The sequence below is a fragment of the Chrysemys picta genome, chromosome 8 (genome assembly GCF_011386835.1).
Source record: "Chrysemys picta bellii isolate R12L10 chromosome 8, ASM1138683v2, whole genome shotgun sequence".
Taxonomy (NCBI): Eukaryota; Metazoa; Chordata; order Testudines; family Emydidae; genus Chrysemys; species Chrysemys picta.
The window spans coordinates 108,814,161-108,954,677 of record NC_088798.1 but is presented as its reverse complement, the minus strand read 5'-3'; the positions used below and the strand labels follow the sequence as shown (position 1 = coordinate 108,954,677).

Sequence of the window (140,517 nt, the reverse complement as noted above, 5' to 3'; positions counted from 1 at the left end):
CTGGAGCTCAGCAGTTTCTCTTTGGAGTCTGGTCCTGAAGTTTTTTTGCTGTAAGATGGCTACCTTTACATCTGCTATTGTGTGGCCAGGGAAACCAATACCCCAGTAAAATTAAAAAGGTTCTCCCGATCCTAAAGGACCAAGCTCCAGACCCAGGTCAATATACAAGTCAGATTTTACCCACAAATCACGCTGTTGCCAATCCTTTAGAATCTAAAATCTAAAGGTTTATTCATAAAAAGAAAGAAATATAGATGAGATCTAGAACTGGTTCAATGGAATCAATTCCATACAGTAATGGCAAAGTTCTTGGTTCAGGCTTGTAGCAGTGATGGAATAAACTGCAGGTTCAAATCAAGTCTCTGGAACATCCACAGCTGGGATGGGTCATTCAGTCCTTTGTTCAGAGCTTCAGTTTGTAGCAAGGTTACCCCAGAGGTTAGAAGCGGATTGAAGACAGAATGGAGGGGTTTCCAGGGCCTTTTATATCCTCTGCCATGTGGAAGGACACCCTTTTGTTCTTAGTGTGGAAAATCACAGCAGCAAGATGGAGTTTGGAGTCACTTGGGGAAGTCACATGTCCATGCATGACTCGGTTCTTTACAGGAGAGCAGCCATTGCTCACATGCTAATTTGAACATTCCCAGGAAGACTTCTCATGTGGATTGGAGTCTCCCAAGGTTCATTGTCAGTTAAGTGTTTCTTGATTGGACACTTAATCTGAAGAGTCCCTTCTCAATAAGCTGGCCAAATGCTTCACTGGTGCTATAAGAATCAAACACATTGAGAGACAAGTAAAGAGCCAATATTTATAACTTCAAATACAAAAATGATACATGCATACAGATAGCATAATTGTAACCAGCACATCATAACCTTTTCATAGACACCTTAATGGACCTCCTTTGTACAAGATTTGGTGCAACGATAGGACCTTGGTTGCAACAATGATCTATGCAGTCACAGTTCATGTCAATAACGTCACACCAAGGGATTGGAGGGGATGGGATCCCCAACCCAGACATAGGGCCCAGGGCTACTTGTCAGGGTGGGAGGTGTCAAGGACTTGTGGGAATGTGGATCCATGCCATGCGCCACACCCTACACACCAATAAACCCTTGATCCTTCCGATACACACACACACCCGCCCCCCAGAGACCCACGAGCTGCACAGTTCGTCCGTCTCCTCCATGGCACACAGGGGACTGCGGAGTCCCTCTGACTGGGGTCTGAGCTGCGCTGATGCCCTGTGCAGCAGACCAACAACCTGCCACATTTGGCTCTTCACGTGTTTGGAAGTTGCCTCACTTCTGGGCTGCCCTGGGGGAGCCTGACCGATCTCTGACCATGCTGATGCTTGCTGTAAGCCAGCGCCCTGTCCCAGTGACTCGGGAGCGTCTGGGAGCGGGGAGACGCCAGAGACAAAGAACGGGGAGGTTGGTACAAAGGGGCACCCCGAAATGACTCGAGCTAGCGAACAGGAGCGGCTAACAGGGGAGCTTAGCGAGGGAATTTACAGGGGGAATGGGAGTGTGGGGGGATAGATACATGTTACATTCCTTAAACTCCTTTAAACTTAAACCCAAAACACCCCCTGATAAAAACAAAACTGCTTAACAAAATGTTTGTGTTATGACAAGGAGTAAATAACACTTCCTTATTTACTTTCTCCACACATGTAAAGCAGTCGTGTCAGTACAGGAATAAACAGCCCATCAATCAACACAAAAAACAGAGAAAGTTGTGCAGGAACTCGGGTTCATGGCCATTCTCACCGGTATTTAGACCCAAGGAACAATTTGTTTTTTTCTATAATTTCAAAATGTTTCATTTTGATTTTGACCTTTTAAAAAAACTGTTTTAAAATATGTGGTAATGAAATAAAGGAAGTTTCGAAATGGAAAGTCATTTCTAAATGAAAAATCGGAACTCATCATTTTGACAGCGTTGATAGCGCTTTTTCCATTTCTTTTTCCAAAAAGAAATGTCATGTATACATTTCCTTATTGAAAGCCATTTCGTCAAAATGTTCCTGACCAGTCTGTAGCCCACGTAGCAACTGTCTGACTCTCACTTCTCACAGGTAGGCCCAAGAGCGCAGCGTTAATTCATCCCTGTAATGGGGACCTTAGCAGATGTTTTGACCTCTTTGCCCTCGAAGAATCTAGCGCTGAGTCAGTTCTGTACCTCTGCCTTTCCTGGTAGGGCGAGGGGCGGGAATCTTGGCTTTGAGCATGGCGGAGAATGCTGAGTTCTCCATGGGACCGAGCGCTGGGAGGAAGCTAAATCCATTTTGCTTTCACGTTCCACCAACAGATCCATGCGTGGAGACAAATTCTCTGCTCATCCTCCATTTCGGGGGTGGCCCCCTGTTAGTACCCGTCTCGCTCCATCTGCTTGGTCAGTAGAATACACACAGCTGAATTCTTTCCCTGTCTGGATTTCCCCTGGCCAAGGAACGGACGCTGCTCTCCAGTGTCACATCAGCTCTTAGCAGAGAGTTCTTGTGTGGCCAGGCCAGAGAATAGAAGGTGCAATAGCAGGACCAGGCACAACAGCCCCAGGTATTATTGTACCTCCTCCTCCCCCCCATCTCCTTTCCTTTCAGAGAACTGCACATGCAAACACCCGGTACGTGTCCTGCACCCATCTCCTCTCAGACTCTGAGACCCCTCCTCCCGATATTACTATACTTAATAATGATAATGCTAAGCAGCACTCACCTACATTTGCCCGGGGTGTTTCTTGCTGATTATTGCAGCATTCAGCAACTCCCAGTCTTGCTGTACAGAGATGAAAGGGGCTGTAGGCGACCCTTCTCCCCCGACCACAGGCCCTGTGCTGGAGGGACTATGGGGCTTTGACCCGGCCAGGCGCTGACCTGGGCTGACACAGGGCCGGTGACAAGTCAACAGGCTCATCCCCGTATTTTCAGTGGTGCAAGTCCTGGAGCCAAGAGCGAAGCCAGAGTTCAAGGGCTTTGCCTGGGGCAGAGGGGAGGAGGAATCCCCAGCCCAGAAGCAGAGCCCGGCGCCCCCAGACAGTTACCCAGTGCCCAGCTGCTCCTGCGTTTGGGAGCGGAGAAGGGAACATCCCACCACTTCCCCCCAGCAGCACTGGGGCCATGTACAGCCCCACTGTGCCATAGCCCACAGCGACCCCACATCCCTCCCGATCTCCGCGGCAGAGACCTGTACCCTGACCCCAGCCATCATCTCCCTGGTGCACAAGGGGTGCAGGGGTCCCTCCGCATGGGATCTGTGCTGCCTTCCTGCCCCATGTAGCACAGCCTCTGCTCGTCCCACTCCTCTGGATCCCCCCAGACCTATCCGCTGCCGTAGTTCGGGGCTGCCTGAGGGAGCTCGCCCTGTCCCCATTAACATATGGACACGGGGCTACTGGCTGCACACTGGTGCCACATGGCCGCTTCCCCTCCCTCCTGGCCCAGATCGAATTTCCAAGCTGCTTTTACAAAGAGATTGGCAGGGGCTTGAGGGACACGGCGCACGGACCCTGGAATATGCCGGTTTCTGGTGCAGGACAGCAAAGATGAATGTGACTGGGACGTGGCGAACAGCAGAGGCTAACAGCGGGAGTTTGCCTGGGAGCTGTCCAAGAGGAGGTACGCTAAGTGCTGCATTAGGGGGGCTGTGTTGGTGGGCCTTGAGTGGGCCTGACTGGTATATAAGGGCAGTCAGCAGCGAACCAGCTGAGCGGCGAACAGCAGAGGCTAACAGCGGGAGTTTGCCTGGGAGCTCGCTTGGGGAGAGCGCACTGAGGCTTTAATCTGCAGGTTTCTCTGAGTAGTTCCTGCAACAGTTGAGGAAGCTCTTAAGAGGATGGTGATATGGAAGGTGAGCGATCAGCTGTTGTAACCTGCACAGGTTGTGCCATGTTTGTCTTTCTTCCACAGGACAGAAGCGACTTTGTCTGTACAAAGTGCAAGCTGGTCTCCATATTGGAGGAGAAGGTTCGAGGGCTGGAGAAACGAGTATCGACTCTGAGCTGCATAAGGGAAAATGAAGATTTCCTGGACAGACGTCAGGAGATGCTTCTACGGCCGCAATGTTCTGAAGATTCAGAGCAGGCGCAGCAGGGACAGAAGGATTGTGAGGAGGTTTGGCAGCATGTGACCTCCAGAAGGAGAAAGAGGAGCATCCATGCACCAGCAATGGAGATACAGGTGAGCAATCGTTTCCATGTTCTCTCTACAGGTACTAATGCGGAGAGTGGACTAGATGACCCATCTGAGGGAAGGGAGCAGAAGGAGACTCCACCGATTGGAAGGCAAAAGATGCACTGTCCTAGGGATGAGGGTTCCACGACCACCACTCCCAAGAGGAGGAGGAGGGTGGTGGTGGTCGGGGACTCCCTCCTCAGGGGGACTGAGTCATCTATCTGCCGCCCCGACCGGGAAAACCGAGAGGTCTGCTGCTTGCCAGGAGCTAGGATACACGATGTGACGGAGAGACTGCCGAGACTCATCAAGCCCTCGGATCGCTACCCCTTCCTGCTTCTCCACGTGGGCACCAATGATACTGCCAAGAATGACCTTGAGCGGATCACTGCAGACTACGTGGCTCTGGGAAGAAGGATAAAGGAGTTTGAGGCGCAAGTGGTGTTCTCGTCCATCCTCCCTGTGCAAGGAAAAGGCCGGGGTAGAGACCGTCGAATCGTGGAAGTCAACGAATGGCTACGCAGGTGGTGTCGGAGAGAAGGCTTTGGATTCTTCGACCATGGGATGGTGTTCCAAGAAGAAGGAGTGCTAGGCAGAGACGGGCTCCACCTAACGAAGAGAGGGAAGAGCATCTTCGCCAGCAGGCTGGCTAACCTAGTGAGGAGGGCTTTAAACTAGGTTCACCGGGGGAAGGAGACCAAAGCCCTGAGGTAAGTGGGGAAATGGGATCGTGGGAGGAAGCACAAGCAGGAGAGCGCAAGAGGGGAGGACTCCTGTCTCATGCTGAGAAAGAGGGACGATCGATGAGTTATCTTAAGTGCCTATACACAAATGCAAGAAGCCTGGGAAACAAGCAGGGAGAACTGGAAGTCCTGGCACAGTCAGGGAACTATGATGTGATTGGAATAACAGAGACTTGGTGGGATAACTCACATGACTGGAGTACTGTCATGGATGGATATAAACTGTTCAGGAAGGACAGGCAGGGCAGAAAAGGTGGGGGAGTTGCGTTGTATGTAAGAGAGGAGTATGACTGCTCAGAGCTCCGGTATGAAACTGCAGAAAAACCTGAGAGTCTCTGGATAAAGTTGAGAAGTGGGAGCAACAAGGGTGATGTCGTGGTTGGAGTCTGCTATAGACCACCAGACCAGGGGGATGAGGTGGACGAGGCTTTCTTCTGGCAACTAGCAGAAGTTGCTAGATCGCAGGCCCTGGTTCTCATGGGAGACTTTAATCACCCTGATATCTGCTGGGAGAGCAATACAGCGGTGCACAGGCAATCCAGGAAATTCTTGGATAGTGTAGGGGACAATTTCCTGGTGCAAGTGCTGGAGGAACCAACTAGGGGCAAAGCTTTTCTTGACCTGCTACTCACAAACAGAGAAGAACTAGTAGGGGAAGCAAAAGTGGATGGGAACCTGGGAGGCAGTGACCATGAGATGGTCGAGTTCAGGATCCTGACACAAGGAAGAAAGGAGAGCAGCAGAATACGGACCCTGGACTTCAGAAGAGCAGACTTTGACTCCCTCAGGGAACAGATGGGCAGGATCCCCTGGGAGAATAACATGAAGGGCAAAGGGGTCCAGGAGAGCTGGCTGTATTTTAAAGAATCCTTATTGAGGTTGCAGGAACAAACCATCTCGATGTGTAGAAAGAATAGTAAATATGGCAGGCGACCAGCTTGGCTAAACAATGAAATCCTTGCTGATCTTAAACGCAAAAAAGAAGCTTACAAGAAGTGGAAGATTGGACAAATGACCAGGGAGGAGTATAAAAATATTGCTCAGGCGTGCAGGAGTGAAATCAGGAAGGCCAAATCACACTTGGAGTTGCAGCTAGCAAGAGATGTTAAGAGTAACAAGAAGGGTTTCTTCAGGTATGTTAGCAACAAGAAGAAAATCAAGGAAAGTGTGGGCCCCTTACTGAATGGGGGAGGCAACCTAGTGACCGAGGATGTGGAAAAAGCTAATGTACTCAATGATTTTTTTGCCTCTGTCTTCACGCACAAGGTCAGCTCCCAGATTGCTGCACTGGGCAGTACAGCATGGGGAGAAGCTGACCAGCCCTCTGTGGAGAAAGAAGTGGTTCGAGACTATTTAGAAAAACTGGACGTACACAAGTCCATGGGGCCGGATGCGCTGCATCCGAGGGTGCTAAAGGAGTTGGCAGATGCGATTGCAGAGCCATTAGCCATTATTTTTGAAAACTCATGGCGATCGGGGGAGGTTCCAGATGACTGGAAAAAGGCTAATGTAGTGCCCATCTTTAAAAAAGGGAAGAAGGAGGATCCGGGGAACTACAGGCCAGTCAGCCTCACCTCAGTCCCTGGAAAAATCATGGAGCAGGTCCTCAAGGAATCAATTATGAAACATTTAGAGGAGAGGAAAGTGATCAGGAACAGTCAGCATGGATTCACGAAGGGGAAGTCGTGCCTGACTAACCTAATTGCCTTCTATGATGAGATAACTGGCTCTGTGGATGAGGGGAAAGCAGTGGATGTGTTATTCCTTGACTTTAGCAAAGCTTTTGATACGGTCTCCCACAGTATTCTTGCCGCCAAGTTAAAGAAGTATGGGCTGGATGAATGGACTGTAAGGTGGATAGAAAGCTGGCTAGATCGTCGGGCTCAACGGGTAGTGATCAATGGCTCCATGTCTAGTTGGCAGCCGGTTTCAAGTGGAGTGCCCCAAGGGTCGGTCCTGGGGCCGGTTTTGTTTAATATCTTTATTAATGATCTGGAGGATGGTGTGGACTGCACTCTCAGCAAGTTTGCAGATGACACTAAACTAGGAGGCGTGGTAGATACACTAGAGGGTAGGGATCGGATACAGAGGGACCTAGACAAATTAGAAGATTGGGCAGAAAAAAACCTGATGAGGTTCAACAAGGACAAGTGCAGAGTCCTGCACTTAGGACGGAAGAATCCCATGCACTGCTACAGACTAGGGACCGAATGGCTAGGTAGCAGTTCTGCAGAAAAGGACCTAGGGGTCACAGTGGACGAGAAGCTGGATATGAGTCAACAGTGTGCTCTTGTTGCCAAGAAGGCTAACGGCATTTTGGGCTGTATAAGTAGGGGCATTGCCAGCAGATCGAGGGACGTGATCGTTCCCCTTTATTCGACATTGGTGAGGCCTCATCTGGAATACTGTGTCCAGTTTTGAGCCCCACACTACAAGAAGGATGTGGAAAAATTGGAAAGAGTCCAGCGGAGGGCAACAAAAATGATTAGGGGTCTGGAGCACATGACTTATGAGGAGAGGCTGAGGGAACTGGGATTGTTTAGTCTCCAGAAGAGAAGAATGAGGGGGGATTTGATAGCAGCCTTCAACTACCTGAAGGGGGGTTCCAAAGAGGATGGAGCTTGGCTGTTCTCAGTGGTGGCAGATGACAGAACAAGGAGCAATGGTCTCAAGTTGCAGTGGGGGAGGTCCAGGTTGGATATCAGGAAAAACTATTTCACTAGGAGGGTGGTGAAACACTGGAATGCGTTACCTAGGGAGGTGGTGGAGTCTCCTTCCTTGGAGGTTTTTAAGGCCTGGCTTGACAAAGCCCTGGCTGGGATGATTTAGCTGGGAATTGGTCCTGCTTTGAGCAGGGGGTTGGACTAGATGACCTCTTGAGGTCCCTTCCAACTCTGATATTCTATGATTCTATGATTCTATGACAAGGTGGCAGTTCTCAGCAACCAACAGAACCCCGGACACACCTGATTGAATGTAAATAACCTGCCTTCCTCTGCAGGTGCGACACGATTTACAAAGGCTGACTTTGAACTCACCCGTTATGTCAGGGCAGTTTAACCTTCCCCACTAATATTTATTGCAGTCCCCAAAGGGCATTTGATACAGACGCATTCTTGTCCAACTTATGACTTACGAGGGAATGACGATTCACTGTACTGGTTTGTAGCCTCAGTGACCATTTCGACAGGGATTTCATAATCCAGTTGGAGAGCCCAACCTCTTGTCTATATATATGAGGTCTCCTCCCTTGGGCTGCATTGGGAGAGCATCTGCAGAACTCAGCACTAACAGACTCCAGCAGACCCACGACCCACGTCCACCATGAAGACAGCAGCTGTCGTTGTGTTCCTCGCTCTGGGGCTCTTCTCCAGCTTTCAGGGTGAGTAACTTTTGCTGCAGCCTGTACAGAGCGCTGTGTCTGACCCTCTAACCTTCAGCCGGGGCTCGACTGTTAAAGACCAGCCGAGCTCCAGCTGTGGGCGTTTGGGTGTCATAAGCGGGGAAGTGGCTCATGGCAGAAACAGCCATTTCCTTTGGAAAGATGTTACTGAGGGGCCATTATGGGCTTTTAACCAAACTCCACTCTGGGAACTCCAAACAATCGCGCCTGCCGTTAATTGTGGGTCCTGGTGATGGTATTTCAGGTCAGACTGTCGGTGCATTACACTCAATGTTTCTATTTGTCACAACAATTCGATGAGGGAGCAGGAAACCTTTCCATGACCCAGTTGCTGGTTAGGAAGCAGCATGCATTGTCCTAGGCAAAGATGAATGTTGTTAACTGATTTCCCTCTGACATTTCCCTTAGTTGTATTGTTTGTGTCTGTGTTTTCTTCCAGATGCTGTCGGCGATGGTGGTCAGGTGAGTCTAAGTCTCACTGTGAATCAATTGTCACTTGCCCCGATCCCTGGTATGTAGCATCATGGCGGCCAGGAGCTCTGGGTTAGAAACACGCTGGAACTCATGAGTCAATGTGGGAGCAGACTCTTCCCCCAGGCCCTAGTGAGGGGAGAGCGAATCCCTGGGGCTGAGACGCCATGTGGTCCGAGTGATGGACTCCATACGCTATTGGACAGGACACCGTCTGTGATGGGCCTGGGGGAGTCACAAAAAGCAACTCAGAGACAGAAGGGGCAGGGGACGGTATGACAAGAGCATGAAATTTTTCATATTTGAGGATCTGCTGCCTGCACAGACACCCCTTTGCTCAGACACCTTGTGATGCGGGTTCGGAAGAGTCTCGTGGACCAGGGAGACGGGCTCAGCTCCTCCAGGCAGTGAAAGGGGAATTGGGAAGTGAGTGCTTCAGAACCACAGTCGAAAGAGACAAGGGACAGGATAAGATAGTGTGAGCCTGAGGGTGGGAGGGGGGTGACTGTCCCTTCCTCTGTGTTCACAGCACGCCCAGCACCATGGGAATGTCAGGGTTCTACTGCAATACAGACAATAACACTGATACGAATTTCACTTGTAGGGGTTCTGCAGTGAGTACAAGAGTCCTCCAACTGCCTGCACCTTGGACTACCGCCCCGTCTGTGGCACTGATGGCAAGACATACGGCAACAAATGTGCCTTTTGTGGCGCAGTCTTGTAAGTAAATAGGATGAAATTCAATAAGGACAAATGCAAAGTCCTCCACTTAGGAAGGCACAATCAGTTGCACACATACACAATGGGCAATGACTGCCTAGGAAGGAGCACTGCGGAAAGGGATCTGGGGTCAGAGTGGATCACAAGCTAAATATGAGTCAGCAGTGTAACGCTGTTGCAAAAAAAGCGGACATCATTCTGGGATGTGTTAGCAGGACTGTTGTAAGCAAAACACGAGAAGTCATTCTTCTGCTCTACTCTGCGCTGCTACGGCCTCAACTGGATTATTGTGTCCAGTTCTGGATGCCACTTTTCAGGGAAAAACTGGAGAAACTGGAGAAGAGCAACAAAAATGATTAAAGGTCTAGAAAACAAGATCTCTGAGGGAAAATGGAAAAAATTGGGTTTGTTTAGTCTGGAAAAGAGACAACTGAGAGGGGTCATGATAACAGTTTTCAGGTACATAAAAGGTTGTTACAAGCATGAGGGAGAAAAGTTGTTTTAATTAACCTCTGAGGATAGGACAAGAAGCGATGGGCTTAAATTGCAGCAAGGGCAGTAATTAAGCACTCAAATAAATTGCCCAGGGAGGTTGTGGGATCTCCATCATTGGGGATTTTTAAGAGCAGGTTAGACAAACACCTGTCAGGGATGGTCTAAATCAGTAGTGGGCAAGGCATTGTCCCTGCCCCCCACAGCTCCCAGTGGCTGCTGTTTGCCAATCCTGGCCAATGGGAGCTGCGGGAAGCGGCAGACAGCACATCCCTGCAGCCCGCCACTTCCCGCATTGGCCGGGATCGGCGAACCACACCAACTGGGAGCTATGGGGGGCTGTGCCTACAGACGGTCAACATCAGCACAATGTCTCGCGGCCTGCAATCAGATTACCCTGATGGGCCGCATGTTGCTCACCACTAGTCTAGATCATGAGGGCAGGGGACCGGACTAGATGACCTCTCGAGGTCCCTTCCAGTCCTGTGATTCTAGGATTCTACAGCAATAAATAGCCCATTCATAAAAACCAAAACATAACTGTGGTGTGATTCAAGCCCCTGCCTGTGCCCATTTGTTTTACCTCCTAGATGCTGGGTCAACTTCCTCAGTCCAATTTTTCCTGTCAGCGAATAAGCTCTGGTTAATGTGACATAATGGGGCCTTGACAGAAGGTTACCCTCATTGCCCGTAAGGGTTGCAGCCCTGAATTCTGTGTCTCTGACTTTCCCCCTAGTGAAAACCTTGGAAGTCTTTGCTTTGCGCGACTTGGAGAATGCTGAATCCTCGGGGGTGCCGAGCGCTGATATGGAGCCGATCGCCATTTGCTTCTAGTTCCCACCAGCAGATCCCTGCATGGAACCACGTTCTTGTCTCATCCTCCATTTCCAGGGCTGACTATCCCCCTGCATGTCCAATAAAGCAAACTCAACAGAATTCATTACCTCTGTGTTTTTTTCCCCTTTCCAAAGAGGGACTCTGCTCTCCCGTGTCTCAGACAGGCTCCCCGCAGCTTACAGACCAGAGTTAATGAAAACGCAAAGTGCAATAACCAGTCACAGGCACTAAATGGCTCCACTTCTGGAAGTTATTATATCACTTCCTGCCATGCCTTGTCCTCCTAGAGAAATCCCTACGCAAACCCCAGACACGTTCCCTGTATCTGACTCACTTCCAGACCTGAGTGTTCTCCATGGACCAGATCATGAGATCTGTTTCAAGTGGAGTGCCCCAAGGGTCGGTCCTGGGGCCGGTTTTGTTTAATATCTTTATTAATGATCTGGAGGATGGTGTGGACTGCACTCTCAGCAAGTTTGCAGATGACACTAAACTAGGAGGCGTGGTAGATACACTAGAGGGTAGGGATCGGATACAGAGGGACCTAGACAAATTAGAGGATTGGGCAGAAAAAAACCTGATGAGGTTCAACAAGGACAAGTGCAGAGTCCTGCACTTAGGACGGAAGAATCCCATGCACTGCTACAGACTAGGGACCGAATGGCTAGGTAGCAGTTCTGCTGAAAAGGACCTAGGGGTCACAGTGGACGAGAAGCTGGATATGAGTCAACAGTGTGCTCTTGTTGCCAAGAAGGCTAACGGCATTTTGGGCTGTATAAGTAGGGGCATTGCCAGCAGATCGAGGAACGTGATCGTTCCCCTTTATTCGACATTGGTGAGGCCTCATCTGGAATACTGTGTCCAGTTTTGGGCCCCACACTACAAGAAGGATGTGGAAAAATTGGAAAGAGTCCAGCGGAGGGCAACAAAAATGATTAGGGGTCTGGAGCAAATGACTTATGAGGAGAGGCTGAGAGAACTGGGATTGTTTAGTCTCCAGAAGAGAAGAATGAGGGGGGATTTGATAGCAGCCTTCAACTACCGGAAGGGGGGTTCCAAAGAGGATGGAGCTCGGCTGTTCTCAGTGGTGGCAGATGACAGAACAAGGAGCAATGGTCTCAAGTTGCGGTGGGGGAAGTCCAGGTTGGATATCAGGAAAAACTATTTCACTAAGAGGGTGGTGAAACACTGGAATGCGTTACCTAGGGAGGTGGTGGAGTCTCCTTCCTTGGAGGTTTTTAAGGCCCGGCTTGACAAAGCCCTGGCTGGGATGATTTAGCTGGGAATTGGTCCTGCTTTGAGCAGGGGGTTGGACTAGATGACCTCTTGAGGTCCCTTCCAACTCTGATATTCTATGATTCTATGATGAGATCATGAGCAAAGACCATGAGTAAAAGGTGCATGAAAGGGTGATGGCTGTGGGTCGGAGAGCTAAAGGGGGTGCCCTTGAGTAGACCCCAGAGGGAGCAGAGATGCAGGGATGCAGTTAACCCCAGAAATGTGACAAGCCCCACATCACAGAGCCATAGATTCATAGAGCGTAAGGCTATTACATCATCTAGTCTGACGTGCTGTAGAACGCAGGCATTACATTTCACCAGTTACCCCATCTTCCGGAAAGTCACCCAGACTGGATCTCCAGAGATGGAGAATCCACCATTTTTTTTCTTGGAATTTGTTCCAATGGTTTGTCACATTCATCGCTAAAAATGTCCATCTAATTTCTAATTGGAATTTGTATGGCTTTGGTTTCAGCCACTGATTCGTGTTCTGCCTTTCTCTGATCGCATAACAAGCCCTTTAATACCCAGTATTCTCTCCCCTTCAGGGTAGTTACACACAGCAATCAAGTCACCTCTCTGCATTCTTTTCGATAAGCTAAACAGAACGACCTCTTTAAGTCTCTCACTGCTCAGGCATTTCCTCCAGTGCTCGAGTCACACAACGTACAGTCAACCTGTTGAACTCCTTGCCAGGGGATGTTGTGAAGGCCAAGACTATAACAGGGTTCAAAAAAGAACTAGGTAAGTTCATGGAGGATAGGTCCATCAATGGCTATTAGCCAGGATGGGCAGGGATGGAGTCTCTAGCCTCTGTTTGCCAGCAGCTAGGAATGGGCGACAGGGGATGGATCACTTGATGATTCCCTGTTCTGTTCATTCCCTCTGGAGCACCTGGCATTGGCCACTGTCAGAAGACAGGATACTGGGCTAGGTGAACCTTTGGTCTGACCCATATGGCTGTTCTTATGTTCTTAACTCATTTTTGTGGCTCTTTTCTGCACCTCCTCCAATTTTTAAACATCTTTTTCCAAATGTGGACACCACAATTGGAGTCAATCTTCCAGTATTGGTCCCAGGAATTATAGAATTGTAGGACTGGCAGGGACCTCAAGAGGTCATCTAGTCCAGTCCCCTGCACTCATGGCAGGACGAGGTATTATCTAGACCATTCCTGACAGGTGTTTGTCTAACCTGCTCTTAAAAATCTCCAATGATGGAGATTTCACAACCTCTCTAGGCAATTTATTCCAGTGCTTAAGTACCTTGACAGTTAGTAAGTTTTTCCTAATGTCCAACCTAAACCGCCCTTGCTGCAGTTTAAGCCCATTGCTTCTTGTCCTATCCTCAGAGGTTAAGAAGAACAATTTTTCTCCCTTCTCCTTGTAACAACCTTTTATGTACTTGAAAACTATTATCACGTCCCTTCTCAGTCAGACTAAACGAACCCAGTTTTTTCAAGCTTCCCTCATAGGTCATGTTTTCTAGACCCACAATCATTTTTGTTGTTTTTTTCTGGACTTTCTCCAGTTTCTCCACATCTTTCCTGAAACGTGACACCCAGAACTGGACACAATACTCCAGCTGAGGCCTAATCAGCGCAGAGTAGAGCGGAAAAACTACTTCTCGGAAAAACTCTGTCTGCTAATACAGACCAGAATGATGTTCGGGTTTTTTTGCAACAGTGTTACACTGTTGACTCATATTTAGCTTGTGATACACTATGACCCCCAGATCCCTTTCCGCAGTACTCCTTCCTAGGCAGTCATTGCCCATTTTGTATGTGCGCAACTGATTGTTCCTTCCTAAGTGGAGTACTTTGCATTTGTCCTTATTGAATTTCATCCTATTTACTTCAGACCATTTCTCCAATTTTTCCAGATCATTTTGAATTTTAATCCTATCCTCCAAAGCACTTGCAACCCCTCCCAGGTTGGTATCATCCACAAACTTTATAAGTGTACTCTCTATACCATTATCTAAATCATTGATGAAGATATTGAGCAGAACCAGACCCAGAACCGATTCTTGCGGGACCCCACTCGATATGCCCTTCCAGCATGACTGCGAACCACTGATAACCACTCTCTGAGAATGGTTTTCCAACCAATTTTGCACCCACTTTATAGTAGCTCCATCTAGGTTGCATTTCCCTAATTTGTTAATGAGAAGGTCATGTGAGACAGTATCAAAAGCTCTACTAAAGTCAAGATATACCATGCCTACCACTTCCCCCCCTCCACAAGGCTTGTTACCCTGTCAAAGAAAGCTATCAGGTTGGTTTGGCATGATTTGTTCTTGACAAATCCATCCTGACTGTTACTTATCACCTTATTATCTTCTAGATGTTTGCAAATTGATTGCTTAATTATTTGCTCCATTATCTTTCCGGATACAGAAGTTAAGCTGACTGGTCTGTAATTCCCTGGGTTGTCCTTATTTCCCTTTTTATAGATTGGCACTAGATTTGCCCTTTTCCAGTCCTCTGGAATCTCTCCTGTCTTCCATGACTTTTCAAAGAGAATCAGATATCTCCTCAGTCAGCTCCTTGAATATTCTAGGATGCATTTCATCAGGTCCTGGTGACTTGAAAGCATCTAACTCATCTAAGTAATTTTTAACTTGTTCTTTTCCTATTTTAGCCTCCGATCCTACCTCATTTTCACTGGATTCACTATGTTAGACGTCCAATCACCACCAACCTTCTTGGTGAAAACCAAAACAAAGAAGTCATTAATCACCTCTGCCATTTCCATATTTTCTGTTATTATTTCCCTCCCCCGTCCCATTGAGTAAAGGGCCTACCCTGTCCTTGGGCTTCCTCTTATTTCTATTGTATTTGTAGAATGTTTTCTTGTTATCCTTTATGTCTCTAGCTAGTTTGATCCCGTTTTGTGCCTTGGCCTTTCTAATTTTGTCCCTACATCTATTTGTTTACATTCATCCTTTGTAATTTGACCTAGTTTCCACTTTTTGTAGGATTCTTTTTTGATTTTTAGATCATTGAACATCTCCTGTTTAAGCCAGGGTGGTCTCTTGCCATACTTCCTATCTTTCCTACGCAGTAGGATAGTTTGCTCTTGTGCCCTTAATAGTATCTCTTTGAAAAATTGCCAACTGTTTTCAATTGTTTTTCCCCTTAGACTTGCTTCCCGTGGGATCTTACCTACCAACTCCCTGAGTTTGCTAAAGTCTGCGTTCTTGAAATCTATTGTCTTTATTATGCTGTTCTCCCTCCTACCATTCCTTAGAATCATGAACTCTACCATTTCATGATCACGTTCACCCAACCTACCTTCCACTTTCAAATTCTCAACCAGTTCCTCCCTATTTGTCAAAATCAAATCTAGAACAGTCTCTCCCCTAGTAGCTTTCTCCACCTTCTGAAATAAAAAATTGTCTCCAATACATTCCAAGAACTTGCTGGATAATCTGTGCCCTGCTGTGTTATTTTCCCAACAGATGTCTGAGTGGTTGAAGTCCCCCATCACCAGCAAGTCCTGTGCTTTGGATGATTTTGTTAGTTGTTTAAAAAAAGCCTCATCCACTTCTGCTTCCTGGTTCAGTGGTCTGTAGTAGATCCCTACCATGACATCTCCCTTGGTTTTTTACCCCTTTTATCCTTACCCAGAGACTTTCAACAAGTCTGTCTCCGATTTCCAGCTCAACCTCAGTCCAAGTGTATACATTTTTAATATATAAGTCAACATTTTTAATATATAAGGAGGAGGGATAGCTCAGTGGTTTGAGCATTGGCCTGCTAAACCCAGGGTTGTGAGTTCAATCCTTGAGGGAGACACTTAGGGATCTGGGGCAAAATCAGTACTTGGTCCTGCTAGTGAAGGCAGGGGGCTGGACTTGATGATTTTTCAAGGTCCGTTCCAGTTCTATGAGATAGGTATATCTCCATATATTATATTATATTATTACCTCCTCCCTTTTTTCCCTGTCTGTCCTTCCTGAGCAAGCTGTACCCTTCTATACCAATATTCCAGCCATGAGTATTATCCCACCAAGTCCCTGTGATGCCAACTATGTCATAGTTGTGTTTATTTACTAGCATTTCGAGTTCTTGCTTATTCCCCATACTTCTCGCATTAGTGTACAGACATCTAAGATACTGATTTGATTCCACCACCCCCAGTTCTGTCTTGTCTCTCCTTTATCCCTGCTATAACAGCCCATGTTCCCCACCCAAATTCCGACCCTTCTCCTGGGTCTCCATGTTTTTGACTTACCTGTGGGCTTTGGTCACCTGCCCCCTTCAAACCTAGTTTAAAGCCCTTCTCACTAGGTTAGCCAGTCTGAATCCAAATCTGCTCTTCCCCTTCCTCGATAGGTGGACCCAATCTCTGCTTAGCAGTCCTTCTTCCTGGAACAGCATCCTGTGGTCAAGGAAGCCAAAGCCCTCCTGGTGACACCATCCTCGCAGCCAGGCATTCACCTCCAGGATTCATCTGTCTCTGCCTTGACGGGAAGGATCGAAGAGAACAACACCTGCACTCCCAACTCCCTCACCCTCACCCTCACTCCCAGAGCTCTGCAGTCACTTCTGATCTGCTGAGGGTCATACCTCGCAGTATCATTAGTACCCACATGGATGAGTAGCATGGAGTAGTAGTCAGAGGGCCGGATGATCCTTGACAAACCCCCCGTAACATCTCGGATACGGCCCCTGGCAAGCAGCATACCTCCTGGGATGCCATGTCAGGGCAACAGATGGGTGCCTCTGTCCCCCTCAGAAGACAGTAACCAATCACCCCTACCCTATGTTTCCTCCTGGAAGTAGTGGCTGTGATCCTCCCAGCCTTGGGGGTACATGGCTTCTCCTCCTCCACCTGTGGGGGCGATTCCTCATCGCTCGTTGCCAGGGCAGCAAAATGGCTTTCCATCACCACAGTGGGTGGGTTGGAAGTAGGGATGGAGCACTGCCTGCTGCCAGAAGTAACCAGCAGCCAGTGTCTTCCGTGCGACAGAGCAGGGCCGGCTTTAGGCCGATTCCCCAGAATCGGGCCCTGCGGGTAAGAGGGCCCCGCGCCTTAGGCTCACCCGGCGGCGGTCCGCTCCGGCGGCATTTCAGCGGCGGGGGGGTCCTTGAGTGCCGCGGAAGATGCGGAGAGGACCCCCCGCCGCCAAGTGCCGCCAAAGACCCAAACCGCCGCCGGGTATTCGAATCGAGCCCCACAGGTCCTAAAGCTGGCCCTGGGCAGAGCCACATCCTCCTCCCCCGGTGGTGTGACAGCAGTCCTCTGTAGCTTGATAGCCTCTTCAGCCTTGGATGTCTCCATATGAATACTCTTGAGGAATTCCTCATGGGCACGGATGTTCCTCCTGTAGCTCTCCCACCTGCTTCCTGAGAGATTCCACCAGCAAGCACCACTCACGCTGGATGGTCCCCCCCCAGCCCGGCTTTCTGTGAGTGAGAAATGCAGGCCAGAGTCTCTGCAAATCCACACCAGGATCTGGGTAGAGGCATCCATGGTTAGGTTCTCTGTCTGGATACAGGCACAGGTGGAGGAGACAGGAGCAGCATTGGCAGTGGCGATGTGGCCCTTCCTAACCATAACAATTATATTACGTCTCCCGCCCACAAACTCCCCTGTTTCCGGTCCCCTGTTCGCTAGCTCCCCTTGGTCACTTAGCCTCTGGCTTTTAAGGCCCTCTCTCCTAGGTCAGCCCTACCCCCGCGTTAATCACACAGGGGGAGGGTGATCACAAGGTTGATTGAGGCTGATCAAGGATGATCGAAGGAACAAAGGCTCAAACAGTCCCCAAACACACAATCCCAATTGACCCAACTGACCCTGTAACTTAACGATCCTGAAAGAGAAAGAAAAACACAAACAGCCAAACAAACTCACTCACCCTGAAGTTAGTCCTCGCACTTTCTTTGTTCAGCAGGGGGATCTCCTTCTCCCCCTCTCAAACTTCCCTGTTCGCTCTGTCATGTACAGCGGTAAAATCACCTCCTGACTCCTACACTGCCTTGCTTCTACAGTCAAAGGATCGCATTAGCCATTTTCGCTACACCGGCAGCTCATGTTCAGTTGCTTGCCCACTATGAACCCTAGCTCCGTTTCACAGTCTCTGCTTTCCAGGAGACTGTCCCCTATTCTATAGGGCCAGCCTGCAGCCTGTAGACCCAAATGGATAACTTTTCATTGGCTGTATTAAGACCTATTTTGTATGTTACAGAACATCTTACAGAGCAATCCAGATGGTTCTGTTTGACGGCCCTGCCCTCATCACTAGATGCCACTCCTCCAACCTTTGTGTCATCCACAAATTGTATCAGCAGTTCTTTATTTTTCACTTCCAGAGCAGTGATGAAAAAAGTCGAAGACTGCCATGCCTAGCACTGATCCATGCAGAACCTCACTAGAACCACCCTCATTCACTGATTATTTCCTCTTAACAACTACTTGTTGAGGCCTATGAAATAGGCAGTTAATAATCCATTTAACATGTGCTCTAGTGATATTGTATCATGCTAACTGTATAATGATAATCTATAATGTTTTTAGTCAGCATGTTGTGAGGTACTAAGTAGAAAGTCTACGTCTGTCACATCTGCGCAGACACCTTTATCTGCCAAACATCTGCTCCCTCCTGCCTGAGCCTGAGTGTCCCAAGACCTGTTACAAACAGGCTGGCAGGTGCTTGAACACTAAAGCAGCCGCCGGTGTGTTAGGAACAGGACACGCAGACCCTAGAATGTGCTGGGTTACTGGGGCATGATAGCATAGTCTAGCGTGAGTGATGCATAGCAGCTGTTCTGAGCAAGCAACAGTGCACAGACACATAGACCAAATGTACATGATCTCTCCTCTCTACAATGGTGTACTAAGATTTACCATTTCGGTAGAATTAGCCATGCGTGTGAGAACAATGTAACTTTCCTCACGAATATTTATTGCAATCCCCAAAGTGTTTTCGTAGTTGCCACTTATGAGCGTCCTGTATTGTGAGGTTTATTTGCATTAGGGATGGGGAACATTCTTCATGCCAACACCTGGGCTCATCTGACAAGAAGGATGGTCATGCATGAACAAGAGTATTTGTTATTTGTTGTTCGGCACACCTGACCTTCCAGCTGGAAAAGTTTTAGCCAACTAATCAGGGAGCAAAATGTACATCTGACTTAGATGATCAATGAGCCATCATGAACAGGAATAGGGAATGACCATTCATTGTACTGGTTTGTAGAATCAGTGACCATTTCGACAGGGATTTCATAATCCAGTTGGAGAGCCCAACCTCTTGTCTATATATATGAGGTCTCCTCCCTTGGGCTGCATTGGGAGAGCATCTGCAGAACTCCGCACTAACAGACTCCCTCAGACCCACGAACCACGTCCACCATGAAGACAGCAGCTGTCGTTGTGTTCCTCGCTCTGGGGCTCTTCTTCAGCTTTCAGGGTGAGTAACTTTTGCTGCAGCCTGTACAGAGCGCTGTGTCTGACCCTCTAACCTTCAGCCGGGGCTCGACTGTTAAAGACCAGCCGAGCTCCAGACGTGGACGTTTGGGTGTCATAAGCGGGGAAGTGGCTCATGGCAGAAACAGCCATTTCCTTTGGAAAGATGTTACTGAGGGGCCATTATGGGCTTTCCCCAAACCCCACTCTGGGAACGCCAAACAATCGCGCCTGCCGTTAATCCTGGGCAATGATGATAGTATTTACGGGTCTGACTGTGGGCGCATTTGTCTCCATGCTTCCCTCAGACATTCCTTTGTGGTTTTCTAGCCTGATTGTAAATCTCCATTCTCACCGGGGGGCTGATTCTCATCTCACACACACTGCTGTAGACCTGCCGGTGAGGGTCATGGAGTTACATTACGGTACAGCTGGGGTTAGTGTAGGGAACCTTCCCATGGTGACATTTGCCAGTGAGGAAGCTGCATGCATTGTCCTACAGAGATGAATGTTCTTAAGTGACCTTCCCACCAGCATTTCCCTTCATTGTGTCATTTGTGTCTGTGTTTTTGTTCCAGATGCTACTGGTCAGGATGGTAAGGTGAGTCCAACTCTCACTGTTAATTAATTGTTCCCGCCCCCTGGTTTGTAACATCAAGGAGCCCATGATCTCTGGGTTAGAAACATGCTAGGACTCAGGAGTAAATTGGGAGCAGGGTTGAGGAGAGAGTCAATCCCTGGGGCTGAGACGCCATGTGATTGACGAGTGATGGCTTCCCTCCTTTACTGGACAGGACACCGTCTGTGATGGGCCTCGGGGAGGCACCGGAAGCAACTCAGAGACAGAAGGGGGAGGGGACGGTATCACAAGAGCATGAGGAGTTTTATATTTGAGCATCAGCTGCCTGCGCGGATGCCCCTTCACTCACACTCCTTGTGATGCGGGTTGGGAAGAGTCTCGGGGACCAGGGAGACCGGCAGTGTGGTTGCCCTTTCTTAGCTCCTGCTGGCAGCAAGAGGGGAATTGGGAAATCAGTTCGTCAGAGCTGAGGGGCAGGTTAGATAGTGACAGTGAGCTCTGGGAGGCAGGGACATAGCACACCCAGCACCATGGGACACCAGCAGGGCCCTCATGTAATACAGAGAATGGCATTAATAATAATAATAATAATAATGAATTAATAACATCAGCCACAGGGTTTCTGCAGTGAGTACAAGAAGCCACCTTCTGTCTGCACCAAGGACTTCCACCCGATCTGTGGCACTGATAACAAAACATACAGCAACAAATGCTTCTTTTGCAAAGCAGTCTGGTGAGTACAGGAATAAATGGCCCATTCATAAAAACTAAAACACAATTGTCATGTCACTGTAGCCCCTGCCTGTACCCATCTGTTTTTACCTCCTACAGGCTGGGTCAACTTCCTCAGTCTAATTTTTCCTGTCAGCGAATAAGCTCTGGTTAATTTGACATACTGGGGCCTTGACCGAAGCTTTGCCCTCGTTGCCCATAAGGTTGCAGCCCTGAGTTCTGTGTCTCTGTCTTTCCTTCTAGGGCAAATCTTGGAAGTCTTTGCTTTAAGCAAGAAGGAGAATGCTGAATCCTCGATGGTGCTGAGGGCTGACGTGGAGCGGGACCCTTTCTGCTTTTAGTTTCCGCCAGCAGATCCCCACATGGAGACACGGACTCTGCCCCTGCCACCATCGCTGACTCTACAGCTGATGTTCAATAAAGTAAACTCAGCCAAATTCTTTACTTCTGTGATTTTTAACCTTCCCTCCCCCCACACACCCAACTCGCTCCCCACATTCCTCCCAAACCCAGGAGCTGCAGAGGCTGTCCATCTCCTTGTTGGTGCACAGGAGACCACCGGGACCCTCTGGCCAGGCTCTGTGGTGCCTTTGGCCTCAGCCACAGGGAGGGAGGGATAGCTCAGTGGTTTGAGCATTGGCCTGTAAACCCAGGTTGTGAGTTCAATCCTTGAGGGGGCCATTTAGGGATCTGGGGGCAAAAATCTGTCGGGGGATCGGTCCTGCTTTGAGCAGGGGGTTGGACTAGATGACCTCCTGAGGTTCCTTCCAACCCTGATAGTCTATGATTCACATGTGGGGTCCTCCGTGTGGCCACAGGAGTGAAGGGCTGGCTGCACATTGACCCTGGCCCACATGACATAGGTTCAGAAGGACCCAGGAGCGGCGTGGCAAATCAAAGCCAGGTCCACGCGTGGGTGGGTCAGCTAGAAAAGACTCGTTTCTGACATCAGCTGCAAGTCATTCTTCACAGCACAGAGACATTTGGGCCGGGCAAGGGGGCCCACAAAGGCTGACTCAAAGACAAGTGCACTCATGGGGCGGGGGTGGAAGAGGTCTGTGTACAGGGGTAGGCTTGGGTTTGCCCTGATCTTCTCAACCATCCTGGCTGTAGCAACCTCACAGCAGACATGTGGAGGCGGGATGTCGCTTAACACAGGGCGCCATGGTACTGGTGTGGGGCGAATTGTCCCAGTTACGATGCGCATGGTTGAGTGCAGTTGTGTGCCAACGTGAGACGAAGGGAGCCAGACCAGAGCACAGAGTAACAGAGGGCTAAACCCTATGATTGGAGAGTCTGTGCATTTGCTTCTCCTGCAGTGCCGGCCCATGAGCTTAGAAGGTTGTTACATGGGTAAGACATGGGAAAGATCTATCTAGGGTTATGCCAAGGTAGACTGGGTGGGATTTGTGTTTCAAGCGATGCTCATTGAGACAGCAATTCAGTTCCTGGCCGGCTCTGGCATTATAAAGATGGAAAACGCTCAGAACTCAATGAGCATCGCTTGGGGTAACTGCCACCGACTGTAGTATTTGGCCATCATCTTCATCAAGTCAGTGTTTAGGGTTTGTCCCTTTTTGTACTAAGCCATTCAAGGTGGACCACAATTGAAATCCAGCCAGCACTGAGAATGTCCTTCCATTTGAGGACTTGTAGCTGTATAACAGGAGCCCAGCTTCCCAACTGGACATTAACACCTTTGATTCAAACTGGATAAGTGGTAGAATGTCGTGTGAACTCAGGGTGCCATGGGGCGACTGGCCCTTTAAGGGGAATCAGGGCCCAGTCTGCCTGTGACTGCCTGCAAGAAAGCTACTTCTCCTCCAGTATCCCCAGGTCAGCCTTCAGCAGGCGGAGACTGCGGGAACTGTGGGATAGCTACCCACAGTGCAACGCTCCGAAAGTCAACGCTAGCCTCGGTACTGTGGACGCACTCGGCCGACTTAATGAGCTTAGTGGGGACACATACAATCGACTGTATAAAATCAACTTCTATAAAATCGACCTCATTTTGTAGTGTAGACATACCAAGAGACAGGACAATCCTGAGGAGAGGAGCTCCCAGATCACCAGAGCTCCCTGGAGACAGGGAACTGTCTGGAGATCCCACCAGAACAGGGAGCCAAGGAGATGCTCTTGGAGGCAGGAGATTCCCAAGGCAGAGCTGCAGAAAGCAGACATCCAGGAAGGCCTGGGTCTCAGCAAAGGGATCTCTCAGACCGTAGCAGGAAGACCAATGTGCCGGGAAGCTACTGCCAGGGAGAAGGGACTTACAGAGAGAGAAGCAGTTGCAAAGAGAAAGTGTTCCCAGGGAAGGGACAGGAGCAGCTCCAGAGAATGAACTGGGCATGGGGCCTTCCCGGTTGCTATGAGGGACTTAGCAAAGAGTGCCGCGCTGTCAGGGGAAGAGTGGTGCCAGCAGAACGCTCCACAGAAGTCTGATCTCAAGACAGGGAATTCAGCCTGAGTGCCCCAGGGCTACGGAGCCAAGTTGTAAGACTGATTAACCTGGAGGCAGCGCGTTTTCCAGTGGCGACGCTGACTTCAGGTTCCACTTTTGTGTTGTTCTTTTTGGTTGAATAAATGAGACCCTCCAAAGAGGGAGTTGTTAGTACCAGCAGGCCTGCTTGGACATGTTTATATTCAGGGTGAGGAAATCCAGGCAGGACTCACCCGTAGCATCATGCCTGCCGAGGGGACACCTTAAAGAGTGAGAGAGAGGCTACACGGGGATACTTATGTTGTGAGTTCTTTTAGTTATTACATTCTAGGCATTAACCAATAAATCATGTGCATTGGGACCACAGTAATGAGTTGTGTTTTCCCAGAATGCAACAGGGCCTCACCCAACCATTGAGGATGGTGGCGGAGGTCACCAGAGCTTATCCACCTTTGGATTGATGAGTAATACCCCATTGTTCTCGCACCTAGGAGGCTTTGGGGGTGGAAATGAACAATCAGTCCGAAGGGATTTGGAACTGGTGGGGAGAGGTGAGGCTGTTGGCCAGCATGTGCTGGACTCGGCTGCGTTTCTACAACAACAAACAGGAACCTTGCCGAGTGTTCCATGGAGCCCAGGACGAAAAGTCCCACAAGCCGTGCCAGTTCATCTGCTCCTCAGCAGAAGGTTCTGGACTCAGTAGATTTATATCAGGTGCAAACCCACCACACCTCAGCTCGGGCGCCGACCTACCAGTCTGGCAAAGACAGAGAATCATCTCGATACAGCAATCCCTGGTGAGGCAAAAGGTAAAGAGGGCAAAGTGCATGTGGAGAGGTCCTCCCAGAGGAAACTGGTCATGCTGTCCGGTGTCGGGGTGGCTTTGGGAGGTGATTTTGCAGTTGGGGTGGAGACTCGGCGTGTGTGGGTTCTGCCTCTGAGGCTGATTAAGGGAGCATCTACTGAGCAGAGCGCGAATGGTCTCCACATGGATTGTAGTTACCTCCACCAGGAAGTCAAAAGGGATCTCTGTGCCCCGTGCTCTGGCACTTCTCTCTTGCTGCTTCTCAGGTGAGCGCCCTTTGCAGTAACTGGGCCACAGCCCTTCGCTTTCCACCTCTCGGCTCACCCTTGTGCAGCCTGGACCCTTAGTGGTCCTGCCCACCTTTATGAAGAGAGCTGAGGGGCTGTTTGTTCTGCACGGGCAGCAGAGACTTCAGGGCTCTTTGTATAAGGATTAGCATCAGGGTCCTTTGACAATATTTCCCTCCTTCTCCACACTGCTGCAGAATGTCCTGGGTAACAGCTTCACTGTTTAGGGTGACCAGATGTCCTGTTTTTATAGGGACAGTCCCGATATTTGGGGGGTTTTCTTATATAGGCGCCTATTACCCCCCACCGCCCGTCCCAATTTTTCACACTTGCTGTCTGGTCACCCTACTGTTTTCCCACAGGCTCTGCGCAGGCTTCTTCTTGGAGGCTCAGACTACAAACCCCAGAATGCATCTGGAGGCCGCACATTGTGACCTATGGCAATCAATTAGCACAAAAAGGATGGGTTCAAATGGAACAATTGGCAAACAATTTTGGGCAACATGCCTGTCTACCAGAGAGGATAAATGTGAATGGCCCTGCCCCAGTAGAACCTCTCATACGGGACAGCCCATCTTCCGCTGGTTAATTCAATTCAGGTGAGACATTTTATTCTGAAGGGAATAGTCATACTCATCATCTCTCTTTTTTCATCTAGAGAAACTAGAGTCAACACTGGCATAAGGGGTAAACAAGAGTGCAAGCCCAAGGTAAATCCAGGTGTGTTATACGTTACATTTACCTGGCAGGTATTATCCTGAAGGCTTTACAAACTACTGTATATACACAGAGCACCATGGAAATGCAGCTATGGTGACCAGATGTCCTGATTTTATAGGGACAGACCTGATATTCGGGGCTTTGACTTGTACAGGAACCTATTACCCCCCCCCCGGTCCTGATTTTTCACGCTTGCTATATAGTCACCTTAGATGCAGCCATCACTAGGGTGGAGCACAGCGATCGACTTGTGTGTGGAGAGGAGAAGTATTGACCAAGGAAAGACACATGGGAAAATCCTCTTACAAAAGTGTGAGGGGATCTTTAACGGAGGAGTCGGGCCCTTGGTTTTTCCAGTCAAAAACCTACATGCGATAAGGAACTGAGTTGATCGCCCATGGGATCGTGGAGGACTGAGTAGACTCTAATAGGATTTGTCTTGTGATTCAAGGCGTTTCAAACATTCAGCTTGGAGCGCTAAGCCCTCTCTGCCACTCGAAAGCGAACTGCTCCAAAGCCCTGCCCTGGCGCACGTTCAGAAGAATGCCAAGCTATGAAGGCGCTTTAAACCCTTCACTATTAGCAACTGAATGATCCTTGATGTTGTTCTTCTCTTAATGCGAATGAATCAAACAGCAGTTGAGCTTCCTGGCACGTCCACGGCTCACTGCAGCTCGGAAAGACGCTAGCCTACAACAGCTGTTCTGTTTGCCAAGAGGTAGAACGCACAGGGCAGCAGCATCGCAGTGTTGCCTTGAAACATGGAGACGGGCCCATTTTACTTGCATTCTGTGGGTGGCTGGGTGGACAGAGGGATGGATAGACATAGGTTAAAACCAGGGGGAAGAATGGTTCTGTGGGGAAAGCACAGGGCTGGGAGGTAGGAAAACAGGCCTGTCTTCCCGGTTCTGCCAGAAGATTTCCCCTCCCTTCATCTGTAAAATGGGGATAATATCAACATACCTCAGGGTGCTTTGGTGAGGCTGTCTGCTCTGTGCTGTATCTGGGCAAAGTACTGGCTTTACTGACAGTGATAATAATGCCTGTGTGTAATTGTTCTTGCAGGTCGATTGTACCAGGTACCCTCGAGCAAAGGAGCGAGGGCCTTTTTTCTGCCCAAAGGTGTACAAGCCCATCTGTGGCACAAATGACATGACGTACGGCAACAAGTGCCTCTTATGCTCAGCAATCTGGTGAGTTATTTGGGCCTGGGGCTACCTTTTTATGATATATTTGTACAGTACCTAGCGCAATCAGATCCCAGAATACATCAGGAGGCAGCTCATGGAGGCATGGGGGTGAAAAAAATCAGTTCAGACTAGACTAATGGGCAAAATATACCATCCTGGTATAGCAGAGAAGAGAAAAATGGGTACAGTTGTCCCATTATAGTTATATTCTGCAGGGAGACTCAGGAGTTTTAATCGCTCCTTCTCTCTCCCAGGGAAACTGGAATCAACATTGGCATGAAGCATAAAGGAAAATGTGGGGAAAAGGTAAATCCAGGCATATCATAGTTTACATTTTTATATAGCATGCAATCCCACAGGCTTTACAAACTACAGCGCCCTGTGGAAATGCAGCCATGACCGGGGTGGAGAGCAGGGCTCCACTTGCGTACAGAGGTGGAGAGGAGTAATATTACCCCAGGGAAAAGTCCTGTTCCTACAAAACCTGCCAGGGGATCTTTAAGCCTCACACAGAGGAGACAGGACCTTGGTTTACAGACAAGGAAACCGCAGGGGAGTGAACACATGGACCATGCAAGAATGAAGAGCTGAGCAGACTCTGGTAGGATTTGATCCTGTGATTCAAGGTGTCTCAGACATTCAGCAAGGAGCTCTAAGCAGAGCCGGTTGGACATTTCCCATCAGAACACGCTGATTCAACGGAATCTAAATGTTCTGTGGGAACCCCAGGCCAGCCGCCTGGGCACGGGGGCAGACAGGGTCTCTAGGCCACCCAGCTCCCGAGCCAGCCAGCCAGCCAGCCACAGAACTGGCCTGGAAAGTTTGAAAAAATTCCCTTCCAAAATGGAATGTTTTGAAATTTTCCCTTCTGCAGAAAACTTCCCATTTCCAGCTGTTCGTTCTGATTCGGAACAAATTCTGGGGGAGAAATGTGACCTTTCTGTGGGCCAGAAATTCCAGTTCCCACAAGCTCTGGCACGACACCCTCCACTCCACTGAAAAGAGCTCTACACTCAAAATCTTCGTGCAGCTACCTGGTGCGGCTAATAGTTACTTTGGTGTCCCCCCACGGCTAGTGCCAAATCTTAGGCGTCTTTTATTGTGGGCTAAGGCTCAGTAGCCACACATGACACAAAGCTTCTGCTCTTGGCCTCGCCGGGCAGGAACATTTCGAGCTACAGGTCCTGCTTTGGCTTGGTCATTGATGGAAATGGCAACAGGTCTGCAGCCAAAACGTTCTCTGCTCATTTACCAAAGCTGTTGGTCTAGTCAAGTCAGTTGCCCCTGAACACAGACAGACACAGCAGAAAGAGAAGGCAGGAGAAGGGGGAGAGAAAAGGTGTCCTCTGCTTACTAGAATATGCTATAGACGGGCAAACGACTAGCAACAACAGTCTCATTGAACGAGTTTGGAGCAGTGTGCAATCGCTTTTTCAGGTTGACTGCAGTAGGTATCCACAAGCAAGGAAGCGTGGCCCCTTTTTCTGCCCAAAGGGGTACGATCCCGTCTGTGGCACGGATGGTGTGAAATATGGCAACAGATGTCTCCTGTGTTCAGCCATGTGGTGAGTGCAAACTAGTAACTGGCTCTCCTGAGAGCAGCCGTACACCACTAGCTCCTTCCGAGCGGCAGTGTCATAGGGCGAGCAGGCCCTTTAAGGGGATTGCAGCTCGGCTGTGCTCTGCCCCAGGCTCACGCCCCCTTCCAGGGATCCCATGGTCAAAGCTTGGGGACTCAGAACCAGGCCAGCCAGTATATAACGAGCAGGCTTAGCGCAGGTAGAGAGGTTCCCCCCAGCTCCCAGGCAGGATGCCTGGGGAGAGAGACCTGAAGGGAGCAGGCGAGGAAGGCTGGAAGCTGGAGAAAAGACTCAGCAGAAGGGAGCAGAGCGACTCTTAATTTCCAGGCCGGGGGAGTGAGAGCTGGAGGCTGTAGATCGACTCCTGAGCGAGCGGGAAGGACCTGGCTGACGGAAAACTCTTAGTGCAGCCCTGAGGAAGAGGGACTGAGGCCCATGGATTTCAATGGACGTTGGGAGCCTGAATACCTTTGAGGCCTTGGGCCTCTGAACTCCCGATGCTGTGGGCGGTTTCGCTGAGCAGGCAGCCTTTCAGCTGAGGTTTGTTACGGTCTCTGCAGTGCCTATTGCTCCTAGGTCACCATGCGGAGCAGTGCACCCTCTAGCCACGGCGGGCGTCCCACACCCACGATGCCAATGTCACGAGTTTGCACCACGGGGACCATGCGTCCCTCTCGAGAGCCTGGTGAGACTAAGGGGTCAAACCAAAACTACCAGAATGCCTGAGGAGGCTCCGTCTTCCGGCAGCCTGTGAATGAGGAAGGGGCTGGCTCCAATGGAAAGAATTGGCAATGCCTGCCTGGCAGTATGAACATGCCTGTCTCAGCCGCACTGCTCGTTCTGGGCACCCCAGATCTTCATTTAACCGTGCTCTTATGCGAAGCAGCGTGAGGGTGGATCTCCCTCTCCCACTGTTGCAGGGAAAGTGGAACCCAGCTCAGCGTGGAGAATGAAGGCGAATGCAAGCCACAGGTAGACCCGGAGTGTATTTGGTGAGGATAATTGCTGTTACCTGAGACGGGTGAATAATACTGTACGCTTATATGGTTCAGGCCAAACTCCTGTAGGAGCCGCAGCCTGTCCACCCCGAAGCCAGGAGGCAGAAGACATTAATCAACTGAGGTGTAGCAGCATTCCAGGCAGGGGAAAGGCCCACGCACACCTGCCAAAGGCCTGTTCTTGGAGAGGTGGCCTGGGGTACTCACACCAGAGGCAGAGAGAGGACTTATCCCAAAGAGCCCCCACAGGAAATCATAGGGGATTTATTTTATCAGCTTCAGGAGAATGAAGGGACGCGGCCGGCTCTTCTGGGATTTGAGCCTGTTGTCCAGGTATTTCAAACCTTAGGTTTGGGCCACTCAGGGTTCGTCTACACTGCAACAAAAACCCTTGGCCCCGAGTCTCAGAGCCCGGGGCAGTTGACTCAGGCTTGTAGGGCTATGGGGCTAAACACTGCAGTGTGGATGATCGGGCTGGAGCCTGGGCTCTGAAACCCCACAAGAGGGTGGGTCTCAGAGCCTGGGCCCCAGCCCACGCCTGACCATATGCATGGCAATTTTTAGCTCTGGGAGCCCAAATCAGCCCCGTGTGGCTGGTCTTTTACTGCAGTGTACACGTCCCCTAAGCCAACCCCTCCGCTTACGAGCAAACTATGCTCCAAAACCGTTGTGTTCCAACAGCTGAGAAAAGGAGGAACACCAGGAAACCCCATAAACCGAGCTGTAAAACCTTGATAATTGGCCTAGACATAATTGGATGATCCAGCTGGGGTCGTACATAAATGCTCTTGTTAATGAGAATAATTTACACAGAAATTGTATCCTTCGGACCCCTGAGGTCTATCGCACAAGTTCAGCTGGAAAAACTACTATCAACTGACAGCTCATTTCCCATCAGAGCAGTAATCCCCAGCAGGGCACATGTTTTGCATCCGAACGCTGCACACAGACAGCAGACAGCATGGCATCTGCCTTCTAGGCAATCTACACTCAGGAGAGTCTAAGACTCTTTGTTGTTTGAATGTTGAGACAAAACTAAGAGCTGGCTGCAGCAGCTCAGGGCAGGAAGGCTCCCGAGACTGGGGCCAAACCCTTCGGAGGTTTTTTGGGCTTTTCTGGTATTAATGCAATAGACACGGATGGGGCTACGCCACACAGTTCAGACTCGGAATGAGTCTGGATCTCAGGCTCCGGCTGGGGAGCTGAGCGGGGGCTCTGATTCAGCCAGTCTCCAGTAACAGGAGAGGGTCTCGGAGGCGCTGAGCACTGCCGTCGCTTCCGGAGCAGGAGCCCAGCTTCGCGGGGTGTGGAAATGCTGGTGCCCAAGAGGCAGTTGCCAGGAGGTTGTTGTCCGTGCTGAAGATGGAGGCAGGCAGGAGGCCACCACAGGAAAGGGTTTCAGAAGCAGCAGCTCCCCTGCCCCTTAGAAGGATGTAGCATGCACACCCTCAGCACCAGCCACCAGTGAGTGAGCAGAGGGGGTGGAGGAGGAAGGATGGGCTAGCGGTTAGGGACTCAGCCACAGACTTCCTGTGTGAACTTGGGCATGTCATGCGGGGTGGGATCCACGAAGGGACTGAAGCGTTACAACGGTGAGCATCTCGGCACAGAGCTTTTAGCCTGGTAGTTAGGGCTCTCTCCTGAGAGGTGGCAGGTCCCTGGGCTAGACCCTTCTTCCCCTCAGGCAAAGCGGGGCTTGGACCAGGGGTCTCCCACATCCTGGGTGGGTACCTACCCTCTGGGCTAAAGGTGATAAGGGAAAACTTCTTCTTTTGCGTGAACTCGCCGGAGGAGCCTGATCCGGTAGGAGAGCTCACTCTGGGGCTTAGGTAGGAGCTAAATGACCGGGTGCCTGGCGAGAGGTTGCATTGCACATGGCCAGAGGAAAAAACAGAGATGCCAGGGGAGGTTAGGTGCTTCCAGGATTAGGCAGCAGCTGGGTGGGCGTTTTGTGGATCGCAGAGGTGCCCAAAAAGGGACTTTGTGGACTCACCCTTAGTCTCTCTGGGCCTCAGTTTCCCATCTATAATGAGGGGATATTAGCACTGCCCTACCTCCCGGGGGATTGTGAGGATAAAGACACTAAAGACTGTGATGTGCTCAGATCCTATGGTGAGGGGGGGCCAGGTAAGTACCTTCGAGAGATAGCATGGCTGGAGGCTTTCTGGTCTAGCTCATCCCCACCCCTTCCTCTGGTGCTAGACAAGTATAAGCGCATGCGCACACACACACACACACACACACACACACACACACACACACACAGCAGTGGCACTTCAACCTTTGACTGCTACTCGGCTCTGGCAGGAGTCTGAGCCCAGTAGCTCGTGTCTGATCTAGCAGGCACTTCTGGAGCGGTTCCCTTCCTGGCCCTATGGTGCTGACAGCAGAATCTCCACTATCTATCTTTTTTTTTTTCAGTTTTCTCGGGTGTTCGTGTAACACTGACAGACCCTGGTCACCGGCGGGCAGGATTGAACCTGGGATCTCTGGAGCTTAGTGCATGAGCCGCTACTGCACGAGCTAAAAGCCACGTGGCCCTTAGCCAAGGCTGTAGCGGACTCATTAATCTCTAAGTGGTCTCGCTGGCCCTAGAGGGACAGAGCACCACACCCAGGGGGTGTGTGGGTCACATTTGTCCCATGCCTGCTACCCTGGCACCTCTGATTTCTCCCTCTCTAGGGAAAGTGATGGGAGAACTGGTGTAAAGCACAAAGGATACTGGTTAACGCTCACCTAAGCTTTACTCAGGAATCTCCGCCTACAGCTACCGTTCCTGTGGGCTGCCTTCCCCGGTCACCCAAGGCCATCACGTGCTCTCAGTTTGCTAGTTGAATAAAGCCCCATAAATTCAACACAGGGTCTGGTCTTGGTCCTTTTATTGGCCCAAAGTGTTAAGGGCTTTCCTGATGGAATCATTGAGTCAACAACTGCCATCGGCCCCTCGCTCTCTGTAAGACAAAGAAGAGACATATTCAGTCATGGATGGGTTGCGGGGTTAGACGCCTTGGGTTCCCCAGGAAATACACATGGGACTCGGAGTCCTCAGCTGGAATCATTCCGGGAGGCAGCTCTCATTCAGGCTGCAACTACACAACCCCCCGCACAGATATACCTATGGGGCAGCGAATGGGATTCTCATCATGCCCGTCGGACCACGGAAATGAACAACGGCTACCCCTTTGATATTTTCCAGGAATGTCGCTCTATGCTTTTTATTTTATTTTTTGCTATAAATGGGAAAGACCTCATATGAGATGCAGGGAGACCTATTTCCCCCCCCCCTGGGAGTAAAAAAAGAGGACAAAGAATTCTGCTGTATTTCTTTAATTGCACAAGCAAAGCAAGATGGCCTTGTCCACACTAAGACCTAACTCAGCCAGTTTAGGATGTGTTAAAGTCTAGACTAAACTTTTAAAATGACCCTGAACCATGCCAAGCTTACATCCTAGTCTAGACCAGCCCAACGCGGAGATAGAGCAGTAATCATTGTACCAAGTGTTGCTGCTTCTCACGCAGCATGAGGGACTATTCTGGTAAGCAATACCTACCATACATTGTCTTTCTGTGCGACTGCCTCTTTCATCCCACCCATTGTTGACAGCAGGGTGTGTCACATACAAATAAATGTCTTCTGCTTTCCAGAGCATCTCTACAGGATGGGTTTATAAACCCAGGGGGGTGATCTGAGTGACTGTAGCTGAGCAAAAGGGATTCTGGGGCTGGCCCCGGCCTTCTGTGCATCCCTTTATCTCTACCCTAGGAGATTCTCTAAGTTTAGGGACTTCAAGTGTGTCCCATTCTGAAGGGTACAGCTGCCACTCCCCCTCCCTGGAAAGAGCCTCGCCCTGCCCTCCCATCCATGGCTGTCACTGTGGGAAGGGCTATTAGTCCTAGAGCAGTATCAGTTTGGTTGATTTCTCTGGATCTCTCCTTCTAGGATAAGTCATGGAAAATTTGGCATCGGGTACTACAGACCATGTAGACACATTGACACTGAGAACTGAGTCCCCTTTAGCCCAAGGCCATGACCCCAGGGAAGATGAGGGAGACATGGTCCCCAGCCCCCTTAAATTTTCGGTTGATGCAGCTTCAGAATTAACACACTCGCCGTCCTGCAGCAGCAGCTCCTCAGCGCTGCTTTTGTTTTTCGTTTCTGTGAGCAGCTCCCTGCACAGAGACTCGTTTTCTGGCTTCCTAAGCTCCAGCGAGACCTCAGGAGCTTCCCCCCTTGGCTTTGTTTGTGCACTAACGTTAACACTGCAAAATTCTTTGTGCCATTAATCCATGGGATAGGACTTACTGGGACTGGAAGTTCTCTGGCACCCTTTATAGGTAAAAAGGGAAAATTGAGAGTGTGTTGCTAGCCTCATTATTTGCATATTAGGTTCTGGCTCCCCCTATAGGAAAAATGGAGAAATTGAGGGGATTCCTTACCAGCTGCCAGGTTTATTTGCATATGCTTCAGAATGGTTTCATAGAACACTTGAAGCTGCCTCATTTGGTGTTTCTGTGTCTTCTGTTCTTAGGAATTATGTTAAATAAACTATGTAACTGCATTGATGTGGAACGGTAGGTGAGAAGATTAATTTATGTCGATTATTCCATGAGAAAAGCTGGACACCCTAATCTAGTAGACAGTGGGCTCAGATAGGGTAGCTGAGTGCAGGGTATAGGAAAGCAGATTTTATTGAATATTTGTTGTTAACAAGACTCAGCATGTTATGTTGGACATGCATATAGTGTAGCAGTTGTGATGTAAGATAACAGGGATAGTAGCAGTAGAGTTGGTAGTGCAGGTTGAGTAACAATACAGACTAGCTGAAAGCTAGCAGGGATAGACTGGCTCTGACTTGGCCAAGTGGATGGAGTTAACATAATGGTTAAGCACAACAGGCAGCAGTAGACCACTGGACCTGCAGAAGCACCCTAGTATTGTGCACAGCAATCTAGCTGAAGGGGTTGTCTCCCCACTTTGCATCTGCTTGACAACTGCTGAGTCAGAATTGTGAGTATGCCGTCGGTGGGTAGGGATTGTGCTTTGAGTAAGACTTTAAGGAACCTAACAAACCAGCCCATGAATAAAAGGGCCTGAGGATTGTTCCCGATGGCACCTATTTTAGGAGGCTTTCTCCATTTTTTAAAACAAGCTTATTTCAAAATTGTGTTAACCCTGTATTTTAAGTAGCTGTGTTTCATGATCCCAGAGACACTGGTGCATGTTGGCTGAGGGCGGAGGGACACGGTTAAAGGTAATCCGGTTTGACTCTTGCATTTCAAGAATTTGGGAGTGAATAAGGTTTTAGGTGGGGGCTTGAGCCCAGAGTTCTATTTATTCTGAAATGGAACCTGGCTGTAACCCTAGACCTCATGTTGAACATGGCCCCATGAGCCGCTGTTAATACCTGGCAAAAGGATTACGGTGCCAGGGGCGTAAAAACGTTATGATGCTCGGCCAGATCTACTTGTGTTTTGGCAGAGCCCCCAAAATCCTACAGCTGATGGCCCTCGCTGCTCACAGCTTGACTGCCAAGTAATAGTCACCAAGGGCCAAACTGTGCTGTGAGTACAACTCCCAGGTATATCACTGGGGGGAGGGATAGCTCAGTGGGTTGAGCATTGGTCTGCTAAACCCACTGTGGTGAGTTTAATCCTTGAGGGGGCCATTTAGGGATCTGGGGCAAAAATCTGTCTGGGGATTGGTCCTGCTTTAAGCAGAGGGTTGGACTAGATGACCTTCTGAGGTCCCTTCCAACCCTGATATTCTATGAATGGGGACTGCAAGCATATAATCAGGGGCAGAGTTTGGCCTTCAGAGCCAAAATGACTTTGATGTATGTTCCCTAAACACCTCATGAACCCTGTATCTCATGGTTTAATGCTGTTTTCCTCCCTCCATGTTTTCCCTAACCGCTGAGTGACTGTTGTTACTGACTTCTGAGATGTTATGACCAGTGACTGTTTTATTACTAGGGTTGTCCTTTATTATCAATTAAGGGGGCTTGGTTTGTACCCTAATGTCTCAAAATCTGAGTCACCCAACACTGATGTTTTCAAGCAAATGCACCTTACCCTCTGCTTGCATTCTCTCTACATAACATGCTGTGTTAACTTTGAAATGTGAGCACAGATGAGATCTGGAAGTCGCCAGTTGTAACCTTTCCTCCATAAATCTCTGGGCTCTTTTGTTATCTCTGGACACCAGCCAGGCAATTTAGAATGTCAGGTCCATAGAAGCATCCTTGATGGGAGTTACACGGTGAGATTCTCAGCATATGCAATTAGGCACATCTTTCAGTGTTTCTCAGAGCAATGGTTCAGAACTAATGACACAGGTTTAACTGCAAACTTTATAGCATGCTTAGGCTATAAATAGATGGGCTGGCAATTTAGCTTTGTCAGAAGTTGCTGCAATAAGCATAAAAATAACCTCTGCATTTAGTCTTGTCATTTGCATCACTGCCACTAAGTTTTGCTGGTTACCAGCACATTTTTGTCTGGAGTTTAAAACTCCATTCTTTTAACATGTAAGGCAAGGAGTGATATTTTTTTACTTTTCAATCATATTTATTTTTAAAGAGTTTGATATGTAAAAACATTCCACCACTGCTAAGATTGGACACATTTGCAGTGAGACCAACCAACATTAGGGACTCATTTAAATCAGGGGTAGGCAACCTATGGCACCTGTGCCGAAGGTGGCACACGAGCTGATTTTCAGTGGCACTCACACTGCCCAGGTCCTGGCCACCAGTCTGGGGGGGGGGGCTCTGCATTTTAATTTAATTTTAAATGAAGCTTCTTAAACATTTTGAAACCTTATTTACTTTACATACAACAATAGTTTAATTATATATTATAGACTTATAGAAAGAGACCTTCTAAAAATGTTAAAATGTCTGACTGGCACGCAAACCCATAAATTGGAATGAATAAATGAAGACTCGGCACACCACTTCTGAAAGGTTGCCGACCCCTGGTTTAAATGCAGTTTTAAAAAATCTCTCACCTTTCTAGTGATGGAGGCTTTTGCATTGTTTCAATGAGACATTTGGCACCTGTAATACTTTGAAAACATGTTCATTTTAGCCGTGATTCATGTTTTGGGACAACAGAGATTTTTTCCCCCAGAACATAGAGCAAGTGTAGTGAATGACTGACTTCAGTTCATCTTCGGAGTGGGCTATCAGAAGCCAGTCAGCTAAACATGGAAAAACAGAAATGCCTCTCCTTCTCAGAAAAGCAGCCACCACTGACACACATTTTGGAAAGTCTCAGGGTGCAGTAGAAAGGCCAAAGGGGAGGACCTTGTATTGGAAATGGCCCTGCCCTAAGGTAAAGTACTTCCTGTGTGATGGTCTTATCGAGATATGGAAGTATGTATCTTTTAGATCGAGAGCAGCGTTCCAATCTAGATAGCAGAGGGACGGATCCTAGAGTTAGTATTCTGAAGAGAAACTTTCCGATGTAGCTGGCTAGGTGTTCAAATGGAGCTATAATTTCTCTGGGAACTCTGATGCGGTTCATACCCATCTCCTGCAAAGGACAACCAACAGCTTAACTAGTGAAGCACAAGTTAGAATGTTTCAGAAGTCCCTCAGGGCAAGATCCACAAAGGTACTTGGGCGTTGTAGGGAGTTTAGGACCTGACTCCGGGATGGAGGAAGGAGCCTCCCTCTCTCAGAATTCACAGCCAGGAACCCTCCCCTAGAGTTAGGTGCCTTTCTTTCCAAAAAAAAACAACCAAAAAAACACCTCAGTGGATGGCTCCCATTATACCCAGTAGCCCAGTGGTTAGAGCACACACCTGGGATGTGGAAGACCTGCGTCCAAGTCCCTGCTCCAAATCAGGCAGAGCAGGGATTCAAATGCAGGTGTCCACATCCCAGGTGAGTGCTCTCGACACTGGGCTATAATGGGGGCCACCGCTCAGGCAAGATACCGCGGGAGAAAGTCTAGTCTGAGATTCCCGCCAGGGCTTAGATGTGACCCAGGAGCTGAACAGCTCAGAGGCACCAGGACCTAGGCCTCTTTGTGCATGGGTGCTGATGGAAACGTAGGCACCCTGGGGACTCTGCCAGTAGAAACCTAGGTGCCTCTGGGATTAGGCAGCAGTTGAGTGCGCGGTTTGAGGATCTCAGCGGTGACGAAATGTTGGCGTTCGGTGCGAGTCGCTTTGTGGATCTAGCCCACACTGTTAAGAACTGAATGGACAGGTTTGCTTGTTTTCAGTAGAACTTACTAACCCTACTGTGCCCCTGTCATGTCTCTCGTGTCAGGGAGCGTGGAACTGCATTTCATGGAGTCTTTTTGCAGGGAGGTCTCCCTGTGTTTGTCTGCTCTTCCCTGCCTGTGTCAGCATAAGCTGTCTGAATACCTCCGTGCGAGGGGGATGGGGGTCGGAACATCATGCTGACGGAACACGAGAAAATCTCACGGTAAACTGGCAAGGTACCCAGTGCCCAAAGGAAGTTCCGTGTACAACTTATGTTGAGGACCTAGAAAGTCCCTTTCGACAGCCCATTTAGGGAGCAGTTAGCCCTTCCGAATAAAACCCCATCTACACTGTAACGTCGGCTGTGTTCAAGGCAGAACTTGCAAAACTGCAGTCCCTGGCTGTGAACAGATGGGATGGCACCCTGTTTTAACTATGTTCCCAAGTCATGCTACAGGCGCGGGCCAACATTTTCAGAAGTTACTAGTGATTTTGGGTGCCTCCATTTTTAAGAGCTCAATCTGGGATAACTTGGAGATGTCTGAATTCTGGGTGGGTCCACTTTGCTTTCTGAAACACCCACCAAGATGCCTCAAGTTGGGCACCAAAAAAAATCACTAGCCACTTCCACAGATCTTGGCCTTGGATTTTTAGCTGGGCTGCAGAACAATATGGAACGTGGCTGGAAATGTGGCATCAGTCCCAGTTGCACTCTAAAATAGCTCATGTTTTAATTGTGCTAAGAGAAGCTGCAGTGTTTTAAGAGGGTCCCCTACCACAGGGGGAATTACAGACGCAGTTACTTCCTAATGTACACGCACCACGAAAACTTTCAGTGTTGTAGTAGCATAACGGATGCACTTAGAATGTCAAATGAACTCCCAGAAAGAAAACAAATAACTTTCAACTAAATGTTAATGATCCGCTTCTTTCCCTGCACCCATGACACTGCACATATTAGTAGAAACGTTATGCAATCCAAGAACAAGCTTTCTTTGATTTGTCCCTGATTATTGTCCAAAAGAAAATTAATTGATGCTGGAGCTATTTGTTAGGAGAGAGCGACAGGAAACCAGTAAATAATGACATGGCGGGGGGGAGGGGGAGGGTGTAGAGGAAACATGCCAAAGTCTGCAAAGGCTCTTGGGAACTAAATGCATATCTAAGTGCCTACAGTGTATCAGAGCAGGATCTGTGTATTCCTAGAGCTGAACAAAAGGCATAAATATGCGTTAAAGAATGAAGCTCGGGGCTGCAAAAGGAAGATTGCCTGAATGTAAGCAATATAAATACAGGCAATCTGTTGTTGTGCCTTTTTCTGGCAGTGTTTGCTGGATGGCTGAGAGAGAGCTGAGACCTGACATGATTTCCACCAACCAACAAATTAGCTAGAGACATCACAGAGGGGGCCAGGGGAAATCATGCAGCTAGGCGAGGGGCTGAAGACCTGAGGAAGCAGGCTGGTCCAGTAGCTAAGGCAGGAGACTGGGATTAAGGAGACTCTAACGTTAGTCCCAGATTCAGCCATTGGCTTGCTATATGATCTTAGTTGCTTCACTTCTTTGTACAGCACCTAACACAACAGGGCTCTGATCCCTCATTTGGGCTTTTAGGAACTAAGATAATATCACTAATAACAATGAGCCATTCACCTCATATTTCCAACATAGGACTCCAGCCATTTGTATCATGCTAAATAATTTTTCTGCCATTTTGGTCTTTACAACCTTCCAATACTGGTGGGCTGCTCACTTTTCTCCCCTTCGAGTATATGTACAAAGCAGCGGGGTGGATACACACACTAGTTCTGATCAGACTAGTGCCCTAAAAATTGCTATGTGGCCATGGCGGCCTGGGCAGTGGCTCGGGCTAGCTGCCCGAGTATGTACCTAGGTTCTTGGACAGGACTGTATTCGGGTGGCTAGCCAGAGCTGCCAACTCTATGGCTGCCATGGCCACGCTGCTATATTTAGCATGCTAGCTCACTCAGAGCGAGCGTGTGTACCTCTGCCCAAGCAGGGCGTTACCTCACCCAGCTGCAATGTAGATGTAGCTCTGGTTGTCACTTAGCCAAGGTAAACATAATAGGCCCATTTCCACTGGTGTAACTCTACCGACTTCAGTGGGTTTACACCAAGGCTAGTTCTGGCCCATTTTCATTTTTAGGGAGAGATTTTCAGAGACACTAAGGGGAAATAGGCAGCCAACTCCCTTTGGCTTTCATTGGAGTTGGGCATCGGTCTCTTGTGTCTTTGAAAGTCCCCCCTTAACACTGCATTTAAATCAGTCCTTCCAGCTCCTTAGTTATCTTTGTTACCCTTCTCTGAGTTTCCTTCAAATGTCCATAAATGTTTCTGTGCAAATGCACCACTCTCTCTGACTACAGTGACGTCCATTAGAATTAAACCTGTGTCCTGGGGCAGAACTGAGCCCACTGGATCTAATGCTTTTCAGACTGCAACATACAGAGTCGATGTTATTTTGAAGGCCTCTGTGGAAACAAAACATGACTGAGTACCTTTTCTCTGAGTAATTCCACTTTGTGCTTTCTTTCCTATTCAGTAACCGCACATCAGAAGCAATAAGGAAGTTTAAGATTCGAATAGCGTATTTTATAAAGGGATATAGATCCTTGTGCTCAATTTGAAAATGCTTTGTTATAAAGTACAATAAATGCTTCTGCCTCTGAAAATCTCTCTTGCTTCCTGTTCAGAAAACAGAAATAGGTAATAACCTCAGCAGCTCTTTATTATAGGAGTCAGTGGTTTTTTTAAAATTGTGATGGCACCCCCTTGTGGTCATTTTACTCTAACATAACCCACTTTCCTTGTTATACCACCTAGTGATATTCTTAAAATAGCAAAAATCCCCTCTAATGAGTGACATTGAAAAACAAAGGTTTTTCAATCCATTGGTCTAGTGAGGCTGTAGTCAGAAGGACTTGAAGTTCTGTCATTAGGGTTCTTGCATGCTATTCAGAGAGCAAACAAGATAATTCGCCTTATTTTTAAAGTAAGGCTGAGAACATCAATAACTTACTGGTAAAAATCCTTACAAGAATGTTGCAGATTATATATTTTTAAAAAATAAATGTATGTAACCCTTACGGCCAAGAAACTAAGATTTTAGGTTAAAATTTACAAGATTCATTGATATTTTTCTAGTCTTAAAATCTCTCTGATCACCTAATCTGCCCACCTACACAGCACAGGCCATGTATGAAAGCTGTTCCGTATCCCTAATAATTTTTGTTGCCCTCCTCCGTAATTTTTCCAATTCTAATATATCTCCTCTAAGGAAGGGCAACCAGTATTCAAGGTGTGGGCGTACCATGGATTTACATACTGGCATTATGATGTTTTCTGTCATATTATCTATCCCTTTGCTAATGGTTCCTAACTTCTGTTAGCTTTTTTGACTGCCGCTGCAGATTGAGCAGATGCTTTCAGAGCGCTACACAGGTTGACTCCAAGATCTCTTTCTCAGCTAATTTAGAACCCATGTATAATTGGGATTATTTTTTCCAATGTGCATTATTTTGCATGTATCATCATTGAATTCCATCTGCCAATCTCTCGCCCAGTCATCCAGTTTAGTGAGATCCCTTTAACTCTTCACAGTCAGCTTTGCACCTAATTATCTTGAATAATCTAGTATCATCTGCAAACTTTGCCACACGTTTACCCCCTTTTCCAGATCATTTATGATTATGTTGAACAGCACAGGGCCCAGTATAGCTCCTTGGGGAACCCTGCTATTTACCTCGTTCTGTTGTGAAAACTGACCATTTAGTCCTACCCTTTGTTTCCTATCTTTTAACCACTTAATGATCCATGAGAGGACCTTCCCTCTTATCCCATGACAGCTTACTTTGTTTAAATGTCTTTGGTGATGGACCTTACCAAAGGCTTTCTGGAAGTCCAAGTACACTATATCCACTAGATCACCCTTGTCCATATGTCTGACGCCCTCAAAGAATTCTAATAGGTTGGTGAGACATGATTTCTCTTTACAAAAGCCATGTTGACTCTTCCCCAATATATCACGTTCATGTGTGTGTGTGATAATTCTGTTCTTTACTATAGTTTCAACCAATTTTCCTGGTACTGAACTTAGGTTTTCTGTAATTGCCAGGATCACCTCTGGAGTCTTTTTTTAAAAATTGGCATTACATTAGCTCCAGGCATCTGATACAGAGGATGATTTAAGCAGTGGGTTACATACCACAGTTAGTAACTCAAATATGAAATTGTGAAGTTTCTTCAGAACTCTTGGGTGAATACCATCTGGTCCTGGTGACTTATTGTTTAATTTACCAATTTGTTCCACAACCACCTCTATAGACACCTCGATCTGGGACAGTTCCTCAGATTTGTCCCCTGAAAACAATGGCTCAGGTGTGGGAATCTCCCTCACATCCTCTGCAGTGAAGATCAATCCAAATAACTCATTTAGCTTCTTTGCAATGGCCCGGTCTTCCTTGAGGCCACACTGATTGTTTGGCAGGCTGCCTACTCCTGATGTACTTTAAAAAAAATGTTGCTGTAAGTTTTTGTGTCTTCTGGTAATTGCCCTTCAAATTCTTTTTTGGCTTGCTTAATTATACTTTTACAGTAGACTTGCCAGAGTTTATGCATCTTTCTGTTTCCCTCAGTAGGATTTGACTTTCAATGTTTAAAGGAGGTCTTTTCATCTCTCTCTCTTTTGCTCTGCCATTTAGCCATGGTGGCATTATTTTGGTCCTCTTACTGGGTTATTTATTATCATTATTTGGAGGATATATTTCATTTGAGCCTCTATTAATGAGTTTTTAAATAGTTTCATATAAAATAATCAATGTATATTTTATTATAGTAATTGCAACATAGCCAAGTAAAAGGATCACGGTTTCAAAGCTTTCCATAACTTCGGGTTTGTCATTAAGTATTTCTGTGCTGGAAATCTGTAAGCCAGTCTCTGATTTTGGCTCAGAAAAGTCTGGGGCATTTTGAATTAAAAAAAAAAAAAAAAAACCAAACAGTTTTATTTACCTAAAACAAAGAACTGCATTTAACAGCTTTCTGGTCTACTTGTTTAAAATTCAATTAGGCTTGGCACAAAGCCACAAGGAGCAGTGGATAGGAAACTGTAGATTTCCTGACAAGTCAGTCAGCCATGCTATAGTGCATTCATCTTAATGGCTCATTCGTGTCTGCAGCTTTAACACTCTGACACTTAGGGCAGGTCTACACTACAGCCGGGATCCACGCTCTGAGATTGATCCACCAGTGGTCGATTTAGTGGGTCTAGTGAAGACCTGCCAAATCGACAGCAGATCGCTCTCCAGTCAACCCCTGTACTCTACCCCCACCGAGAAGAGTAAGGTAAGTCGACGGGAGTTTCTCCTGTTGACCCCCCCAGTAACTCAACCTAAGGTACATTGACTCTAGCTACTTTATTCACATAGCTGGAGTTGTGTCGTGTAGGCCGACTTACCGCAGTAGTATAGGGGTAGCCTTACTGCCACAGTTCTCTTGCAAGACAGCCAAGCTCTTCAGTATCTCAACATCCATCTAATCTGCCCTGGCCCATACCAGCCTCCTATTCCACACACACTCATCTCACCACAATAGCTGTGTTATAGTATCAACATTAAGAGAACGTGGCTAATTTATTTCTGCTTTAGCACTAATAGAAGAATGAAAATTGTTAATGGCTACTGATTAAAAAAAGGAAGATCTATTTCTAAATCAATTGCAAGAAGTAACTGTAAAACTGAGTACAAGTCCCATTGTGATTTTCTATATGGTTATTGAATACCATCTTACCTTCAGAAATCCCAACAAGTCGGTCCTGGGTCTTGTACTATTCAGCATTTTAATTCATCACTTGGCTAAGGGGTTGAGAGTACACTTATAAAATTTGCAGATGACACCAAGCTGGGAGGGGTTTCAAGTACTTTGGAGGACAGGACTAGAATTCAAAATTATCCTGATAAATTGGAGAATTGGTCTGAAATCAGAAGAAATTCAATAAAAATAAGAGCAAAATACTTCTTGGGAAGGAAAAAAAAATCAAATGCTCAACTATAAAATGGGGAATAATTGGCTAGGCAGTCGTACTGCAAAAAAGGATCTGGGAGATACAGCGGCTCACACAGTGACTATGAGCCACAATGTGATGCTGTTACAAAAAAGGCTAATATAACTCTGTGAAGCAGAAACAGAAGTGTCGTATCTGAGATACGGGAGGTAATTGTCCCACTCTACTCTGCACTGGTGAGGCCTCAGGTGGAGTATTGTGTTGAGTTTTGGGCACCACACTTTATGAAAGATGTGGACAAACAGCAGAGAGTCAAGGGGAGAGCAAAAATGATCAAAAGTTTAGAAAGCCTGACCTACATGGAAAGGTTAAAAAAACTGGACATGTTCAGTCTTGAGAAAAGACTGGTGGGGGACCTGATAAGTCTTCAAATATGCTAAGGGGTGGATGATTGCTCTCCACATCCACTGAAGGTGGGACAGGCAGCAATGGGCTTAATCTGCAGCAAGGGAGATTTAGATTAGATATTAGGAAAAACTTTCTATCTATAACAATAGTTAGGTAGTGGAATAGGTTACCAAGGGAGGTTGTTGAAGCCCCCTCAGTGGAGCTTTTTCAGAACAGGTTAGACAAATACCTGTCAAGTGTGGTCTAGGTATACTTGGTCTTGCCTCTGCATTGGGGGGAGGCGAGGGGAGAGGAGATGGACTAGATGACTTTTTGAGGTCTCTTCCAGTCCTACATTTCTGGGATTCTGAGAGTATAATGCTAATGAAACAAAATTGCTTTCCTGGACCGTAAAAAGGACGCTTGGTAAAGACACATATTAGATTTATCTACATATGGTTACAGTCTGACATTACATTTTTGATTTACTGTTGTTGAATCAATACCAAATTCTTATGAAAACAATGGGAGGTAATGTATATGGAGTTCAGAGTTACAAGCTTCAACTCCAAAAAAATCTTGGTCACAATGTTAACTAATACCCACAATTTAGCTTATTGAAAGTTCGCAGCTTTTGGTTTTGCTAAATCAAAAATATGTAGCACATCCATTTTTTAAACCCAAAGCATATATTATTAGTTGCCCCTACTATAATTAAGGTTGCAATTTTAATCCCATGCTCATCTTTCTGAAGAATTCACCTTTTGTGCTGACATTTTCTTTGATTGTTCATGCCCACCAATTACTTTGGTCGTTGACTAGCTTAGTTGACCTGTTTTTCAGCATTTTCTGCATTATAAGGTGGTAGAGGCAGGATAATACTTTCCCAGCTTAGACAGCCATTTTTTAAAAAGATTGAGACTTGGTATGTAAATACTCAATTAGTGGTACATTTTTCTAAGTTTGGAAACCTAGTTTTAAAATAAGTTAGAGACACTTCAGTGCAAAACACAAGTAATAATTTAAGCTGCATGCTTAGGCCCTTATCCTGCAAACTGATCCATGCAGGCAGACTCTTGTTAATTTCAGTGGGACTCCATGTGAATACAAAGATGTTCCCTCTTGGATCTGATGCCAGAACTGTGGCCTTAAAGGTACATGTACTGGGCATATGTGCACAGCTAGATAAGGGTCCAATCTGCTCCGAGCATTAAGGTCTATTAAGTTCAGTGCAAGTTTGATCAGTCCTGAAATGTAGTGTCAAAGTTCACTTACCCAGTAAAGGTAGTTAGCGAAGTACATACATCTTTCCCAACCTGTTTTCTTTGACAATAAAACCCAAAACCATTTCCCACTAAAATCAGGACAATTAGATGCAAAAAACCCTTGTGTGATGCAATGATAGGGTTATTCACACAGAGGGGAAAAGACTGTGTAAGGTTAATATGGAGAAGAAGAAGAGAGATCCTTGAAAAAAAAAAAAGACAACATAAGACACATGCAACCAACACTTTAAGAAAAAGGTATTTATTATTTACACAACTGCTATAGTTCCTTAAGAACAATATATACCATCTTTATTTGAAAGGGTCAGTCTTCTTTCAAATACAAGAACTGCATAATGCAGGACTGTCAGTAATGCAAAACAGCAGTCACATCACACTTCTATAGTGCAGGCTCAAGCAGCGCAAGTAAATTATACTTTAAAAACAGTATGGCTGAATATTGTAATTGAAACACAGTGTTTGCACTTTGACAAGATTAACTAGAACAGAACAAGGGTTTTGTTCATGCTTTAGTAGGAATGTGACTCTCTCATTTGAAGTTTACACTCTTTATCTGGTTAGGAGAATTTTTCTTCAGGCAGACTGCTTTTCGCTTAATCAAACAAGGTTGGATTTCTCTCCCTCTGTAATTTTCTGTCTTTTGTATTTCAGTAATCCACTGCTTTATAATATAAATTTGCACACTAGTGTATATTTGCCTTAGAGGTGGTGCTTTCCAATCTTGAACTGTCTTGCACAAAGAAACACTGACATACTAATATATACCAAACTTAGACAGCTTGTATTTTATAGTCTTAAATAGTGGAATGGGAGAGGGAGACTGTTTCTAAGACAGAGGGGAAAGAGGACTGATAGAATTCAGAGAATACCAAGACTAGCTCCTTACTCAACCTTTTTGGTCTAAAAAAAAATTTTTGTTTCCAGTTTCAGAATGGTGTTGCTCTTTAATGGTTATGGTGGTATTATGGCAGCAATGAAAAAGAAAGTATTTTAAATAACACCGGAAATGAATGCAAGAAAAAGCAACTGGCTTATTTCTCTCTCTTTGAGCTTATTGCTGTGATCTTAAAAAAAAAAATAATAATAATAATTAGAACAAACCAACTGGAAGACCAAGTCTAAGCAGTCATTCTGGTGTCTGATTCAGTGTCCAGCACTATTGTGTTCTAGCAGAAAAGCAAGGAAAGGTCCAACGATCTCAAATTATGTTCTCTTCAGTTCAGTGCCACAAGAGTTTATTAAAGTTATTGTCCTTGCTTCTTTGAAAGGTACCTGAAAGAAACAAAACAAATTATTTTTAACCAAAATGGGGGGGAGGGGGAAATAATGTGAGTACACAGTCTCTTTTATAATAGACTTTATGACACTGCTTAAGAACCAGTATGCTTTTGATCATTAATGCACTGGGTGATGGAAAGGTGGTGGTTAGAGGCAGCTTTCAAGGTTTCACCATCATTCCCCTCTGTGAAAAGTAGCTTTTCTACAATCCAACACAGACGTGGTTACTATTTTTGAAAGTAACAACTAACTAAATATACAAACACGTTTCACTCAAGTTTAAATTCATCTGAAATTACCTGAAGAGCTATCTTTAAATTCTTTTGGTCTAAAAATTCTGCTGTTAGGAGTCTGACAAATTCTGAAGGCTGAAGGAAGATGCCTTTAAAGAATAAGGCCATTGAATTACTCCACTTTTAGGGTTCTCTTTCTACAGTTGGGAGATGTCAAGCACCGTGGTAACATCACAGCTTTTCTAATCTCTATTAAAAACACCCTGTAATTGGCCTTCACAGCAGAGAGTTCCAAAGGGTTAATTTAAAATAAACTTGGCATTTGGCCCTCCATTCTAAGTAGCATACAGCACTAGTAAATTAAGATTTACAACAAATTTCCAGACCTGTTTTTATTGAGACAAGCAAACATTTTCACAATAACATGTTGCATATACATTTATTTATTGCATGGTATTGCAAGCTCCTCTCAAAGCTCACGGCACTTGTATAAACATCATGAGGAAGTCTTTCAAAAGCACAAATGAGAGTTCGATGCCCAACTTCTCAATGACTTTCAATGGGAGTTAGGCACTTACCTGCCTTTGAAAATCTCCCCAAAGGCTATATAGCCTTAATAAAATACGTTACTGCCCTAACCTGGTGCACAACATAACCCCTCTGCATAGCATAAACCCTTGTTAACAATTAGGAACCTCATTATATACAGATCCACATTCAACCACCTCCAACCCTTTAATCATACGCTCTGAAAAAAGAAACCTTCAGGGCATATTACAAGGCTAACAAAGTTAGCCTCTGTCAGACTAGGGGTGGGAAGAGAAGGACTTCCAGGCTCCAGGACCTCTGATGGAGAGCACCCTAACCACAGCTCCCCATCCCATGCTAGAGAGCACTTAGGTTGAACACTTCCACTGACCACAAATGCTCTGGTATCACATGGAACGAGAGGCGCTCACCCAAACGGTCAGGTCCCACACCATTTAGTGTGTTAGGTCATAAATCAAAGCCTTAAGTTCCAACCGAAAACTAGAGACCCATCCCATCTCAAGTTGGGGTGTGTGTAGCACTGCAGTCTTTCCTTCCAGGTAATTTTAAAGCATGATATAGTATTTAGGGATGGAGGGAGGGAGAAAACTTGACATAGTCCTTACCTTTCCCAGTGTTTGTGATTCAGTTCCAAAAAGTCATCTAATTTTGCTATTTCTTTGAGGTACTGAGTAAGCTTTAAAAGCTCCTTGTCTTTATCCCGATTTAAATGTGCTTTCATAAAGGGTCTTATCTATTGAGAGACAGAAGTATAAGCATTTGCCTAACACAACACTTGCAATTCTCTCACATTTTTTATTTGTGAATTAGGCATATATTTATTATTTGTGAAGTAAGTATACTGTTCAGAGTAAGTTAGGCGTCCCTGCCACTCACTTAAAGAGAAATCCCAGAAAACTCTACACATAATCTGTATACAAACTATATAAACCAAGTCTTTTCCAGTATTATACAGAACAGGGTACTTTATAGGCTTTTAGTTCTTGAGAGATCTCATCCTTCGTGAAAATGCCCACCTGCTTAAGCCAACTAGAAAAGAAATTTCTTGCTGTCTCAGTTTTCAAACAGGAGCAAAGACGGGTACTTTTCATATTTACTTTCCTGCTGGTTAGTGAACTGAGATTCAGATTGTAGGCATTTCTGGACTAAAGTCTTAAGTTACGTGGTATGCATACTGCATTTGGAATCTGGAAGCCTAGATGGCCATAACTGAGACATTAACTTATCATTTCCACACCTTTCTGTACAAAACGTTTTACCTCAGAGATAGGAAATCTCTTAACTATCCATAACAGAACACTACTGTTACTGCCCTGTTCTCAGTCTGTCCCTGTTGCAATCTCACCACAGAGGGTACAAAATTATAGCAAGAACTTAAGGTATTTTCCAGTCCCAGATCAATCTGCTGCTATTCTAGCTTGAACATGCCTAGTATGGGTTATTTGACTTCTGAGTTAGTTAAAGGGACACAGTCAAATACAGGAACACCTCACTTAACGGTGTAGTTATGTTCCTGAAAAATGCAATTTTAAGCAAAACGATGTTAAGCGAATCCAATTTCCCCATAAGAATTAATGTAAATGGGGGGGGGGGGGGGGGTTTAGGTTCCAGGGAAATTTTTTTCACCAGACAAAAGACTATATAAAAACACACACACACACGCACAGTATAAGTTTTAAACAAACAATTTAATACTGGTACACAGTGATGATGATTGTGAAGCTTGGTTGAGGTGGAGGAGTTAGAGGGTGGGATATTTTCCAGGGAATGCCTCACTGCTAAATGAACTAGCAATTGACTGAGCCCTCAAGGGTTAACTCTCTCACTCTACGAGGCAGCAGGAAAGGGGGGGGGGGCAGACAGAGACACACACCCTGTGTGTGAAAGAAAACATGTGCATTTCCCCTTTAAGTAGCTGACCCCAGTCTTAAGTACACTGTCCTGTTAATTAAATCAGCTTGCTGAAACCTCTTGAGACCAGCTACTGCCTAGAAGCTCCCTCCCTAGTGTGTCCCCCCCACCCTCCGCTCTATGGAAGATGGGGTAAGCGGGGTGCAGGAGCAGGGGGGAGGGGGAGACACTCTGACATTAGCCCCGTACAGCAAGCAGGAGTCTCTGGGAGCAGCTCCAAGGCAGAGGGCGTGAGCAGCACATGGCAGTCAGGGGAGGGACACAGCTGAACTGCAGGCAGCTGCTGCACAGGGAACTTAGGGGAGCGAGGAGCTGATAGGGGGGCTGCTGATCCACCCTGGTTCCAACCACCCACCAGCTAGCTGCAACGGGCTGCTCTTCCTGCAAGCAGTGGAAGAAACAGGCGGCTGCCAAACGACCTTAAACAAGCATGTTCCCTAATTGATCAACAACTTAACATCGAAACAACGTTAACCGGGACAACTTTAAGTGAGGAGTTACTGTCAAAGTTACTGAACCTTCAGATATTGCATCTGCCCCAAATTCCCCTGCTAGTTTGAGGCATTACAATTACGTTTCCCTATCATTTTTCTCTCCCCTATTATTCTGCAAAAGACACCCCCAACACACACCACCAAAAAGGGGGGGACGAGAGGGGGAAAGGAGGAACAAAGTAGAAATGACTGTACACAAAGTGCCATTAAATGCACAAAATAAAACTGAAAAGGAAATTTTGTGTAACCCTTTGTCACAGTAATCTCTGGTGTTGCTTGTAACAATAGAGGGTTCAAAAAACGTAAATGATTTTGAGTTGACTGTGACAGTTTAAAGGAGCCGTGAAACTCATTCCATATCACGCTATCCACTTGTATCATAAGCTTTTGGACAATCAGTGAAGCCCAAGTGGAGTGGCTGATAAAATAATTTTGCCTTAGGTTGAAAATCTGATCTTGATTCCCTCTCCTCCAATATCCTTCCTCAACAACCATCTCCAATTTATCTTGTTGTCAATATAATCTGGGCGGTAACACAATTGTGCTGTACCCCCGTTAACAAGTAATGATACGGTTCTGTCAGTCTCGCACTTCATCACGTCTCCCTCTAGTCAGACTGAATGTTCAATTCAACGTTCTATTCAGTAAATCAACATCAACGAGGAGGAGTCTGGAAACAGAAATTAGTTGGCAATTTTGTTCTGTATGATTTCATAGGAGCAGGACCTTTTTTATATTGGCATGTTACTGTACTTTATCAGTAGTAAGATATTTAATGGAGTTATTTTCTGACCATTAAGCACACTTCCGAGATTGTCATTTATCCTACGTTTGTACTGCACCGAGCACAGCGGGACCCAATCTGATTGTGGTCTTTAGGCACTACTACAATGTAAATGTATAATACATATACACAAATGATATAATAATTTTACTCCTCCTACCTCATTTCAGTAGTCTAAATGTTTCTACTTTAACAGTGAATCAAAATACCATATTCAGTACATCTCCCTTACTACTAAAAAGCAACTATCTAGTCCAAATAGTTGTTCTTGTTTTTAAACTATCAAATATGCATTGTGTTTTGTTGATCAACATCTCACAGTAGTTTAAAAACAGCAAAGAAATACAGAAAGCAGCTATAAGTCAATTATTTACTTTCATTTGTTGCTGCTTTGCTAATAATTTCATTGAAAGTTACCTTTAGTCCATTTTGTGGGTTCATTAGAAAGTTTCGTCCAATATCATCAAACATGATGGTATTTTTCTTGTTGTAAAACTCTGAAAATTTGCCCCATATAACACCAAGAGGTTTCACCTGCAAATATAAGTGTGTAAGAGTTACCTGAGGTAAAACACGTGATGTAAAGATTACAAGAGATGTGGAAATCATACCATCAGCATTGCAACTTTACTGTACTTTTCACTTGTATCCTTTTGCTGAAGAATTAGCAAGTGCGTGCGGTCCATTGTCTTCAATATAGTACTTCAAAATTATTCATTGAATGTATATTGGTAATTTCAGCAGATTCAATATAGCCACCACTAAGAAAAGTAGTCTTGTGACACAAATGAATGTTCTCCCAATAGCCCTGTTTATTAATTTTGTTTGACAGCCACATTATAACCAAAGAACCACTGTAAATTCAAAATGCTACAGCAAGATTGTTCTTCCCAGTCCCCCTTCCTGAACTTCATTTGTTTTTTAGGGTTTTCTTATGTGAAGTCCCAACACAAACTTAAATCAAAAATATATAAGGGGGTTCCGATCACTAGTTTTCTTTTAAAGAAAATGTTACTGTTTAAAAAGGAGGAAAACCATTAATCTAGGAAATACACATGATTCTTACATCTATTAGTCCTCTCCTTGGAGTGTGCACCGTTATCATGGCAGCACTGTCCAACATGAAGGTTATCTTGTAGTTTGCATTTGTACTCACTCCCAGCTCCTGGGTAACAGAGATTCAGAATTGAAATTCCAGACAGACAGTTTTACTGCTATAAGTTAAAAACTTTGTTTGTAATACATTATATTTGTGAGGGGGTCAGCTGTTGAGGATGAACCGAGACATGCTAAAAATAGATGTCTGCTCTCCTATCCAAACGAGAATAAAGTACAGAATTCTATTAACAGAAAAAACTGGTGTGAGTGTAGTTTTGCAATTCCTAGGGTCAAACTTAATAAATAATTGACATCAGTATAAAATTAAAGTGAGTTCAGTGAAGAGGCAAGATACAGAGAGCTTCTGACCCACCTCAGTATCATCCCTGTATCCACAACAAGCAAGAAGAGAAGAGGGAGCAACATCCTCCAAAGTGTCTAACTGACGTAGACCCCTGCTCAGTCTCTAAAGCTACGTGTGTAATAGCGTGTTTTCCTTTCTTCTATTTGCTCCTGTTCCACATTATAGCCAGGCCCAAAGACCAAGCAAAAATGATAGTAGTCAACGTGTGGGACAATAGAAGGGTAAGTGCCTAATGAAAACATCAGCCTTGCAACAGATGTGGCTCACCTTTTATAGACCTGGCCACTCCTGAAACAATGGGAGCACAGACAACAGCTCATTTATAGAAATGAATCTTTGAGTAAATGACACTGCATCATTCTATTTCAAATCCTTTCTGAAAACTATCATGTAACACTAAACTTTGCTATAATGTGCAAGTTTTTATATATTACTCTGTTGCACATACCAGAATTAAAATTCAGAGTCATGCACCAACTAAGCACAAACCATCCACTGCAACAGCTTTTCTTCAGACATCTAGCCACACCTGAATGCCTTGCTGTTATGTACAAAGTGAATCTTCTTACAGATGAAAAGTGCTCTCTACAAAGATCAGTGTCAGTGTTATACCACAGCAAAATGCTAAACAGCATCTGAATTCCATTTATATGTGCGTGGTAAGAATAAAATTAAACAGAGTTATTCTGCCTCACTTTTGTTGCTGCAGACGTTACCTCTGAGAACTATAACAGGGTGTGGTGACCCTTTAAGGACAGCTCCAGAACTTTTTTCTGTTTCAGCCCTTTAAGGCCAGGTATTTTGGGGATTGTTGTTCCCAAATGGAGGATGCAAACTGTAGGCTAGAAGCAACATAAGCTTGAAGCTATGAAAGGGGACAACAATACAAGAGATGTCTTCTGCTCAGTTTAGAGAGAGAGAGAGAGAGAGAGAGAGAAGCAGCAAGCTGCTATTGGTGGGAATCAAGTGACCAAGACTGGACCACAGTGGGGCTCCCAGCAGAGAAGGAAACCAGGAAGGCCAGAGTGTGAAGCAGATACAGCTGAGTTTGGAGCAAATGGCTGCTTTGCTATCCAGAACTACCTGCAGCCTATGGTAGAGGGAGATCACACAGGCTCCCCTGGAGCGCTGAAGTGCCATCTAGACTAGAGGTAGTCTAGTTATATCCTTGCAATCAAGATGCGATTGTTGCATGTATCTAGGGAGTGGGCTGTGGCCAAAGGAAGGTGAATGATTCGTTTTCTAGATATATCTTATTTCATTGGACTTTCCTTTACCTACGACAGGACTACTGTTTTTTATCCAGAGTGCTAACCAGAGAGGGGAAACTGAGGCAGCAGCTGCACCTCACATATGAGTGGTAAGCAACCCTTTTACAAAGATACTTAATCATATTCCCACATTGGTTTGAAACCATGTTTTAGTACCAGTGAAATGAAATTTAAGCTCTCTGACGTTTCCTTCGCAATAAATGCTGGCCAATAAAAAAAAATAAGAGCAGGAAAGTCTGACAGACCTATTTATCAGAGTGGGGTGCATCTGACCATAGTTAAGGATGTGTAATGTTTAACATTCTCACCCCAATTTCATTCATTCATAATTCAAAGCTTTCATAGTTTTGACTGAAGTTCTCTATCACTGATCTCTACCTAAGGCTGATTTATAAAAAGACCATGACTATTCTGAGCATAAGCAAAGTGGAAAATATACTTTTTCCAATTAAAAATACTGAAAAAATGGCAGCCACAAAGCCAAAAGAGCAGAAGTACAAAAGGCACAATTTTGGAATTGAAACTGGTTTTGATTTGACTGAGTTTTGAAAATTACAAACCAAGCACGCAGCAATTTTTCCTAAACTCACTAAGCGGACAGCTAAAGCTAGCAGCAAATATGTTCACGGCTAAGTCAGCTGTGCAGTCACTAGCTAATTGCCTGTTGTGCTTAAATCAGTAAAGAACTGGATCTGAAAGGGCTCCTGTGGACTTTGTAAGAAGCACAGGAGAGAGAGCAGAGCTCCATTGTTGGGGAAGGAGCAAGGAAAAAACAAGAGGGGCTTCCCTCCTGCGGATCTCTAGGATGCTAGGTGTGTATCTATGGACACTTTTAAAAACTGCATTACATTTATGAAATAGTATGTGATGATATAATTACAGATTATATCTACCAATGACAGGGCAAAATCTGCATGACCAATCTAATCTCTAGCACTTCCTGTTTTATATTTTAGCTGTGCAAATTTAACACTTACTGCAGTGAAAGTTTATATGGAATTTTAAAATGAGGATTATTCTCAGTTTTGTGAGGGAGACAGTTTTAAAAACACTATGAACTTTTAGAAAACCCAAACAGCTTTTAATCTCCCTGCCCACATTCCCTAACTGCGAGTATTGCTATATAAGCTGCTGAACACAGTCTGATTAAAGGTTACGAACTCATAGCTACCAAATACTGACAACATAATAGAAACAAATGATATTTCCAAACATAACTTACTTTCATTTTAGCTTCAATCCACTTCATATTAGTAGCAGCTAGAACAAGGGGAGGAGGGAAAAGAACTCTTTATCAAGATGAACCAGCGAAAGGTAAAGTTTCAGTTCTCTTAAGCTATCAGACTTGCCTGCTTGGTACAAGCTAAACTATCATTACATTTTCTCTCCATCACTGTCCTAAAGTTTGTTTCCTATGTAAAATATTTAGTTGAAACTAACTAATTCCTTTTAGCTTGAAAAATGTAACAGACTAGATCGAATACTGCATACACTTTAAAAGGCAGACTATTCACACTAAACTAACCCTTTTGCTGTAACATGATTAAAGCTAGATAAAAAAATTAGACTGTAGCTCAGCTAGAGACAACCCTCAACCTGCTAGAAGACAGGAAACCAACTGGCGAGTTCAGGCAGATGAGTGACCGCCCCGGAATAATGGTGACAGAGTTTTGCTTGTTTCCTGCCCCACTCTGCTCATGGATACTCTATCGATTGTCTGGTTTGGGATATATGCACATCACCAAGCAGCGTATGGATGTTTAACATACAGCTTAATCCCTTCAATTACTTCTTAATCTGTACAAATTAATATTCAATATAATTTTATACCCTGTTCATTTCTTCACCACATTCACTTATTTGCATGGGCAGTATACTGTGCTTAGCTACATGAGATCTACCATCTTTCTAAAAATAGAGCTAATCACTATTGAGCATGAACCGACTACTCACTCAGGGATTAAATACCATACAGCCAAATTTAAGGTATTGCATCAGGTTTTACAATAAACACCAAAAGCTGCAAGTATATTTAACATCTCTATTGCAGCATCCTACATGCCAAACAATTTACAAGATTTTCATTTGGTAAAGAAAATAACTTACACCAAATTACAATATCATAATCTTCATATGCCGATGTCAGGAATTCATGAAGGTATGGCCTCATTAACTCTACCCCAGTTTCTGCACATGACCTATGGTCTGAGAGGAAAACAAATAATTTATTATTAGTTTAGCATATTTTTTGTTAAATCTGATTCCTGTATGGGCCCCCATCAATGAAGTACCCAACACTTCAAAAACAATGAATATATTCTTCTAAACCCTATTATACAGGGAAGTTGTATCCCCACCCTGGGAACTAAAGCAGAGAGACTCTAGCTTGCCCAAGCCTGTGGCAGAGCCAAAAATTTAACATAGGTTCCCCCAGACAGAGTCCAGTTAACCATAAGACCATTTTTCCTCCCTTATTTCAAAAGGCAGTATTTGTGATCATGTATGTGCCTTATTTATTCTGTCAAACACATAAGCATAATAGTCTGCCTTCATTAGAAAATGGCTTCCTGTGAAACTCTCCTTATTAATATACCACCTTTAACTCATGCTCGTACTAATGACTTGAATTCTGATCCCAGATTACGAACATATCACACACATGCGCACACACAATTTTTAGGGGGTTGGGGGTAAGGAGAGAGAAATAATTGGTAAGGTTTAGAGTCAAACTCGATAATGTCCCCATATCCCAGTGTGAGGTCATAAGAAAATGCTGGTCTCTCAGAGAAACCATTTTGGTAGTTTTCATATGCAATGTATTATGGATGGGTGTTTCAAAACTCCATGAGAATCAACACTGAACTAATCTCCTCTTCCCAAAAAGAGAAACCTTATCACCTACAGGTTGACTATCATATTTAAAATAAGTGTTTTTCCCTTCACTGCCACCTCGATGCCTTGGACAGCATATGAAAGGAAAATTATTAGGATGAAACTAAAAAACAAACAAACAACAAACACACCTTCTCTCTGCATCCCCATGTAGCAAGTTTATGTATTGTGACCTTAAGTCAACAGTATTCAATGTTGATAAAGCACAATTTTTAAAATAGTAGCAATGCAAGTCAAAAAAACAGAGTACAAGGCAGAAGTATGGTGGTAGAAGCGGAAGTTATTAAATGTGACTTGTAAGGGGAAAAATACCTATCAAAAGGTAACATGGTAATTAGTGAACAGACTAATTTATTAAAAAAAAAAAAAAAGTTCTATAACTTACCAAACAGTGTGTAATCAACATCTAATACCAACAGCTTTTTCCCTTCCCTAGGAGGATTCAGAATTTCCACTTTGTACTCTTTGACTCTCCGGGAAATTTTTAGTAGGTTCTCTTCCCTAATACAACAGTACAAACAGTTATAGTTAACACATGAGGACTGAACATTCAGCAACACTGCAATCTTTTCTTAAAATGGCTATAACACACCTATTTTCTACTTCAACAACTTCTTCTTCAATATCAAAGTCATTGACTACATCATCATTGTCAGGGGGTGGTCCAAGGACATCCTCCTAGAGGGATGAAAAAAATACAGCAGCATTAAAATAAACACATTGGATCTCAGGATTTTGTTACAACACATTACAGGAAAAAGATAAAACTGCTTAATCTACACGCTTTTCATTTTAAAAGTGGCACAATTAGTGAAACTTTTGAGAGACACTAGAAGCACATAAGAGCTTATACTTAAGACTGATCACTACAGCAATTATAACATGCAAATCTATTACAGTTCTACAGGCAAGTTCATTTTACATACAAGGCAGGAGTAGCAAAGTTGGTATGGTGCCATTATTCTTACACTAACTTGTCTCTGGAACACTAGAATTTCAGTCATCATTAGGAAACATGACAAAGTGCAGTTTATAATTTTATAGAAGCAAATGGGCAAAAAGAAAATGTTTACCAAACTCTCTTCACGAGTTCCCATCATCATGATTTTAGTATTTGGTTTCAGTTTGAGAGCTCCGAGCTTAACATCATTGTCTGCAGGTTTGCCTACAATACAAGCAGATCATTGTTTTTTCACTGAAGTCGAGGGGTTTCATTTGGTCTAAGATGACAGAGCCATACTAAATACCATGCCATTGGAGCCTCAATTTCCCTATGCCACTAACATGTTCAAGGATAGACTATTATGAACCTGTATTAATACAGAGTAATGCCAAACTGAAATAAAAAATTACTTGTATTACAACAGTGCTTTGAATCTCCAATCAAGACAGGGGCTTCATTACCCAGGTACTATACATAAAATCCCTGTCGTACGTGCAGTTTACTTTTTTTTTTTTTTTTTAACTTTAATTTGCAGAAATTTCACACCAGTAATTTAAAAACAGGCATGATGTACCAATGCTAAGCAACATCCAGTGATGTGTGACATCCCTGCGAACACACCCATCCAAAATCCATAGCCATTAGCGTGGGGAGGAGAGAGCTCCACTGGTGTACACAGCATGGACACATAAAAGCAAGTTCTTCCTCTGATGAGTTAGGCAGCTCCACCAATAACTAATGTGAAGAATTACCTTTCATTTTAAGTCCAAGCAGCTTTTGGCGCTCTGGTAGCACTCCTGTAAGGCCTTTGAGAGATTGTTTAAGATCTAACACTGTATCATCTTCGGATAATGAGGTTATAGAATATTCCTGTCCACCCCATTTTATTATAATAGAGAGAGACATTCTTGAAGCATATGTTCAGTATTACTGCCAGCAATATCTGCAAGAAGGGAAGGGAAAAAGAGATGGTCATATTAAAAAAAAACAAACCTCAGAATGGAGAACAGCATTTAATTGGAGGGCAAGTAGATTTATACTATATGCTTACAGTATTTTAAAGGCAGCAGTATTAGGTAGGTTGTTTGTTTAAAGTTGTTCATTTTGTATGAACTGCAGCAGTTATGACCAAGTTTTAAAACTGTGGGATAAAGTGCAGAGCTAAAACCGGGGCTTGTAGTTACATTTGTATTGAATTTAGCAGTATTCTATTCTTTAGTGTGCTCATTCAATGCACACCCAGCCTAGTCTATGCTAGTAGCACCCAACTCTAGTAAAGCAGCATCACAACCCTAGTCATTGCAAATCTCAACTGCACTAAGGGCCTATTAAGCAATGAGACTGTCCACAGTGTGAGCGCTACGCCTGTAATTATGGAAGAACAACTACATATACAAATATTTCTAATCTTGACAGTTAAATGTAAGCATTAGCCTTCCCTCCTCATTCACACCATTACAGATGTGTAATACCTGCAATACACCACACTCCAGGGCATATTTTATTGTGCCATGATCAAAGTAGGTGTGTGAAAACAAAGCCAAAACACTTCCCCAGACAATGCAATTACATCATAACAAGCACCTTATAGTTCACTCAAAACAACCCTATCTTTGATTTATCCTAACTTAGGATCATTTTTACCAACTGTATCCAAAACAGTTTACAGTTAAGTCACACACAGTAACAGACACAAATAGCAGAGGGAGAGAGAGATTGAGGAGTAGAGAGAAGGGAGGAAAACATGTTTTCTGTTGAGGTTTGAAAATGGGTGACGAATCAGTGAGGTACAAGGTTAAAGGAAAGCTGTCCCAGATTAGCAGGAGGAGAAGAGGAGATGACTTGCCACCCCGCTCCCCGGAGACAGCCAGCTCTTATCTGGAAAGTGAGAGAGAGCGAGCACCTCACTGTCAGGAACACTCAACTCTGCTAGTGGATGCAAACAGATTAACCAGCTTGTTCACCATCAAGAAGAGTGTTTCCCGTTAGAAATCCAGATGTTAGGGTGGAGGGAGAGCTCTCTGCACCTTGCACAGCTGCAAAAGTTCTGTTGGCCAAACTCAGACTCACTTCCAGCGCCAGCGCCCCACAGTCTCCCTTTCACTTCACCTACCCTAGGTCTTCCGTCTACCAGGGCTCTGGGGAGTCACAGCTTAGACCATTATTCAGAAACGGAGGACAAGCCACGAGGTCCTACCAAGCTAGTAGGGGCCCGTGGGCTTAGGATAACTAGGCGCCTACCACCAAGTGACCGCTCTCTTTTCTTCTTAATGCAACGGGCACATGCAGAAGCACCCACCCCCCTAGGGCAGAGGAGAGTTTCTAATTAGACTGGTTAGCTAGAGGCCACCCCGCCGCCCACTGTGGCCAGCCTGCCCCCCCCCCTCCCCGCGGGACCGGACGGGCCTCCGAGGCCTTGGCACGAACCGTTCACAGCAGCCCACGCGCCCCTGATCGCCCCTCGCCCCAGATCACTTTGTCACCCCCCATCTCCCGGGGCCCCGCCCCGCCCCCATCCCCGCCGTGCCCTCCCCACGCGCCGTCCCGCCGCGGCCAGAGGCCTCCCGACAGATGGGGCCCGGCCCGGCCCGCTGCCCACAGGGACTCGGGGGCTGCTGACGGGCCAGCCGGGGCGATGGCTGCTGCCGGTGGCATGCGGGGGGGGGGGGCACCTGCCCCCAGGAGCCGCCCCGCCCTCTAGCACGGCCCGCGAGGAAGGCGCCCCCCAGGTGCTTCCCCACGGAGCGGTGGGGGGATCCCAGCCCCGCCTGCGGGCGGCCGCACAGGGCCCTTCCCCCCTCACTCACCCTGGGTAACGGAACCGGCACTTTCCCGGTACCAGCCACGCCGGAAGCGGAACTTGCCGTCTCCCCGCGACCCGGAAGTCGTAGTGAAGGACCCGGATGTGGCGGGACGGGAGTCAGGACTGGGCGATCCGCTTCCCGCCGCCGCGCGCGCGCAGCTCGCCAGTAACCCGGATGTGCGCGGCCCCGCCTGGGCACAGTGCGCGTGCGCCCTCGAGTCTCGACGGGACGGCGGCGTGGCCCGGGGCGCCGGGAGAGAGACTGGGGGGTGGGGGCGTGTGGGGCTGCAGAGCTGAAGGGGACCCAGGGTGGCTGGGCCTTTGGGGTGAGCCCCCCGGGGAGGGGGGGCTCTGAAGGGCGAGGGGAGGGAGGCCTAGGGCCCCGGGGAGGGGGGGGCTCTGAAGGGCGAGGGGAGGGAGGCCTAGGGCCCCGGGGAGGGGGGGCTCTGAAGGGCGAGGGGAGGGAGGCCTAGGGCCCCGGGGAGGTGGGCCTCTGAAGAGCGAGGGGAGGGAGGCCTAGGGCCCCGGGGAGGGGGGGCTCTGAAGGGCGAGGGGGGGAGGCCTAGAGCCCCCGGGGAGGGGGGGGCTCTGAAGGGCGAGGGGGGGAGGCCTAGGGCCCTGGGGAGGGGGGGCTCTGAAGGGCAAGGGGAGGGAGGCCTAGAGCCCCCGGGGAGGGGGGGGCTCTGAAGGGCGAGGGGAGGGAGGCCTAGGGCCCCGGGGAGGGGGGGCTCTGAAGGGCGAGGGGAGGGAGGCCTAGGGCCCCGGGGAGGTGGGCCTCTGAAGAGCGAGGGGAGGGAGGCCTAGGGCCCCGGGGAGGGGGGGCTCTGAAGGGCGAGGGGGGGAGGCCTAGAGCCCCCGGGGAGGGGGGGGCTCTGAAGGGCGAGGGGGGGAGGCCTAGGGCCCTGGGGAGGGGGGGGCTCTGAAGGGCAAGGGGAGGGAGGCCTAGAGCCCCCGGGGAGGGGGGGGCTCTGAAGGGCAAGGGGAGGGAGGCCTTGGGCCCTGGGGAGGGGGGGCTCTGAAGGGCGAGGGGAGGGAGGCCTAGGGCCCCGGGGAGGTGGGCCTCTGAAGGGCGAGGGGGGGAGGCCTAGGGCCCTGGGGAGGGGGGGCTCTGAAGGGCGAGGGGGGGAGGCCTAGAGCCCCCGGGGAGGGGGGGGCTCTGAAGGGCAAGGGGAGGGAGGCCTTGGGCCCTGGGGAAGGGGGGCTCTGAAGGGCGAGGGGAGGGAGGCCTAGGGCCCCGGGGAGGTGGGCCTCTGAAGAGCGAGGGGAGGGAGGCCTAGGGCCCCGGGGAGGGGGGGCTCTGAAGGGCGAGGGGGGGAGGCCTAGAGCCCCCGGGGAGGGGGGGGCTCTGAAGGGCGAGGGGGGGAGGCCTAGAGCCCCCGGGGAGGGGGGGGCTCTGAAGGGCGAGGGGAGGGAGGCCTAGGGCCCCGGGGAGGGGGGGCTCTGAAGGGCGAGGGGAGGGCGGCCTTGGCCCCCGGGTGGGGGGGAATCTGTAGGGGACACGGGGGGAGGGTTGTCTCGGCCTCAGGAATGGTTTTGTTGACTAGAAGTTCTGTGGCATCCGGGGGCTGCATGCACGTGGGCTGCTTGGTGTGGCTGGTGGGCGAGAGGAGGCTGCATGCATGTTGGCTGGGGCTCATGCCCGTGAAGAGGGTGTCCCAGCCTCAAGGGCTGGGACTGTGAAGTGGGAGTAGAGGGTGTCTAGGCTCCAGGGATACTGTGTGTGTGTTGGGGGCTGTATCTACTTGGGGTAGCAGCCATGGCTGTTGGGGAAGTTCCATATTTGTTGGCTGGGAGTTGTGGCAGAGAAGGATAGCAGGTAGCTCAACAACTGGCTAGTCATTAACTCAACATTTCAGGCTGGCAGAAGCAGGCTGTCATTTGTACTATTATATGAGGTAAATGGAAAAACCCACATGCCTTAATAAATTCACTCTAAATTAGTAGCAAACAGTATTCTGTATTTGAAGGTCCATTTACTAGATACCCTGTTCCAGTGTGTTTCAGCTTTCATAGAATTGGAAAGATAGTTGTGTCAGCTGCAGGCAGTAAACATGGCCTGGAATTAAATTATGTTACCTGCCTATCTTGCCATGGGTATTTCTAGATTCTTATCTGTAGTTAGCCAAGTTCATTAGGTATAGTGTAGGGCAGGCTCTGTGAGACATGCAGATCAGGCACTTATATGGCTAACAAGAACATCTAGAGTTCCATCAGAGGTGGAGAAAAGAGGAGAAACCCTCAGGACATAAGTCACCCTGTAGTTGGCAGTGTTTAGGAAGAAACTTTCTATCTAAGAGGGTTGTTCCGTAATTACCTGTTGTACAGTTTATTATATCTTCCTCTGAGGCAACTGGTGAGACCAGATACTGGATTGGATCAACTGCTGGTCTGATCCAATGTGATCATTTCTGTGTTCTTATGACTGGGGCAACAAAGTTTGGTGAAACATCAGTGTATGAACAGTTGTGAAACCAGGAGTGACAAACACTTTCCAGCTTCCTTAGGGAGACAAAATCCCTACCTGCCCTCAGAAACTCCAATGTAATGGGGGGCTAGTTTCTGGGAAAGATAGAGGTGGTATCTGGAGAGCAAAAACACCTAGTCCTCCAAAAGGAATCCCAGGACAAATACCTGAACTTGTCTAAACCAATATGTGCAAACACATAGTTAAATTGCTCATTTATTGGGGTTTACAGAATTCTGCCTTCACTCTACTGTTTCCTACATTAATCCCCTCCTTTTTCTCCACGTTCTCTCCAATTTTACATCCTCTCTGCTGTCCTTCCACTCACTTCTTCTCCAGAATCTGCTTTGCACTAGGGAATGTTTGAAAAATGTTCCATCACTGCTAACTCCAGTTTATTGTAGACAGCATTTTGGATTCCACTTGAGTTTTCAGCATGTCATCTAACCCTGCTGGGATCATGTCTAAGGCCTTGACTACACTCAAAGTACACTGATTTAACTAAACTGTTGTCTAAATCAATTCAGTAGAACACTATTGTATGGACACTCATAAATCAGTTTTAAGAGTAGCTAATATAAATTTAACTTAATTCAATATGTTATCAGATTAAGCTACATTTTAAATGGTATTGACATGAGAGGGTTGTACCAAGTTAACTAAATAGATTTAGAAACTGATTTAACTAAATTGGTGTACTTGCTTTGTATAGTCAAGGCTTAATTGGCAAGAGGCTGAATTCTACATTGACAACTGAAACCCAGTCTACACTAGGGCTCCCAACACTGCTAACACCAGTTCATTTGATTGGGCTCCAGTTAAGCTACATGCCTACGATGGCTCTTGCTTCAGCTCACTGCATGAGAGCCATTTAACACAGCATTACATCCACCTTACAGGAGTGCATTTCCACCATGTGAGGCTCTGTTGCTGGCTACAGAAGTTTTTCAGCCACACTAGCGTATAAGTCTGAGGGCAGGTCTAAAAACTTAGAAAAGCTGTAGCGCGTTAGTAAAGACACTACCACACTGACAGGAGAACTTCTCCTATCGGTGTAGTTAATGTGCCTCTGTGAGAGGCGGTAGCTTTGTCAACAGGAGAACGTCTCCTGTCAACACAGCGCTGTGTGCGCTGAAGGTTAGATTTTTCATACCCCTGAGTGACATAGTTATACCAGTGTAAGTTTGTAGTGTAGACCTGGCCGTACTCTTTGGCCATACACCTAAAAGTTAGGTCAGCCTAGCTACGTCACTCATGGGAATAAGAAATTCACACCCCTTTAGAGACATTAGTTAAGCTGACCTAAGCCCTGTTGTAGACACTGCTTCCATCAACCTAGCTACTGTGGGGGATTGGATTTGCAACAACAGAAAAAACCCTTCTGTAGCTGTAGCAAGTGTCTGCTACAGTGGCATAGTGTGTACGTACCCTTTGTTAGATGAGTGTTCATTTACTACTCTGTCAATATCTCTGGGTTTGGTAGCCTACTGAAAAGAAGTAATCCATAAATGTAGTTTTAAAAAATAAAGCAGCACATACAAATAGAAGTCACCATTCAATGTTCACAGAGTGTCAGGGAGATGAATAACAAATTCACATTCTTGTACCACTGCACGTTTATTTATGACAACACAGGAAGTAATTTCTAACTGTGATCATGAGGCTCTGTTTATAGCTAGGAAAGTTTTATCTTTTTGTGGTATATTTTTTTATTAAGGTCTGTGAAGAGGGGAAACTAACTTTTTAAAATAGAATCACTTAAATAGCTTACCTAGTATGATTGACTTAAGAGGAGGTGGCGCTTTCTCTCTGTTGACACTTATTTTCACTCTGTGGATCAGATTGTCTTCTCCAGTGGAAAAACATAGAGCTGACATTTAGGGAGCAGGAAAACTGCCAGGTTCCTCTCATTTATGTTTCGCTAAATCATTGTTTGCACTTACGGAACAGATTGTGGGTTTGGTCTGAAGCCCAGTGAATCCTCTGGAATCCATGCAGATTCCAGGGAATCTGTTGGAGGCAGAGGGCCATGCATTGTGCCTTTACGTAGCTTCCAACTCCTGTTCTCCTGTGCATCTCCTTATCATCATCATCATCATCCCAATAGACCATTTAAAAAGGGGTTCCTCAGTGCCTAGGGATCTTGACTCAGAAGTTAATACCACCTAAGGCTATTATAACTTCTCAGCTGATTTCCACCAGCTTGGTGTCTCACTGCACCAACTCTGCAGAGGCTACCCCTCCCCTCAAAGATCTCCTGAGTAATCCCTGTGGGTGGACATCATTTGAAGGGGTTTTATTTGCTTGTTTGCTGATAGCAGAAGTACTGCAGAGAAAGAAAAATAACCTCTGCACAGAGATGATGTCCTGTAACATAGGAAAATAATTGTTCTGAAGCAAACAGCCTGATTTCTTACATGTGAGAACTCAAGTAGAAGTTGTACAAAGTCTTAATTTGATACTCTTGGGTCTCATTAAATAAACTATAGGCGATGGAAGAGTTTACAAAAATACATAATTTTAAGAGATACTGAGAGGCAGAAAATATGACTTTTCTCCCCAAAATGGTAGCTACACCTTTAAAATGCATCTCCGATACAACAAACAGTATGCATCTCAGACAAGCAGACATTTTCCTTGAAATCATATTTTCCTTTTATGGCATGCAATTGTCCTCTGTTGACGTGTCCCCTTACAGGGAAGCTTCCAGAGTTGTACACAGCAATTAACAAAGTAATATTTTGAGATAAAAATTTCTGCTACATAGGAACACTACCCTCCCCCTTATTCCTACAAAGCTGGTTCCCATTTCCTCTCTCTTTAAAGATGTTGAGTCGGAAAATGATGCCACGTAGTTTGGTAGTTTCCCTATCTCTGAAATCTTTGATAGTTCTTACAAGTCTAACAGAAAAATAATGAAGTGAAAAAGTAAGTAAGCTTTCTCATTTGGTCTGGGGAATGAAGATAAAGAGAAGAGGTCATTTTAGGCCTCATTGTTTATACAGCATACTTTGTTCCTGGGATAAGATGCACAAATTATTATTAGTATTAGTAGTAGTAGTATTGTGATAATGACTAGAAGCCCCAGCCAGGGAGCAGCACCCCCTTGTGCTAGGCACTATACAGGCATTTAACTAATACTTGCAACACCTCTGAGGTGTAGATAGTTTCCTTGCTGGGGAAACTGAGGCACACAGACCCAAATTCAACCCCGGCATAAATGGACGCAATTCTAAATTTGGTCCAGAGTGGGTTAAGTGACTTGTCCAAGCCCACGCAGAATTAGAGTCTGGGAGCTGGTGGTACCTAGTTTAATGTTAAATCTAGTAGATAGCACAGTCTCTTCTGTGTAGTGAAAAGGTAAATCTTGTGGACAGTGCTTAGTGGGTACAGAATGGGGTAACTGTAACTGCAGGAAATCAAGAAGAAAAACACATGGGATTTTTAAAGCAAGCCTTCCCTCCTGCCTCTCCTAATATCCTCTCTGTCCTGGTATGCTCCAGAGTGAAATAAAAGAGATGGTGGCACATCAAACCGATGCACACTGGCTCCATTCCAGCAGCTCATGTTCATGGCATGCACTGCTGAGCATCTTGCAAAATATGTTCTTGTGCATACGTGCTGAAGCCCAGTGGCTGACTTCCTAAAGTGTGCATATTGCATATTAGAGAGCAGGATCAAACCCTTAGAGCAGCCGCAGTAGCTGTATTTGGGAAATGGGACAAAAGGATCCTTTAAAATGGCCATTACAAATAGAAAACAGTTATAGAAATCTCAGACAGATGGCTGCCTTCAGGAATGCTCTATTAAGGAAAAATTCTAGATCATGAAGAGTGAATGTGTTAGAAAGCAAAAGTAACAACATTGCAAACCTGAGGTGTTGAGCATCTGCCACTCTTACTGACTTCAGTGAGTGCTGGAGCAGGGCCTTAATGTGGTACAGATTATAGATGGGCCAACTGTCCAGAATTTTAGGCTTGGCAAACCTCTCAGACTGTTTCTGGGTTCGGAAAAATTATCTGAATCTGTGACATTCCATCTAAATTAAACTCATGCCAGAAAAAAAAAATGTAAAGGGGAGTCTGTGTTCTCAGGGACAGAAGAACCCCTACAAGCAGTGCACCAGTGGGTGTTATTTTTTAATCAAATTGTATTAATCTCTGTCTCCCATTTAAGCCTTTTTACACAGTCTAATGCTTGTTTTTCCTTCCCGCCCCCCTCCCCCCGCTCCCTTTTTCATAGTCTCAGAAGGGGTAGGTAAATCCAATAGCATTTGAGTATGAGTCAGACATTAAAACCTATAGTGTCTGAGTAGGTTCAAACTTGGGCAAAATGAGTTTATTCATGCCAAGTGCATTTTATTTAGGCCTGCACTGCTGGTCATGACCGATGATTGTCAATGTATAACAGGCATCATGATCTTCTAGTAGTGGACTTTGTGCCCAGTCATGACATTCAGGAACTCATGAATTTGAATCATGGCTCTGATCTGAGTCACTGTGTAGCTTTAGGCAAGTCACTTAGGCTTAAATTTTCAAGTGTTCACTAATTTGGGTGTGTCTGTTGTAAGAGGACCAACTGGAGAGATAGCGGTGTCTGAGGTTTAAACCGAAACACTCAGTATTAGTGGACACTTGAAAATATAAGCCTTCCTTAGTCTGTATCTCAGCTCCCCCATCTATAAAATTGAGTTTGCAATACTTATATAGCTACTTCACAGAGCGTTGTGAGGATTGTTTAATATTGGTGTCGGTACATGCTGTAATTACTAAGGGGTGGCATTATATGTATGATCTGATTCATCACTTCCTGAATCTGAACATTGGCTTTCTTCCACTCTTGGACCCAATTTTATTTATTTATTTCTGTTGTTCTTGTGTTCTAGGTTACCTGGAGTTGGAGAAGGAGGTTGAGCGCCTTAGTAAGATAGATAATTGTGGTACTTTTGCTTGCAGAGCAAAAATTAATTCATCACTTTCCCCCCATCTCCAGCTCTCTTCTACCTGATGTTTTAGAGCCTCTCAATACAGAGACTAGTACGTTACTACTGCCCAGTGCCTATCCTTAGGCAGTAGTAAGTGCTGTAAATTTTGGGAGTTATATATTTTTCTTGGGTCAGGGTCCTTCATTATTGTGATAATGATAAAATCTTGATTTCTTTCTTGCTGATGTTTGGTCTTTCCTGTATGATTCTCAGTGACTTGTGAGAAACAGTATCTTGGAAAGTTTGGAAGTAGAGATAGGGGAGAGACGGATTGACTGGGAACAGGGAGATTGGGAGGAGAAGAATTGGGAGCCTGGGGGGAGAGGAGGAAGACAGCGTAAGAGCCTAGGGGTGTGGGAGAGTTCTGGGAGCCAGGGGGAGACAGTCTGGGGCTGGCTAGACAAGGACACTGGGAATTGGGGGAAGACAGATCAAATGAGGAGCCTAGGGTGGGGGGGAATATGGGACAGCTGGGCAAGAACACTGGGAGCCTGTGGGGAAAATGACAGATCAGATGTGGAGACTGACTCAAGGGAGAAACTAAGACTGGCAGGGCCATGAGACTAGGACTGGGATGAAGACTAGGACTGGGTAGGCAAGGAGAATGGGATGAGGAGGCAGGGGTGGGGAAGATAGGACTGGTTGAAAGGAATGGGTCAGAAGGGGTTATACTTGGAGACAATAGTCAGAGGAGACTGCCCACTAGAGAACACTCCCCTCCAAAGCCTGGAATGGAACCCAAGATTCCTCAGTCTCCTCATTCTTCTGTCAGCAAATATCTGTGAAACCCACTGGCAAAGGCTATTTCTTATCGCCGTCTAGTGGGTGGTTCACAGAGAGGGTGACAACCTATCACTGCTATGAGTTACTCTGTTAGAAGAACCGGCAGAGGTCTGTGCTGTGGATCTAAAGGACACCCTGCTGACAGCCATGTGGGAGTCGCTATGATTCCACGTGATGGAATTTTATTTATTCAGTTTTCTCCTTTAAAAAACCTTGGAAATTGCACACTAAAAAGTATGTTTCAAAAAAATGCGGTAATTCCATAGGACCCTTGCCTCATTCACAGGAAGAACCCACTCTGACACTGTGTAGTAAAGGAATATGTCCGTAGGACTGCTGCTTCATTTGTTGCAAAAGTTGGAAGGTGTGTAGTACATGATGCAGGGTATTATGGGAATAGAAAAGGTGGTCTCATGGAGGCAGCTGAATGCTTCTCTGGAGAATTGGATTCTATAAGTTCCTCTCCTGGAGTTCCTATGTGATGTGCTTAAACCAGACTTTTCATAGGTGGTCACTAATTGTGCATTCCTCATTTCTGGGTGCCAGACATGAGACCTGTGCTGAGCACTCACAACTGCAACTGATGTCAATGGATGCTGTGCTTTGAACATACAAAATGCTATTTGGGAGTTAAGCACCTAAATATCTCTGAGGATCTGGATCTAGGTGACTCAGATTGGGAACCCAGAGTTAGTAGATACTTTTGACCAATCTCTCTCTGTGCCTCAGCTCCCCATCTGTAAAATAGCACCCCCTCACCTTACAGGGGAGTTGTGAAGATAATTAATTAGTATGAAGCACTTAGATACTATAGTGATGAGCACCATAGAAAAGACCATGAGGAAGTCCATAATTCTGTGTACAGAGCCAAGTTTGAATAGTGTGCAGTAAATAAGTCCTAGTGCGACACATTGAACAATGAGGATAAAAAAAAAAAATACTGATAGCTGCTGCTAATTGAGTGAGCACTGTGGATCCAGTGCTCTGAATGAGGCAGGGGTCCTGTGGAAAAAATAGTATGTGATCATGTAATTAAAGACTGTCATAATGCATGAGCACAAGGGGGTCAGAGTAAAATCTGACATTTCCTAACTTTTCAGTGCTTGACTTTGCAACTTTAATAATGTTCTTTTGACATAGTTTGTGTGTATAATCATTACACTTCATTATGTCACCGTACCTAATACATAAAAAGGCGAACTTTTATTTCTGTGTGTGTAAGTAAATTAACAATGTTTCTTGCAGTAATTGCATGGAAAACACTAAAATACAAAGTCTCCAGTCATTTTCCATCTTGAACATACATTGCATTTTCTTCCATGCCAGTGTTTCTGCAGTTCTTGAAACCCCCTCAGAGAGACTTTCTTTGTGTCTGATTTGAGGTGTTGGCACTTGTCCAGCCACTGTCACTAGCTTCCACATTATCTCTGGGCTATGAGAAGGTCTTTTGGAAGTTTTAATGAGATGCCTCTGTGCAGGCTTTTCTTCTGACCTCAACAGAGCTTTTGTTTCTGAGATGTGGCAGCTCTGTTTCTGCTGATTGCTAAAAGTTTGGAATCCAAACTGTTTGCCTTTGTTACTAACAAGATGTAAATGATAATTGAATTCAGAATTCATAGTTACAATAATGGAGAATTATAAAAGGCCTTTGAAATCACTGACAAGTGAAGCAGAATGATTTTAAAAAATATGACAGTGGAGCAATTGCAAAGCCATGTACCTGGTCTACCCATTAGAAGCTTGTGCCTTTTTGAATTAAAACATTTTTCAGAATGAAAAACATGAGATGATGGACGAAACAAAAACTGGATTCTTATTTGCTTGCACACTGAAAGGAAAACTCATAGATTGTTATAATACCCTGATTACATAAATACTTACCAAATAAGAATAGAAACATATCAAAAAAGGAATTTTCAAAACATTTCCTAGAAATGACTGTCACATTATCTGTATTTGTGAGTGATGTGATGGTTCTTTCTGTGTAAGATGCCATTTTCATGCTTCCCAGCAGGAGTACGACTGATTATATGAAGTAGGACTCACAGGCGCTGATACTGCACCATTAAAGCCAACGAGAGCTTTGCCATTGATTTCAATGAATGTAGTCTGAATCCCACAGAAACAGAAATTACTTGTATGTAGAGAAAGAAGAAAAGTGAATTTTCAAATGGTGGTCTTTGAGTGTTTTGAAGAAGGTTTGGGGCACTCAGACAAGGGTAATTTTCAAAGAATGGACAGAGCTTGTTCTTTGAATATCTGTTCTCAGTAGTGCTGGATGGCTTCAGGGCTAACCCTGCACCTCTGTGGAATCTGTTCCTCTGTGGGAAGTCCTCCAGTCCTCATGTAAGTTAGACAAGGGAGGAAAAAACTTACGTTGGATAGTCCATCCCCTGGACACAACAGGATTTTTGCCTTCTGAATACTTTGTGCTGCTTAATTTGAAATGACTCAAACAATGGAGCTTTACAATTAATAAACCATAAGGACAAATTCATTACTCAGATTTGGCTGTAACTCTTGCTTTACCACACACAACACACATTTTGGCCCCAGTTCTGCAGCCCTTACTCATGAGTATTCCTTTTATATTAGTAAGGGCTGTGGGACTGGGTCTTTAAACAATAGTTCCTGCCATTCGGGGCTGTGGTATGAGAGAACTGACTGACACACAAAATATTCTCTCCAGCTGAAAAAGATGACAAAGCATCACAACAAAAGATTAATTATCTCTTAGCAGGTCCTGCAACAAAGGAGGCTATTGAAATTAAAGTACACTATTGAAAAAGATTTAGCAAGTTTTTGCAGTGTTGTAGCCATGTTGGTTCCAGGATATGAGAGAGACAGAGTAGCCGAGGTAAGCTGGAAAGCTTGTTCAGTTGGTCCCATAAAAGATACTACATCACGTACCCGTCTCTTATTGTTAAAACTTACTATTTTAATTGCTAAATCATTGTGTGCTTTGCAACAGGGTTCCACTGAATTTCATTTAAAAAATATTATAAATGTACAGTTGTCTATAGAAAAATCCATCCAAAGAATCTACCCCTGAATTTTACCAGATGTTGAGGGCTGGTTTTCTCAGTTATAGCATAACCATAAATCTTTCAAATCCTAAACAGGCAGAACTGAGACTTGGCCAGGGGTCATTAGCATTTAAAAAAATAATCTTTCATTATAATTTAAACCAAGGCTCTGACTTTAGTGACATTTTTGGAGAAGAGGAATGGTAACAAACTTGTTTTAGGGCTTCAGTTACATAGCTGTCAACATTTCAAATAGATACTAGACAGATCTGTCAAGTCTCTTACTGTAGTTAGAGGGAGACTCCCTTATTTGGAATTGATCACAAAGCATTTTTCAGTCTTTCCCTCTTGCAATGAAGGATTTTGCATTGCCTTCTGGATGAGACATGAAACAGATGTTGTGTGCTCTCTTAGGGTTAGTGAAGAGCTTGTGGCACTTTTGAAAAAGATGTGTTAGACTTTTCTGTGAGGAGAGCTAGAGGAAAAAAACAAAACAGACCCATATAATCGTCTGTCCCTAATTCCCCCTGTAATTTCCCTCAACTGCAATAGTCTTCACTTCCTGTCCTAAATCCTGGCTATTTGCTCCTAAACAGCAGCTCTGATCCATCCTGGGGGTGGCTGCATTTCAGTGTTTGGTAACGTGATCACTACACAGCCCTGACCTACCGCTCCAGAGAGCTGCCATGGGCCATCAGTTACTATTTGGCAAGTGCGGGGTGAGCCGCAGGCACATGTGAAGCATTGAGATGTTAACACCCCCCCCCAACACACAGAGACACAGGGTCTAGGGTGACCAGACAGCAAGTGTGAAAAATTGGGACAGGGGTGGGGGGGTAATAGGAGCCTATATAAGAAAAAGACCCCAAAATCGGGACTGTCCCTATACAAATCAGGACATTTGGTCACCCTAGCAGGGTCTCACTCTGGCCAGAGCCCGGAGCAGTGGCTGTGTAACCATAAAACACCACTAGGGAGAGGGGGGCTGGCGAGGGTGGCAGTTTGCAGTCCCGGGGCCAAATGCCCCAGAGGGGGAAATGCGGGGGGGGGGGGCTTAGGGTGACCAGATGTCCTGATTTTATAGGGACAGTCCCGATCTTTGGGTCTTTTTCTTATATAGGCGCCTATTACCCCCACCCCCACCTCGTCTGGATGTTTCACACTTGCTGTCTGGCCACCCTGGGGGGGCTGTATACTTGGGGGGGGGGGCAGGGGAGCCTCGTGCACGGCCGGACCCGGGAGGGGGGACGCTCGAGGCGCTGCGGCGCGTGCCGCCCGGCGGGGGAGGAGCCCGGGCTGCTGGGGGCGGGGCCGGGAGCGGTACTTTGTCTGGCGGGGCCGGGCGCATGCGCTGCCCGCTGGCGGGGCGGGGCCTGGAGCCGGGGCCGGGCGCAGCGGGGCCTGGCGCTCGCGCGGTCGGTCGGTCTGGGCGCCCGGAGCCGCGCGGGGAGGATGGTGCCGGCGGGAGACGCTCTGCCGCCGCCGTCCCCGCTGAGCGAGCGCAGGCCGGGCACCGAGCCGCGGCTCTGACCGAGACCCGCCGCCAGCCCGCCCGGGGAGGCGGAAACCGCGTCGGCCCAGGTAACTGGCCGCCCCCCGAGCCCCCCGCCCCGCCCCCCAACTCCCTGCGAGGGGGCCCTGAGCCCCCCGCCCCGCCCCCCAACTCCCTGCGAGGGGGCCCTGAGCCCCCCGCCCGCCCCCGCCCCTCCCCCAACTCCCTCCGAGGGCCCCCCCCCAACTCCCTGCGAGGGGCCCCTGATCCCCCCCAACTCCCTGCGAGGGGCCCCTGAGCCCCCCGCCCCTCCCCCAACTCCCTGCGAGGGGCCCCTGAGCCCCCCGCCCAACTCCCTGCGAGGGGCCCCTGAGCCCCCGCCCCCCAACTCCCTGCGAGGGGCCCCCGCCCCCCAACTCCCTGCGAGGGGCCCCTGAGCCCCGCCCCCGCCCCCAACTCCCTCCGAGGGACCCCCGCCCCCAACTCCCTGCGAGGGGCCCTGAGCCCCCCCGCCCCAACTTCCTCCGAGGGACCCCCGCCCCGCCCCCAAATCCCTCCGAGGGGCCCCCTTGAACCCCCCACTCGCTCCACAAATATCCCCGCTTCTCCCCCAACCAGCCCCCTTAGCCCCCCTCCCCGCTCGACTCCCCCAAATTCCCCCCAGGGCCCCTCTGCACCCCCCACCAGCCCGCTCCCCGAATCCCCACGGGGGGCCCCTGCGCCCCCGCCTCTCCCAATTCCCCTCCGAGGGCCTCCCCTGCCCCCTGAACCCCCCACTCTCTCCATAAATACCTCCACTCCCCCCCCACCAGCTCCGTCAGCCCCCCTCCCCAGATTCCCCCCGGCCCCAAGGGCCCCTCGAACCTCTGCCCCCTCCCAAATTCCCCGAGGGCCCCCCTTAACCCCCAACTAGCCTTCTCCCCAAATCCCCCGCGAGGGGCCCCCTGCACCCCTCCCCGATCTCCCCACTCTCTCTCCCCAAATACCTCCCGATCCCCCCAAACCAGCCCCCTCCGCGACCCCCAATCCTCCGCCGCCTCCGCAGATACCCCCCTTTGGGGGGGGGCTGAGTCCTCCGCTCCCCACTTCGCCCCCCTTCTCTCCGCCCCAAATACCGCTACTCCACCCCAATTCTCCTCCTCCGCTGGGCCGCTGAACCGTGCTGGCCCGCTCCCGGCTGCGGGGAATTCCCCGGCTCCTGCTCCCTGCCGGCGGCGCCTGGTTTGCAGCGAGCTGTGCAGGGGGTTACTGGAGTTCAAACCCAGCTGAGCTCCGCGGGGCCCGAGGAAAGGACGCGAGGGGCTTCGCAGCAGCATCAAAGATTCATGGGACACCTGGCATTGCAGTCAGGGGCGAACAGGCAATAGATCCCTGCTAAGAAAGGCACTGGGATGGGGAGGCGGAATTTGGTTTACAAACAGAGAGTTGAACTGTGGGTACAGAGCTTGACTCAACCCCAGAGGATGAGCTGGTGCTGCAGTCGTGACCAAGGTTTATGGCTCCGTGGTAGAGGCTGCGGTGCTCTGGGTCCCTCTGTCTCTATTTACATTCTGGTCTTGCAGCCCTCAGAGAAGGAGTCAGGACTAAATATCTCTAACGCTTTTTTGAGGGCAGACGCTGCGAGTTTTTAAGTGTGAGAAACAGCCCCTACAGCAGACTTTGTGAAATTCAGGTAAGGAAGTGAGAAGGGGAGAGGCCCAGTTATTTTAAAAGCATGTGATTATGTAAGAGACCTTCTCTTTCTCAGTCTGGTAACTTTCTCTGCCTTTATGGCTAATGTCACTTTAGCTATTTCTTCAAGATCTTCCTTCTCTCTTTACAATAAGGTTTGTGACATGGTTTTGTATCTCGAATTTTAGTGTACGATGGAGTATGGTTCCATGTGTTGTATGTGCCTTTGACGTATGGACTGTTATCCGAATGATGCCTCTCTTTCAGATAGAACAACACTTTGCAAGGGGGGAGAAGAGTATGTGTGAGAATAAGATGCAGGGAGGGGAGTTTTTTTTAAAGTTTAACAAAAAAAAAAAAAAATTAGCACCCAAACCAAAATTGGTTTTGCCTACAAAAAGGAACTGTTTTGATTACAGTAATATGTGCAGTTGATTGTCAGTTAACCAGAAGACTTCTGGAAGACCTTTGACACACAACTGTAAGTGGTTTGTCTGCATGTGATATTTTAATTGAAAATATTTTTTACTCTTTTAGTTAGGCTTTAAAAAACACAGACAAAAATTAGGTGCTTCTGTGGTCCCTTCAGTGTGTGTGTGTACGCTTCTCTGTAGTTTTAATACAAAAATCTTCTCTCCCAGTTCATCTTCTGGACTACTGTGCTTAGATTTTTTTTTTTTAAATTAAGTCTGTGTTAGACTGCAGTACATTTTTTTTATGTAATGTATCCTCTAGGTTTCAAACTGAAAAAACAGGCAACCATTCTGATTTTTGTTTGGTCACATTGATGTGTAGTTTAGTAAAAACAAAGCTTTCATTAGAAATTCATTTTTTTCTCTTCTGTAAGACATTGCAGATATTAAATCATCACAATCCATTATTGTGGCTGTCCATGCCAACTATTTTAAATAATCAGCTGTCTATGAAGGAGAGAAACTGCAGCTATGTCTTGGTTTTAGTTAACCTACTACTATATATTGCAACATGCCAGGATTAATATGCTGTCTACAATAAACTGGAGTTAGCAGTGGTGGAAAATTTTCCTGTACCGCAGACATGCAGGAAACTTTGTTTATGAATCCCTAAATTCATTAATTTTGTTGCATGATATAATGAGGCAATGGTGGTCTTTGAGAGAGATTTTATGAAGCAGGATTGTGACCATTTTACAATACAGAACAATGGATGTTCTTCCTGGGTCCAGAATATAGTGGGCCGATGTTTATCTTTTTTACACCAGGTTCATGCTGTTGTAAATCCGTTGAAGTTACTACTAATTCTCTCAGACTGTGTTTGAGCAGACGCCAGGGACTCCTCTTTGTTGAAGCTGATGGAAATAGATTATTGCCTCAGTTCTTCAGAAGCTTAAGTCTGTGGGACAGATTTTAAGAAAAAATGCACATAAAGCCAATAAAACAATAAATGGATTGGTATGTGTCTCTGAAATTGTCATCTGCCTTATGCTTGGTATTGGCTTCTTTAAAAAAAAAAAAATCATCTCCATGCTGTTTACTAAACTGGAGACTGAAGACTCATTGCAATTGGTTCCCTTTTATGGAGACTGTAGGTAATTTCTATTTCAATCCACTAGAACACAGTTTTATATTTAATTTTAAATTTAATAATGGACTTCATGTGCATTGTGCTTTTTTGGACCCAAGTACTACATAGAATGGCATTTTAACCATAAGTGCAAATACCTTTTTTAACATGTATGTTTGATGTGGTTATAAAAATTAAGCTAATGGGAATTATATGTTCTAGATACACTGTAAACACTCTACACATGCCATAGCTGCAACATATCAGTCTCCCTTGCATTAACTTTTGTATGATTCCTTTTGCTTTTGGGTAAGTGATCTGCCTAAGTCACTCCCTTATGAAATTTTTTTTTTAAACTTTTGTCTTAGGCCCTGTTTCTGCAAAGTCTTGTCTGCTTAACTTGACATACGTCCCCCTGAAGTAAACAGCGACTTGCATTTTGTGAAATTAAGTATGCATATAATTTTTTGCAGGATATGGTGTTCTTAGATTGTGGTATAATTGAACTCTGGATGTTTTTCACCTTGAGAGATGTTTTTCAGCCCTCTGAAACATCCTACAGTACATCATCCCAGTATTTTCTTGTGAAAGTTTTGATGTGTTCAAATCTTGCGTTTCCGTGTCTTTTAAATATTTTTTTTCCCTAATGGCAGCAGCCATTCATTCTTCTTTGCTATCACGTAAATCTAGTTGTAGGGAAAAATTCAAGACTGTTTGTTTGACAGTCCTGGAGATTGAAGCTCTTTATTCACAGAACAGGAATTTCATAGGTACAAGCAGTGGAAGCTTCCTAAATGCCCAGTGTGCTTCAATGTTGACCTAGAGGAATCCTCTCTAAAGCCCTGTCCACCCTACATCTTCTAACTGATTGTGTAACCAATTACTGACCTGGCTAAATGTAGCTTGTGTCCACATACAAGTACTTAAAAGTAACAATGGTCAGTATCACCCTCTCACATAGTTGTGGTTCCTATAACAAGTTCAGCACGCTGTTTCTTTGCAGGGTATTCAGGATACCCTCACTTGGCCCACTTAACCAGTTTGGCTGGTCCTCCTTCCTCCTAGCTTTTGGAGACAAGACATCCAATATTGCATTATCCCATATGCTGCTGTCCTTGCTCTGCAAGCATGTGCTCTGGGCACTCTTGTCCCCTGCAGAGGCACTATAGGATAGCTGCCCCGCTTTTCCTAGAATACACTGATACAAACATAGGTGGACTCACAAATACAGTTGTGATGGCAAAAAAGCTGCTCTGTAAGCACAAACTGATTGACTAAGGTGACGAACCCTCTGGCTGGTTAGAAGATGTAGAGTTGGACAGGATCTAAGGGTGTTTCAGTCTCCATGTCAATTCACTCTTCAGCATTTCTGCTGAAATGTTCACATAGAGATGCAGTTTGTTATGGTATTGTTAAAGATGTGCTCTCCTGTCTTCAGAAAACTGGATTGAAACCACCAACTAATTTCACACAGTTCACAAAACCGGCAGCCACTCTTACCTTATCTGGAGTTGAACTGGTGAGATATAAATGAAAGGTTCTGTATTTCTTTCATTCCCTGGCTGATCAGGTTCTATGTTGATTTGTTTACCCCTTTTTTCAACGAAGTTTAGCCAGAGTTCAGTCTTCTTGGGAGGCAGGTTTTTGCCTATTTGGGTGTAAAGAATAGACAAGGCGTATCATATTTTACAGTCTGCCTTTAAAGAATACAGTTGCTGTGAAACAATTAGGTGCTTTGGTTGGCACTGTAGGAATATAGAGGATGACACATTCTTTGCCCCTTATTATTTATAACCTAAATCAAATACAAACAATGCATTACAGGCCAAACTGGCCCCTGCAAACTTACACACACATCTGAGGCACCATGAGTAATCCTGTTTACTTCAATGGGACTAAGTAAGGTTTTTAAAGTTAGGCACATGTATATGTTTTGGCAGGATTGGTGCCAAAGTAGATGGGAGGTATCAAAAACATATGTTGCATTCTTACACGGTGTGTGTATGTGTGTGTGTGTGTGTGTGTGTGTACACATAACAGTATGTGGGTTACTGATTGGGGAGTGGAAGAAATTAACTAAAATCTTAAAAATTTTACAGTTATAGATGGTAAAGTCTAATCTCCCTGCACGTGGAATTTTCCCATATGCCTCCGGGAGTTAATGGAAGTTAGGAATGTAAAACCTCTACGTTTCAAGATTATAGTAAACATCTCTCTCTAGGCACTTGGCTCACCACTCTTCTGATTATGCTAATAAGGTAAACTCACATTTACTCACACCCTTCCCAGTAGTTCATTCCATAATATGTAGGGATGATCCACTCTTTTGAGACCCTTTGGCAGAAAAGCATGTATGTTGAGTGCTTGTGTGTAGCTTGAATTAAATAATTAACCACAATGGCCTCTATTCACATTTGTTTTTAATTTTGGGTGGGTTATTGGACCCTGAATGTTTTGCTTTTAATTTAACAATTCACTTGCTTTTTAGGGGAAAATAAACACCTCTGTTCACTTGATCTTGTCAGTGCTCTAACAATTCTTTTTATTGCACCATATAGGAAAAAATACTGTGTATGCTCAGTAACTTCTTGTTCAAATAGCAAAAATGCTATGTCTGCTTGCTGTACTACCTCCTTGCAAAACTCTTAGAATTTAGTGTTCAAATTCAATCTTGATATGATTTGAAATTGCTGAGCTCCTATAGCAAACCACGCAAACTGGGTTTTAGTGGAAGTACTGACAAGTCCCTAATTATAGTGTTACAGTGCATAATACTCATTTTCCATTCGCTGCTTTAGTATAGTTATCTGCAAGTCTGCACCATAGCCAGCTTCTCTTTGCAAAAATATTAGTATGCTGTCGTTGGCAGGCCAAGAACATAGCCTCACTTAAAAATTACATGTCATTCATACATTTTGTACTTCCCTTGCTGCCCTCTGCCACTGAGTTGGGGCAGGAAGAAAAGAGTTTAATGAAAGCTGCTGGATCATCAGTCCCCAACCCAAAATATTGGACTTCTCTGTGGACTTGTATCAGCATTGGATTTTTTCTGTGTATTTGGCACATCACATTGTCCCTCCATTCTGTCTTGTTCTTGTATATTTCAACACTGTGCCAGTTTACAAGAATCCAACTCTCTGAAGAACTCAGAATTGTTTTATATTTCAAATCTCCTGCTCCCAAGAACAGAGCAGACATGCATAACACAGGGACACTGAGATGTGCACGCACTCAGAGCACAGCTGGTGGGTCTAATTTTAGGCTTACCAGCCTTGACATTGAATCTTTTAATAGTTCTTAGTCAAAACAGTCTCTGATGCAGCTAGGTGTTCTGTTTTAAATAAATGTTTAACCAAGTTTAGTTTATTCAAAAAAATCAACGCTTTGCATAGCAATAATCTTATAAAATGTTTGTTTTTTCCTCAGTGTAAGTGGAGCCTATGGACCAAATTCTGCTCTTACACCCATGAATCCAAAATCAGTAGGGTGTCACAGGTATTGGAGCAGAATTTGGACCTAGATCCGTTTTCAGTTTCTTGCAGATTTCTCCAAACTTCTCAAGACATGAACTTGTGAGGTGCTGAGTACCTTTTCTGCCCATAGTAGCCAGTCGGAGACTGGAGCGCAGACGTGTTGCAGGATGGGGTCCTTAGTGAAGGATTTTCAAAAACACTAGGAACTGGACTAACTGCTCTCACTGAAGTGGGTGCAGTTAAACCAGCACTGAGTTTTGAAAATATTCCACCTTTAGTGTGTTTCTGTAACTACTCACTAAGCATTGTATTTAGGGCTTATCTACATGAAGAAATGGTACCGGGTTAGCTTAAATGTGCTTAATTAAACCAGTGTAAATTTTGGGTATGTGGACTCGTATATTGGTTTAAAACCGGTTATATTGATTTAGGTCGTGCCTGTAAATTTATTGATACAAGCTAATGTAAGCCAGATTTAAACCTATGAGTACATGCACGCAGATTGCAGCTTTGTGTGTAGACAAAGCCTTAGAAATAAACCTCCTATTCAAGGGAAAGTTGTGAGCTTTTTGTCAGTTTGTAATCAAAAGTTTTCTGGTATTCTTTTCAGCAGCATTTTATCTATTCTGAAATTGGCATGACCTGCACTTGTAATAAATGCACTGGCCATGTTTTTCAAGTTAGGCTCTTCAGTCAACTTTTGGCCGCTTAGGGTATGTCTACACTACAGCCGAGAGTGAACCTCACAGCCCAGGTAGACACTCATGCTAAAAACATCTGGATGTTCCAGCTAGACACCCAAGCTCCAACCTAGGACATAGGGTGGGTTTGAGGTCACATGGCTAGCTGGAGCCTCCACCAATGCCACAACACAGCTATTTTTAGCATGCTCACTCCCCACTGAAGGGTAGATGTACCCTTAAATGAGTGGCCTGGTTTTTCAGAAGAGGTGAGCATCCAACTGCTCATAGTGACTTTTTTTTTCTAAGCATATAAAGATTTAATGTTTTTTGCCCAATCAAAATAATGTATTTTAAGATCTTTTACCACATATCAAGAGCTTAGAATAATTGACTTTGCTCACATGTAGCACATCATATTGAAACTTGGCAGCAGTTGCATTTTAGGCCTTAACGCTTGCAGATTTCTAGTGGACATAATTTAAAAGGGTGTCTCATGAATATTGGATGGTTTGTTATGCAGTCTTGTCTCTTTCACCAACAGAAGCTGGTCTAATAAAATATATTACCTCACCCACCTTGTCTCTTGTTATGCAGTGACAAGACTTGCTATGATTTTCCAGTGTAGCCACTTTCTGTAATATATTGCCTATCAGTTGCACCGTGTTACGGTTGTCAACGTTGTTTTTAAAACTAGGCTTAGAAATTTTAAACTATACCCTTAAACAAGACACACATACAGTAGAATCTCCGTTACAAACAGCTCTGGAATGGAGGTTGTTCATAACTCTGAATAAAATGTTATGGTTCTCTCAAAAGTTTACAACTGAACATTGACTTAATACAGCTTTGAAACTACTATGCAGAAGACAAATGCTACTTTCCCTTTATATTTTTAGCAGTTTACATTTAACACAGTATTGTACTATATATAATACATATATATTTTTATTGGAGCATAAGCTTTCGTGGACTACAGCCCACTTCTTCGGATGCATCCGAAGAAGTGGGCTGTAGTCCACGAAAGCTTATGCTCTAATAAATTTGTTAGTCTCTAAGGTGCCACAAGTACTCCTGTTCTTCTTTTTGCGGATACAGACTAACACGGCTGCTACTCTGAAACCTGTCATATACATTTTTGTGTCTGCTGCTGCTTGGTTGCATACTTCCGGTTCCAAATCAGGTGCGTGGTTGAGTGGTCAGTTTGTAACTCTGGTGTTCGTAACTCTGAGCTTCTACTATATAGTTCACTTTTCTTAAGCAACCAAGTACACCTCTATACCGATATAACGCAACCCCGATGTAACATGAATTCGGATATAACGAAGTAAAGCAGCGCTCCGGGGGAGGTGGGGCTGCGCACTCCGGTGGATCAAAGCAAGTTCAATATAATGTGGTTTCACCTATAACACGGTAAGATTTTTTTGGCTCCTGAGGACAGCGTTATATCGGGGTAGAGGTGTATAGGTTTGTGAATTTGGAAGGGAAAAGCAAGCTTGCCCACATTGTCCCAATTAACTTAGTTATTCATGGCCCCATTTAGCACTCTGTGTTTGGGAAAGCAGGTAAGTTCTGCTTGAGTTTGTGGTGTGTAAGGAGTACTGAATAGGGCCCTTAAATAGAAACTTAACTTTTCTTGTTCTGCATATGTATGTATGTTGTGCCATACAGCTGATTGGTCAAATAGGACTCTTGGATATGTAAGAGCTTTTTAATCAAGTCCATGTGTCAGCCTAGGTGTACTTTTTTTTTTAAACAACAAATAGTACAAACTTGTAGATCACCATGGTTGTCAAGCTGTACCTTAAATGCTTTTTAAAAATTGCAAAATGCGTAGACAGTTTGCTCTCTCCTCCTCCCCCCAAGGATTGGTGAATTTATGTATTTGGAAAAAACAAGACTTGAAAAAAGCTACTTAAAATTCATAGTACCTTTAACTTTTTTTCACATAAGCTCTTAAACTATATTTATCTTGACTTTCTTTCTGAGTATAGGCTTGCAATTTCAAATCAATCTGACTAAAATTTTCTTCTATATATTCAGCCTGCATCCAAAATTTTCTTTAAAATACTATTTTAATACATAAAACCCTTTTTAATTTATACCACAGCAAAAATATATGTACCGTATATACTCAGTCATTAGCCCGTTCATTTATAAGCTGACCCCCCAAGATGGTTAGGTAAAAATAGCAAAAACTGTATGATCCTTTCATAAGCCGAGCCTATATTTCAGGGGTTGGCAGACTTTGGCTCCTGGCCTGTTAGGGTTATCCGCTAGTGGGCCTGGACGTTTTGTTTACCTGGAGCATCTACAGGCACGGAGCCCCTCAGCTCCCTGTGGCCGCGGTTCGCTGTTCCCAGCCAATGCGCCACTTCCCGCAGTTCCCATTGGCTGGGAAGGGTAAACCGTGGCCACTGGGAGCGGAGGGGCTCCGTGCCTGTAGATGCTCCAGGTAAACAAAACGACAATGTATTAGATATTCAATGATTCTATAGAGTTTAAAGTGATCAACTTTTGATGCCGACCCCTGCTCTTTGATGTGTCACTCTTTTACCAAAAATATTCGGCTTATGAATGAGTATATACAGTAAATTATTTGCAGGGGTGTTTTGTGCGGTCAGAACAATGTTTTAGTGGCTTGGGCAGCTGTTTTGCTTATTCATATTTTAGGATGCTTATGATATTGTTTTGACTGGTTTTTTTAATTCTTCTTACATGCTATTGTGTAATGATTCTTAGAAAGATATTGTGTGGGAAGTATGGTGGTTACTGTGTTTGTATGAGGTGGCAAGGTGTGCTGTTTCGAGTTTACAGTTCTGTTAAAATAGTGGTAAGGGTTGGAACTGTGTACAAAAATCAGTCTGAATTTATAAAATTGAAAAAGCCCTACAACCCATGATTTACTGAGATCAGACTGATAGGGCCCCTTTATAAATTTGTTAGGACTACTTGGTTTTGGCTTTTTTTTTTTTTTTTTTTTATCAAGTGCTATATAAAAATAATTACACTTCTTCCTGAGAGCTATGGAAGGTGGGCTACCATTGGTGGACAGTATTGGCCTCTGATTGCTTTAACTCTTCTAGAGCTGAAAATACTTTGTGTCCCTATGCCTTGTGCAAGTCTTACTGCACCCTTCCCTCCCACCTGCAAAACTTGACTACGAATTATGATTTTTTTTACAGCATCTTATCTTTGAGGGCTTATGTGAGACTTAGGCCAGGTCTAAACTACTGCTGCTGGTCGATCTAAACTACGCCATTTTAGTTACGTTAGTAACATAACTCAAGTGAACGTAGCTTAGATCTACTTACTGCAGGGTCTGCACTATGTGATGTCGACTGGAGACACTCTCCCGTTAACATTGCTTCTGCCTCTTGTTGAGGTGGAGTACAGAAATCAATGGGAGAGCACTCTCCCATCGATGTAGCATGTCTTCACTAGACCCACTAACTCAATGCCACTGCATCCCTTGCAGCAGCGCCGATTTAGCTCCGTAGTGAAGATACGCTCTTAAAGTGGTGCATATCCCTTGTGCCATCCTCTGCACAAAGGTTAATGTCGTCCAGTATGATGGCACTGAAATGTAATTCCAGTATTTTAAAACATTTTTTTAATTTAAACTTCTGCATTTCATAGCCAACCAGTTGTGGTGAGCATTGTGAGAAAAAAAATAAAACCTAATTTTGCAATGAGCAGCATCCCAAAGTAAGGTACTGTAAACCATTTTCCATCTTGCTCTGATTACAGTTTAACAATATTAGAAGAACATTAATAGTTCAGCAGAATAGTCTGGTTTAGTTTTGTGCTGGGCTTCCATATTGCCTTGGTACAAATGATTTTACTATTTTTATAGCCAGTCATGGTAGTCTCAAAAATACCAATAGTAATTGCACTTAGTTTTGAAATGCATTTCACAGCTTTTTCAAAGTGAAATGCATCTTTTGCCTTTGCAAATTGTTCAGACTGTTGGACAGAGTACAGTTCTTCTGAAATGTTCCTCTGATATTTGGGACATTCAGCCCTTTGAGCCTGGTTTGGGACATAGATCTCCAAGGGTGATAGCTTCCACTTGCTTAAACAGTTTCCCACTGCTGGGTTTGAAATCATAGCTGCTCATGTTGCATCATTTCTCCACAAGCCCTGTTCTCTCTCTGTCTCTCTCACACCACCTCACTTCATAAACAATGACTTGGTTATAAAGGTTCCTCAACTAGCAGTTGAGCCTGAAAATTACAAAATTGGAAAATTCTTCATACAGATGCCTGAAAAAATTTCATAATTTTAGCCTCCCCTTCTAGTCTGCTTCTCCCAGCACCTCTCCAAATCCACTCACTTGAAAACGGGTCCAGGGTGGGAGTGAACTGAAAATGGTTATTGATTTGCTGGTGATCTGTGTGAAATGCATTGCCTTATTGCCATTCCTACAGTGGACAGGTGTCATCCTCATGAAAACCATTACAATTGGCACCAGCTAAAAGGCTTAGCTGAAGGCCATGGGCTGAATGTGCATGGAGACTAAACCTATTCTTAATATGGTCTTTCCAATTTGACGGAGGTACATTAACAGGTTGCTGTGGAGACACTTATACTGTGTCTTTTCTATAGCTAAACAAAACCCTCCACTGCTATCAATCTAGCCCAGTTCATGAGCAACTAATTCACTTTACAAACAAACCAAACCCTAATTCCAGAGTACTACTGTAATGGGCCATTGTAGTGAATTACATTAATATAATCAGGATGGAGCTGCCTTACTGATTTTTAATCTAAAAGAAATGATGTTTGCATAAATATATACAAACAGAGGTCAACAAATGCCACAAATAATAAAAGCAAGATTAGACTTTTAAAGTTATTTCAAGCCACCGGGAGGAAACAAACCTAAAATGTCATGATTGTAAAATGCAATGTTGTAGCCGTGTCACTCCCGGGATATTAGAGAGACAATGCATGTGAGATAATATCTTTTATTCTCTCTCTCACCACCCTGTGTCTTACAATTGTGGAGAGAAGGTGGGTGAGGTAATATCTTTTATTGGACCAACTTCTTTGGTGAGAGAGACAAGCTTTTGAGCTGTGCAGAGCTTTTCTTCAGGTCTGGGAAAGGTTCTATGAACCCTGGTCTACACTACAGCACACCTAACTAAGCTCTCTGGGCATAATAAAACCACTTCTGCAAGCGGCACATGTCTGCACCAGGAGGTAGATCGGTAACTGCTCCACTCAAGGGAGTGGATTTTCTACACCTCTGCGTAACATAGTTATACCAACATAAGTCTGCAGTGTAGACCTGGCCTGAGCCTATGTTCCCACCAGCACTTCTGTTGGTGTAACTTATGTCACTCGGGGGTGGCTTATTCACACTCCTGAGTGACAGAAAGTATTCCAACATAAGCTGTAATGTAGACATTGCAGTGTAGACCCGGCCTCAGGCTGACTTATGTTGGTATAACTGCGTTGCTCAGGATTGTAGAAAATCCACAGCCTTAAGCGAAGCAGTTACACCCAGTGTAGACAGTATTGTGTCAACGAGAGGGCTTCTCCCATCTACGTTGCTTTGCTACCGCCTCTCAAGGAGGTGGATTAACTACACCAACGGGGAGAAGTTCTCCTGTCAACGTAGTAGTGTCTTCACCGAAGTACTACAGTGGTGCTGCTGCTGCAACATTTTAAGTGTGGACCTGCCCTGATTTTCTTTCCCAGACCTGAAGAAAAGCTCTGTGTAGCTTGAAAGTTTGCCTCTCTCGCCAGCATAAGTTGATTCAATAAAAGATACTCTCTAACTCACCTTGTCTCTCTAATATCCAGGGACCAACATGGCTACACCACCACCTAAAAGGTTATTGTAAAAAGTTGTTTCAAAAACAGCTTAATTTGTTAATGCTTAACACTTTAAAAAACTATTTTTACTTGGCATGTATTTCAAAAGCTGCTTCATCTGAGAAGGCTGTGGAGAGAGATTTCAAGGTAATCTGGGAATTACCAAGTGGGGTCTCTAGATTTTTTTTTCTGCTGCTCTTTGTTGGCTCTTTTCAGAGTAGCAGCCGTGTTAGTCTGAATCCGCAAAAAGAACAGGAGTACTTGTGGCACCTTAGAGACTAACAAATTTATTAGAGCATAAGCTTTTGTGGACTACAGCCCACTTCTTCGGATGCATATATCATATGCATCCGAAGATATGCATCCGAAGAAGTGGGCTGTAGTCCACGAAAGCTTATGCTCTAATAAATTTGTTAGTCTCTAAGGTGCCACAAGTTCTCCTGTTCTTCTTTTTGTTGGCTCTAAAACCCAAGTATGTTTACTAATAAGCGTTTTCACAACACATATTCAAAGTGGAAGAGCATTGTCCAGAAAAAATAATAAAAGCACAGTAAGTCCTTCTGGAAAATAGCTAGCAAAGCTCCTCTTAATATAGCAAAAAAGCAAAAGCTATGCTGTGTGGATTTTTGAGTTTAGCTCAATTGATTCATTTACTGATCTATGGCCGCACAGTGTTCTCCATTCATACATTCATGATGCCCAATGGCTGGCTGTACAGTGAGATTGATTTGATGACTTTTATCTGTCTTGTGCTAGTTACAGTCTGCTGCAAGTTCACCGAAAAGGAACAGGATGGCTGCGAAGGAGAAGTTGGAGGCAGTGTTAAATGTGGCCCTGAGGGTCCCAAGCATCATGCTTCTGGATGTTTTGTACAGATGGGATGTCAGCTCCTTCTTCCAGCAGATCCAAAGAAGTAGCCTCAACAACAATCCCCTTTTCCAGTACAAGTACTTGGCCCTCAACATGCACTATGTGGGTAAGTCTGTACACCTCACAGAGATCATATCGTTTCAAATGAATATTTTTGCTGCAAGAATTTTAAGAATGCAGTAAAATAACAATAGTATATTTTGGCTGCAACATCTCTTTTGGTCTGTCTAATAAAATGGTGATGTTTATCCTAGGAGTACAGCGATCCCTTTCTAGAATCTCCTAGTGAATTATCAGAAAGAGGTTTATTGCATAGCCTCAAAAGGAATTTAATGCGTATCACATCTGAGTTGGGTGAAATGCTACTAATGCACAGGAAGAACAGAGTACTGGGATGGGTTTTATCAGGTACTGCTGTGCAGCTGACAGATGAACAGGAGAGAGAGAGGATGGTTAATTGTGATGTAAAAATTAACCTAGTTGCTTGGAGCTAAATAAAAGACTAGGAAGAAGGAAATAAGCTGCTGCCTCTGAACTATGGCCTGCAGCTTGACAAAAGCCAGCTTTCAAACTCTATTACTTGAACTCAGTACCGATATGGCACTTTGGGTTAAACTCTTAAGCCTTCAAAATAGTACAAGCACCGACAGTGGATTGGAATGTGACAGAATTTCTGGATAAATTACTACCAACTCAGGGAACTGGAAGTAGAAACTCAAATGCCAGAGGCCTGTTTTTGGGGAGATGAAAGGACCCTGGTTCTGGGACCAACTCTGAAGGGGTGTGTGTGTGTGTGATTGGCTACAGTACGTGGATGAATTACAGATTGGTTCCCCATTGTTGCATTTGAACTCCTGTGAAACTCAGATGATAACTTTGCGGGGGGATTAGTATGTAATGGGAGGTAGCTCAGTGGTTTGAGCATTGGCCTGCTAAACCCAGCGTTGTGAGTTCAATCCTTGAGGGGGCCACTTAGGGGTCTGGGGCAAAATCAGTACTTGGTCCTGCTAGTGAAGGCAGGGGGCTGGACTCGATGACCTTTCGGGGTCCCTTCCAGCTCTATGAGATAGGTAGGGTGTGTGTGTATGTGTAATATATATATTATTGATTTATTTATTTTAACTTGCTATGTTTGTAATGCTGTTTTGTAGTCATTGGCCTAGAGAGGATAAAGAGAATCTGCAGCTGTAGCAAATATCCTTTAGCTCAGCTAGATGAAGGCCTGGGTTTTTGGAGCAGTAAAACAACTAGGTTTTTAATCCTTGCTCCGTAGGTGTAAGCAGGTGATTTTTATCTATTACATTTTTGCCTGATGACAAATGAAAATATTTTCTATGGCCCATTGTTTGCTGATTTAATGTGAGGCTTGTGGAGAATTGCAGGAATATACCTGCTGCTCTTTAATGGAAAACTACCAGGCGTAGTAGCTGCCTTTCAGGGTGAGAGGTAGGTTGGGGTGGGAACAATGGGGTAGTACCTGTAGTACCTGCTTGACAATGCCTAAAATAACTAGCGGATACTTAATGTATATGGTGGTGGTTGTGCAAATAAACGTTCACTTGTGATGAATATTTTCAGGAATTTTAGTTCACAAAATCAGTTTGTAATATAAAGCTGCAGAATAAGTTAATTTTTAGAGAAATATGCTTAATGATATCTTATCTCTGAAACAGCTTTTCTTTATGGTCATTTGCTACAGTATTACTCAGCTGGGTGCCTATTTAAGTACTGGAATGATGGCGTCTCACTTTTCTTTCCCTTTTTGCCTTCTCTTCATCCTCCTTGCTTCTTTCTACAGCAATAATTTCACTTCTTACTTTTAAAATATTGAGTCTTTATGCTGTTACTGCTCCAATTTGTAATTGTTGCTCTGGGAGGAATTCTATGACTTTTTTTTTTTTTTTTTTTTACACAAATTTGCACTTGTTTAGCTAAAATCGGTTTTTAATCTGGTTTATATATGTAGAAAACCCTGTGGATACTTTTAAATTGCTATAACTTTGGTTTATATTGATTTATCTTAAATTGACCCCTTGCTGATTTAAACTAAATCAGTTTACCATGGTTAAATTGGTTTCTGTCCACACAGGGTGGTTGTGGTTTTTTGTTTGTTTTTGTTTTTTTGCACTGATTTAGTTAAATCAGTTTAAAAACACACCTTTACCTAAGCCAGTGCAACTTTCTGTAAACCACAGAGGAGGATGAGGTAAACAAAATCCTTTCCCTCCCAATTTGGGATGGGGGAGAGGAGGGGGATTTCAAATCTATGTGGGAAAGATATCTATCAATGAAGGGCTTGATTAGCATAGCAACTTGCTGTAAGCACGTTTCAAAAAAATCTACTTTTAAAATTTGGATATAAAAATGTGTCAGTTGGCTAAGCCCCTGGTCACATTTACAGCAGCAAAAGCAGGATATGAAAAAATATTGCTGCCACTTGTTGGCAATATTAGGCGGTCACTGAATTAATTCCCACTGACACAATAGGGCAAAGGCTCAGACACACTCAATTTCCTGACCAGAACTAGGCACCCCTCATATGCCAATCCACCTCAGGCAAATGCTTGGGTGAAATATGAGATTTAGAATGCTTTGAAGGTCAGCAAACTTTGGCAGACTTAACAACTTCCATAGTTGAGGATCCTACACAGGAAATGTTATCTGCAGAGCTCAGATGTAGGGATTGTTAATAGGAGCTTCTTGGCTGTTAACTGTACTCCCCATTTCTAATTCAAAACAGACTGAAATACAATACAAGCTCCCAAACCCAGAAACAGATCTGTTTTGAGGTTCTTAGATGGTTGGTTGTACTGCAGTAGTGATTCACCCAAGCCATTAGTCCTAGGAATTAAACCAAAGCCTATGGCATATAGCTAACCCTGCAGGCTGGCTCTTCCCCCTCACATTCTTTCATTTAAAAAAAAAAAGTGCCAGATCTGTACAAGAAAAATTATCTGCTCCTGACAACAATTTTTAAACACCAGTTGAGCTGTACATAGTTTGTCTGCTGTTTTCCTAATCTATACTTACAGTTAAACATTTCCAGATAGAAACATCAAGCTTAAGCAGACACATTTTGTTGTTAATCTGATTTTGTAACCTGCTTTTAAAAAAAAAAAAAAAAAAAAAAAAAAAAAGCTTTTCACTAAAGTGTCCAGTTCCTGTCTCTGAAGGTCCACCAGAGATTCCAGCCGTGCTGCTGAGGTATACAAAGACAACCAGTACTGGGCTGAACATTTTCGGGTTTTATAATCTCTAGTGCGTGTGTGTATATGTATTTATTTCTGCCCTCAGAATCTTAGAATCATATGACTGGAAGGGACCTCAAGAGGTCATCCAGTCCAGTCCCCTGGACTCAAGGCAGGACTAAGTATTATCTAGACCATCCCTGTTAGGTGTTTGTTAAACCTACTCTTAAAAATCTTCTATGGAGGTTGTGGAATCCCCATCATTAGCATTTTATTCCATTGTTTAAACACACTGACAGCAAGTTTTTCCTGATGTCCAACCTAAACCACCCTTGCTGCAACAATTTAAGCCCATTGCCACTTATCCTATCGTCGGAGGTTAAGGAGAACAATTTTTCTCCCTCTTCCTTGTAACAACCTTTTATGTACTTGAAGACTGTTATCATGTCCCCTCTTCTTCTCCAGACTGAAAAAACTGGATTTGTTTAATCTTCCCTCATAGGTCATGTTCTCTAGACCTCTAATCATTTTTGTTGCTCTTCTCTGGATTTTCTCCAATTTGTCCACATCTTTCCTGAAATATGGTGCCCAGAACTGGACACAATACTCCAGTTGAAGCCTAATCAGCGCAGATTAGAGCAGAAGAATTACTTCTCGTGTCTCCTGCTAATACATCCCAGAATTATGTTTTTTTTGCAACAGTGCTATATTGTTGACTCATATTTAGCTTGTGATCCACTGTGACCCCAGATCCCTTTCTGCAATACTCCTTCCTAGCCAGTCATTTCCCATTGTGTGTGTGTGTGTGTGTGTGTGTGTGTGTGTAACTGATTGTTCCTTTCTAAGTGGAGTACTTTGCATATGTCCTTATTACATTTCATCTTATTTACTTCTGACAGTTTGTTCAGATAACTTTGAATTTTCATCCTGTCCTTCAAAGCACTTGCAACTCCTCCCATCCTGGTATCAGCTGCAAACATTATAAATGTAATATCTATGCCACTATCTAAATCATTGTTGAAGATATTGAACAGAACCGGACCCAGAATTGATCCCTGCGAGACCCCACTAAATTTGTCCTTTCAGATTGATTGTGAACTACTGATGATTACTCTCTGGGAAGTTTTCCAACTAGTTTTGCACTCACCTTATAGTAGCTCCATCTAGGTTGTATTTCCCTAGTTTGTTTGAAACAGTCATGCAAGATAGTATCAAAAACCAAGATATACCAAAGTCAAGATATACCACATCTGCAACTTTCTCTGGTAGTGTGTGTGTGTGTGTGTGTGTATACATATATATCTGTACACTCACATATACTCTGTCCTACACTGTTTTAATGGTTATGCCTTTCTGCATGTGAATTTTTCTCTAGAAAGAAAAGTATTGATCTCTCTACTAGACTTTTTTCGTTTCTGGAAAACTTACCTGGCTTGCCTAAGCCATTGTCATTCCTTTGCCTAATACACCAGAAGAAGTAAAATTATTTGATAAAGGTTGAACAACATGTACTGCACATACATTTAAGAAACTCAGAAGTAACTCTAATACAAGAGTATAGTACATTAATTTCCATGATAGTCCTTGTTACTATAATAACAGTGAGGGTAATTAACCACTGGAACAGATTACTGAGGGATGTGGAAAATTCTCCATAACTTGAAGTCTTTAAATCAAAACCAAGTATATTTCTAAAAGCTGTGCTCTGGTTCAATTGCATGATGTTGGACTAGATACAGGAATCTCTCTGGGTGAAATTGATGGTCTGGGCTATGCAGAAGGTCTGACTAGATAATCAGAAATGGTCCCTTCTGGCCTTAAAATCTACTTAATCACACTTTAATATTCTCTCTCTCAAGTTTTTAGTGCACCCATCAATTGTCTGTTGGCCAGATAGTAATTAAAGGATGGTGGCACATACTTCTGCTGTTTTGAAATCTTGATGTACATAATGAACGAGTCTTAAAAATACAGGCTGAAAGTTAAATACACTAGGACTCTAACCCAACTTCAAATGGAAAATGAAATTAGTTTGGATCCATGCAGCATGAAAAGCAGTGCAAATAATTCAGTCTGTTTAGGTCTTTTCATAGCACAAAAGATTCAGATCTCTAATCTTATTTTCTATTTTAGCTCTAAACTTTTTTCTCCAAAGTTGAAATTTTTTATTAATTATAAACAGTACTTGGGGATGTGACCCCCATAGGGGAGTATTAAGCCCCTATAACTCTCCATAAAGACCTTTGTCAATGGTTTATCAGTACTCAGGGTCAGGTCCTGGCTGTCTTTACCCTCCCCTTCATGCCGTCCTATAAAAGAACATTGCTATACCTGCTGGGAGACTGCATAACAGCAGTTGCTGGAGAGGCAGAACATGGTGAATCTGTTTGCAAAGTACTTAATTGTTATCAATATTAATGTAGCAATTCTGGGGGTCACTAGGGCCCCTGTATATTACTAGAAAAAAGCTGTGCTAAGAAGCAGGTTTTTTAAAAAGGCTTTAATTAAGTTTCTTCCCAATGTGGACAGTAAATGTTTTACTGTACATTTTTAAAGACTTTTAACTAAATTAAACTAGTCACACTGGCAAAAAAACTGTGCCAAGTTGAAATGGTTTCCTAGTACAGTCTTGGGTCACATAGACCTGCTGTTTCAGACAGTGCTAATTGCTCCTGCCAAAATCTCCCAAGTTTATCCTCCCGCAGTTGAGCGGTCAGCTGCTTCTATTTGCTCTTCCTTGATGAAAGACTGAGGAGTGGCAGAAGCCATAATGTTTTTCCCCTAAAAGGACTGAGATGTGATGGGAGGCCTGTAGCATGCTGGCGGGCAAATAGTGAGTCAGTTGAAGATAAGAGAATAGGTATTGTCCAGAGCCTTAATCTGTAATCATGGTGTGATTCTGAATTATGGTCATTATTGCACTAATATAGTGCACTCCCAAATTGCACTAAATAACTCATGTTTACTTGCTTACGGTAGGAGATCAGGGAATGATTTAGGGCAGTGTTCTACCCAATAGTGAATTCTTTGCCATCCAAACGTTAGGTCCTGGGAAAGACTAAGTCACTGATAAGAGATTTTTAAGTTCTCAGGCAAATGGAACATATAAATTTGTGACACAAAGTAGTAGTATGTAATGGCAACTTCCTGAACTGTCGTTAATACCTTAATCACTCAGCCAATAATATTAGGTGCATTTGTGTAGAGGGTTGAAAGGAGGAGAAGCCATCTGAACTCGCTGTTATCAGATGCTGCTGTACCATTTTCATCTCCTTATGTCTAGGTGAATATTAATTTAATTACTGACCAGACTTATCTGCCTCTCCCTAAGGGTGCCCAATGCTCTTGCAATGTAAGGGTACAGATATCTCGCACACACACACACACACACACACACACACCCTCTCTCTCTTATCCACCGCTCCAGGCTGAGAGGGGAAGCAGAGTCAATCTACTCCCAAGACAGATTTCCTCCCAACAAATAAAGGGTGCAGGATTGGGGAAGCATATCTCATATCCCTGCTTCTTTCTAACATATTCAGATCGCTTCAGTAAACAGAAAGGTGAAGTCTTGAACCGATGCACATTTATACAGGTATCTTTATTTTTATGTTCAGGCAGGATTTAGTTAAGTGAGTAACAGAACTAATTTGCAACTATTCTATTTTAAAATATAGCTATTTTTAAGTAAAGACCAAGTCATAAGACTGTGTTCATCTTATTTTTTTTCTTCTAAAAAATTCCCTGTTATCAAGATCACTTGCTGTTTTGAGCTCCTTGGATAAAGGACCTTATATGTTGCAATTAACAGACACAACAGAAGGGCTAAAGAATTCCTGCCACACTCAGATTTTAGCAGTCTCTTTTTTTTTCTTCTTTCCTTTCTCAGTATTGTGGATTGCCAGACTGTTGCTGCTATTCCAGTAGGTGCTCCAGGCTTCTGCTGAGCTGGTCTCTCTGCTTGGTGTTTCCTTTCGATTAATATTTCCTAGTACAAAGTTTAGGTATTTATATTGCTGATACTTGTCAATACGTTTTTTACACCTTCTTAACAAAGAAGTTCTGCTTAAAAAGAGACTTGGCATTTATAAACCTTTTGAGTTTTCATGGTTACTGTAACATTTTGAGTACTGGTCCAGAATGCAGCAGCCCATATTAATTTAAGTACCCAGTCAACACAACCATCATATCTTTTCAGATCCCTACTATTGCTTCACATCATACTGTGTATTGATTTCAAATGCATATTTTTTTAAAGATTCTCTTGGGTTGTAATTCACTAACGAGCAACCTTTTAATACTATAATTTGTATACAAATAATATATTTTCTCAATAGTCCAACCAGATCAGAATCAACAACCAAATTGATGGTTGAAACTGCTACTTAAAGCTTCTGTGCAACATTTAGTTCTTTCCTCCTACTTCTGTTCAGAGTGCCCAGTCTGTTACAGCTTTAGAAACCAAATAAACCTTTATTTTCTGTTACTTTTGATTATTTTAATCATGTTTTAGTGTTAAGCTCTCTGCCATATCCTGGTGACATGTGCAGTGCATTTTGTTGAACTAATCATCCCCTGGCATAGTTCGGCTACTCCCACTTGGTTCTTTCAATAATGACCCAATTTACCATCCTGGAAGTTACGCCTGTCATGAGCCAAAGGCTCCGTTGTAATAAGAGCCTACGTTACTTAATTCTCTGTCATGGAAGAACTGTGAGATCTCTCGGAAAGAATCCAGCAAGGGAGATAGTCGATTCCCTTCATTGCCGGTCGTCCGAATAAAGGAAATGGAGTACAGTGCTAGTTGGGCTTTTTATTTTCAAACAGATATTTGAAATGGTTGAATGACACGAAATGTGTTTGGATAATTAGAACAGGAAGACCTAGTGGCATGTATGATAGTTTGGATAGCCGCTGTATGTACTGAAGAGTTTATATGTTTATAAAATTGAGAGTTTTTTGCATGTCGGCATGGCCGTGTGTGTATTTCAGTATATTTTCTGCATTGTGCAAAGTAACTGACAGTACCAAGAGAGCAAAATATACACTTCGTAGCTTGAACGACACAAACGTTGCATGATCGTTATATTTGATTGGGAAGCCTTTCCTGATATTTTTAAAGATAAAGTCTGTTGATTCTAGATTTATGAGGCTGTCTGCCAAAAGGTTACTTGGCTCATAAATGAGCTGATTTGTGGTTCCCTAATCTATTGAACTCTTGCATAAACTTTTTTTTTTTTTGAAGACGTTCTTTGGTATTGTTTACAAAGATCTTGGCTCCCAGTAAGTGTGTGTGAAATTTTAAAAACCAGCATGCTAACACTGCATTGAAGAATTATTTAGTTAACACAGGCAGGAGAGTACAGAAGAAGCTACCCCTGTTGCTACTGTTGTTGGTTGGCTGGTAGGGGACACTGATATGGATTTTGGCATTATATCTAGTCTTAGTGGCTAGATGTGTGGATTAATTTCAGCTTTGAGAATTTTTCATGAATTGTGCCTATAGGTCATATCTAATACAGGAGATTGTCTTGCACGTTAATGGATATGCTATATGACATTGCACTTAAAGTTCTTTCAGCTTCTCTGTTAGAAAAGCAGGGGGAGGGATAGCTCAGTGGGTTTGAGCATTGGCCTACTAAACCCAGGGTTGTGAGTTCAATCCTTGAGGGGGCCACTTGGGGATCTGGGGCAAAATCAGTACTTGGTCCTGCTAGTGAAGGCAGGGGGCTGGACTCGATGACCTTTCAAGGTCCCTTCCAGTTCTAGGAGATGGGATATCTCCATTAATTTTTTTTTATTTGTATTTTGAGGGAAGGGTCAGCAGGAGATATATTTGTCTTGCTGGGTTCTGGTAGGGACTTGTTCCTAGTGGTCCAAGTGGGGTGTAAAGGAGAATTAAGGTGAGATATGAAGAAAAAGAATGGTTTGTTTCTATTATTTTTACATGAGTTCAATTAGTGGGATTAGATTCATAGATGTTAAGGCTAGAAGGGACCACTATGATCCTCTAGTCTGACTTTCCTGCATTACACGGGCTGTAGAATCTCATGCAGTAAATTGTACATCAAGCCCATAACTTCTGGTTGAGCTCTAGCACATCTTTTAGAAAGACATCCAGGCTTGACTTGAAGACTTCAAGTGATGGAGAATCTGCCACATCCACAAGTAAATTGTTCCAGTGGTTCAATATCTGGAGATATTTAAGAGTAGGTTAGATAAATGTCTATCAGGGATGGTCTAGACAGTATTTGGTCCTGCCATGCGGGCAGGGGACTGGACTCGATGACCTCTCGAGGTCCCTTCCAGTCCTAGAATCTATGAATCTATGAATTACCTTCACTGTTAAACATTTGTGCCTTATTTTTAAACTGAATTTGTCTAGTTTCATCTTCTAACCATTTGGATGTTATTTTCTGCTAGATTAAAGAGTTTATCAGGAACCTCTTCCTCAAGTAGGTACTTCTAGACTGATAGTCACTTCTCAACCTTATTTTGGATAAAAGAAATAAACTGATGGCTTGTCTACGCTGGCAATTAACAGCGCTGCAACTTTCTCGCTCGGGTGTGAAAAAACACACCCCTGAGCACAGCAAGCGGCAGTGCTGTAAAGCACCAGTGTAAACAGTGCTCCAGCGCTGGGAGCTACGCCCCTTGTTGAGGAGGTGTTTTTTCTCCCAGCGCTGCGCCGCGACCACACAAGGCATGATAAAGCGCTGCCGTGTAGACTAGCCTGAGCTTCTTAAGTGTTTCACTGTAAGACTGTCCTCTGCAATCTACTCTTGAATTGGGCTGTCATGAGTTAGTCATCTCATTTTAGCATAACTCGGTAGAGTGCAACTGCTATACAGACCAGCAGTTGAGTTTTCCATGCTTGCTGTCACTCCATGTCTGCACCGGCACTAGATTCGGTCATGAGACACAGATATCTGATGCCTATCCTGTGGTTCATAGTGTTACAACTCACTGCCACAGGATGTTGTGGGGCAATTTGTCAGTTCCCCTGAGAGATTGGAGGCAGAGATCATCTAGGCCTGGGAAATTCATTTCTTGGAAAGAATCCAAGCTGCTGTGCAGTTACTTCCTGGTTCCTCTAAACTAAAGTATGGCTCCTTCTCATCCTGACAGCTGTGTTGTTTTTGTTGTTGTTGGTTTTTTTTGTGGAGGCAATGTTTCTTTGACGTGGCTCTGCAAAAGCAACCACCAAGAGATACTGTTCTTTCTTTGAGAGAAATATTATAAACTCCTTAACTGACTTTTATTGTGCAAAGTTTCCATGCACAACCTAAACCCTAACTGTTCCAAATAATTATTGGAAATGAGCAAAATATATTTGAAATGTAACCATGCAAAAAAGAGGAAATTAAAAAGGTTCATAAACATAACATGTAACTTGAAGATACAGTTTGAATTGTGTTAAGTGTTCTAAAGGATGTAGTAATATGCAGCACGTCAAAGACTTTGATGCCTGACCCTTCAAAGAAGCAAAATGACCTCCTTTAACACTTATTTGAAGTAGAATGTCCTCTGCATCATAAATTTAACACTTATATTCAGAAAAAAAGGGAATGAAATATTGCTCTTCTGATTTATCTACATTTGCAATCACCCTCCTCTTCCTTGTAACAAGCCAACCTGTTAATGAATCGTTTATATTTTTGTTTGTCAGAGGCATCACAAATGGTAATGATAATGTGCAGTTCTGGGAGCAAGGCCTCTACTGCAAAAATGTGAATATTGTCATGTGATGTGTTTTAAAATGTCTGTTTTCAAGCTTCAAAATGGAATTGTAAATAATGAAATGAAAAAGAAACTACTTGATATTTCCCCCCCGTCCAAAAATAATTATAGCAAATGCAAAAACTGCATAGAAATTAACACTGAAATTCTGGCCTGAATCCATGAGCTGCAACATTCATCACTAAAGCTGCTGCAGCAATCTTGACTCTGATGGTTTGCTTACCAATTGCAGTGCATTGAGGACCATCACTATTTTTGGCCTTTAAACCAAGGATCTCCAAACTCTTACGGTCTGGTCTTTCCTTTGATTTGCACTTGAATTTCATTCTCCTCCTTGAGGTGTCTGTTGGCTTGTCTTCAGTACCAGGAGAAGTCGACCAAGGTTGCACTACTCCAGCTACATGAATAACGTAGCTGGAGTCGATCTAGCTTAGGTAGACTTACCCTGGTGTCTTCACTGAGCTGCGTTGCTGGGAGATGCTCTACGGTCAACTTCTTACTCGTCTTTGGGAGCTGGAGTACTGGGGTCGACCAGAGAACGCTCTGCCATTGATTTAGCGGGTCTAGTGAAGACCCGCTAAATCGATTCCCTGCTGTAATTGATTGCAGCAGTGTGGCTCTCCCCATAGTGAAGACCAGCCCTGTGGGTCTCTTCTCCAATTAATGATTTGGAGTTGTGATCACAAAGGGAAGAATGAGCACAGTACGTTCTACAATATTCCAGCACAACAGGGATGCATTATGGATGCAGTGACTGCCTTAGTGCTGAACTTTCTTGCCTTTTACAAAATGTACTATAGCACTGTTCAGCTGTAGCCCTAAAACGCTGTGCTACGGTGACTTTCATACTCTGTCGTCTGTTTCCATCTCTTTGCTCCTAAGAGCTGAAATATGAATGTGGTAAAGGACAGAGCAGATATTCTTGAAGTAGTTACCGCAAAGGAAGACTGCACCTCAAGGTGAAGGGAAAAGCTTGTGGGATTTAGGGTGAATCATGGGCTCAAGTGAAAAGGGAGGGTTTAAAGTGAGACTTGGAGAAGGAGATACTGGTCTTAGAGTGGTACAGTAGTAGCTTAACTGGCCAGCACCACTGAAAGTGTTAACCTCTAATTGCGAATTGGAGGAATTAAGCGAATGAGACTAGAGAGCTTTGCCACCTTTTTGTCACCTCAAGTCCCCAGAGCATTTGAGAACCAGGAAGGCTTGTTGTAGGTTTCTGGTTTGCTACTGTTACCTTAAACATTGTTTGGATTGTGTTGTTTGATACTGAGTAAATAACAAAAGCATGTATCAAGTGGCAGTCTAGCGGGCACCTGCTAATGTGGCAGAGGTAAACAACTTTTGAAACAATATAAACACATTTCCAGCTGAAGTCACCTTCACATCTGTCTTTGAATTTTGGTAACCTGGTTTGCCCCTCTTTGACCTTAACATTGGCTACAGAAGCACACATCTGCTTAGTTTTTGTATCCAAAAGAGAGCCAAACCTTGTTGCTTGGTCTGTGGGATTTAAGCCAGGCATGCCAAATATTAGGACCCTTCTTCCAGCTAATTCTTCTTGGGGTGACATAGGACAGTTAAATGCATGTTCTGCCTTAAGGAATGATGTTGCCCAGCAGTCCTTGTGGTTACTGTTCATGTGTTTGGTGAGAGAGGAAGAGGTGGAGAATAGAGAAGAAGTTAAACCTGTTAAAATGTGATTTTTCTATTTAGTCAAGAAATAGAAGACATGAACATTTGTTTGCTTTATTAATTAGACGTATGTAGCTCATCTAAAGCATCCTAATTGCTGTAAGCAAACTGTTTCAGTGCCAGGCCTCAGGCTCCATAAATAGCTATATTTAATTGAACGTAAAGCTCAAAAGAAAAAAAAAATCCAGGGGCTTTGTGGAAATTGTGGTACTATAGTCCTGTTCCTGTGTGCAGTCGGGAGCGTAAACCGTGCCTTGAACTTTAAAAAATAGCAATTCTCAGATGAACGTCTCATTTATCACAGCTTTGTGGTGTTAATGCAAAATTCAGGAAATTTTGGAAAATTATAATAAACTGCTCTGCTGTTACAAGTGTAAATTTATACATGTGTTTTTGTTTTTTTTTTTTAATTGGTGAGCAAATAAGTTTTATCTACCTGCCCTTACATGGAATAAGGCAGTTTTACATGCCTGAATGGACTGTTGATTGCTTGGCTATTTTATGGGTCTGAAGTTTTGTCTATGGGTTCATTGCCAGCTGTTTTTTTTCAGTGAGTGCACTTTTACTAGAGCTTTCTAGAGATGGACCACTGGAGGTTGGAAATACTAAGTAGCTGGCAGTTGAGGAGAATTGGAATGTTTCTACGTAAACCTTTGTCTTAGTTTGGGATTCCATCCTATTAAATATTGGGACATACCACACTGGTAGGTTGTCTGATAGTAGCTAATTGTTATTGAACTACTCGTATATATTCTTAGAATATTTATTCAAGAATCTCAGTGCTGTTTCATGCTCATAACTATCTTACGACATACTCAAAACAGCATAATCAACTCTAGTTAAAAAGGTTGTGACCAATTAAGGAATTTGCTAAGTAGATAGATGATATTTTAAAACAAATAGCATTTACTGAATATCTATGATCTGTGTGATGAGCCCTTCTAAAGATGTTTTGTTCTTAGCTGCTAGGAAATCCTTTACTCTTGACAGATTTGCTGAATGGATTTTAGTGCCAGTCACTTAAGTTATTAACCTCTGAAATTAGGATCTCTGTGGCAGAGAGCTCAAAACGAAGGACAAATGACACCATGCGGTGTGCATGGGATTCCTGCTCTCTGTCCCTACAGTCTCTTTGGGGAAATACTAGGGACTGCCAAACATTAGATACTTATCACTGAATCCCTGAAGAAGCAGGCTTTGCTATGTCTGCTTTATTTTGGCATCCTGATGGAAAGAGGTTTGAAAAGGAGGGCCAACAACTTTTTTGCTTTGAGCTACTCACTAGCCAGGCTATGTTCTTGAACAGTAAAGCTTTGTATTCATTGGGAATTTTTCTCAATTCCCGCAAATGCTAGACAACCACTGAAGTAACTGCAGTGCAAATCCCAAGTGGAGGCAAGGAAAGATGTAATTTGCTCCATTGGAGCGTGCCCTTGCGTGAAACTGTATCAATTGTGAATTTGCCTGAATTCGAGCAGTATAGAGAAGAACCTACATTTCAGTCTCAAATTGTGATATTAAGCAGGGATTTCAGATGTGAAAATGGATGGTGAGAGAACTGAAGTAATTTACAAGTTTAATTTTGCTTAACATACAAATGAAGGTTTTAAATGTATCCTATGTAATGCATTACAATATTTACATTGTTGTAACTTGATGATTTTGTGAATGTGGTGGATATATTCACTGATATATATTGCCTACAATGAAGGCATTTTGCTTATGTTAGTGCTGAAATTTATCTACACTTAAATATGTGTGCCCAAGAGAAGAGAGAAGCCTGGACACACACATCTTTCTCTTGTCTTTTTTCATGTCTCGCAGTCACTTTCTTTTGCCAAAATATCATGGGTCAGTTTCACCATTGATATAAGTAGATGCAACTTGACTGAAGTGAATGGAGCTGTATGCGTGTATGACAACTACGTGTTTTTCCTCTCTTGTATCCAGGTGCAGGATTTAAAAAAATAAAAATAAAAAAATCCTGCAGTAAGAGAGAGTGATGTCTAAGTTGTTTTTTTAAAAGACATCAGAGGTTTTATTTCAACTTCTGATTTCTGCTCCAGGTTACATCTTAAGTGTTGTGCTCCTAACCTTACCTAGACAACACCTGGTTCAGCTCTACCTGTACTTTCTGACTGCACTGCTGCTGTATGCTGGGCACCAGATCTCCAGGTAAGAATGTGTGATATTTTTCACATGACTTGGTTTTCAAATCTGAAAAATAATGTAATTAATATTTTGCCAGTAGTAGCCACACACACAGGGGAAGGTCTGTGTTTTTCATTTAGCTGTCTGGAATATATCCTGTCTTTCCTGATGTTGAAAAGAAGTTACAGGATTAACACCGATTCTGCTCCATTGCTGTTGGAAGATGTGTGGGGCCTGCTCTTTTAATTGACTTCAGTGGGAGTTGGATCAGGCCCATAAAGCCTTTATTTTAAAATCCCCCATAGGTCTTCCCTAGCCATCACAGGGAGTCTCTCTCCCATCCACTATGAAAACACATTGCTTTTGTGATGGACATGATTTCTGTTGGACCAAGAAGAGAGAGTACCTGCATCTCTTTGAATTTCACAAATGTTTTACTAGGAGGATAAGACATATTGTTCCTTTCAACTTGCTGGTGCCTAGACAAGGGAGAAAATGTGGAATAAAGAGCCATAGAGAGGGATAAGTGTAGAATAATAGTGTTGGAAGCTTTTAATATGGAAATATAAATTTCTTCATCATAAATTATATTGTCCATTATTTTACTTTCATAAATCAGTAGTTCTGATTAGAAATCTTACAGTAATAAATAAGCACGCCAAATGCGTGTGGGTCTAAAATGTAAAGTGAGATGCAGTGGACAGGTCAGAGGCGATACAACCAACCAAAGTAAATCTTTCGTTTTATTGTTTCGGTGTTGCCGAATATATTTAGCCCAAAATAAAAACACACTCATTTTGATTAAAGGCTTGGATTGGAGCCTGAAAAACTATCATCTTGTTAGGAGGCTTCCCTGAGAAATATCTCAAGTGTGGAATTGGATCTGATCCTTTTGACGCCCAGTGGTGGGAAATATTTGAAAAATCATATTAAACTGATTTGTATAAAATGGTAGGTTTGTTATTTAAGTGGTAAAATTGTTGTTCCAGCAAATGCTTTGAAACTGCCCTTTTGGTTAAATCTGTTCATTGTCAAGGAAAGTTTAAATAGAGGTTTTGGGGCAGTTATAAAGTGTTGATGTCATGGCTTTAATGGTGGTCTGAATGTGGGGGAGAGGATTGTGGCCTCATATTTCCTGGGTAGGAAGGAGGATGGCTTCCTGATTATTCCCCTGGGAATCCTGAGCTTTTCTAGCTGTAGTTTGCAGATGTTTGTCCTAGTATTTTAAAGACTGTATTTACTTACTAGAGAAAGAAGCCTAACTTTGTTTTAAGATCCTGAGTTTAAATCAGAATAAGGATGCTAATATGACATCCTAAATGTGCATGCTGTCTCAGGTGTTCATCAGATGCAGGTGGGCTTTTGGTCTGGAGGGCATGGAGATAGAAGATTCAGAATGAGAGCCTTCACTTCCGCAGCCTTGAGCTTCGGTCTTTTAACCTGAAAAAAGGGGAAAGAGTGCATAAACTTCAATTTATATACAGTCTTGGGCATGGCCCCCTACTGGAATTTAATTCTGATTATTTTTTCACTGTAATTTATGAATTTTACTATATCCGCTTATGAATATTGTGACATTTAGAAGTCATGAAAATGTATTGTTTGAACCATTAGTGTACTGGTACTCTGCTCCACAGATCTATTAGACAATTCCTAATAACGAGTTAATATGCAAGATTTTCATTTAAATGTTGTTAGGACTGCAGATTTGCCATGGCATTTTTATCAAAAAACATGGAGTAGCCCAGTCCTCTGGGATTGGGCCTGGCTTCCCGCTCTGGGCGTTGTGACCTGGTGCACAGAGTTGCTGCGCTACTCAGGTTTGGCCTGGCTGCCTCGCCATTAAGGCAGGTGGGCCAAATCTGAGCAGCGCTGTAACTCTGCTCGCCCAATCACAATGCCTCTCACTCAAATTTGACCTGGCGGCTCCCCTGTCATGATGGAGGGTTAACCAGGCCAAGCCAAACTTGAGCAGCACTGCAACACTGTGCACCCAAGTTCGCCTCTCTGTCTGGGCATTGCAAGCCCAGCCTCTTGGAGCAGGAGCTGTCACAGCAGGGAAATCCCACGCATTCACATGCATATGCACACAAAGCTTGGACAACTGGGAAAATCATGCTATCCTTGACTTTGTTTTCTCCACTGTGACAAACCTGCAACCCTAATTTTTCACTTTCACTAGCATTGCACAGAAAACAGGCTCCGTTTTAAAAATAAAATTGGATCAACAGTCTAGTAGTAGAGCAAAGTCTAGCCACATGAAGAGCCATGTTGGGGTCCTGAGCTTGCTGGCAGAGCTAAAGTGTGGCTTACTGACACTCTCGAGCGAATTTACCCATTCCCCTGGAGCAGTACGGTCTGGTTTTGGTGGGAGTTTGGTCCAGTCATCCTTGACTGGTGGCAGGCTCCCCACAGCAGCCTCTGACAGTAATAATGGGAGGACCACCACTCTTAGCCCCTCCCCTCTTCCCCCCCCCCCCCCCCCAAATTTTCAGATTCAGCCAGGGTCTTTTACAATAAAAGAACAGTATGAAGTTGAAGTGTGACTAATGTACAAATATGCTCTGTACTGTACATATTGTCACTTCATTGAGCATCCAGCTTGCTTTTTATATTGTCTCATAGACGTAATGTACTAAAATTACAAGAAGCAGGTATTAGACTATTCTTTCAAATATTCTAACAGTATTGTTTAGTTTTAAATGGTTTGAATAACTTGGTATTGAATCTATTGCAATTCATTAGCTGGCATGCTGTTTAAGATGGGTGAGGAAGTAACGCTGGGGAACTACAAACACAGCATGGTTGACAGACCATTTTAAAATGTGAAACAGCAGGATTTACTTAACATCAGCTGGCATTCTTGACGATGTTCAGCCTTTTGGAATTTTTGAATCACTGGAGAACTTCTGTTTCTAGTGCTGCTGTTCCACTTCAGGAATAACTTGTGGTTAAGGCACAAGACTAAGAGTCATGACATCTGGGTTTTATTCCTGGCTCTGGTTTCAGATGTCCACGTTTGTGTGACCTTAGGCAAGTCGTGTAACTTCCGAATGCCTTAGCTTCCCCATCTGTAAAGTGGGGTGATGTTAAGAGGGGGATTGAGGGTTGATTCAATACTGTTTGTAAAGCATTTGGAGATGCACTGCCAAACAAAAGGTGTAAAACATAGTAATGTGTTTAGTGAGAACAGTCACCATCATGGTAACTCCTGGGTGTCTGTAAAATAAAGGCAATAATAAAGGATAGATAATAGGACAGAAAATATCATAATGCTGCTATATAAATCCATGGTATGCCAGCACCTTGAATACTGTGTGCAGTTCTGGTCACCTCATCTCAAAAAAGATATATTAGAATTGGGAAAGGCGCAGAGAAAGGCAACAGACAGATTAAGGATATGGAATAGCTTTTGTATGTGGAGAGATTAAAAAGACTGACTTTTCAGCTTGCAAAAGAGACAACTAAGGGGGGATATGATAGAGGTCTATAAAATAGTGACTGGTGTGGAGAAAGTGAAGTGTTATTTACCACTTCCCATAACATAAGAACCAGGGGTCACCCAAAGAAATTAATAGGCAGCAGGTTTAAAACAAAAGGAAGTATTTCTTCACACAACGCAGTCAACTCATGTGGAACTCATTGCCAGAGGATGTTGTGAAGGCCAAAATGAGGTTTAAAAAAAACCCCAGATAAATTGATGGAGGATAGGTCCGTCAATGGCTATTAGCCAAAACCGTCAGTGATGAGACCCCATGCTGAGCATCCCTAGCCTCTGATTGCCAGAAGCTCGGGGTGGGGGGTGTCACTCAGTGATTGCCTGTTCTGCTCATTCCCTCTGGGGCACCTGGCATTGGCCACTGTTGGAAGACAGGCCACTGGGCTAGATGGACCATTGGTCTGAGACAGTCTGGCCATTCTTATGTTCCTATCCAAGCTAACCTGAAAGGCAGATTCACAAGCCCCCTCATGAAAAATAGATGCTCCTCTATTTCATACACAGTTACATCAGCCTCTTGCACAAACATTATACAATCTTTGCCTGGAAATTTCACTGGGATGTGTGCTTATGTTAAAGAAAGGAACCCTGCATCATTTCATACGCCTCGTTTTTCTGTTGTGCTGTGATTCTATCCCATAATTGGCAGCATTGAGAATTATGGGGTTCCAAGGAGCGGGGGAAATAACAAGCAGGAACTATTTGTTATATCGAACTTAATTTGTTTTTAATATGACAGAAGACATGAAACCTAGAGTTGTTTTTTGGTGGGATTGTTTGACGTTAATTGAGGAGACTGATTAGCCGAAGTAAATGACAGTGGCATGACACAATTAGGCCAGATAACCGCTGTGTGTTATGGCAGTTGACTACAAAGCACCTTTGTTAAAAACGGAAGAGCCTTTCTTGCATGTATGAGAATATAAATGTATGAGTCAAATATAAGCATTATCTGAATTGTCCCTTTGTTTAGAAATATAGGTTATTCCTAAGGCTATGTCTTAGTCATGGGTATTTTTAGTAAAAGTCATGGACAGGTCACGGACAGTAAATGAAAATTCACGGCCCCTGACATGCCCATGACTTGTACTATATACCCCTGACTAAATTTTGGGGTGGGAGGGTGACCTGGGGCACTGCAGGTGCTGGGGAGGGGTAGTTGGAGGGGCTGGCAGGCTCCCTGCCTGGCTCCGCACCTCCCCGGAAGCAGCAACATCCCCCTTCCTCAGCTTCTAGGCGGAGGTGTGGCCAGGCAGCTCTGCGCGCTGCCTCTGCCCTGAGTGCCAGCTCTGCAGCTCCCTGGTCATGCCGCCGCCTAAGAGCTGAGGGCTGTTGCTGCTTCCGGGGAACCCCCACCCTGAGGTAAGCGCCACACAGAGCCCTCACCCCCTCTTATGCCCCAAATCCCAGCCCTGAGGTTCCTCCCACACCCAAATTCCTGCTGTGGGGGAGGTGCAGTGGCCCAAGACTTCCCCAGCAGCGGCTGGTCTGGAAGGCGACCAACCTGCTCAGGTAGCCCCCGGGCCAGCCGCACCTGTGGCTGCAGAAGTCAAGGAGGTCCCGGAAAGTCACAAAATCCTAGCAGCCAGCTGATTGTGGGTGGCTTTCTTTTTAACTTTCTAACCTGGATTGGCTTTAGAACTGCATTCCCAACAGCAGTAAATCTGGAAATCTGATTTTAGCTTTATATTTATGTCCTAATTTTCTAACAAAGCTTATGAGACATTTCATTTAATAAGAAAATAATTGTTTTTACACTATTCCGGTAGAATGAACAATTGAGAAGTTAAAGGTGCAGCTTAATAAAGCCTTAATTGATCAAAATTGAGTGCACACTCAGTCCAATCAGCATCTTTGTATAGCACTGCAGCTGTTCGTGGCCTCTTCTGAATATCTGTACCAGAAGATCATTATTCTTGTGCTGCTAATGTAATAAGAAAATCACAGCTTTGATGTTTCACTACTTTTGAATAAGAAATTAGGATTCAACTCCTCTACAAATACTTTTTTAAAAATTGTGCTACAATTTTATACTTTAGTACTTTACAGATCTGTTACGCTCTCATGATATAAATTATTTTCCTTCAAATGTTGCTGCAATTGAGCCTGTAGAAAAATGACTCAAAGGAGATCTGGTGCATTATGTGTCAGTGTGGATCTATTGTAGGTGCACATGCATCTGAGATCAGTCTCTTGAATAGCCTTGTCAGTCATGGCCGTGCACGTGTCCTGTGCCTTTGTTCTCCCATCTGAGTACATAAAGGGTATAGGGCTTGCAACCCTTCCTCAGTTCCCTCTTACCACCCACAGCAGAGAGAATGAACCCAGTGAGTGTCTGACCAGCTACTCCCTTCAGAGACCTTTACATTGTTGTTGTTTTTAATCAGGTTTGTTGAGACTTTGTCTGCACGCTCCCAATCGAAGGATGTTTCCAAAAACCCCATCCCCAATCAGTGACCCTGTTGAACATTGGTGCGAGGTGCTTTGCACCAACCACCATGCCTAATGGTAGATTCCAAACGCTGCCCATCCTGCCATGGGCTGATCCTTATAGGGGAAAATTGCTAATGCATATTCTGCCTAGGGGAGAGCTACATGTGCTCTGTGTGCAAGTCCTTTTCTTCAGGGTCTGCAAATCCAGGGTTGGTCAGCTAGAGCAGTCCGCATGGGTCACTTCAAACCCGGAGGTGATGGTCACTACCAGAACAAGGCCAGATAAACCAGCATTGGACAGCATTCCTTTGAGGGCAAATCATACCCCAGGATCGGGCAGCAGAAAGAAGGAAAAGAGGACTCTAGTAGAGCTGACACTGACATCTGAGACACTGACCACCTCTGTGTTTGATGAAATCTTCAGCGCTGACAGCCCCAGGCAACAAAGCCAGCACCTGTTCCCACAGGTAAAGGGGACACTGACTCATGCAGCTAGACAGAGCTCAAATATTGCTCCAAAACTGAAGGGAAGTGCTGGAAGGAAAACATCACTCCATCAAGGACAGAGCTCCTAAGTCCTCAGTTAGAACTGGAGTGGATCAGGGAACCAGAGACCTGGCACTGCCCTCAATACTGATATCCATGAGAGAGCCAGGCAAGGGCCCAAGATATACACTTGAAGAATCAGTCTCCTCTCCAGAGACATTTCGAGGACTGAAGAGGTGACTGGCATAGGTATCCTATCACCCCACAGCACCGCTGTTCAAAGAAGAAAAGCTGCTTCTCACCAGCATTGAGCAGAGAAGAGGAAGTGTGTATAACTGGTGTTGGGAAGAGAAGGACAAATGTTCTTTCTAGAATCCTCTAGATTTCTCCTCCATCCTCATGTATTTTAATGCAGATTGTCTAAAGAGCCCCATTTCAGTGTACTTGGCACCTACTATGATGCTTGAAAATCTGCATTGAGCAAGGGCTGTCACAGATGCACAGAACAGATTTTTGAAGTGTTTGTTTTACTACTTGAGATTAACTTCTGAATTCCAGAGACCTTTTTCAAATGAGAAGGTGAATTGCGGGGTGGAAGCTTAGCTGTTTATCAAGTAGGGATAGAGCTAGAGTATTTCTCCATGTTTAACTGGCACAAGCTTGAATCCCAGGGCATAGTTGCACTAAAGCAGTGTGAATGTGTTGGATAACTAGCACTGAGTCACATGCACATTCTTTGTTGAAGGGAAGGACTTTCCTCTTTCATTTGATTTGGAGATATCTGTTAGGAGGTTGCTTTTGCTTTTGACTGGAATGACTGCTGTATTGTTCCAATATGTCCTTTTTATTTGGATGTGCTAAATGTTCATATTCTTTCTGCAGAGGTCCACAGATCTGTTACCATGAGTACTTCCTCCTGCTTGGGGGGCAGAACCAGACTTGTCAGTCACTGACAGCAGGGAATGCCCCCCCATCCTGAAGTTCCCTCCAGGTTTTTTTCTGCCTCCCCAGCACCTGGTGGCTCAGCCAGTCTTCCTTGCTGCAGAGCTTTTCCGAAGGAAATAGCAAACTTTATTTCAAATGTTTAGGCTAGCAGTTTGGTTTAATTGTGTTTAGTTTCCAGTTGTATCCCAGGGCTGTTTTAGACTTTTTAGAAGACTGTCCTCTCGGCTCTACTCCTCTTTTAGGTATTTGCAGTGGCTGGTGCCACTGCAGGCTTCGGGGAGCAAGGCAGACCATGAAATGCCAGAGGCAAAATGAAGGGTTGGTCTAGGTGACGTCACCTTGGCCAACCAGCACAGTTGGAGAGACTGGATCTGCCCGGCAAGATGCAATGCAGACCTGACAGGATTGTCTCAGGCCTCCTTCCCTGGCAGGAATGGAGCCAAAGAACTGGGTCCAGGGCAAGCAGCCCATTTACTTCATCTCCGTTAAAGGGTGAAGCAGGCAGAGCTTCAATATATTTTCTCTTTTCATTTGCACTGCCATGTTCCATATCCCCATCTTTAGTGGAAGAATACTTACATTGGACTTGTGCACACTATCCTGTTCTTAAATAATCCAAAATGATCATCTACACCAGTGGCTCTCAAACTTTTTTACTGGTGACCCCTTTCACATAGCAAGTCTCTGAATGCGACCCCCCCCCCCAAATTAAAAACACTTTTAAAATACATTTAACACCATTATAAATGCTGGGGGCAAAGCGGGGTTTGGGGTGGAGGTTGACAGCTTGCAACCCCCCATGTAATAACCTCGTGACCCCCTGAGGGGTCCCAACCCCCAGCTTGAGAACCCCTAATCTGCACCGATGACAATAGAGTTAGATTTCATGAGTGTGTGTTTACATATGGGTATATGAATTTGTTCCCCTTCCCTTTAACTATACATATTCTACTGAGGGAGCAATGCAAATAAATCAATCAATAAATAAATACAAAGAGTGACACAGATACATAAACTATGTACATCAGGTTATTTCAGCTGTCCATTACTTGTTTTTATGAAACACTTGTGATAGAAATTGAAATGTTAACATTAAGTTTGAACTTCACCTGTTACTTAGGTTTAAAAACAAAAAAGAGAGAAATTAGACGAGATGGGGAGAAATGAGGGGTGGGGTGGAGAGAGAGGAGTGCCTTCTAGTTCTTCCACAAAGAACAAAAACTGGCTGGTTTCCTAGAACTTTGACCTCTGCTTTTCCTAAGTGGTCTGCTGCTCTTGAATAATGTACTTCGGATGTCTTCAGGTGCTCTCTCCTTCCATGCATACTTCAGTTGGTGGCAATGCATTCTTGTTGGTCAAGGTAGGGAGTGTTTGGATTTTCATATACCAAACTGAGGAAATTAACTTTCACCACACAGAAAGGAAGCGAGTTACTCATGCAGGTGATGAAAATAAGTTCTTCTCTTAGGTTGGAGTTCTTGAAGACAGCCACATGTGACATGTAGTAGAATATTTCATTCCAAACCAGCAATGCTGGAATACTATAGGAGGGGAGGGTCATATGACAACTGAAACAAAAACTGGTGCATTATACATAATATGTTAACGTAGAGACGTTCACCTTGTTGTAAAATCTTTTCTGTTACCCTCCCCTGCTTGCTGGGCTGCATGCCCAAGTTAAAACTACTCCGTCACTCATTTAACTTGAGCACCACTCATTACAATACAAGTTTTGAGAGGTCTGTGTAAACTTGTTAATTTAGGCTGTGATTCAGCAAGGCATTTAAGCTGGTTCCTAACTTTAAGCATGAGTAGTCTTTTTGAAGTCAAATTTGATTTGACACTTTTCCATTTAAAGAGACAGGTTTTTAAAGGGCACAAATGACCATTTAGTAAAAGAGCTGACAGCAGTTTCACCAGCAGATGAATTGGAAGGACATTTTTGCTCATCCCTCTAGTTACAAAACTGCTTGACGTGGAGGTGGGAGAAGAAACACTGTGATGGACAGAAAAGAAATATTTAAATAGATGTCACTGAAAAGTGAAGTAGTCCTTCAGTCAGCAAATGGTTTCTTTCCAAAATTTTCTTGTAACTTCAGTCTGTTAAATACAGGGTGCAGCAAAGGTGCATATTATATGAAGTAAACTCCTTTCAAGCTGGTTAGAGATGTCTTAATATTTTGTTTTTGTTCATCAGGGATTATGTTAAGAGTGAGCTGGAGTCGGGATATGAAGGGCCAATGTATTTAGAACCTCTCTCCATGAATCGTTTCATGACCGCCTTAATAGGTAAGTGCAGCTTAAACATCTAAGGGGTGGCAGGAATAACTACTTGTTTCTAATTCTCATCCTGATCTCTTCTACATGCACCTTTTTTTTAATTTCTTGGTACTGAGTGTCTCTTGGCATTATAGGTTTTTAAATAATAATGATGATATGTACTTTTCCATTGAGAGGATTGGATCCATGCGGCCTTATGATGTAATTCCATTTACTACAACTTTACTAATAAACACATTCCCTTGGGTTGCAACTTTGCTTATAAATTAAAATCTTCACTGTGCCTGTTTACCTTAATATTAGACTGTAAAAGTTTTAGTTTCACTTGCTTTTTCATGTAACAAAATGAACCTACTAAGTTGTTGTAAAGACCGATTTTGGCATGCTAACCTGTGCTGTGGCCTTCTGACTTTGATAGCACGTTTTTGTTGCTTCAAGAGGAGTCAATCACTGGAGGCTTCTATCAAAAGTGCAGAGTGGTTTTTTATGTATACCTACAGATGGATTTTAAGCCTTTTCCATAACGGAGATTAGTGTGGCTGAAAATTTGCCCAGGAAATAACAATTAATTTAAAACAGTTGATTTACTGAGAATGCTGGTACTGTACATGGTTTTTTTTACTTTTGTCTCTGGCTCCCTGGAATGTGTTGGGGGAAGATCTGAGCGTCTCATCTAGGGGCAACGGGTCCCTTGGTTCAGTGCCCAAAGGCAGGGCTGGAGCAGTGGAGAATGCTATGGTCTGTGTTGCCTTCAAGACTAAGTTAATAAAACCCAGTATGTCTGTAGTTGCCACCCTTACAGTTTCACTTCCTAAAATTAATTCTCCTCCCTTCCTGTCTCGCTGTTAGACTAGCTCTCTGACTCGCTGGCTCTGATTTAGAGTCAACAGTGTAATTCTGTTTGAATTCTCACATGGAATTTCTACAATGCCTTGCAAGTATTAACAAGCATGTATGCACAATCAATACTTCTGTCTTTAAAAGTGCACAACAAAAACATTTGTTCTCAACAGCCCTGTGGGTTAGGCAAGCATTATTCCCATTATATAGAGCTAGGGAAGCTGACATACCTAGCGATTGAGAGATGTCTTCTACCATGCAGAAGTTTGTGTAGGTGGACCTGCAAGGGTGCAAAAAACTATTTTAAATTCGGAGTGCCAGTAATAGTATTTCCCTAGTTTTGACTGAAATGCAGAGGTTAACTGAGCTTGACTTGATGGCTCGTGAGCTATTCTTTCTCAAAAGTGTTACTCATAACAGCAGATGTGATTTGCATATATGAAGATCCCTTTTTCTAACACTGTGTAATTTTTCCCATGATGAACTCTGACCAGTAAAGAACATGTTTTGGTATTAAGGTCACTGAGCCCTACCACATTTCAGTGGGAGAACTTAGGAATGTTTACAGCGTGTGTTCATAGAATGATAGTCAAAAATCTTTTAAGACAGACCCTCTTCAATTCCTCTTGCTAAGGTCTAAGGATTTCATCTACAGTAAAAGCTGTTTTATCTGGTACTTCACCAACTGGAAAGCTCTAAAAACCAGCATTTCTGATCTTCATTGAGATTCTGGTTTATAGTCCGGTTGGCGTGGGGCCAGCAGGCGGTTAGAGTGCGGTGCAGCGAGCAGGCTCTAGGAGGGAGTTTGGGGGCGCACGGTTGGGGGGTGGAGGCAGGTGCCTGATCCAGGGGGCGCTCACCTCAGGCAGCTCCCTGCAACTGGTGACCTGTTCCGGCTGCTCCTAGGCAGAGGCGCGACACGTGGCTCTGCGCGCTGCCCCTGCCTCACCCCGAGCGCTAGCTCCACAGGTTCCATTAGCTGGGAACCGCGGCCAATGGGACGTGGGGATGGGGGAGGCACCTGCCGGCGGAGGCAGCACACCGAGCTGCCTGCCGCACCTCCACCTAGACACAGCCAGGACAGGTCGCCGCTTGTGGGAAGTCGCCCGAGATGAAACCCCCCAGATCCCACTCCCCAACCCGCTGCCCCAAACTCCCTCCCTCTTAATTAACTGGTATTTTTCACTTCCTGGCACCCCTCATACCTCCAGCATGCCGGATAAAACAGCTTTTACTCTATTTACTACTTCGACTGTGGAGACTCAACTGCTTCCTGTCTACTTGCAGCTGCTATAAAAGGAAAACCATGTCTGAGATGTGTAATGGGAACTGAGGCTGGCTTTATACCGAATGTTACGGCTTCCAGGATATATACATTTAATTTGTGCATAGGTTATAACCTGTAAACTGGTCCCTGCCTCAAAGTAGTTTATGATCTAATCTAATTTACAATTACATTTAAATGACAGGTTTCAGAGTAGCAGCCGTGTTAGTCTGTATCCGCAAAAAGAAGAACAGGAGGACTTGTGGCACCTTAGAGACTAACAAATTTATTAGAGCATAAGCTTTCGTGGACTACAGCCCACTTCTTCGGATGCATATAGAATGGAACATATATTGAGGAGATATATATATACACATACAGAGAGCATGAACAGGTGGGAGTTGTCTTACCAACTCTGAGAGGCCAATTAATTAAGAGAAAAAAAACTTTTGAAGTGATAATCAAGCTAGCCCAGTACAGACAGTTAGATAACAAGTGTGAGAATACTTACAAGGGGAGATAGATTCAATGTTTGTAATGGCTCAGCCATTCCCAGTCCTTATTCAAACCGGAGTTGATTGTGTCTAGTTTGCATATCAATTCTAGCTCAGCAGTTTCTCGTTGGAGTCTGTTTTTGAAGTTTTTCTGTTGTAATATAGCCACCCGCAGGTCTGTCACTGAATGACCAGACAGGTTAAAGTGTTCTCCCACTGGTTTTTGAGTATTTTGATTCTTGATGTCAGATTTGTGTCCATTAATTCTTTTGCGTAGAGACTGTCCGGTTTGGCCTGTATTTATGTATAGAAGTTTCTGTAGCCCTCATGTCTGCAGGGTTTGTAAATGGGCTTTCAACAGCCATTTCTTCCTGCAGGCCTGTGGCGTAGGCTGACCATTGCTGACTGAGATTGCTAATCTATGCCTTAGTGCTGCAAAGGGTATCATTTGAGGGTTGCCTCGTGTATAAACATGACATCCCATGAGCATGTTAGCTTTGGAATTTTCCCAGCTAAGTGGCTTTGGAAACTATGCTGCCCACAACATTAATCTTCTTAAGATGTAACCCCAATAGTGTGTATTTATTTTAACCACCGTTAAAAAACTAATGGATTAATGTGGAAGAAAGGGAGAATTTGTCGGCATCAGCCTTTTGTGGGGAGGTGGAAGGAGGGAGTAAAACAAAGACAGTTCTATATTAGAAAGGATTTGGAGGAAAAGTTTACCATGTCAGCTTGCTTACAACAAGTCTTCCATTAGGTCATGAGCTAGACGATTCAGGTTGCAAAAACTGTGCAGAAGTCTTGGGAGCAGAAAAATGGTTTTGTGCTCTCAGAGCTCAGGCACTCCACAGGAGACAGCCGTCCTTCTTCCCTACTGTCTCCTTCCCTGAAGAAGAGCGCTTAAATTCTGCAGGAGACAGGGTACACAAGCACTGCTCTAGTACATCACTCAGCCCATGGTTTCCAACTTTCAGAATGCCAGTGGGCGAGTGGATTTGTTGATGGTTATTAACAGTTTGTTGGCACAGTCTGTTCTTCTGTGTTTTGACATTCAGAACAAGTGCCTTTCTTTTGACTAATTATATCATTACCTTATGTTGTCAGTGGTTTTTATCACATAATACCACCTCCCCAAGATAATTTGACTGTGTCTTTCCAAGTTCTTTCTATCTCTCTCTATAACTATCTTTAACATGGAATGGGGAGTACCTTTTCATCAAAAGTCCTGTCATAGATCTTTTCAGATCCTCCCTGAAGGGGTAGACAAATGGCACGACACTGATTTGAGAGAGCAGATCAGAGCCTTGAGATAAAGTACTCCGTTTATTTAATTTGATGACATGCAGCCTCCCTCCTGTGACAAGTAACTTTCAGTCAGTGCTTAGATTCCAAAGGTGGAAGAGGAGACTGCTGGGTATTCTCAGGGAGTTAGCAGAACATTGATTTGCTGCATGTTGATTAGTAAAGGAACATGGTTGCACTACTTTCTGTTAGATGAGACTTAGATCTGTGGTCCTGCCCTTCAAAATCATGAGAGATCCAGTGACATTCTTTATAAGAGTATAAGGCTATGTCTACACTACAGACCTTACTGCAGCACAGTTGTACCGCTGCAGCTGCGCTCCTGCAGGGTCTCCCATGTAGCCACTCTCTCCTGTCGGCATAATTTAACCCACCTCCAGCGAGTAGTGGTAGCTATGTTGGTGAGAGACACTCTCCCACCGACATGGTGCTGTCCCCACTGGCACTTCTGTCGGTCAAACTTACGTTGGTCAAGGGGATGTTACTTCACACTCCTGACTGACAAAAGTTTTACCAACAAAAGTGCTAGTGTAGACAAAGCCAAAGGGGACTAAACCGATGCTGTGGCAAAATTTCACTGTAGATAATTACGTCATGCCTATACCCGAGAAAGTATTGGTGTTAGTTTTGGTATTCTTTTGCCTACAAAGCTGGGTTGCCTTAGTTACTATGAGTCACAGTAACTGGAGTAAATCCAACTGTACAGGCAGCTGAGTAACAGAAAATTGTTAATGCGCAGTGATGTGCTGCCAATAGTTGAACCAGGGCTCCCTCAAAGATTTTTCTCCCATCTGCTAACAAATTTCATGTATTGGGGACAGAGGCTGAGAGTGGGTTACAGGGAATGGACAGAGAGCAGGAAAATGATGAGGGAGGGACTTGGGGGTCTTCATTGTTTCCTTTATCCATTTAAAGGAAAACATTCTCTCAGAACCACAGTCAAGGAAGGGAGGCAGCATGACCAGGCAAATATACTAAGTTTACTTGCTGGAAATGTGATATTTATGTTCCTGAGAAATATACTTTGAGGGTCTAGCGCAAAGTGCAGCTTGAGAGCAACTTTCACGTGGTAAATTAGCTCCCCAACTTTCACAATAAGCCATAAATCAAGCGAATCCCATTTTGAAACAAGCCAATCCCTAAGAACCCCAACACTCTGACTAGTTCCCCTGGCGTGCAGTCTGGGATTGTGGTGGGCCCGCTGTGCACCCCCGACTCCCCCACCCCGCCACCCCTACTTGCCCCTTGCCCCTGCTTGCCAAGAGCCGATCCAAAAAAAGAAGCTACAAGCCAAAAACTAGCCAACAAGCAACTCACAAGCCAATTAAGCCAAAAACAAGCCCAATTTCTGATTTATGTTTTCCCCTGCAGCTTTGGCATGTCTGCTTGAGAGGTGTGTGCAAACCATAGAATCCTAGGCATGGTGTACTAGAAGGGACCTCGATAGATCATCTAGGCTAGTTCCCTGCAATGAGGCAGGACTAAGTGTTCTCTAGACCAGAGGTTCTCAAACTGGCGGGCATTTCGGAGGTGCAAGAGGAGCTTTGGGGTGGGGTGGGGGACTTGCTGCACACACTTTACCCACAGCAATGAATAGTCCAGGAGTCGGCAACCTTTCAGAAGTGGTGTGCCGAGTCTTCATTTATTCACTCTAATTTTAAGGTTTTGCGTGCCAGTCATACATTGTAACATTTTTAGAAGATCTCTATACGTCTATAATATATAACTAAACTATTGTTGTATGTAAAGTAAATAAGGTTTTTAAAATGTTTAAGAAGCTTCATTTAAAATTAAATTAAAATCCTTCTACACACCCCCACCCGCCCCCCCAAACCAGTGGCCAGGACCCGGACAGTGTGAGTACCACTGAAAATCAGCTTGCGTGCCAAAGGTTGCCTACCCCTGGAATAGTCCATGCCACTCTTACTTCTGTGCTCCTGCTGGGGGTGGCGCCTGCCTTCAGAGCTGGGTACCAGGCCAGCAGCCGCTGCTGTCCTGCTGCCCAGCTCTGAAGGCAGTGCCACTGCCAGCAGCAGTGGAGAAGTGAGGGTGGCGATGCCATACCGTGCCACGCTTACTTCTATGCTGCTGCTGGCAGCGGTGCTGCCTTCAGAGCTGGGCGCCCAGCCACTGCTCTCTGCTCTGCCATCAGACTGAGCGGCCCGAGAGTGATCTCCGGATAGCCCCCCAGCCACTCCTTCTCTTCCTCCTATCTCAGAAAGAAATGACAGCATGGTTGGGCTTCAGAAACTCTCAGCCATATGTACATATATGGGTGAAGCTAACGGGAGGGATGACGAGATGATTAGGCCAGTGGTCATAGGGCTTGTTCCAAGGTCCTTCCTTTCATTGAGCAGATAGAAGCCATACTCAGTATGTCAGCCTTTTCTCTGATAAATCTTCTTATTGCGACACACAGTGAGATGGTATCCAGCATGCACTCTGCGGGTGATATCATGTGTGAACCTCTGAAGATGCAGGAAAATCCAGTTTCATAACAGGTGTGCTGTAGTTAACAGAACTGTCATGGTAGTACTGGATATTGTTAGATGCTTTACTGGAAAGCTAAATTAAGATGTGTGTTTCCTGGAGGAGGTGAACAGCTTGCTATAAAATACTTTGTCATGTTTTCAGGTCAGCTGGTGGTATGCACCCTGTGCTCCTGCGTCATGAAAACCAAGCAGATCTGGCTCTTTTCTGCTCACATGCTCCCTCTGCTGGCACGGCTCTGCCTCGTCCCTCTGGAAACCATTGTCATCATCAACAAATTTGCCATGATTTTCACTGGCTTGGAAGTGCTCTATTTTCTGGCATCGAATCTTCTAGTACCATATAATCTTGCGAAATCTGCATACCGAGAGCTTGTCCAGGTAGGCTGTACACTGATCATAACAGGTTCATTGGCTCTGTGGTATTACTTTATATTTTGTGGTCTGAAAAAGCAGTCATTGCAAAATATCTTCCATGGCTCAGTTTTTGGGAGTTAATTGTGCTTTCCTATCATTCCATATTGTGTTTGTCTTAGCAACGTCCTCTTCCACTTATTTAACGTACATTGCAAGACAGCATGGACTAGCAGTTAGAGCAATGACCTGGATTCTAATCCTGGTTGATCACTAAACTTGTGCAACTTGCTTGACCTGCAGTTTGCCTAACCCATGGTTTTATTGGATAAAACCCAGGGCCTCGGTAGGATGGATGTTATAGTTGCTAAATCGGAAATAAGCTGCTCTTGGAAAGCAAATTGCACCCACAAAAACAATTGCAGTAATTCTGGTGTATATAATAATGCCCTGTGTAGAAAAGTGGCAGTTTGTAAGTATAACTTATCTTGAGTTGGAAATGAGAGATCCAAGAAAAAACATGAAACCAAGAATAAACTATGAATAACTTACACTTCTGGAATATTTAAAATGCATTAGCAACTTTGTATACACATAAACATCAGTTTGGAAATTCACTCCTAGCAAAGGCATCCATTTTTCCATTGATGTGTGTAACTTTCATTAATGTCAGTTATGCAAGTCGGTTGAAAGAGAGACTTCAAAATTGGCTTACTGCAAATCAGAACAGACTGAAACATGGGGAAGCTTTCAGACAATTTTAAAAAGGAATTTCCTGGCTTTTGTCAGGCAGAGTAACTCTTGTCAAATTTTTCAACCAGCACCCGTGTACAAACCCCAGCTGTGCTACAATCCCCATTTGTAGCTTGATAACATGGGTTATTATATACTCTTTGGCTGCAGAGAGAGACAGGAATGAACACCAGTCCCTATGGAGTGCTCCAGTTCTGCCAGACATAAGTCCCAAGCTGCATATGTTGGCCCAGCAAAATGCAAAGTGACTGGGAATAATGACGTTTCTTGAATCATGAGGAAATGGAGAATTGACTGAGACTGCAGTTTCTATGCAGAATATGAAGATAGGCTGCCTCTCCAATGAAAACAATCCATGTCCTCACTGTTTTTAAAAATGGGTTCTGCCACACATGCGTGTAAGGCACTCTGACCTACATGGACTTGCTTTGAAAACTTCAGAATTACGGGTCTGGTTCTAAACATGTTCCAGAAGCTTTTGCTTGGCCCCTTGCTGAGCAGGCAGTGTTTTCAAAGTGACCTGTAAAGGGGGGAGGAGGGGAGGGAATTGGCTTGCACTCTGTTTTTACTGCTGTGTTGTATATAAAGAAGCCCTGAAAGGTTTTTGTGAAAAGGAATTTTCTTTTTTTTCCCTTTTTTTTAATCTGATCTGATCTCGCTCTCGAAATCTTTACAGCTTTGTCTAGGCTAACCATTTATCCTACAAACTTCCTGTTGTTGCTACTGCTAGCGGAACCCCGAATGTGGTAGAAATGGTGGGACAACTAGTGTGGATGAACATCCTGCAGCCACTGGTGTTCTCACTGCCATGTTGCCTAACTCTGCTTAGGGCAGGTCAAAATGGCACAGTGGTAAAAGCTCAAGCATTTGCCAGATCTCTACTCTACACTAGGACTCCCACCAGCACTGTCCCCCAGTGCAGTAACACTGGTGGGGAATTTTTTGGTAAAATTCCCTACTGCAGACCAGGCCCATCTGAAACTTGGGAATTTTGTTTTTTCTTAACACCTATTTAACCTCCGTGCCGAACACATTTAGTTGAAAAGATGTTTTTGTCAAAGATTCAGTGCTCTTCATTTAAGTATGAAAGCTCACAAGGCAAATCTGAGATGCCTTCCCCCAAGACTGGGGAAGACCAGACTTGACACTCTTCACATTTCTATGGTGGTAATACAAAATCAACCACATAAGGCAGCAGGGTTTTTTGGGAAGATGGTCATTTCCGTACGTCATAAAATAGTGCAAAAAAAGCCTGAAATCCAACATTGGTTTTTTTGTAGCTTACCAATAAACCCACCTTAAACCTCAAACTATTTTTTAAAGCTAGATCAACAGCTAACACTTGAGGTGCAGTGACATCATAAATGTACTGTCAACTCTTTTTTCTTCTTTGGCACTTGTGTTAAGAACACTTCAATATCTTGAGGTTGTTTTAATGCCATATGCAAGCTCGAAGGAAAAGTTACTCAAGTGTTTGTTTTGGTCTATTCTCCTTACCACTTTATCGGCCATTATAAGTGCGCTAATAAGATTATTTTTATAATCACTGTAAAGATTTGAAAGTAAGTGATTTTTTGGGGGGCTGCCTCACTGACTCCCTTTGTCTTTCAAATCTGTGTTTACTAGTCAATGCAGTACTGTTTTGGCCTTGAGAAAAAATATTCTAGTACAAACTCTTCAAGGAGCATTGCTCACACCATGTTTCTCCCAATTCCCTATGCAAATCAAGGGCATAACTCCTCATGTGTGGCTATGGAACAATTTGGAAGGTATTAACAACATGCTGCTAGAATAATAAGCAGCTACAGCTGAGAATAGTACTGTGCAATATATGCTGGAGAGAACTTGCTGGAATTAGGAGAAATGTTATTGCCGCTGGTAATCTTTTTTTGGAAAGTGCCTCTGAGGCAAATTGCCTATGCCAGCCTCAGCAAATGGGGACAGTTGTAGTCGTGTTGGGCTGCATATTTTGATTATGATCTGGTTTAATTGAAAGCTGGAAAAAACAAGAATCACCCTTTTTTCATTTTATTTTTAAGGAGCTCACTTCTGTGGAAATCTAGAGCCTATTCCAGAAACAAAAATTGGGGCAAAAAAATTGGCCCCATTTTAGACCTGTTTTAAGTAGATGCAACTCCATTGAAGGTCAAGGAAGATGAATCTGCTTATACCAGACTGGAGTTTTGCCCTAACTTGATTTTAACATGACGTCCTCGTCATCCTTTGCCATCACTTGTGATAGTTGCTGACTTGAGCATGAATTATTCAGTGATAACTTAAGCCAGTAGTTGTGACCTCACCGTTGTTTCTAAGGCTTTGCAATTGTAGTATTGCAAACAGTAGTTTGTAATACCAGTGGAAAAACATGGGGGAAGAGGGATATTAAAACACCCAGGACCAATTTTTAGCTTAATCTTCTGAACCCAACAGCTCTGGAGACTACGCCCAGAGGGAGGATGGGCAAAAGCAGCTTGTCACCTTATGTATCCTGGATTCTGGACTTTGGGGGCTGGTATAAGTTTAGAGAACCTGCAGGGGCTGCATACAAGTTAGAGAGCTTCCCAGAATCCCCTGCATTGCTCAGTACTATAGGTACACCCCCTCTCTGTGTAGGGTTGCTTATGTTGGTCCCATTCTGCTCCTGTGCCACGGGAATCTTCCGCAGGGCCATTGAAGCTCCTTTGTAGTGCCTGAGCACGGGCTACTTTTGGCCACCAAACTAGTAGGCTACTTGTTAATCTGCTATGATAGAAATTACATTTCTAGGACCTCAGTGTAATATGTTCTAACATTTGCCTGGGTTGACAGGCATCTGCAAATCTGATTTGCCTGCTCAATCTTTCACTGTCAAATACTAGTACACCTCTACCCCAATATAACGCGGTCCTCGGGAGCCAAAAATCCCTACCACGTTTTAGGTGAAACCCCGTTACATCAGGGTAGCGGCGGCAGGGCTCTAGCAGTGATTTAGAGAGCCCGGGGCTGTGGACATGTGGAGCCTGGGCCCTTTAAATCGCTACCCGAGCCCCGCTGCCGGAGCTCTGGGGTAGCGGCGGCAGAGCTCCAGCGGTGATGTAAAGGGCCCAGGGCTCCCCGCAGCAGCCGGAGCCCCGGCCCTTTAAATCGCTGCCCGAGCCCCACTGCCAGAGCCCCGGGGTTACCACGCTATATGCGAACCCGTGTTATATCGGGTCACGTTATATCGGGGTAGAGGTGTAGTTACATGCTTGTAAAGTACAAGTTTTTCTCTAATTCTCGTCTCTCTTAAAATACATACTTCCTAGGAGGTACTTGTGATTCTTGTCTTGGCTGTGAGAAACAGACACTTGATTTAAAATAAAGCCATGAATAATTTCCCTGTCACTTTTAAGGGATTAGCCTTCCAATCTGAAATTCCAGCTTTCTGAAAATTGCTCCATAGTCACCTAGTATTAACATTGTACAAAGAGTAGTATAAACTTTAAAGGAATTGCTGTCCAGACTGTAACTGTCATATGTTGCAAATGTGCCAATTTTTAGATATTTAGCCTCTGCTTTGACAGGTGTCTGAGACACTTAGCACCTGCCTTTAACAAAAGGTCAAAGAAGTACAAAGTCAAAAAATCCTTGTAACTGACCCGCTTGTGCCACATGAATCCGACTCATGGTTTGAATTGCAAATGAATTGAATGTTTGTTTGTTTGTTTTTTCTATTCTGTTATCTCTGTAAACATACAGGATGTGAACAAATACAACAAACTGGTCTTGTCTTTGCCTTGCCCAGGTAGTGGAGGTGTATGGTCTCCTGGCATTGGGGATGTCTCTGTGGAACCAGCTGGTGGTCCCCGTTCTATTCATGGTGTTCTGGCTTGTCTTATTTGCTCTTCAAATCTACTCTTATTTCAGCACACGAGATCAGCCTGCCTCAAGAGAGAGACTCCTCTTCCTCTTTCTGACAAGGTAATTAACTAGTGTCCATAATACGCTGTTTTCTGTGCATGCATTGTTTGTATTCCTGAACTAATCTACTGTCTTCTACAAAATGGAATGGTTTAAATCAGCGGTCTTCTTCTAGTCCCCAGTAAATATTTGTCTGTATCACGAAGCCCTCATGCATATTAGTCCAGTGAAGCCTTTTGCTTCACAGCAGCTCAGGACAAAGGGGTATTAGCAGAACTATGGAAAAGCTCCCAGTGAATACAGAATATAACTTAGTGATGGGCAAACCACTGTACACTCAGCTTCAGCTCAGAAGTTTGGTAGGGCTTCAAAAATTTGAATCAGTGAACTCCGATATCACCAGCTGAGGCTAGCTAGCCCATTCCTCCTCTGGTACTTGTCTGTAGGATTGTGTTGAGGAATCGATGTGTCTGTTGGGTCCTGGATGCTTTATTTTCAGCTGTGGTATGCAACATGTTCTGGAGTGCATCAAAACCCATGCCATAACTGAAAGTTTAGCAGTGAGTAACGACCATGGGGAATTCCATCCACAATATCAGCAGTATCTGAAATAAAGCCAAAAAACCCCAAACTTATTGTCCTCAGGAAGGAGAGACTGGGTTATCTTTCTGATGGTGATCCTAAATATCCCAGTATGCTACTCTCTTCCCCAGTTGGATTGCTCTTGAATCTAGCTTTCAGGGTATTGGACTGGATTCTCTAACAAACTATTTCTGATGTTTGGTTTGTTCTGAAGGGTGTCTTTATTGAGCAACCCACATTCTTATGGACCATTTCATCGGCAGAGGGACCTTCTCAGTGCCTTTGGTGCTTGGGAACTTTTCATACCTCTTCTGTCTTGTTTTTGGCATTCATCTTTCTACAAGATTTAAAGAAAGCATAGGAAAACTATTACACTCTGTCTCCAGTCATTCCCTTACTAGATTATGACTCACCAGTCTTTCCCTTCACCCTCTTAGTGCATTTGGGACCTTCTTGTCTTTCTACTAAACCACACAAAGAAGTTAATACATTGCCAGCATCTCCTAACTCTTTCTAAAGGTTTGTTTTTAGAATAACCCTGTTTGACACCACAGCCTCAGGATCAAGGTTCTAGAACATTCCTCTCACTTACCTTTCACACATGGGTCTTGTCCATCACAGTACTCAAGCCCTCTGAATTCAGTGTCAACTTAAAATAAACAGAGAAACACAAAGGGTTTGAGGGCATTACATACTAAAATGTAATGCAACACAGTACTAATGGTATTATTCAGCATTAACAGAGGTGATTAGTTTTCAGTTAACCCCCCCGCCCAACTTTATTTTACACCTCCACTGAAGTTTTAATTTTGCACAAAGCAGAATATTGACTTTACCTAACTGTAATGTAGCAGTTGCCAGGGATGTGGGCTGCCTGACCTAATAGGGCTCTTCCATCTCTAATTTCTGTGATGGAGTTGAAGAAATTGCAGGATAGACGACCAGTTTTTTGCTGCTTGTGAAAAACTGGAAAATTTGACTCTTGTTACTAGGGGCAGAAATCGGAGAGTCCCTTGACAGCAGGAAGGTAAAGAATCTGGGGATGACGAAATGGCTCTTTCTCGCAGAGAAGACCCAGTATCTCCCACATCACTGAGTCATTTAGGCTCCGAGCTCCCCACTGTGCTTAATACAGAAGCCTGTGCTCTAGTGATGTGCGTACTCTGTCTGGCCACAGGCAGAGAGCAGAGGCTTGTACCACATGGCACAGCAGGGGAGCTTCGATTTTCTAACACACCTCATGCATTTGGCAAATATTGTAGCTATTGCTACATGCACAAGATCTCCAAAAGGAAAGATCTCTAATGCCAGATTGACGCACTCAGTGCAAATATCACTCTGAACCACCGTTGGTCTTTGCAGGCATGAACCATCAGTATTCTAGTTACTGAAATTATGTACCTGGTGCAATCTAAACCACTTCCGGTTCTAGTGTTTTAGATTCTGGAATTGTGCCATAGAATTGAGGGGCAAGATGTGAATGATCATGAATCAATCCATGTACATCAGGTAGAACTTGCCTGCCAAGTATCAGAATAAATCTGTATCTTCATAATAAGTGAGAGTTAAACAAGATGCCATCTCGAAAATATTACTTGCCAGACTTCCTCTGTACAGCCCAAAACAGGAAAGCACCAGCCTTTTTCTTGTAGACTCAATTTCATCACGCTCTGGGGACATGTTTCCTCAAGGCATCCTTCCTGGTGGGTTTTTGGCAATTGCTGTCATCTTTTACCTGCCCAGGAGCAACACACACAACCAGGAGACTTTTATACCAGTGTTGTGGGGGCCAAAGATGCATTGCTTTGCCATGGTAGCACTCGTTTCTCTTCTGAAGAAAGCAAGCTCCAGTAGCAGGTTTTATCTCTGACAGCCTAACTGTTTAGGAGAGGAAGTTAAAATATCATTTGGTTAGACAAGCTAATAAAGATTCTGTAGTCGGCCAGAAGACTTCACTGTACTGCAGTCTACTTAGTAAAATGGAAAAATGTTTTTCTGCCAGAAAAGAGCAGTGTGCGCACACGTGCCCTTTATAAGCAGTAATGAATGATCTCCTAGAGCTATACAACTCCAGAATTCAAGCAAGCGCAATCAGAGTGCATTTAATAGCAATGTTAAGCTTCCACAAAGGCACAACAAACAATAACAAAACACGGCCTTCGTTGTATTTTTTTTTGAAGATGGCAAGAATTCAAACCTTCAGGACAGTTACAAACTCACACCTGTGGGCACATAAGGATAAATCTGAAAGCTCTCCAGTCAGTCCTTTGTTTGAGGTTTTTAAGCTCCTCTGAGTCCCTTACATGGTAAATTATCTCCGCTTAAACTTCATTAGGAAGGGTGGTAGCCTACTTGCTAGAGGGGTTGAAAGTTCTTGATTATGGAGCCTACCTGGAGGCTCAGCTATGGTGGATCAGACTTCTCCTTAACTATCGTTCCTTCATTCCTGACAACTTTGGGGGGGGGGGACCCTGAAGTTATTCAAAAATACGTTGCATAGCAGGGGCCCTTAATATTAAACATCGCACATGACCAGTACTGAGAAGGACAAACACCAGTCCAAGCACAGTTCCTGGGAGATAGTCATCCCTTCCAGAGACCTACACCTTTTTTGGCCAATTCTTTCCTATTTACAGTCACACCAGAGCAACATACTGGGAATTTTGAGGAGTCACTAGAGAACCATTGTGCCACAATCATCTGGCATAACTCTTCTTTTCCAACCAGTTACACAGATCTGTCTCTTGTGCACATGGAGTTTTATGCTTATTGTTTTGGTACTGTAGACGTGCCCTTCTTTGCTCGGGGTTGTGGTGATGGTGAGTCTTCTTAGAAGCCAATATTCCGTTACAGACTGTTTTCTCTATCTTCCGAAAGAGCTTGTATCACTCACTGGAGGATAGGGAGGATTTGATGAGTTATCAGGAGTACCCCTTGATTGTATGATGAGTGAGACTCTTCCAAATTCTCTGCTTTGGGTTTCTTTCAAAGACCACTACCATTCATGTGCAGAGGCATAGCCAGGAAGTTAAGAAGCTTCTCGTGGGCAGCCTATTCAGCTACAAAAGGCTTTCATGCCCTATTAACTTAAAATGCTGGATTGCTGAAGAATAAGCAGAATGATCTGTAATAAAACTTGAGCTGTTATTTAACATAGACGCTTTAAAAAGAGATGACCTTCATTTGTTGCATTACCTCTCTGGTGCCGTATAAAACATTACAAAAGGACTCAGAGTACCAGTGCACCTATTTACCGTTTCCTTTGTTCCATTTAGTGTTTCTGACACAAGCTCTTTCTTGGAGCACTTTGCTTCTACTTGACCCAGCAGTGAATTAATTAGAATGCTGCAGTGTGGCATCCTAATAATTTCTCTGGGAACAGCCTGATGTCCTGAAGGAACCAGGATTGCTGTTGTAACCAAAGGTGCCAGAACGTGACCCTGAGTTGAGTAGCTGAGGACTCCCTGGCATTAGAGAAAGCAAGCATAGAGCAGCTCCACACCACTGCTTTCCAGCTCTGCTGACATTGGAGATGGGGGGGATGTATCACCAGAGCACGCTGCATTCTGCTGATCTCTAGCAGTGTGATTCCCATTCAAGGCCGCTGTACTCTGGAGAAACACTGAGACTGCTCTAGACTGCACTGGGCCAGGACTACAGAAAACCGGCCCCAGGATGAGTGAGCTGAAACAGCTCTTTGATCCCTCAAACTTGGCTGCACCCAGCTTTTGTGAATCCTCAGCTGCAACCTTGTGACTTCACTATGGTAACAAGTCAAAGGAGAAGTAGGCCTGAGAGCGAGAGCATCATGTGTTCTCGCTCAGATAATTGTTTAAAGACAACCTGTCTTTTTGGTATTGTTTATTTGAAGTTTGTACTAGACCTCTTTTGTGGGTCAGCAGTAGTGTGGAACATCAAGATCTCAGATCACTTTTCAGACCAGAATTATGAAGAACTTTGCAATTTATTAGCCATTTTAATAACCGTTTATATGAGCATTATATAGTGACTGGCATCCTGGCAGTATTGCAATGGGTGGGAACTAACCAATCAAATCGATCTACTGTAACTTTGCGTCTCCTTGTGGTAACTGGATTGAAATGTCATTAAGTGAATTGAATGCATCACATTTCCATGCCTGAGAATGAGTGCTCTTCTTTATTAAAGTAAAAGCAAGATAGCACCACCATGTGGGGCTGTCTTGAAGCACAGTTTGAATGAGCAATGGAGAACCACCTGGGCTTGCTTATCAGCTGATAGAACTATGCATTTGTGACTGAGTACCTGTGAATCTTTGACCTTTGATGTCCGAGGAGAAAATAGTGGACTGTGCTCTCCTGTAATTTTGTCATAGAAAAACATGCATTTACTTGTGGGGCTTCTCAAGTTATTTTTTTTTTTTTAAGCCAATCCAGATGTAATTTCAAACCAGCTCAGACTCTTAATTGAAGAAATCTTTTTATTAATTAAACTGTGTTTTCCCCCTAGCATTGCGGAATGTTGCAGCACTCCATATTCACTCCTGGGGTTGGTGTTCACAGTCTCCTTTGTTGCTTTGGGAGTTTTGACTCTCTGCAAGTTTTACTTGCAGGGCTACCGAGCATTCATGAATGACCCGGCTATGAACAGGTAAGTGCCTGACACACATTTAGAACTACATAGATCTGAGGTTGGCATTTGTTGAACTGAAAGTTATTTTTAACCCACTATAAACTCCTTAGAATGCATAGGAATTACGACAGGCTTCTTATTTATTAGTCCCAATGCACTATTTTAAAGGATTTGAGATGGAAATGTCTACCATGAAACTTAGAATGGCAATCATGCACTGTATGTATTACAGTACTGCTTCTCTTTGGGGTTTTAGATTATTTGCAGTGTTTTCATTGGGATGAGTGACTGAAGGAATCTTCAAATGTTTAGAAAAACTAAATGCTTACATAGTTATATTTTAACTTCCTGGTTCATTCCTCTCTCTCTCTCTCTCTCCCCCCGCCCCCCGTAACTGCATGAAACCAAGCTAATCTTTTGTGGAAGATTTACACGGGTCAGCTAAAAGTTACTGTGGGAAACTGCCAAAGAATATAGGCAACTTTTTTCTCTTGTGCTTGTCACAACTGTCTGACATAAAATTGGGAGTTTAGTTGTGGCACTGTGGGTTAGTATGTTAGCTTTTACCGGGAGTTCAAATGCTGGTTCAAGCCACAAGTGAAGGACTTGTTTGTACTTTGGGTTCCGGTGAGTACGTGGGAACTGCAGTGAGTATAAAGTGAGGCTGCCCAGGAATGGCGCAGGAGCATTGTGTGTGTGGGGGGGGGGAAACAGTCATGCATAGTCCATGCTGTGCTGTAACTGCTTCAAGATAGTATCATTGTCTCCACGTTAGAAATATTAAATTCACTTTCAACTTCAAAACCAAAAGAGTGAAAGTGGGGCATTCAGGGGACTCTTTATTCTAGAGTTTCTGTGAGCGACATTGGAGGTTGTTCTGTATATCTAAGTCTGAATTCACTGCTTTCAAAATGTACCCAAGTGGTAGGACTCCAGACAGGGATGTCATTAAAGAAAAAGTGAGACAAGGCGGGTGAGGGAATATCTTACATAGAGTTCTTCTTCAGGCCCGGCCCAGACCTGAAGCTTGTCTCTCGCCAATAAAAGATATCCCCTCCCCCACCATGTCTCTCTAGTATCCTGGGACCAACATGGCTACAGCACCACTGCATACATTAAAGAATAAAGGTCAGCAAAGCCTCTGAAAGCTACAAAGAAGCGTAAGCAGTATTTTTTAAAGAAATATATCCATGTTAATGTCCTGAGGTCATCCAAGGCAGAAAGAAATCTTAAGATAGAATCAGAAACAAAGCACTATGACAAACTCTGTTGATTTCATACATGCCAGACTTTTATTTTAAGATGAAGCAAAATAATTAATGCTCTGCATTTTATTTTCATTTTCTTTTCAAAACACCAACCCAAAGGGGGATGACAGAAGGAGTCACTCTCCTGATCTTGGCAGTGCAGACTGGTTTAATCGAGCTTCAAGTTGTCCATCGGGCATTCCTGCTTAGTATTATTCTCTTCATTGTGGTAGCATCCATCCTTCAGTCCATGCTGGAGATTGCTGATCCCATTGTTCTGGCCCTGGGCGCTTCAAGGGACAAGTAAGAGATGCACTTTCTAAACTGAAAGCTATTTAAAACTCTCTTTTGTAGAGGTGAGCACACTAATGTATGGCCTGATAGCCTTGGGGGCTACCAAAAGGTAAGTTGTGGTGGTCCGCGTTCTTGTAGACTAAAGAATAAAAAGGTTGGTATACAGACTGTTCTAATTTCCTTGCTCCTTCTCCCTATCTTCTCCCTGCTCCCTTCTCCCACACTCTCTCTCACTGTGATGTACACCAGCTCAGAGATGCTTTGCAACATGATTCCGTCTGCTGAAGGAAAGTGACGTGGGTCACATGGTCCTAATGAAGAATCCTCCATGAGCATGTTGTACAGTCTGCACAGAATCATGTTGCTGGGCAGCCCCTGGCACCGAGTTCTCTGTGTATTACATGACGCAAGGAAAGTCATCACCCCCCAACCCCCCGTGAGACACTGAGCCCTGCTCGTGGGCAAACAAAACCCCAGTTCAGGGTGTCACGGAAACAGCCAGTTATTTAATAGAATCATGGGGGGAAAATTCTACTAAGTAATAATAGTCCCTAGATTAACTTCAGGAACCTCAGGCTTGGGGCACACAGGTTGTAGGCCTGGAATGGGAGGTGTCTATGGATAGAACCCGAGGAGTGGAAGAATGGAGTCTTGTGGACGTTTTGATCTGCTGGGTTTTTTCCTGTTATCTTTGATTTCTTTGTGTTTCTTTGAGGAGCTTTATTTGTCTTTGGTGTTCTGGCATGAAACTGCATTTCCTATGTTAATTGCATGTCTCTTTCCCCTTATGTAACCAGTAAGTGTTATAAATAAAAGAGGAGGTTTATTTATATCCAGTGAGTCTGTTTGGCTTAGAGGTTGCTTGTGGTCAACACAACTCTGTGGCATGTTAACTCTAAATATGCTAACAAAAGGAAAGGGGAGTAGAGCCAGGAGATGAGTATCTGGGTCTCAAACAGATGTTTACTGCTACCAGCAACTAACTATTTGCCAGCTCCAAAGCTGAATTTGTAGGGAGTTTTGAACAAGTGAGGTGGGGAAGCCTCCCCCCACCCCCTGAAATAACACAGGTATTTACAAAATTCAGTTTTAGATTATTTTTTTTCTTCTAACCCTTAGCTGAGGTCAAATTAGGGTAGTTCTCTCTCCTTTCTTCCCTTCTGCTGTCGTTCGTCAGTTTCAGTGTATCTTATTTCTGGAACTAAATGTGTGTAAAAATACATCAGCGAGCTGCTGAGTAGCACAGCAAGTAACGATTAGAGGCATTGGAAAGATTTCCAAATGGGATGCGAGTGAAAAGATTAGGACTGTGTAGGGGAGAGATGAGTAAAAGGGGACATGATAGAGGTCTACAAAATAATGAAGATCTGTGTGTTATAAAAGGGAGGGGACAGCTGGCAGGGCTTTCACTCGGAGACTCAGGAACTTGCTCCCCTTTGGTCTGAAATAGCCTGAATTTGGTGACTTTTGGGGTATACTGCAAAAGACACCTGTTTGGAGTAGGCTGAGGGTATGCTTCCTTGATCACGGAGAGGTAGATGGCTGGGCTGTTTGACTGAGTTTCTATGGAACCAATTTCAGTGCTGCTGAGGTTTAACTTAATTGTACTTATTGCATGATAAATTATGGTAAGATAAATAGAGCCTTGGAATAGATGTCATTATTTTTTAAAATCTAAATAAATTCAATTCATCACTTTTCATAAGAGCAAGGTGCCATTCGTTAATACTGAAGGCAACAGATTTAAAACAGATAAAAGGAAATACTTTTACACAATGTACAGTCATCATGTGGCAGAGAGTTCCACAGGTGGTTGTAGAGACTAGCAAAGAGTCTAGTAGGAGTCAAAGTAAGAGATGTTTTTATGGGGGAACTTCTGCAGGTATACCAGATAGCATTTAAAATAACCTTACAAACCTTTATGCTTCAGAGCATGACTGCCTGGAACGGATTATTCCATAATTGTTCTAACGGGATTTCCTGGATTGTCATCTGAAGCATCTGGTATCAGAGACAGGAGACAGTTAATTTAACCACTGATCTGATCTGCTGTGGCAATACCTATGTAACTTACTTGTAGTCTTTAATTTTTGCCTTTGTCTCACTGAGGATGCAGCCTTTCCACCTTGTGCTGAGAATGGCACAGGGCAGAAAGAACTGAGCATCCATCAGAATAAATGTCTGTGCTGCGAATCAGACTGTACTTGAGGAAATTAAGAATTCCTTTTCTTAATGTAAAAGCCTTCAGCAGAGACAGACGCCACTGTTCTCTCAGAGAGAAGATGCCAGTTGTCTGAATCACAACCCTTGCATTGTTCCTGCAGGAGCCTGTGGAAGCATTTCCGTGCAGTCAGCCTGTGCTTGTTCTTGCTAGTGTTCCCAGCGTACATGGCCTACATGATTTGTCAGTTTTTCCACATGGATTTCTGGCTGCTGATCATTATCTCTAGCAGTATTCTAACCTCCCTCCAGGTAAGGCACACGAGCCTCATGGTAGTCCTTTTATTTATTTTTCTCCCTAAGATAACGGGCTATGACCAGAACTGTGCTGGGGGAAGTATTAGAGTGCAGAAGCTGGGATGTAAAATCTTTTATTTATCTCTACCTGCGGCGAGAGTACTCTAGTGCTGGGCTGAGAACAGAGGGAACTAAAATATTTATTGTAAATAATGCTGTAGGATTGCAAGGGCATGTTGGTTACAATAAGAAGCTTCCAAACTGCACATAGATTGCATTATTTTAGGAGATTTCCAGAGGCGATCTGAAAATATGTTGGTGTCCAAAACAGGCATACATACGTACTTTCCTGCGTGGGGGCGTGTATCCTCATTTTCATTTTTTAATTCACTATTTAAAAAATAACTCTTGGAAGCTTGTCACTTAATGGCTTTTTGTGTGTGTGCACCTAGTCACTATCCATGCCTCTAAGGGCTTGTCCACACTGTGCACGAGAGAAGTGTGATTTCTAAAGTGCACCGTGTCCCACACTAACTGGCCCATGTCGACCCTAAAAATTCCCTAGTGCACATTAATGTAGTGCTGTTTCAAAGTGTGTTTACACTGATACGCCTGCGCGCGTTAGAAATCACACCCCTCTAGTATGCGTTTGCTGTGTGGACAAGCCCTAACTACAGCCTGGATTCAGCAAAGCACTTAAGCATGGGTTTCCCTGGTATTTAAGCACAAGCTTCATGCTTTGCTGAGTAGGGTGGATTTAGCTTCTACTTGAAGTTAAGCAAGTACGTGGCTGATTTGGAGCTTATATGCTTCCAGGTGAGGGAGGCCCCTTGTGTACAGAACTCTACTTACCCTCAGGACCTAAAATGCTAAAACCGTGTCATTCTATCTGTTTTCAGGTGCTTGGAACGCTTTTCATTTACGTTTTGTTTATGGTTGAGGAGTTCAGAAAAGAGCCAGTAGAAAATATGGACGATGTAATTTACTATGTAAACGGCACCTACCGGCTGCTGGAATTCCTCGTGGCTCTCTGCGTCGTGGCATACGGCGTCTCGGAGACTATCTTTGGCGAATGGACTGTGATGGGCTCAATGATAATCTTCATCCACTCCTATTACAATGTGTGGCTCCGGGCCCAGTTGGGGTGGAAAAGTTTTCTTCTCCGCAGGGATGCTGTGAATAAGATCAAATCGCTGCCCACTGCCACAGAGGAGCAGCTGGAGCAACACAATGATATCTGTGCCATCTGCTACCAGGTGTGCAATTCAAGTAGTAGCACTGTAGGGGAGTGACTCTTATTAACATACCTTTGGATGGTCTGGAGTTCGTCTCCGCTGCTATAACGAGTTCAGTGACTTTGGTTGTGTTTCAGTTGCAATCCCCACCGAGTTCTGCTATGTGTAATTTGGCTTAGTGCAGAATTGGAGAGAGTCGTTGCACTGGAAATCTACAACAAACTAACATGGAAATTAAGGAATTTAAATAGAGCAGAATAGCTTTTTTTTTTTTTAAATCTGTTTTCAGATTTGACTAAAGCAAGTGTCGTACTCTAGAAAGTATCTGAGATTCTTAATGAGTTTGGGCCAAGCTACTCTCAATAGTAGAACCAAACCAAACACTAACTTTTTTTTTTCATTGGGGAGATTTCTCTTCTGCTTCCTGTAAGATTGTATGTACTCCGCTAGCCAATGTCTTGTACGGTTTCATAGAAACAATTCAATCTCCATGGATTGTTAATTCCCACTCTTGCTTAATTTAACACACTGGTTATAAAAGGAAAAGAAAGCTAATTACTGTAAGGCGAAGGGTTAACATAAGCCAACAGAAGTAAGGAAATTAGAAGTGAACACTGGAAGTACTATCTTTACCACACCTTGTGCTTTCGGGGGGGGGGGGGGGGGGAATACAGATGTGCTTCTTTCCTCCCTGGGAAATCATGTTTATGAATGGAAGGGAAAGAGTAACCCTAGGATGACTGCAGCATGATTTTATTAAGATTGGATTGGCTCCAAACTTGGATTCAGTGATCTGAAATGTTCATTTAAAACAAAAGCTTACTTTGCATTTGAGTAAAAATCTCTGCTCTAACCTCTGTGGCTTAGGTCTAGGCACTTCATTTCTGCTCTGCTCTCACGCCACGGTGGGTGATTTATACCTTTGGGTTTGTCTTTCCGCCCAGTACTGTGTAACCCATACCCTACAACTACTTCCACAAAGAATTGTAAATAACCATTCCTTTGTGCTCGCTTTTAATCTGTATGGGGCTGACTTCCATGGGGTTGCAATTGTTTGTCATTAAGTCTCATGAGTTCTACCACTCTTTTTCATCTGGAAACTTACTGGTCTTGTGCCTGTTGAAAGTTATGTGGAGGCTTGTGTGAATGTAGAAAAATCATTACACATCTTGCCTTAGAATTTCCATCTCACAGGGTAAATTTGAGATCACGTGGAGGATATAGGGTAGTTCTGGGAGGACAGGGTGTTTGGCTGTTGTGTGACATCTTGATTTTTATTCTTTTCAGGACATGAAATCTGCTGTAATCACACCATGCAGCCATTTTTTTCATTCTGGTTGTCTTAAGAAATGGCTCTATGTGCAAGAGACCTGTCCTTTATGCCACTGTCAACTTAAAAACCCCTCACAGCCCCCAGGGCTGGGACCAGAGCCAGCTCCACAGCCAAACCCTGGAGCAGAGCAAAATACTGTTCATCAGGAAGCAACTGAACATCTTGGTGTTGAACACCAGGAGGAGAGAAATCTAAGAGAGAGCCCTAGGGACAGTAACGGACAGGTGGCTGAAGGGCCAGATCACCAGGACCACACTCATGACACCAAGAATGATTCTCAGAGTTTGGATTGTGACACTTGCCTTTTTGAGGACAGCCAGGGGGCGATTATTGCGGAGGAACCGATTGGAGGCCAGGAGGAGGTTCTCACTCAGGACCCGAGACTTTCTATACAGTTCTGAAGTGGCAGAAGATGATGTTGGAACAGACCCATGTCAGAGACCCGTGCCTGACTCAGCAGAGAGAACTTATCCTTCCACAATTGTGAAAAAGTTTAGCAATTAATGCTGGTCAAAATGTATTTATAATATCCCATGCTGATTTTTGTGGGCTGCCTGGTAGAGGCAATTCCAAGGAGATTCAACTGAAATGACTTCAGAAACTGCCTCTGAATTGCAAGGGAGGGAGAAACTGGAAACACATGAAATGGACACAGAGTATTTTCAGGGGGTGGATAAAGGGCAAGGCAGAGAAGTAGGGGGTGTGAGGTGCGAAAGAGACAGAACGTCTAGCTTGTGTTTGGGGTGGGGAGGAACCACCAAACTGAACCATGTCCCAAGGTACCAGTGAGAGGTTAGAATGCTTTGGCCTGTTTTTCTGCATTGACTGGAGCGCAGCCATGATTACTGACAAAATTTTGTACAGCACTGAAGCCAAAATCAAAGATGTAACAGCATTGATTGTATTGGAAGATGGAAGCACTCTAATACATTGTGTGTATGCTTTGGGCATTTTTGGTGGGGCAATTACATTTGCATTCATGTAATCTATAGTGACTCTTGACTTTTATGACGGAGTCTTCAATATTTTGATGTATATGAAACTTTTGTTAATATATTATGCACAGTATGGGCCATGTGAAGTAAACTAAAGCTCTAATGAACACTTTGGCCTTCACTGCAAAGTGCGGGAGAGTGGGATGAGTTTTAGGGCACAGATAGAGGCCTTGCAATACTGTTTGATCCTGTATAATGTTTAATTCTTGCAGCTGAATTAAAACAGTGTTAAACTCTGGCAATATTTGCACTTTTGGGAATGAATACAGAAATGTGTATGATCAAACGCCGCAAATGCCACTTTTAAAGCAGTTAATAGAATTTGCACCTTTATTCTTTGACACGCACGTGTCCATACTTAAATTTTTACATTCATCATGGCTTCAGATAGAACTGGGGGGGGAGGGGGGAAGGAAATTTTTTATGTGAATTTTGATATGAAAAGAAACTAGTCACTTATTTATACAATAGGCTTGGCTCGGCTCTGAAGTGTTTTTTTCAAAATTGGTATTCTTAACGTGAAATGTGATATGATTTTATTTTTAGTAGTAAATTTGGATGTAGACGAACAGACATAGCTGAATGTCTTAATAAATTACATTTGAAGATTTTTACATTTGGTGATGTGATTCTTAAGCAGACGGTGGTACCTGAATGATATGTGCATGCAGACTGGCTGCTGTTCCAGATAAGCGTGCATTCTCCTCTGAGCTCAGCAGATCTGATGCTCACTTCCACATGTGCTGTACATGTGTAACCGTGACATTCTAGCCAAAGACAATTCTAGTTGTTAAAACCTGTCATTGCCCCCAGTGCCTTAACCTTGAGGAGCAGCTACAAAATGGTATGTTGTGTTCTCTCTGCCTCCCCCCCACCCCCAGTCCCCAGACTAAGCATGCTGCGTCCCACAAAAACAATGAGTCCGGTGGCACCTTAAAGACTAACAGATTTATTTGGGCATAAGCTTTTGTGGGTAAAAAACCCACTTCTTCAGATGCATGGAGTGAAAGTTACAGATGCAGCCATTAAATAATGTTGTGTTTGTGGATACAGACTAACACAGCTACCCCCAGATACTTGCTTCCCACAGTGCTGCTGGACTACTGGTCCCCACAGCAAATACCTCCACCTGGGCTCTCACCTGAGAGTTGAAAATATCAACGGCAAGAGCCTGCTTCAGTGTCTACACTGCCCTGTCTCCTTAGTGTGTGACAGTAACATTTACCATATGCTGCTTTGGGCATTGGGACTCATTGGCTTATTAATTAAGTAGAATTCAGTGAAAAATAGGGAGAAACTTTCACTGATTTGTCACTTTTTTTTTTCTTAATCAGTATAGGGCGTCAGTGGCAGACGCGTCAAACTCTCCTTCATCCTTGTTTTCTGTGATAGGCCTGGTCCCCACTAAGCCCCCACTTCGGACTAAGATACGCAAATTCAGCTACGTTAATAACGTAGCTGAATTCGAAGTACCTTAGTCCGAACTTACCGCGGGTCCAGACGCGGCAGGAAGGCTCCCCCGTCGATGCCGCGTACTCCTCTCGGCGAGCTGGAGTACCGGCGTCGACGGCGAGCACTTCCGGGATCGATTTTATCGCGTCTTAACCAGACGCGATAAATCGATCCCAGAACATCGATTGCCTGCCACCGGACCCTCCGGTAAGTGAAGACGTACCCATAGCCTGACCTCTCCAAAAACAAAGTCCACAATTGTACAGTTCCAGGTGTTTCACTTTTGATGCACATATTTAGACAAATGCTTCTCTGCAACAAATTTTAAGTTACTGGAGGTGTAAGGGTTGTGGATGGGCCCTGCATAGGATCCTAATGGTACTGATCAGTATTATAAAACACAAATTTCCTCTCATTTCATAGGGCATGTGTTTAGCCAGAACCATGTACTCCAAAATCCAGGTAGTCAGTCATGTGCCAAAGGTGTCATGCAAAGCTCTCAGGGCTGATGTGAAGAACTTCTGCTCCATGTGAGATCTGTCCGTTCTGCTGATGCAGAGGGAGCAAAGCTGTAGGAGGGGAGATTATAAGGCAGAGCCCCAGGGGTCTAGGGAGGCAACAAGAGAACTGGTGGGGAGGAAGCAACAAGGAAACAAGACCTGAGAGAAGGAAAGATCAACGCACAAACACCCACTTGGGGCATCTGTGAGACCATTAAAAACATTGTGAATTAAAAAGAAAATCGTCATGGTTTCAAGTTTTTATACTTGGAGGAAATGTTCCTGGTTGCGCCCCCTCCCCCCCGCCAAACCCTACACACACTTATGTGTGGTTAAGTACAGGGCAGTAACAAATGCAACTGGCAAGATGGATGAAATCTACATGGTGAGACTTAAATTCGCTTAACATCAGCTCCCGTTGCTGATTAGATCTGCCACTTCAGCCGCAGCACAAGAGCATGCCTGTTTAAAATGTGTTTTCTTAGATGATTTGTATTACGGTAGCACCTGGAGGCTCTGACTGAAAGAGGGGCCCACTGTGCGCACTCCGGCGGATCAAAGCCAGTTCGATATAACGCGGTTTCACCTATAACGCAGTAAGATTTTTTTGGCCTCCGATGACCGCGTTCTATCAGGGTAGAGGTGTACTGGCAGTAGCTGTCCCGGGGATGTTTTCCCATCACAAATGGAAGGGATAGTTCTTGCAACTGCAGTTAAGGAGCGGGAAATGGTTTTATGGACCATCTATTAAAATCTGGTCCACTCTTAAAGGAGCCTGATTTTCAGATGTGCTGAGCACTTGCCCACTGAAAAGCAGGGCCCTGGAAATGGTCCACCCAAAAATGGAGGTTACTCCACCCATACGTACCTGATTAAACGGCAATGCCAAGCAGAGTGTCCGTGGACTGACTGCAGTCCAGCCCCAAATAGCTTGGTCTGACTTAGTGGCCTCACTTGCCTGTAGAACAAGAGAGATGACACACCGCCACATGCGACTCACATGGAGATCCTAAGGGACAGTGTTCAATTATATCCAACTCATGAGCCCTCCTCTCTGGTCTTACCTAGACTAAAGAACCAGGTTGTGTTTGAAAATGCTTTAGCTAAAGCCTTTTTCAAACACAATGTTGCACCTCACGTCGAGATGCTTTCGCGCTTTTAAACGTAACTAGCTGGTCCTGGTGGACGCTCGACTCCCTGTGTGCATAATTGTGTTTAAGATCATATCAACTAGCATGCTGGAAAAGCCAGACTCTTCTTTGTCATGGCAAGGCCTATGGCTGGTTTGTTTGTAGCCATAATCGTTCATTACTGTACTGCATGAGCCCGGGATGCTAGTGCTAAGGACTCTGTTATTGTTTGTGGTTATCTGGTATGGCAAGGATGCAAAGGTCCAGGGAAGAGAAGTCTCAAACACCCCCCAGCCATGCAAAACCCAGGTGTTTGCTGTGAAGAAACAGAGCAGTGATTTGGTTATAAACCATTCTGGCAACTCACTGTGCAATTTTAAACTGCTTTTATTAATCTTTTGAAAATGAACAATAGTCATTTTAAAGAAACAAGGAGCCATGACCTAGTAAATCTGTCTTGAGGGGAGTTGCTTTAAATGCAATCGAGTTCTCAGCAGGCTAGAGGACAATAAACCATATCAACCACAGGGCATGCCTGCCGGCATACAAAGCCCGAAGAGCCAGTCTGGTTAAATAGGCACACTGCAAAAGAAAGGAACAAGTCTTAGAATGCAGTTTTTGCAAACAGTTATTTCCAAGATGCTGATGTTTCTCATCCTTAATTGTATCTGTTTCAGCTGCAGGTCTTTAGCTACACACAGCCAAAGGCCAGAAATCCTTAGAATTTGCACAAACAGACATGGAGTGTTTGAGACAGGAGAGTTGTTAAAATAGTTCATTTACAGGAGTGTAATATATCAAAAACAACTGACCTTAATAGGAGGGGAGATGTGTCCTCTATATATAATATTTTATTTGTAAATTAAATATATTTTTAATGGACTATAGAACACTTTAAAAATAGTCTGTTCGCTGCAAGTTTGGGGGGGAAAAAACGCAGCTGGAATGCAGAGGGATTAAGTTTTATTTATTTTCCCTGCTAAGAGCTGTATTGTGCAATTTAAAAGGAAATGTCCTTGAAAGATGGGTTTCTTCATAAGCTATTTCAGCTTTGTTTGTTTTTAGATGGAAATTAATTTCTCAAAGGCCCTGTGTGTTGGGAAGTTTGTGTTGATAAGTACGGGAAAATGAGAAATTACAGCCTGTTAAAATGAGAAACATTCTGTTTTCAAAATAAAACTTTTAAGGCCATACATGCGTTTGAAATTCTGTACTTTGTCGGTCTGTCTGTCTAATCGTCTTGCTGAAATATGGGACGCTCACAATGATGCTGAGTTACAGAGGACGAAAGGCAGGCCAGAAAAAGTTGCCAGGGAGCAGGAAAAATCGTAGTTCTTCCCTAATGTGTTCAAAGTTCACAGTATTGCTACAGATATTACTTAGACTGTAGATTGTACTTAGATTGGGAAAAGAGCCATCCTTTTGTTCTGTTAGTACAGACTCTAGTGCAATGGACTAGGGCTTCGAGGCACTATTGCAATGCAAATTCACAATTGCTAAAGTAGTTTGCAAAACCTGGGCCCAGTCGTGCAGTCACCACTCAGCTGAGCAAGTCCCTCACACGGCTGCGGTAGTCGCAATGGTTAGTCTCTGTGAAATCAGTGGGTCTACTTGTCTGAGTAAAAATTACTCCAGTTAGTAAGCAGTGCAGAACTGAGCCTGGACTTGCTAAAGAAAACCGTTTTACTATCTAGAAATACAGATGCATATTCAGGTGAAGCACATTAGGGAAAGTTATTACACTGTTTCAGGAACCGATTTTATTTTATAGTCCAATTTCAAGTTCTCACAAATTAAGTATTTTATTTTCTGTACTATTTCTTTACAAGCAGATTTCCAAAGAGTAAACGGGTGTTTGCTTCCGCACGGTATTCCCAAGAACCATAACTAGTAGCAGTCGGACATTTCTAGGATTAGTAACAATTCAGCCAAAGCTCCAACTAGCAGCTTCTCCAAAACAATACATATATGACAGTAGCACCAGGAGCCCCATAGCGCTAGAAGTTGTAGCAACACTTCTCAGAGAGACAATCCTTGCCCTAACGAGCTTGGCATGGAAGTGACAGTCTTTTGGCATACCAAGGAGGACAGATTTTCTGTTCTGAAGCTGAGCCACGTGTCCATATTTAGCTCTCATCCCTGAGCTGTGAGGTGTCCTGGGATTTTCTTAGCTCTATTTTCTGTCACTGAGTGGGGCACATGGGAGATTTATTTTGAGAGTTTTATGCCCCGTCACTTCTAGCACCATCTGCTTTGTAGGGTTGCCAACTTTCTACTTGCACAAAACTGAACGCTGTTGCCCAGCCCCCTTCCCCTCCCCTCATGAGGCCCTGCCCCTGTCCCACCCCTTCTCTGAGGCCTTGCCCCCCACTCACTCCATCCTCTCCTCCCTCTGTCGCTCACTCTCCCCACCCTCACGCCCTTGTTTTCACTGGGCTAGCTCAGGGGTCTGGGGTGCAGGCGGGGGGGGGGGGGGACCAGAAATGAGTTCAGAATGTGGGAGGGGGCTCCAGGCTGGGGCTGCAGGCTCTGGGATGGGGTTGGGGATGAGGGGTTTGGAGGGCAGAAGGGGGATCAGGGCTGGGGCAGGGAGTGGGGGTGAGGGCTCTGAGGTGGCGCCAGGGATGAGGAGTTTGGGATGTAGGAAGGGGCTCTGGGCTGGGGGGTGGAGCTGAGGGGTT

General features: G+C 44.3%; 4 protein-coding genes across 10 annotated transcripts; 3 read left to right on the top strand and 1 right to left on the bottom strand.

The window, feature by feature from the left end:
* Positions 1–8,023: 8,023 nt before the first annotated feature.
* Positions 8,024–10,914, top strand: LOC135973311 (ovomucoid-like). Its single transcript, XM_065556049.1, has 4 exons — positions 8,024–8,303; positions 8,764–8,786; positions 9,400–9,515; positions 10,744–10,914. Exons 1-4 carry the CDS (start codon positions 8,246–8,248, stop codon positions 10,787–10,789), a joined length of 243 nt encoding a protein of 80 aa, XP_065412121.1. The 5' UTR covers positions 8,024–8,245; the 3' UTR covers positions 10,790–10,914.
* An 8,472-nt stretch (positions 10,915–19,386) lies between these two features.
* On the top strand, positions 19,387–21,288 carry LOC112059815 (ovomucoid-like). Its single transcript, XM_024106790.3, has 4 exons — positions 19,387–19,543; positions 20,118–20,140; positions 20,731–20,852; positions 21,095–21,288. The coding sequence occupies exons 1-4, from the start codon at positions 19,486–19,488 to the stop codon at positions 21,138–21,140; spliced, it is 249 nt and encodes an 82-aa protein (XP_023962558.2). The 5' UTR covers positions 19,387–19,485; the 3' UTR covers positions 21,141–21,288.
* Positions 21,289–45,005: 23,717 nt separating this feature from the next.
* UBLCP1 (ubiquitin like domain containing CTD phosphatase 1) lies at positions 45,006–59,589 on the bottom strand. 3 transcript variants are annotated; one of them, XR_010589949.1, is made up of 11 exons: positions 59,405–59,589; positions 57,350–57,540; positions 56,728–56,819; positions 56,247–56,332; positions 56,040–56,155; positions 54,869–54,967; positions 53,985–54,022; positions 51,096–51,194; positions 50,447–50,563; positions 47,446–49,915; positions 45,006–46,052 (listed from the first exon to the last, which is right to left on the bottom strand). XR_010589949.1 is itself a non-coding variant. In XM_005299983.5 (11 exons), exons 2-11 carry the CDS (start codon positions 57,501–57,503, stop codon positions 46,025–46,027), a joined length of 957 nt encoding a protein of 318 aa, XP_005300040.1. In that variant the 5' UTR covers positions 57,504–57,540; positions 59,405–59,573; the 3' UTR covers positions 45,006–46,024. The 3 variants fall into 3 exon arrangements, 2 of the variants coding, with proteins under 2 accessions (XP_005300040.1, XP_065411236.1); XM_005299983.5 differs by having other exon boundaries at positions 47,446–47,573; positions 59,405–59,573; XM_065555164.1 differs by lacking the exon at positions 59,405–59,589 and adding an exon at positions 58,523–58,699 and having other exon boundaries at positions 47,446–47,573.
* Positions 59,590–72,070: 12,481 nt separating this feature from the next.
* Positions 72,071–135,368, top strand: RNF145 (ring finger protein 145). Of its 5 annotated transcripts, XM_065555160.1 has the most exons (12): positions 72,106–72,238; positions 73,764–73,821; positions 86,095–86,314; positions 100,895–101,003; positions 110,540–110,631; positions 117,160–117,395; positions 121,885–122,060; positions 127,071–127,211; positions 128,561–128,743; positions 131,059–131,206; positions 132,091–132,447; positions 133,714–135,368. In XM_065555160.1, exons 3-12 carry the CDS (start codon positions 86,131–86,133, stop codon positions 134,158–134,160), a joined length of 2,073 nt encoding a protein of 690 aa, XP_065411232.1. In that variant the 5' UTR covers positions 72,106–72,238; positions 73,764–73,821; positions 86,095–86,130; the 3' UTR covers positions 134,161–135,368. The 5 variants fall into 5 exon arrangements, with proteins under 5 accessions (XP_065411231.1, XP_065411234.1, XP_065411232.1 ...); XM_065555159.1 differs by lacking the exon at positions 73,764–73,821 and having other exon boundaries at positions 72,071–72,238; XM_065555161.1 differs by lacking the exons at positions 72,106–72,238; positions 73,764–73,821 and adding an exon at positions 74,245–74,301.
* Positions 135,369–140,517: the final 5,149 nt, after the last annotated feature.

Excerpts from the sequence above, each read along its gene's own strand:
- LOC135973311 (XM_065556049.1), top strand. The coding sequence starts at position 8,246 with ATGAAGACAGCAGCTGTCGTTGTGTTCCTCGCTCTGGGGCTCTTCTCC. Across the intron at positions 8,304-8,763 it reads GCTCTTCTCCAGCTTTCAGG|ATGCTGTCGGCGATGGTGGT; the intron begins GTGAGTAACTTT and ends GTTTTCTTCCAG. Across the intron at positions 9,516-10,743 it reads GCCTTTTGTGGCGCAGTCTT|TGAAAACCTTGGAAGTCTTT; the intron begins GTAAGTAAATAG and ends CTTTCCCCCTAG.
- LOC112059815 (XM_024106790.3), top strand. The coding sequence starts at position 19,486 with ATGAAGACAGCAGCTGTCGTTGTGTTCCTCGCTCTGGGGCTCTTCTTC. Across the intron at positions 19,544-20,117 it reads GCTCTTCTTCAGCTTTCAGG|ATGCTACTGGTCAGGATGGT; the intron begins GTGAGTAACTTT and ends TTTTTGTTCCAG. Across the intron at positions 20,141-20,730 it reads CTACTGGTCAGGATGGTAAG|CCACAGGGTTTCTGCAGTGA; the intron begins GTGAGTCCAACT and ends TAATAACATCAG.
- UBLCP1 (XM_005299983.5), bottom strand. The coding sequence starts at position 57,503 with ATGTCTCTCTCTATTATAATAAAATGGGGTGGACAGGAATATTCTATA. Across the intron at positions 56,156-56,246 it reads GTTGTTGAAGTAGAAAATAG|GGAAGAGAACCTACTAAAAA; the intron begins GTGTGTTATAGC and ends CTGTTGTATTAG. Across the intron at positions 46,053-47,445 it reads AATCACAAACACTGGGAAAG|GTACCTTTCAAAGAAGCAAG; the intron begins GTAAGGACTATG and ends TGTTTCTTTCAG.
- RNF145 (XM_065555159.1), top strand. The coding sequence starts at position 86,131 with ATGGCTGCGAAGGAGAAGTTGGAGGCAGTGTTAAATGTGGCCCTGAGG. Across the intron at positions 117,396-121,884 it reads CATACCGAGAGCTTGTCCAG|GTAGTGGAGGTGTATGGTCT; the intron begins GTAGGCTGTACA and ends TGCCTTGCCCAG. Across the intron at positions 122,061-127,070 it reads CTCTTCCTCTTTCTGACAAG|CATTGCGGAATGTTGCAGCA; the intron begins GTAATTAACTAG and ends TTTTCCCCCTAG.